This window comes from Lonchura striata, chromosome 4, assembly GCF_050655825.1.
Source record: "Lonchura striata isolate lonStrDom1 chromosome 4, ASM5065582v1, whole genome shotgun sequence".
In the NCBI taxonomy this organism is placed as follows: Eukaryota; Metazoa; Chordata; class Aves; order Passeriformes; family Estrildidae; genus Lonchura; species Lonchura striata.
The window spans coordinates 14,156,997-14,301,175 of NC_140706.1; the positions used below are offsets into that span (position 1 = coordinate 14,156,997).

The window sequence follows — 144,179 nt, forward strand, 5'->3', positions numbered from 1 at the left end:
CTAAAAGAGTATCTCTCTCATTGTCAATAACAAGTATGAACTGCTCTCAGACTAAAAGCAGGGGCAGGGAGGAGAGGGGGCCAAGGCACATCATGAAGATATAAACAAAGGAAAAGATTAGTTCCTCTCTTATAAGCCTTTTTAAAAACTGTTTTTTATTTCAGGACAGTTTTTGATATAAGCAGGGTCCTTGCTTTGCTTTTGCACTTTACACTTTGTGAAATCCCAAAGGGACTTGAACTAGTTTGGTTGGTACTTTGTATATTTTTTAGCATGCGCACCTTGCCTCTGGGAAAAACCATTTATTAAATTGCTGTTCTGCATTGATGACATACAGATTTACTTTTCTCTTCATCAAGAAAATTCTGTAGCTGCCTTGAAAAAAATTCTCTCTTTAATATGACAACTCCTAGATGTGCATGAAGCTTTAAATTAGCAAGGGAAAATGACTACCAGAATTCAACATAGATGCAGCAATTCAGCAATGTACAATTCTAGTTAGAAAAGGAAAATCCAATCACAAATCTGTACTTTTGGCACAAAACCACAGCCAAAATATGTTATTGTTTTACAACACAAGCAGCAGGAAATTTAAAGCCTTTTTAAAGAAATTTTTACAAAGGTAAAAATTCAGAGATAACTTAGTGAATGCAAATGGGGTTCACGTTCTTAATTGCTAGACAACAAACATCCTTGGGTCATTTGTGGTGCATTTGTTATACTGCAGATGGAGTACTGAAAAACTATTTTAACCCTTTCTTGTGGTATTTTGTCTCTTAGGTTCTTTACCTCACTAGTCATGAGAAACATGGTTTTTTGGGACTGGATTTGTGGCAGCTACTTTTCAAACACTTCAGGAAGCCTGGCCTGCCTCTGCAGGGAGCACAAACTGAGAACAGGCAAACTGATGATGAGAGAAACCTAAATGAAAATATAAAAAAAGTCATCACACAAGAGGTCACCTTCTTTTCTTTTGTACATTTATTTTTAAAAATATATGTAAAAGCATAAATGTGTTCATTTCTCTTCCTTTTCCCATAATCTCTCTTTCTATTTTAGTGCCTTCCCCTTCCTTTTTTCCATTTTTAAAAATAGGAAAGATAATAATAATTGTATTCAGACCAAAATCTTTCAAACTCACTGAGTATTGACATGTTGGTAATTAAGGTCTCAGCTCTCCTGTTGTGACTTTTATTAAAGTCAATTTATATCTGTCAGATCTTGGCAGTGCATGAAAATTCCCAATAGGAATACTAGCAGCATATTTCTCCCATCATCATTAGTTGTGTGTCATTAATTTGATAATGTATCAGAAGCATTTGATAGCCCTAGAGACTGGCACATTCAATCCAGGGCTTCTGTAAGTGACAGGAGCTATTTAAGAGCAAACACATTCATCTAGAGCCCAGGTGCACACATACAGCCCCACTGAGCCACAGCTTTTCTTGAGGATTTGCTCTCAATCCAGGTGCACGTTTTATGTGTCTGAACTCGGGTATGTTTTGAGGATTACCACAAAATTTGTCTGGCATTTCTAACCGAATATTTTGGGAAATTTTAGGTAAGAATTCCAAAACTGGACGTGTACTGAAAAAGGTGTAGCTGTTTTACTAATACACTTCAAAACAGTATTGGAAAACTGAGTTTTCACAGAGAAGTAAGGCAATGTTTTCAAAAAGCCCAGCTTTTTCCTACTTCACAGGGGATCAGAGGTGGAGCCTCTGTAACACCCTTCAACTGGCAACAGTACTATGAAAAGTGATGAAATAGCTGTAAAGCTAAACTGTTTCAAACTTTCATTGTATTGTTCACCCTAATGTTCAAAGCTGAGTGACTAAATATAATGCTTGTATGCAGCAAAAATAATTACTTATTAACAGCACCACAGGGGCTTCTTAATTTCAGAAGGCACATACTCTGCCTTCCTCCCAGTTAAGCTCTATGCTGTGGGAAACTGATTTCACAAACTGGAACAGCTCTCAGCAAGAAAAGTTGTAGGAGACAGATTAAGATCTTCCTCTACTACTGACCTTCAGTATAGTAAGAGATTATCTTTGAATGAAAGTATATCTAATCTCAAAAGGAAGATGGAATAGGAAATTACTGCTTACTGAAGCTAAGAACGAGGCAGTTTCAGTTTCCATGACCATTTTATTTTCTTATTTATGGTGTCTTTCGATACATTCTAGTGCATTGAGGAGAGGAGAGGAGAGGAGAGGAGAGGAGAGGAGAGGAGAGGAGAGGAGAGGAGAGGAGAGGAGAGGAGAGGAGAGGAGAGGAGAGGAGAGGAGAGGAGAGGAGAGGAGAGGAGAGGAGAGGAGAGGAGAGGAGAGGAGAGGAGAGGAGAGGAGAGGAGAGGAGAGGAGAGGAGAGGAGAGGAGAGGAGAGGAGAGGAGAGGAGAGGAGAGGAGAGGAGAGGAGAGGAGAGGAGAGGAGAGCTGTTTCCCAGTGTTTCTCTCTCCAGTGCCTACAAGGCCTCACAGCAACTCTGAGCTCAAGCTTATCCTGAGCTCAAGAGCATTAAAAAGCTGAGCCTGACCCAGGCTGTAAAGGGTCACCATGCCCATTATAGACAGAAATCAGACTTTATTCCACTCCTTATTCCAATAAAGTAACCGCTAATTTCCATTAATAAATTAAAGATGTTCCTGATGTAAAAACTTCCTGAACCACATCTCTCCCTGCATTAAACTTTCTGTGCCCTAAAAAAAAAAACAGTGGCAAGTACCTGACAATGTGTATGGATAATTTGCTTTTTCAGAAGATGATTGTAGTACTAGCAGGGGTATTGACTTTAAAGTTAGAGATTTTGAGTGTCTGTTTCAGTCTTGAAAAGCCCCACCCACTAGCACCTTCAGACTGTCTTCCCTTTCCCTTTCCCTTTCCCTTTCCCTTTCCCTTTCCCTTTCCCTTTCCCTTTCCCTTTCCCTTTCCCTTTCCCTTTCCCTTTTCCCCAAAGCCACTCAGAAAACAACGTTACTGGTTTTTTATTTTCCTGCTGTGAACATAATTCATTTTCAGCTCCTCTGATATCAATGTGAATTGGTCTGTAGCTGAAATATTTTTGAACCTGAATGGAAAGGAAGGTTCCTACCCAAGGTAATACAACTCCTCATAAGCAATCCTCCTTTGCTTCAAGTCCTGCTGTAAGGCACCAATCTGCAATAACAGACCCCTATTACTATTCCAAGAAATGGCTCATGCTCATGGTCTGGGGTGAGTGGGAGCTGAGCAGAAAGAACTGTAGGCTGGGAGATTCTCTGGCCATCATTACCCTGTTCTGCAACAGAACTCACATCTCTACCACGTGAGCAATGCCATCCCTTCTCCTCCACCACCCCAGTGTCTGTGCAGCCACAGGGCTGAGGCACAGGTGGCTTTCCCAGGCATATGTGGAGCATTCTGCTAGGATGACACACAGAGGCCATTTGGCAGCTTTCACCCTTCCTTGGTCTCACCCCACTGCCTGCATCTGACCTCCCACTGGTGGCTCTGTGCCACAGCTGGACTCCACCATGCAGCAGAGGGACATCGTGTCAGCAGTCCTCTGACCCACAGATTTTCTTTGTCTCATTAGGAACATGTCCTTATTCCTTCTCACGCTTATTTTGTTCCTGGATCACAGGAGCTTAAACCAGCACATTTTATAGAAATTCAGTTGTTACTATTAGTGGCATTGAAAAGCAGCATGAGTTTCTATTACAGTTAACCGATTTCAGAGATTTTAAAGCATTCCTTAGGATGAAGAAAGAAGAAAAATTTTTCAGTGTAAGGAGATTTTTCAGCCTGGTATTCAGGCACTCAAAGAGAAACAATTTAGTTTTAATTGGTGTAACATCATAATTGTGAATAACTTCATTGCAGGCATAAAAAAATCAAGAGTTTATTGGTTTTATGTGGTGATTTTCCTGATCCTGCTCCTGTTTAATAAAGAATAAAGCTACTCATTTTTTGAAATAAAAATGTTTAATAAGTTTTGCTGGAGCTGCAAAAACAGCTATCATTCACAGGTACCTGCTTACTCTTGCTGAAGACTTTAACATCCATTTATTGCTAAGGATTGATAGCAGGAGCTCGTAATGGATATGCTGACAGTTTCCTAGCTACATTTCTAGCCAAGTATCTCTTTTTATATCTTGGCCTTAAATATAATGAATCATAATTCTTCCACATTGAAATGCTGATTCACATCTAGTGAGTTTGTTTTGGCTAGCTTATGGGCTTTTATAAGTACCTCAAAATCACACTGGGTATATAACTTTCACTGTGACAATAGGAGGTTTTAGCTCTGGAGAGTGCAGATCCGGCGTTATTCCACCATACCCAGTGGAGCAGCCGGAGGTGAGGGCAGCAGATATTATTAAAATTTTGAGAGGGCACTAAATTAATTTCTGATTTGGTAGACCCCCTAAGCTGAGTGTTGTTTTTGAAAGAAGTAGCCTGGGACATTGTGAACAATGTGTTATACAGCAGAGCAGTTACACTCTAGGGCTGTTATGCTTTGCATTTCATGTGAGACCACAGGATATAGCAAGAAGTGAACTGCATCAGTTAAATGAGAAACAATCTTATAAAATACTTATCTCATTGTCAGACCTATCTGAACAACTTATTTTCCCCTATAAAGAGACCAAGAGATTTAGTTGCAGCTTCAAAAAATTTCTTACTCTATAATATCCCTTCATCTCTGCTTTTCACAGAAGTAAAAGTATATTTTTAAAATGCAAATTACGTAGGCTTTGCCTTTTACTCTTGTGTTTAATGCAGGGTCAAACATATCACTGGCACTAAGATAAACATTCATAATAATAACCAGACAGTGGTAAAATGCTAACCCTTCAGTGGGACAAACAGGAATACTTTCATCTCTTTTTATACAGGGGATGCTCTATTGTTATTCTTCAAGTCATGGCATCAAAGGAAGCCTGAAAGTCTTAGGAGGCTGCTTCATATTTCTAGACTGTAATCCTCTTTGCTCCTTTGTGATTTTCTCAGAATCCCCAAGAGAACTTCATAGGAAAACATGACTATTTTTTAAGCCTTTTATTAGGATATTTTGCCTATCTCATTTATGTAGTCACCTCTCATTTCTTGTCACTTGATGTAGGAGTTTCCCTGTGCATCATTTCAACATGTAGAATTTCAAAGTAGGTTTCAAGAGCACAATTCACATCACTGATTCTTACAAAGACCTGACCTTTTAACTTGCCTGTTACTTGCCATTGTCAGATATTTGCCAATATTTTTCAAGAGATGTCATCATCTCTCCTTCTTGCTATTTGCTTGAAATTAAATTTAGAGATTAAACTTAGATTAAATTTGTCTTCTCTTTACCAGACAGAATTCATTCTAACCTGTGTGCAGTGGAAGATTTTTTTTTTAAATATTAGTTTTCCTGCTTATATTTTGAATTTTCAGTAGAGAAAAAAGCATAACTATCCCATTTTCAGTCATTCTCAAACTGTTCAAACCCTCAACACATGATTTCCACTCTAAGCATGATGACCATGTGTTGCAAGTTGATGTGCCAATATGCTTTGTAGTGAAAATGGCATAAATCTATAGCCGAAGGTTATGTCATAATTGTAGCTCTGTTTCTTCTTTAAAAAAAGTTTCCAACACCACAAATTTAATTTCCAGAAACTTAGGAAATTAAAGAGGAAAAAACAACAAAACAAACAAATAAACAAAAAATACCAGAAAACACACAAAAATTACCCACCTAACTGAAGCCTATATTAGAAGGTGCAAAAATTTTAACTGGAAGAATCAAGAGCTACTTGAAAGTCAGGAAATGGCAGCTCACAGTTACCCTGTGGTATATCAACACATGATCACAGGCTGCTTCTCCTTCTCTAGGAGGGACTTACACACAGCAGAGCAGAGTCAAAGCTTCTTGAATAATCATATTGAAGCGCTTGATTTTACAAACAAAACACCAGCCTTACCTGGATGTTTCTTTGTTACCTTGTTAGATTATACAGGATAAAAACCAAACCCAAATGTTCAAGAGCACAAGGTAGATGATTTGTACTGCAGGACAAAATTTGAGATGAGCACTTTACAAGTGTGGGTTAGATGCCAAAGTATTAACCCGTTCAGGATCTGTGTCTGACCACCCAGCGACAGCAGAGGAATGGGATGGTGTTGCAGATGAGCATCCAGGATATAGGATCAAAAGAGATGTATAGAAATAAGGCTGCATGTGTGTTGCAGATGTTACTGGAGTTTTGGGTTCCTGATCCCCTTGTTTGTTTGCTTTTAAAATATCTATGGCTCTTGTAGGGCATGAGCAAGCTGATCGTAGTGCAGATACACACAACAGTTGCACCAGTTTCACCAAAACGAGTGAAATCCTGAGACTGCATTTCAGATTAACAAAGAAAACTCACCAAGTATGAGGATGAAACAACTTTAAGAGGAACAGAGATTCTTTAAGAAAACACTAGGTAGCCTTACCCTTAAGCTGCTATATATCAGCAGTAGAAACCTGCAGGCAGGGAGTTATACAGAAAAATTTTGACTGTAGTTGCTATAAATTTGGACATTTTGAGAAAGGTTTAACTTATATGTTGAAAGGAAATTAAACCAGAACATTAAAAATTGGTTTTCTCATCTAGAAAAAATGTGCTTTTGGGTATAAGAGCATGGATGCAGCCATTTTGAAACACACTTTGCAGTATGCTGCTTCTAGACATAGCTAGGAACAGAGAAATAAGGAAAGAGTGTAATAAATGTGATTATATATACAAATTATTTTTTCCCACCTGTGTCACTCAAATTCAGCATGTTTTTTGGGTAATATATATCAGATCATTGTGTTTTATGGCCTAAAATATAACTTTGCTGACCAAGCTAAAGTGAAAACATATATTAGAAGACTTAATTCCTCATCTATACTCATTTTAAAGTCTGAAAATCTCATAGATAGTTTAACTTGAAATATTTTTTAATTTGAAATACTATTCCATTATTTTGATTCAGCATCTCTAAGAAAATGTCCTTGCTGGCAAACTTAAATCTGTTAGTATCATTCATTTATTTTTCTTAGCAATGTCATGTAGAGCACATATATTTAGGGATGTGTGGTGGAATTTTATCTCCTCAAATGCCCTTCATGGCCTCATAACATTTGTACAAGTCACAGTAGTACGCACATGACTACTTCAGCATTTACTGGCTTCTGAGTTCATGCAGCAAACCAGTTCTAGCCTCAAACTATAGTCATAAATGCAAATACAGTGGGTTTGTGCTCTAATATGAAATCACTAGGCAGAAATGAAGTTTTTCTACTATTGTATCATGCCAAAGAATAATGGAGTTGATATGTAAATCTAATGACTTGTCAGATTGGATATTTGAGGTAGGCAATAGATGTATCAAAGGAAACCACCAGTCCCCCAAAAAAGTATTAAGTTATGAAAAAAACTCATATTTCTGCCACATGAAAAATTTTACTAATAAACCATGTCCTTTCTACCTTATTCAAAGCACTGCCATGCAAAACCAGGTTCCACATTCACTTGTAGATCTGTTTTGGGAGTGATGCTTAGTACTGCTGGGATTGATATCCCTGGTTTAGCAGTGCTGTTCCACTGTGGTTTGCGCTTTGCACTGAGATCAGAGAGGGCACCTCTGGCACAGGATTGTCATCACCCTGCCTGGTACCTGCCCGTGGCTGATTGTACTATGGCCAGTAAAAGACAAAACAAGTCATTGGAAATTCCCTGTTAAAGAGACTCTGGTGAGAAAAACATTAACAGGAGATATGCAAATACTTCCTTTTTGAACTTGTGGCTGAGCCTATTGATTCCCCAGCTTGTTTCTGCTCTCCTTCTGCTTCTAATAATCATTTTCTGTGCAGTTGCAGTAAGTTTGACTGAATGCTTGTTCATCCAGGAGGGTTGCATGAATTCCTTCTACATGACAAGTTTGTTTGGTGCTCATTTAACCTGAGTACAGGGTTTTCAGGAGGACATAGTCTAAGACCATGCTGCAGGCAATTAACCATGTGTTTAAATCCCTTTCAACAAAACACTAAACCTATTTCTTTTGATGGAACATATACATATTTTTATAAGTTCATGAGATTTTTTTTTTTCTGAATAGGTTCATGTTCTTTAAATTATGTTAATTAAAATTTGAAATGTTTAAATCCCCAAAATAAAAGGAAGGGTGGGGGAAACACAAGTTAATTTTTGTCTACTCTTTGTTTTTATCTTGAATCAAGTTCAGCAACAGTCACTCCAGAAAAATCTTCCTCAGATCATCTTACAAGAAATCTACTAAATTGAGTCATCACCAAATTTGTATAGGAAAATGAAAAGAGAAATATTAGCAAATATAAGAAAGCAATATTAGATGATACATCCATTTGAATCAAAGCAAAATTTCTCAAGGCAAGCTAAGGGGATTTATTTAGCTTATCCACTGATAGACAAAACTGCAGCACTGCAGCAGTTCCAATGTAATTCTTTCTTTTTTTTGATTTACAATATAAATCACACAAATTCTGCTTTGCCAGATATCAAACATCATGTCATACAGACAGTCCTTAGCTGAGGAAAACTGGCATCCGCTTGTCTGACTCCACAGTAAGAGAAAGTATAAATAAAGCATAAATGATTAATTTAACCTTCCCTCCCTGCCTCCCGTTAACAGCTCAAGGACCCACAGCACACTGTGCTCCTGTGATGTACCAGTGCGGTAGAGCCTGCAAGACTGTGGCTAACCCCTTTCCAAGTACAAACACCTGTAAAAACAAAATTAGCCCTGCCAATATGTCTAAGAAGAAATGCTTTCCAGTAGGTTATAGATATAATATTCACCCCATTCAGGGGAATCCAAACAAAACACAAATGTCTTATTGGGGCAAGAGGATATTAAGAATAATAGACAGATTATATGATAGTTTATTGAAGGCAAAGGAAGAGACATTAGTCATAGTTTTGTTATAAAATGAGACTTAATCAAAGAGGAACGGGTTAGAGGTCATGTGTTCTATTTGTGCTATTATTATTTTTAAATCATTGAGACTTCCATGAGTGGCAAAAGAAATGATCCTGAACAGTAAAAAACAAGCCAGACCTCACTGGAGCACTTCAAGATGAGCCAAGAGAATCCACTGCACGAGCCCTGCTGGCTGTATGCTAATCTTCTTTTTATGTCTTTTTAACAAGGGGTGATTGGAATATAAGATCACCTTTGCCAGAGAAGTTTGTCTCAACAAACCACTAAGCTGTCTGTGGTATTCTTAGTGACGTGCAGCAACCCGATCAGGATATAACTTCTCACAGAAACAACATTGTTCTTTTATGCTGCTCCTTTTCATTTCATTAATTTTTTTTTTTAAGTCAAACAAGATAACTCTAATATGTGTGTTCAACTTTTATTCTAGTTTATTATGAATATTAACTTCCAGATATGTGGCTTTATGCTGAGGAGAGAGGAGAGAGGCTTAAGTCATTCTGTAAGACTGAACACTATGTGATTTACTGTAATAACTGTGCCTTTACAGTAAAGTTTAAAAAATTGCAACCACAACAGTACGTATATATTTTTTATACACAACTAAAGTTTTGCATTTTTAGGCCTTAGAGACATAGGTCAGCATAAAATTTGTAATATATTTGTCTATGGAAGAAAAGTTGCTACCTGCAATAACATTATTAGAATTTTATTTTAAATCTAAGCCCATACAAAAATTTACAGCAGAAAGTTGTTTAGAGTAGTCAGATGTCATTAACACTTGAATGATGAAAATGTCATTAACACTTAGAACAGAAGACAAGAAATCCTTTTTACATTTGTACTAATGATGCCTCATTGACTTAAATGTAAAAATTGTACACAGATCTCAAAATACCTGGTAGATATCAATTTTCATATCAAAACTAAATTTAAAGAGTAGATGCTTCCTTCTATACAGTGAAAAAATATATTGACATTTACCTTAACTCCTTGCCCATGTACTTTTCCGCCTAACTTTTAAAAAATATCTGCATAATTTGCAATGTTTTCTTATTTTATGTAGACAACTTCCACTGCTAAATATCTTGGAAAGAAGCATGTTCCTTTTACTGTCCAGTCTATATTTTTCCTTTTCTAGTTCTTATACTTTTATCCCAAGCTACTTTCCAAGATAGCTGTAGTGTACTTTTGTGTCAGTCATTTTGATTAATCCAGGCTCTTTTTGCTGTCCCCACTTTTTCTTCTGGCTAATTACTATATCATGAAAAATAAGGATTATTTAGTTGATTTGTATTGGAGTCCTATTCTTTGCTGCCTTACTTTTCTTTCTGTTCAAGATCAAAGTTGTTCAAGCTGCCTGCTCTTATCTGACACAGACTAAAATCATCAGGCAGCTGAGTGCCACGAGGCACAAACCACCTAAAAAGCAGCTCCCAGACTTCACAGGCAGGAGGTGAAAGGGTTCCTCCAGTCTGTCCAGTCTTCTGTGAAGCACCACTGGTATCAGCCCAGGATTTCTTAGCCCACTGCACTAACTCAGCAGCACTTAGAAATCCATTTTATTTAAGACTATTCTAAACCAGGACCCTTCTCTGTGTCAGCACTGTTGTTTCATGACAGATTTTCTGTTTTGTTCACTGGTGGAAAAGTTTTGGGTTTCAGCTAAGGAGACAAGAGGCAAGTTCAAAATCCTGTCACATTTGAGAGGATTTGACCTTACTTTGTTCCTTCTTTAATGATCCAGATGGATAGATAGATAGACAGATCGTTATAGTCATGGAACCATTTAGGTTGGAAAAGACCTTTACAGTCATTGGCTCCAATAACCTGGCACTGCCAAAATCTGCCACTAAACCATGCCCCTAAGCACCAAATTTAGACAAGATGATCTAGTTAAAAATATAAGAATTATACTTAGGAAATATTTTTGCTTCAAGAACTTGGCTTTTTAAAAATTTTCACAATAATCCTTCAACAGCAAAGGCATATACATACATTTTTATACACTTATATAGGTCATAGGGATTTATAAGGAAAAGATATGAAGATAGTATAGAATCAGAAAAGAGAAAAAAAGAAAGGAGAAGGAATTTTGAGGCAGACAGGGACAGAGAGTGTTCATAAGGAGTAATGAGTGCCATTGAAAGGACTAACATTAAAATCAAAACCAAACCAACTACTCAGCAACAGTCTTTTGCCTTGATATCTTTGTCTTCTTAAATTATTATGTGTGTATAGTATTTTATTTGTGGTTTTATGAATATGTGCATTACTTAAAGAAGATACCTGGCAGTCTGGATACCAATACCCCAGGGCATTTATTGGCAGTGAGTGGGTAAGTGACCTCCTATGTGAAGTCTATCTGAGTTTACAGTTGTGACAATGTAAAACTGGGAAAACCTTTGGGAAACCTTGTTTTCTTATGGGCAGCATCTCCCATTCTATTACTTCTCTAATTGTTTCTCTACCATGCAAATGAATTTAAGGAATTACAGTTCAAAGAGTTGTGGAGTTACAAATGCTTTTTCTCAGCCCTCATTTCTCCTTCATCATGACTTCAATATTTATAAAAAATTATTCCCCCAATTTGTACTTTAACTTGTCCTTCATACAGGGGATGTTAGTGAGGCAAGAAAGCCTCTGACAGATATTTATTTATCCAAGCCACAGATTATCAGGAGGGGACAGGAACCATTTGGATGTTACCAGGAGGAAGAGCATTTAGAAGCAGCTAGAAGTTTCCTTTGGTTTGTCACCAGCTCCAGTGTTTGAAGATGTAACACACCTCTGAGTGCATTCACCTCTGTCCTGTGGGGACCAGCTGAAGTGTTTCCTGTCAGGGTCCAGTATCAATAGCACTCTGAGGGGTCTCAGTGACCCCTATAGCCTGTGCTCAAGTGGACAAGCAGCCAGATGGTCACACATTTCTGCATTCTTTCAATGTGTTTTTCCAGCATTAGATATACATGGTGTCATCTTTGTCTCGCAGATCTAAAGGGAACAAAGCTCTTGAAGAGCAATTTACATGGCAGGAATCAATATGTGAATCTGAAAAAATTAAATTGTTGTCAACGGAAAGAAAAATCTGGAAAGCTTTTAGGGTTTTTTCTGGGTTTTAAACTCTTGTAAACAATAAGCATATAAGCTGCTTAAAGCCATTATCTTCACAGGGATAGAAACATTCCCATTTATATTATGTGCACTCAAAACAGTCATCTTAGACTGAGTAATCAGTATAATCCTAATAATTTGCAAACAAAATAAGTGCTGTATTCTGGAAATCTTCAACATACCAAATATTTGTTAAAGAAGCTTGAATTTTGAGGACAAGCTGTACACTCCACTTAATGATCTCTAGTGAGAGGAGAGGAGAGGAGAGGAGAGGAGAGGAGAGGAGAGGAGAGGAGAGGAGAGGAGAGGAGAGGAGAGGAGAGGAGAGGAGAGGAGAGGAGAGGAGAGGAGAGGAGAGGAGAGGAGAGGAGAGGAGAGGAGAGGAGAGGAGAGGAGAGGAGAGGAGAGGAGAGGAGAGGAGAGGAGAGGAGAGGAGAGGAGAGGAGAGGAGAGGAGAGGAGAGGAGAGGAGAGGAGAGGAGAGGAGAGGAGAGGAGAGGAGAGGAGAGGAGAGGAGAGGAGAGGAGAGGAGAGGAGAGGAGAGGAGAGGAGAGGAGAGGAGAGGAGAGGAGATACTGTCTACAGGCCATATCTTTGCTTTATGGACTGCAGGCTGCCACAATTAACCTTTCAAAACTACAGTAGATTTCCCAGTGCTTAGAGAGAACAAACCAGGCATACTCTGGTGCTGGTCATATGATGAGTAGTTAATCTCATATCTTCATCCCCATAATATTGCTGTTCAAAAAATATGGAAAAGTACATGCCGCTCTAAGTGAGTTCTGACTGTGTGGAAGATGACAGATTTATGATGTCTTATATTTGAGTAAGAGGAATAGATGGAAAAAAAAAGTTTAGGATCCTCAGACTAGGCAATGGTCTATGGAACAAGACATATATAATATATAGCAGTATTTAACAGAAGTAGTTTTTAATTACAGTGTCTAAGAGAAAGTGCATAAAAATGTCACCATGCATCACTGAGAAAGAAAATCATATATTTATCTGCTCTCTCCCATGACCAATTATATACACAAAATACACCCAAAACCCAGAGATTGGTAGATTCACTTCTGAACTTCACAGACACCCCACCTGGCTTAGCTCTAGAATTAGCTAAACAAACTTCCCTACAGGATCTGGAACCAGCTTTTGTGTCTTGGATATTTAAGAAATAATTAATCATGTTTAATTTTCAATTTTTCAAGCAATGTTTCTTGTTTATGCCCAGGGAGAATTCAGTTTAATTATATATTGCTTCACTTCTCCTAATGACCAGACATTATTTTCAGTGCCAAGGTCTAAAAAAAGGGGACAGATTATAGTCTAACTTGTTCACTCTTGTCTGACTCTTAATTCATAAATAGCCAAAAGCCTGAAAAAATATTTGTATAACTATGTCTGAAAAAAATGTATTTGCTGTTTCTTCTTTCCTCATGTCATGTCAGTCATTCAGCCTTTGCTCAATACTGCTGAATGTATTTTATTAGCTGGAGTGTGTCTGTGTATCAGTTCGGAAGGGTCTGAAAGGTTCACTAAAAGTCTGGCACAGCACATTTGCCAAATATTGTAGATTCATTACAAAATTGAAGATATCACAGCTTGAGACATTTCTCCTCTTTTTTCTATCATCATCTATGTGCTCCTTTCATCTCCTTCCTCCTCCTCTGTGTTCCTCTACTCCTTTAATCTCTCCTGCTCTTCCTTTCCCCATCAGAACAGGAATGTGTGAACATTTATCTGTGTCTTTGCTAGCATGAACATTCTTCCACCCTCTCTCCAACCATTTCCTACCACTTTATGAACAAAAAAATCTCTCAGAAATTAGCACATCTTATTTTCAATCAAAATCTTCTCAGCCTAAAATTCAAAGCTGAATAAAATTCAGCACTCTGAACACTGCATAGGGCCCAAGGTTCAGAAGTGCAACAGTTTTCTAAATGAAATGGAGAACTGGAGAGAAGTAAGTTAAAAGGACACAAGAAACCTCCCTGCTTTGGCACAGCCCCTCCTTGACCCAGCCGTCTGGTATTTGTAAATGTTTTCAATCAATTCCACTTTTTATCATGACTGCCCACATTTCCTAGCCCCAGTTTTGCTGTGAGCAGTGATACATCTGTGCAGCACAGCATGCTGAGGCCCGAGTACCTCTAATTAGGAACTTAACACCTCTAAAACGTTCCGTATGGGCTCATCACAATTCGAATTTGCTGCTATTTCCCCCATGGCTGTGCTGGGCTTAGGTGGCTTCATTGCATGACCTGTGACTTCCAGGTGCCTGTCTTGGTTTTTGGCTTCCTTGCAATCCTGAGTGCTTCTTACAACATGATTATGTCCTTGTTTGCCCCTCCTAGTCTGTTCAAAAATGTTTTGAAGCAGAATACTTTCTCTTCAATGGCTTGAACAACAACTGAAAAATAAAAAGTATGACTTTGATAATGGAGCTATACATATATATATAATGAAAAACAGAGACCGGCTGGATATATGCAGCAGTTATGGCAGAAGGTGCTTCTGTTCCTGTGCAGAGCTGCCTGCAGGTCTCTGGGAAAGCTGGCTGCACATCCCAATTCTGGAAATTTGGGAAGGCTTGACTGCTTGTGGGTGACCACTAGAGGGAAATGTTGCTCTGTTAAAGAGACTACTTTGGAGGAATTTTACTGCATTTTTACCTTTATATCTTTTTTTTTTTTTTTAGAGGAAATATGCAAAACGTATGCTTTACCTTTTAATAATTTGTTCACTGCTTTTTACAAGGGAAAAATTTGAATTTAAACATTAATTTTCTTAAAACAGAGTTATATATTTAACACAGTCCAATTAGAGCGCATGAATCAAGCTTACTGCCCTAAGTGCATGAATCTGTCCTTTCCCTCTAGTTAAAGAATGAACACATTCTGATTCGTTTTTCTTGCTGAAGGTTTACAAAGGGAATATAGTTTCAGTTTTCACTCTCTTCTGAATACAAAGGTTGAAATCTATGAAATACTTTTCTTTCTTATTTTCACAGGTAAAAGTGCTGTGATCCCAGATTAAGAAAATTTCCATCAGTTAAGTTACAGGTTTTTGATTCAGGATACAGCCCTTGTCTCTAAGTCATTAAGTAATTTGTTGAATCATACTGCACTGATAAACTATACTGGGATGTTCCAGTGTACACGGTCATTAAGCACTTTGGAGTGCGTGAGTTCCTGATATGATGTGTCTGCATTTTTAAATAAACACATGCCTGTATTCTCCTGTTGCTTGTGTGCTGCAAGCACCTCCTGTTTGAGTGCCCAGCACAGTGAGACAAATTTCTAAACTCTAATAGCATGGTCAGCAATGAAATGTCCAGAGGAAAGCAATAAAATCAGGTGGTCCCCAAAAATATCTGAAGATCTTAACAAAAAAGTTTCTTCACATGAAACATGAAATACAATCAGCAAAATGTATTGTGATGTCTATATAATTTTTTAAAGTGCAAGTGCTAAGAGTCAAGTATGTGGTAATACTTTGGACTTTTTGAAAAGTATGATTTGAAAATTATTTGGGTGTTTCTTACTGAGAAGTAGTTTTTAAAAACAAACTATTATTCTTAAAACAATATGTTCACATGCAATAAATTTCTTGAATCATCACAAAAAGTACAAGTAAACATAACACAACAATGGATAGTTTTAAAGGACTTATGACTTATTGTTGGAGAGGTTAATACTTACTTTTTTTTTTTCGTTTGATCTTAAAAATAAAAATTTGTGAGGCTTTTTTGTTTGTTTTCTCCCACTCTGTAAAGGATTCATATATTTTCTGATCTCACTCAGGCAGCAGCTCTAAATCATCCTTCCACAAACTATTTCTCATCTTGCCTAATGCTACAATGAAGCCATCCTAGTTATGTTATGCCAAGCTACTGCCAGGTATAATGAGAAGCTTTGGATGTAACATCCACAACTTATGAAAGCCCAGATTTTGTTTGTTGCAGTATTTTGTGCCAGATTCGTCCAAGATGCCATTGAATAAAATTTATGAAACTTGATGTTTACCATCACTAAGTAAATATTGTAACAGACAGTAGTAAGTGTTGATCACTCAGTAACAACTAATGCTAGATGATGGAAGCTGTTAATTATAGGTTGTAATGAAAGAAGGTGGAGGAATTTTTTTTTCATATGATGAATAACGCATCTTTGTTATTGGCTGAAAACACATGTAAAGCAACAAGGACATTAAAGTTCCATTGCTTCCCACTTTAAAATATTATTCCTGATTTCTGTGATAAATAATTCAGTTTTAAGAATATTCAGGATTAGACAATCTTCTAGGAGAGATGGAGTGAAAAGGTAAATGTTAGCACAGGAATTCACCCCATCAATCAAAATTGCTTTCTGGATGGTGCCTCCTCTACTACCCTGTGTGAGCCCCTGCCTTGCTTCCATCAGGCTGCCAGGTCCAGGGGACAGTCACACCACGCTGGTCCTTTTACAAAGTCAAAATGGATGTATTCTGCAGCATATTTGAGAAGTGTCAATACCTTGATTTTCATAGGCTTCTTATTCACATTGCAGGTAGTTTCTGGAGAAAATCATACTGAAATAAGTGTTTCCATCACAGTGGGGGAGTTTGGTCTTTCATTTCCTGAGTTTGGATCTTAAATGCTTTTAGGCACTTACGTACCCTGGAGACACTTTTTACACTGTTCTGATGGGCACAGTACGAACACTAAAATCGACAAACAGATTGAAAAGCAGTACTCTCCTTATGTGCATTATTTAAACTTCTATAAGAATAAAAACTTCAATTTGTTCCAAAACAAAATTATACTGTTGCTAATCTTTTCTTCTGATTAGTTGGAAGTAAAGATCAGTCATTTATGCCTTGTATTGGTCTGGTGTATTAACATGTCTGTTAAAAAGAAAGCATAATTTTTAGTGCAAATATGGTAAAGATGGTTGCTGATCTAAAGCTCAGCTATAGAGAGTGTACTTTTTGTAGCATGAAATATAATTATATTCAACAATTTCTCTAAATAAAGTAATCTAACGATCTTTATACAGCTGGGAATTCTGGATCACAGGATGAATTTTGCTCATTCTTGGAACAGAAATAACAAAGTAAAATTGATGCACAAGTAAAATCTGATAAACCACCTAATAACAATAATGGGGCAGGGGGGTGACTTTTGCTGTTCATATAGGTAGTATGACACAATATGCATTATCAGAAGCTGATGTGTTCAAATATGTCCAAACATTCAGCCAGGCTGTTCCTTCTTACATATAATTTAGGCTAACATTTCAAAATGTTTGTGTTAACACCTAATTCAAAAGGACCTTTCTATGACAGGTTGACCCAGCCAGTCCATCAAGTCACTTATGGCTTGGTCTCCATTAAGTCCATACCTGCATAAGCAGAAAAGAGCGCATTTTAATTATTGTTGCAAATTAAGTTTAAAAAAAATAAAATAGGTTCCTTCTACATTAAAATGTTTTTTTAAATGGTGTGGGGGGGTTCTGACTTGGTATATTTGAGATATCAGAAATTTATTATGCACAGCATAAAATTCTGCTACCTCTTTCCTACTGAAGATTCTCAACTTAAGTTTGAGCCATTCCATTATTTTCCAGAAAAACAGCCATCATTGTCTAAATGCCTGGTCTTAGACAACTGGAAATAAACTAAAAAGTAATATTATCAAAAGGAATATTTGGCTATGTTTTCAGTGAGCTGTTCATATTAGAAAAACCCCACATTTTTCATTTTAGCTATAAAACTAGCTACTCCCAGCTCTTTTCCCTGGACATTGCAACGCAACCATCTAGAACACGCTTTGAGACTGACAACTTTCTTCCATATATGGGTAACATTTTAATTTTCCCTAGACCATATTTGAAGTCCTGTTATAAAATGTGTAGGGATCAAAATCCCTCCTTCTGAGCCAAAACATTAAGAGCCAAGTGTTTTAAAACTTAAGATGACCAAATGCCAGGCAGATTACGCACCTAAAGTTCCATGCAGATGTACTCCACAGGCAGCATTTAAACTCTGTTTGGGAATGTCTGAGAGGTCGGAAGGAAATCTTTTGCCTGGAAGGAGAAACATGCAGAGTGCACCTATGTTCTGTATATCCATTCATAAGCTCTGTGCCTGGATATAAAGAACTAGGAATACATAAATCAATTATAGTCTAGTGGAAAAAAAAAAAACCTGCCTTAATTTCTCAAACCAAGGAGAAAAGCTAACGTCTCATGTTATTTCCATCTTCTTAATGAAAACCACTGCAGTGTAGATTACATAGGTACTAAAGTATAAGTTTATATGTGGGAGTAGCTGACAAATTCAGCAATTGCACAAATGACTACAAAAGAGGCCTTCCTTTCATAGCAACACAAAATAGTATTAATTCACTTCAAGTTAGAGAGTTCACACTCAAGTGAAGTCAGTTTGTGTGGCAGAAGGTATATTCATGATCGTGTATTCATAGGGGTGAAAGACATACTCAATTCAAAATTAGTTCTAATGCCCTGTGATGGCTGGACTCCATTCAAAATAGGCATTTCTCAAACACATATTCTTTAAACATTTTCTATCTAAGTGTAATGTACAATAGCTTCCAGAAGATTTGTCTCAATTGTACTGAACAGATGCCCTTAATTAATTAAATGAACACCCATTAAGAAACTCAAGGATGGTATAATGTGATATTGCCCCAATAATGGACTTCCCATGCCTCTACAAAGAGGACAAGCTGTTGGGATGGAGAAACTTATCAAAAATCTCTGAAAAAAAGGGAATTACCATCAGCAGGTATCGTGATCCTTGGACAGAAGACTGTTTCAACTCATCTAGGAAGTGTTGAAAGTGACAGCATTCTCCACCTGAATACTTCCAGCTTCAAGTTTCTTTATTTCACTAGGATGGAAAGACTGAGTTTCTTCTTAATTTCAGTCACTACCTGAATTTTTTTTCAGGTAACCTTTTTCAGAAGTTACAAACAGGATCAGAGAAGTGACTATTGTGTCCCAACTCCTGAGTGAGGAGTCCTAAGGGCATTATCCCTTAATTGTAAAGATCTAAATAAAGCTTATGTATTGCATTGGAAATCTAACATTTCTTTTTCCTTGCACCCAAAGGTTGCAGTGATAACTGAAATACCATTAATGTCACAAAAAGATGCCTCTCCCACAGCATGGCAGCTGTTCAAAAAACACAGCTACTGGGAAGGCCAGCTAAAGAATTAAACAAAGTCTATCACTTCAGGAAATCCTCCTTATTTTGGAGGCTCTGGAGCTGTCAGCTGAAGGATAATTCAACATGCAAACACAACTTGTCAGACAGAAGAATAAATTTCCTCTGAGCCATGCTGAGCTTGGGACAATGCAGGCATACTACAGTGAACCTTAGGAACATACCTTTCACAGAAATGTCAGGTTAATTCTTTCTGTTCCCATGGACAAAAAGCTCCTGAAAGAGACATGTCCAACCTTTCTGCGCTCAAAGAAATTGATAATACCAGAATCCAAACCAATCTTTCTCAGTATTTATGAATCAGAAGTGTATGTTTGCATTTCTCCACTTCTGTTACACTTTAATATCTATGGAACAATAAATATTCACTTAAGAACTACCATACTGCATCTAATGTCTGCATTTTGATAATTAATAGAGTGAAAGAAGTATTAAGAATTTACTTGTGTAAGTTAGTCCTCTCCACCATTTCTTTTCCTGGCTTCCAACAAACCATAGCTGTGGATATTATGGGCACCAATTTCTAGATGGTTCAATGCATACACCAGTAACAAATAATCCCCTCTTCCATATGCTCTAGCCCCTTTTTGAGTTCTCTTATGCTCTTGACCACTATAATGTCATGTGGCTGATTATACTCCTGTGTGGAAAGAATGCTTTTCCCTGGTTTAAGATTTTGGATTTATAAATTGTACTTCTGCAATTCTGCTGAGCTCCATCATATCTCTCCATTGTTGTTTTTTACAGATGAGAGATATGGAAGTCATTCCATATGGATGCTATTTTGGATTGACTTTACCATCATCAAAACAATTACCTTATGGCATACACACTTTTTTGGTGACAATTGAGCCAAAGAAAACTTGCTGATTTTCAGATTTCAGTGATCTTCTAGGACCAGCAATTTAAAAGGACATCTTTGAACATATTCAGTAAGTAGGATCAAGAGAAAACAAGTGTGACACCATAATCTCAGTTTTACAAACTATACACTATAGCTTAATTTTAAATTAACTGTGGTTAATTTAAAATTTAACTCTAAATATAAATCTAAAGATAAAAATTAACTCTAGATCTAGAGTTTTATATATGGTAAATTTTTTTAAAGTGCAAAAGCATTTTAGGAGCAAATTCCCAGTGACTTTCAGTGAATATGTGATTCAAAATCACTCAGACACTTTTGAATAACTCACACATAGGCCCCTAAACTTGTATTGTAAAAATTCAGGACTTTTTCAGCTACAGAATATTCTTCAACTCTTTTGCTAAAAATGACTTGGCCTTGTGCAAGAGGAACTTTACTCAAATAGAGTCTTCTAAAACACATCTAAAGTTAAAATATATTTGCAAGAATCAAGAGATCTACTCTAATCAGAGAATCAAGAGGTCTACTTTATATGTGTTCCACTATTTGCTTGTTAGTGTTAACTGTCAATTAACATTATATTAATTGCTTTATCTGTCTGTATATATATTTATATTAAATATATAATTCATATGAATATTCCATAAAATCTGCAGTTTTTCCATTTTATCAAAATATTCTTCTTAGGGATTTATGACCATTGGGAATATAAGCATATCCCTAACATTGTCCATCTGTCCCTGTAAAACAGCACAGGCAGAGTGCCAAGAATGGTTTTTGGAGCAAAGAGTTGCTCTCCTCAGAATGTTTCAGGAGACATTTTGTAACAATAAACCCACAAAATGAAACCTGTCCTTGAAGGTCCAGGAGTGACACAGCTGCCTGACACAGTTGACACTGCCTGAGCACCCTCAGCTGAGAGGAGCCCAGCAATTTGTGGATCTGCCATAGTGAGGACAGGCATGTGTGACTTCATGATGCTCATGGAGAATTTGCTTTCCTTGATTGAGCACTGCACTTCTTAATCAGTATAAAGGGCATCACTGAAGTTTCTCTTATGATTATTTACAAAGTGCAGTTAAAACAAAGAAATGCAGTGATCCACTTAACTGACTTTAAGCTTATATGTGGAACATGCAAGGAGCACAAGAATACTGATATAATTTCATGGGATACCTCATTTGGGCTGTCAAGAGAGAAGTCATGTAAAAAAACAAACCTTGTTAATTTTAGACAGAACCAAGCTTGGGATGATCCAGAAAAGCAAGGTCATCATGTTGCTGTCTTTCAAAAGGTACCTCTGGGCTCTTATGAGATGACATTTAAATTCCACTGACGTCCTAGCAGCAGCACTCTAATTTTTACAACGTGCTGAGTGGCAGCAGGTGTGGTGACCACTCACTGCTTTGTGTTCCCAGGACAGTTTGCAGTGAAGGGGCTGTGCAGCACAAGCAGGAACAGGTAACACTCTGTGTCTTAGAGCAGGCACAGACTGAAGACCTGCAATGTCATTTGATCTCAGGGAATGCAGATTATTCCAGGACAGGAGCTCATGAATGCTCCATAAAATGGTGCCACAACTGGCCAAAATGCTGGATAGCTCTGAGACAGTCTCTCTTGTGACACTGCTTTCATACTATCTCACAAACAGCCGTACCCTGTCAGCTCTGCTGCATGTTTCAAACCATAACACTTAACCATTGTGAAAGCACAAGCTAGCTGCAGACATCTATCAGCTCAGACAAACAAAACAGCACTTCAGTGATCTGCTGAGCTGTGTTGATTAGTTGTAAACCTTTTTCTTAACCTTTCAAATAATTCTTCTACAAACTACTGTGAGCAACTTCCTCTCAAATCATGTCTTCAACACATCACTCTAATGGCATTCACCCACATCAATAAAATTATCTTCTTTGCAGCAACTAAGGATACTAAGGATTAAGAAGAGAGACAAAATTGCAGGACTAGACAGATGCATATGGGACAAAAAGCTCCTACCAAAACATCTTTTCAGTAAGAAATAAAGATATTTACTTTGGATGAAATCCCACTGGGGACCATCACATCCCACTTACACCTACCTTTTGCCATCTCTACTCTTCAGGAAAATGCCTCAGTGCCAAGACACACAACACAACCCACAGTATTTACTGCTAAATTAGTTAGGAGTGCAATTAAAAGCAGAGGAGACCAAAGTGCCATAAGGTATGATTAATGTGCTCTAGCCTCAATTATTGGTGGAAGTGCAATGTAGAAGCTGTAGAGAAAAATGCTGATGTCTTCTGCACTATTTTGAAACTTGGTCTTTCTGGTAGCTGACACAAGGAAAAATGTCCCCCAAGGAACCAGGGCCTAGGAAACACTATCTGAACATGGTCATCCCATGTAAATGGCAATTTCCATCTACCTGCCCAAACTCCACAGAAGAAATATGTGGTAGACAACTTTTCTTCAATGCTTTCAAACCTACAGTGGGTTCTGCAGAGGTAAAAATCTCCAGAGGAAAGATTGATCCTAGAAGTATGAATCTTTATGTTCACTGAAAAACCTGAAATTGTTCCAAATGTTCCTGTACCTTGAATGGACACAATCCATGTACTTGTAGTGTGTACTTTTTATTTAAGACTGCAGTTCCACAAGTTAGTGAATCAAGTCTGCATTTCAAGCATGTTGGTGGCTCTACAGAATTAAATGGGCCACACAGTTACAAGGTACTGAATCAGATGTACCTTGTTAAACATGAATGGGCTGAAGACATGAATAATAATTGACTTTTCAGAGGCATTTCAGTGCAACAATCATATTGAGCAGCAGCCATGGCTCAACAGCAATACAAAAAGAAATAGTGAACAAGAAATGAACCCCAAATATCTTGGTCAGCATTGAACAATGTGTTTTCAGATACTCTAACAGGGATGTTTATTTTCATTATTACTATTGTATTTTGTGATATTAATTTATTCTGGTTTCCTAAACATATGAACTATATGTGGTATTTCTGCTACTGGTCTCCTTCTAGACACATTTGAATGCAGCAGCCATATAAATACATCAGAGAGGTTTCTCTTCTTCATGCTTTCCAGTTCCTGAAAGTTTTGTTAAAATAAGCTTCTGAATAGAAGAGTGAGCATATTGATCCCACTGACAGAGCGCAATGTTATCCTCTCCATTTGCTAGACACCGGTGAATCCGCACGGGATCTCAGCCTTCAGCCTGAGCTCTGCAGGAAACCAGGCTTCATTGCCCCTGCCACTCACACAACTATTTATACTTCAGCTCTTTCATTCACACGTCGCAATAAACAGTTTTGCCATGACTCCTTCTTTCACATGGCTGTACTTGACCCTGTTCAAACACATACACACATAAACACACACAGTGTGTAGAGTCCAGATCCCTTTTTCAATAAATAAATAGCTATAAAGACGTATAGCTGAAAACAACAAAAGAATCAGTAATACAGGACAAGAGCTGAAGATCTGCATTGTGAACTGGATGTCTCAGCACACACCTTGTGGTGAACCGTGTTGAAAACTTACTTCTTGCAAGCTCTTCACACAGAAGTTAGTGAGATGTAAATTCCTCAGTCAGATATGGCTTACTGTACTTGTGTTTATTTGTGCAGTGAGAAGTCTACAGAGGTAGTATAAAGAGTTGTCAGCTTCATGGAATGCTTTAAGTTGTAACCCTCTTAAAAAGCACATTCCTACCTGGACTGCCCTCCCAGAGCCTGCATCCCTGGAGGCCTCTTCTATTGTTGCAGTGTTAGTGTCATCACTCCATTAGGAGGCCACCGGAGGCTGTGTGCCTAATTCAGAGAGTGCACCTGTACAAGCATAGGAAGAATGATAATTCCTGGCTCTGCTTTGGTGTGAAGTGTTTTTTTGTAAAACAAAACAAACTATTCATGCCACAATGAAAAATAACTTCTGCTGTACCTGTCAAAGGATCAGTGGGTCTTTTCTAGTGAGTGAATGAGCATTGGCTGATCTTTCTTAAGCCAGTGGAAAAAAGAAAACAGTTCATGCAAGTAAATATATATAACACAAGGCTATACTTTGCTGTCCTTATGCCAGGTAAACAGAATTTTAAAGAAGATGTAAGCCATGGTGCTTCAATGGAATATTTACAGAGAACAAGCTGAGGACTCCATGAAATTAGGCGTGCACAGAAAACTGAAGGCATTTTTGCACCTTTCCATCTCCATGGACCTGAGCTCCCCACAGCTACTCAAGCCTTTTATGGCTTGGGGGGGACACACATGTCCCACTGCTCCTGTGTTTTGGATAAAAAGCAGTGTGTTTGAAATTGTCTGAAATATATTTCAATCCCTGATGTCCTACAGGGAAGGGGAGCTCCACATTCCATTGCAAACACTGAGCACAAAGGTGATGCTAGTGAGAACAGATTCCAAGCTAGTCAGTCCATTTGATTTTCTGTCAATAGGGCTGATAACATTTCTAATCCTTGTGCTCAGCCAAATGTACAAGGTGATTCAGCTTGTTTCCAGTTAGGGAAAAAAAATAGGAGGCAATGAAAAAAGGCATCTCTTTAATGTAACTTTGTTTACAAAGATGTTAAATTCTTTCTTCTCCAGGCTTTTCTCCTTGCTCTGAGTACTTATGCTGGATAGGCATGGTATTCTTCTTATGCCCTCTTCAGCTTCTCCCAAGGATTCACAAAAAAAAAAAAATAAATAAAGTAAAATGGGGTTCACCTGCATATACATTATATGGGCCTTTGTTCTGAAAAATAGGGTGTTGTGAATGGTAATTGCTAATTCAGCAGTTAAGGGGTTTCTATTTCAGGGGGAAAAAAGTCTTTAGAAAGCTATCTACATAGTTATCCATTGTTTCAGATAGAACTGTCAGACAGATAATGCCTTAGAGACTCAAAATAACATTGAGCAGACACTAAAATCTGGATTTCTTTTTAGATACCACATCTTATAGGGACATCCAGGGTTTTATCTCATTTATTGCAACATAGTTACAATATGGGTAGCAAAAGCTCTCTTCTTATAATTAGGATAACTTGTCTGACTATATATTAGATGCAGTGTTGTATATCTCCTTATTTCCATACAGTAGGAAACCAAAGTAAAATTTTGGACTTCTAGCTTATGGTCAAAGATCTTGCAGCAGCTTCTCAAAAGGTGCAAATATTTGCCTAGATTATTGTATTTACAATTCCAAAAATATTTCTTCTGTTGAAGGTCTGTGTACAAGACACCACTCCAAACCATTTTTAAGGGAGTTTTGACATAAATGAAACTTTATGCTGGCATGGCAAGTGAAGTACTTGATTAATAAAGAGTTTCACTGTTTTCAAACACATATTCCATGCAGGCTCATTTGAAGAAAACCGCAAGTGGAGAATGCTTTACTGCTTCCAGTCACAAGGGGGTTGTGTATTTCAATCCTGCTTACACAGTCAGCTTACTTTGGAGCTCTGGTAGGAAAGAAACATGACCAGGAGAAATAATGCTACATTCAGTGACCCTGCCCTTAGAATCAATTGGCCTGATGGGAGAACTTCTTTTTTTCTCTCTTTTGCTACTGTTTTCTTAGTTTTTAACCTTTTAATACTTAATATTTCTTGAAAGACCATCTTTAGAGAAATGCCTGCAGTTCACAGACTAGAAGTACTGACTGAAATGATACTGTAAATGGGAAGGTGAGACATAACAACAATTGATGCATAAGCAATGCACATATTCATTGTTTTTTAGAGATGTTTTGGGGTGATTTATTATTTTCTGATCTAAACATTGGTGTTTAAGTATACAATAGAGATATTTACATTACAAAGGGATTGGTCCTCAACCACAGTGACAAGTGAAAGAAGAAGACAACCAGATCTAATGAAACTTCAGGGAATTCAAAAAGTCTTGAAAATGTAGAAAATAAAAAAAAAAAAATATGGTAATGTCTAATAGGCTGTGGAGTAGCCACCCACTAGGCTTGGATTTCTGGCTGTAGCCCTCTCTCTAGGTTATTTCAAATTCTGATTGAACAAAGCAAAAAAACACACTCTGTGGTTAAAGTGAAATGCAAGGCAAAGATCATTACTTCTGTCTTCCCATCCCATAAACCCTTACGGTCAGGCAGGGAAGGAATGGAGCTGCTGCAGTCATTGGTGCTGCTTCCTGGCCGGCTGGCACGGAGACAAGATGGATTAGCTGGTGATGATCACTGACTGCTGGTGTAGCTGCCATTACCTGTAGAGTATATTTAAAATGACAATTTGGAGCAGTGTTTTAGAAAACAGTTTTTAACTTTGTGCACAGACAGTAGCACTGATAACCTTTTTGTTCAAACATTGAGCATGGTTTGTTATGGCAAGGTAAGCACCTCGCTGCCTGTCCAAGCTTCATGAACAAAACAAATCTGCCCCTACAAGTGCTCCTGGTTTTGCTTCAGCCTCTCAGCCACATGCTGAAAGCCTGGGCAACTGTGCCCTTTGTGTTCCTACATGAAAACAGGACAGATAAATGCAATCATGTCTCGTCCTGTCATACAGCTGTTTCACGCTTCTTTCAGCAAGGGCTAAATCTCTTAAGTCAAGATTCAAAAGCAGAGAGCCTTCCCCTCTTAAACTAGGCAACCACTTGATATGTCTGAATCAAAGTATAATGAAGAAAACTGGTTACAAGCTATGACTAATTTCTGCTTTCAACTTCCTCTCTTTCTCAATGTTCTCAAGTATTTACTGTTCCCCACAGTGATAACTTGTTTCTTTAGAAATGAATCATTACCGCTGAATTTGTCTCAAAAGACCATAGTTATAATGCACATTCTTTCCACGTTCAGGTGTTCTTCTGAACCATCGTGCTCCAGAGACAGGTTTGTACTAAAATAAAAAGTAAAAAGAAAAAATATGATAGGTTTTGGGTGTGAATACATAGATATATTTTCACAATTTCTATGATTTAAGTTCTAAAATAAGTGTGTCTGACTAAATACAGACTGAATTTTAGGTATTTCAGTTTTGAGGGACTCACTAGAGCTTTAACTGACTGGTTCTTGGGAATGGCTATAAGACCTCTAGCTAAGATATACAACAGTAACTTCTGAGTTTGACTTCAAACAGCTAACATTCTAACCTTCTCCACATGGCAGTATTTCAGAAGACAAGTTAAACATTAAAGCATACCAGCTAAATGAAAGAAACAGCCCATATCCAGCCTGTCATAAAGCAAATCAAACCTGAAGTAGGATGTTTCTCCTATTTTGCTTAAACACACACCATTATTGCACCTAATCAGTGGCAGGTGCTTTATTTCAATGATAAAAGTTTTTTCTTCCTATTTTGTCTACCTGTTACTGCCACTGGTTTTACCCTGTCAAAAATCTTTTCACTCAGCATACGTGGGATTGCATCTGGATGCTGCATGCAGTTTTGAGCCTCCTCATGCAAGACAGATGTTGATAGCCTAGGAAACATTCAGCAGAAGAGAGTTCTGGTGGTGGACACTTGCTCCAGGAGGGGAGGCTGGAGAGACAGGGTTGTTCAGCATGGAGAAGGGGCAGTATCAGGGAGTCCCAACAGCAGCCCCTGCCAGTGCCCACAGGGAGTTTTCAAGGAGATGGAGCTAGCTGGGGAACAAGCAGAGGTCATAAACTGAATGAGGACAGGTTCAGACTTGATGAAAGGAAAAATATTTCCAGGTAAATGCAGCTAGGTAGTGCAGAAGGCTGCTCAGAGAAGCTGTGTAGTCCCAACCTGTAGGAATTTTAAAGACCCATCTCATACAGCCCTGAGCAGTCTGCCTGAGCGTGAGCTGATCCTGTTTGAGGAGAAGGTTGGACTGGACACCTGCCAAAGTCCCTTCTTTTGACTCTGTGTGTCTGAGTCAGCCCTGCAAATTTAACTCTCTGGTTTGAGGCTAAATTTACAGTTATCTGCCAAGTGAAACTCAGCATATTTGATAGAGAAAGCATGAGAATACAATAAACACAGAACTTCATCATGCGCTTCAGACTACTATCATTTTTGAAATGTGGGCTTTGGATAATATGAATGTTTCTGAAATAATATGCATGAAGTCACATGTAGTCATATTTAAGGGACAGTTCTTTATTGGAAGTTTTCCCATGAAAATAAAATTTCATTCTAGTACTTTACATAAATGAAATATTGTCTTTACAAGAAAAAATATTCAGGATAGAACAAGAAAATGCTTATCTTCTTTTTCTTCCTCTTTTTGGTGTCATCAAAATACTTCTCAATCACACTCTCCTGTGAGTACTGGGAAAATCAAAGTAAATATCATTCAAAATATTAGGGATCTTAGGGCTGTAATCAGCTTTCCTGTGTTGCTGAGTCACCTTTGATACAGTAGCAGAATTATGCTTTCCAGGAAACAAATGATCAGCATCCATAATTATATTTTCTAAAACCTACGATAAGCAGCTGAAACCACAAAAGGAAAACTTGTGTCGTTTCTGCTAGACATAGGAGGTTATCCTTATGCTTGATTCAGGCATATGACTGTCAGTTTAACAAAGCACTGGCTCTTCTAAAAGCAAAAGTATCAGCTGAAGTCATATAGCCAATAATAACTCCATAAACTAAAATCTTATAAAAGACCTGAAGGAGATTTCAGGAAGCAGTATCAATTGTACCTCTGCATTTGCTGGCAGATGTTTGTCTACCCTTTCAAAAAAACTGTTAATAGGCATTATTTTATCTCCTAAGCAACATTTTCCAGTATTTCAAGTTTTTCTTGATATATCTCCAAAGGTTGTGTTGTAATTTTAGTGTGTTTTTTGTCTTACACCAAACATGCAGTTTACTTTAATAATTTTATCTTTATAGCTGTCATTTTTATTCCGAAGGCCCTTTATATCTTCCCATTTTAAAGCATTCCAAATTCCTTCCATGTTTCCTATCACCAACCATAGAATCATGGAGTGTTTTGTGTTAGAAGAAACTGTAAATATCCTCAGTTCCAACACCCCTGACATGGGCAGGGACACTTCCCACTAGACCAGGTTGCTCCAAGCTTCATCCAATGTGGTCTTAAACACTGTCTTAATATTTCGCTTTGTCAATTGTTTATTCTGACTAATTGTTAAAATCAAATAAGGCCTGTGAGGTCTTCTGATGAAATGTGATGTTGAAAGAGATCAAGTGAAAAGACATCTTTCTTGAAAGCCCATTCAAAGCTCCAACAGAAAGGACAGAGTCATGCAACTGCAAGAGAAAAATTATAGTTTCTTCTTTTATTTCTTTTCTAATATTACAGATATGTCATTCTGATTTTCCTCTGATTTCAAGAGAAGCATTTTCTGTGGAATATCATCTGGGAAAAACATTGGACTTGTAGAATCATGCTGTGGTAAGCACTCATGGAATATCTGCAGGGTAGCATTTATGTCATTGCAGAGAACGAAAACATACCCTAGTTTCTAACAGCTTGTTATCACTTGTGTGAATTTTCATCCAAGAAAACAGGGATAGAAAATTATTTTTATGCTTAATACAAACTATAGACCTATATGTATGTATGTATATGGTATTAAATATATATGTATGCATATGAATATATATGTATGTATCTAATAATGAATAAGAAACTGTTGAGAAAAGACAAAAATTAAGGCTGAGAAGAACAAAATAGTGAATTGACAAGTCTATGAAGACAGGTCTCCATTGTTTCACAGATCAGGTGTCAACTCAGAGCAGGTTTTATAAAAAAATTTCCAAGCATAATTACACCTCTTCAGAAACAGAGCTGTGCAAATAACTACTTCTGATCTGCTGATATTTCAGCTGTGGAGTCCTAACTAAAGTTTTGACTTAAAAGTTAAATAATACATCAATATTCAAGTGGGTATGTGAGTTTTTTTTAAACCTTGCTCCAGATCACCCAGATATAACTAGAATGATGAGTAAAACATGCATAACTCATAGATGAACAGAAACACAGAAACAACACCCCCCCAGAATAACCATTAACTCACAGATTAAGGCTCTCCTCAGGGAGGAATTCCACTTTTAAAATTTGACATTTCAAATGAGTGCAAAGAGACTTGTTCCTAAGGCTTTTACTCTATCAGGGGTGCAGCTCCCAGGTCTGAGAAAGAAATGTTTTTCTGACTAACCTGTAGAAATAATTGGAGGCAGAGGCTCTTCAGTCAGAATAACAGACACCATCCATGAACATGCATTTTCCACTGGAAATTGTTTCATTTTTATAGTCTGAGATAGAACCACCAACACGTCACTTCCTTGAACCTGGGAGTTATTATTGTGGCCTGCACAAACCAGACCACTTGTTTCTCAATTTATAGCAAGATTTAGCCTCCAATCACAAAGCATCAGGGACATATCTAGAATGGTGACAAAATTTTCCTCATCTAGGAAAGGAAACCTTTTTAGAACACCTAGTACCTTCTCCAAGCAGGTTGTACTTCCTCCTTTGTCCTTCTGATTCTCCATTTTAAATTGTCCGTAGGAAGATGAGTCGAACCAGGGTTTCTGGATGACCACAGTTGCACAGCTGGTGAACAAACAGCTGTTCTTGATCAAACAGAATGTCCTTTTCGACAGCTTGGAAACTACCACAAACTGCTTAAATCATCCCACATACAATAAAAATCTCTTAAACCATACATACCTCAAGTATTCAGTAAATATTATATAGAAAAACAAAAAACAAGTGGTCCACCGTATGTGTACCATTTGGCATTTGTTGCTAGATAACTTGTAGTGGGATTTAAAAGTTATTTATAAAAACAAGGGCAAGGGAAAGCATTAGGTTGAGAACAGGGGTTTAGACAGAAGAATACTGAACTTTGTAACAAAGCCTCAGGCACCCTCTCAGCAAACAGACATATTTAAACTCCTCCACACAACATGTGTGGAGAGCAAAGTGCCTCAGCAGCCACCAGCCTCAGGAGCCATTCTAATATGTCTGTTAAACTGGGGACTGTGGCAAGCAAGGTGAGAGAAAGAAAAGTATTAATATAGTGTGTGCTTAAAATGGACACTTAGAAACTCTTGGCTTTCCAACGTGATAGTCCAAGATTCTCTCAGAAAAGCAGGACTCGAGGCTCCCCCTTAATAGATACTTCAGTTACACAAAGTAAGGGGGAGCTACATGAAGTGTCTTCACAGGAATGGTATCTGACATTTGAATAGTAATACATAAACTCCTACTGTCCTATGTATGTTGCCTTCAAGATTCACTTGTAATTTTAATCCTTAATTTATACATTTTTTGTTGAGGTGCTGATTTTTCCTGTCTGATTTCAGCTATGAACTCTTATTTTTAGCTGATTGTTTCACATGAGATCTTTGTTTCCATGTTTTGTGACATGTTTTGTATTGAATCACATAACAGGGTTCAATCATTTGGTTGGACATAGCTGGTGTAATATAAATGTCATTAAAATTAAACCCTTTATTCCTAGTAACTTTAGGTGTTGCTGAGGTATGAATCTCCCTGCCAATGCACAGTGAATTTCACCTGACATGACTTCAACTGTTACCCAGTCTGAATAACAAATTCATGCTACCTCAATAAAAATCTGCTTTTGAATTCAGAAAATTAATTGTGAACAGATTTTACATGTTCCAACTAGTTCAAATATTATTTTTACTTCAGAAACTCACTTTTAAGAAAAATTACTATAGAAGTGTGTGATAGATAAAGTGAAGCTGGGAAAAAAAACTAGTCAAAAACTCCAGTAACATCATGTGCCCAGGAAGGAATCTTGAGCACCATTAAGACAACACTGCAACTTAACCCAACAGGAAAAAGTTGAGGGAGAAGAGGGGAAATTAACAGTGAAAGAAAAGGACTATTTAATTTCTTGCCACACCAAGATTAGTCCCAGAACTGGCTGTCAGATTATTCAGAGTGAGAGTCAAGCACTGCAGCCTATTGTGAATTGAACTGATTTTATAAAGTACTGTGGAATAATCATAAATTACTGAGAGCCTGTAAAGAGTCACCTCATGAACTGCAAAGAGGTTTTTTAATTTTGGTTTGGTTTTGTATCTAAACTTCATTCCTTTCACATCCTGCTTTGTTTTGCTCTATTTTGTTTTAATCTCTGCAAAAGAAAAAAGAATCATAACTTCTCAACTTCACAAAGCCCGTAACCCTGTCATACCTGGCCTAAGAATGATAACCCAGCATCACAGGAGAAGGGCTGCCAAATACAGCAATACCCTGTTGCTGTTTGAAAAGATACTTTATGGCAGAACAGATTTTGGTAAATACTGTATCCTGCAAGCCAGAAGAATGTGACAGAATTTTTTTTTGTCTCAGAAGTAAATTAACATTTTTTATCCTTATACTTGTAGCCAGCATGCAGACAGCACAATACACAGTCTCACTGAATGTGGGTCTTTAGAAGCTTCTCATATCAAATGTAATTTTAGAAAATTTCAGGATACAGCTGCTTTTCTGAATATATTGGATCTAAAATATCTTAAAAAGTATGGTTCCAGACCTGGTTCCAATCTCTCAAACACTGTGTGCAGTACTCTCTGCCTCTTCTTTTCCCCCACCGACTCTCAATGCTGATGAGTAGGAGGAGCCTGAATATGCCCTCAGACATCAGCAGATGGAGGCATGAGTGGGTAACATGCAATGGGTAACAGGCAGTGCTGCTGCTCACAGGGACCAAACCAGGCTAGAGGAATGGCTTCAAGACAAGAATTTCATAAAATTCAACTAGGACAAACACAACATCCTGCACATGAGAGGGACTGGCACCCCTGCACCAGGACAGGCTGAGCTGTCACTGGCTGGGGAGCAGTCCTGTTAAAAAAAACTGTGAGTCCTGTAGGGCAGCAGATATACAACAGCAGCAATGCCAAAAAAACACAGAACTCTATCAACAGGGTCATGGAGAGCAAAAGGATTATCCTGGTTCAGTCAGTGCTCATCAGGTTGTGCTTCAATGCTACTTTCAGTAATGTCTTCTATGACACAAGAAAGGAATCCCTAGGATGTGCTCAGGAAAAGACAACCACAATGGGAGGGGGCTGGAGCAGGAGCACTTGACCTGAGAGTTGGGCTTGTTCATCTTGGGGGACCCAAGAGCAGCACACAGGACCTGAGATGCCACCAGGGAGAAGGAGTCAGGCTCCTTATGGAGGTGCAAAGCTAAGGAACAACAGACAGAGGTCACAAGTAATGTTGATCTTAGATTTCCTTTCATAAACTTTTGTGGCTTAGTGTCAAGGGACTTCAAGTCTAATCTACTCTCTTTTGTTTTACTAAGACCATCCAAGATCCTGACATTTTCCTAGTCTTTATGTCCCTTTGATCAGATACTGGCTCTTACAAGCCTTAAGTCTTCAGCAGTCATCCTACCTTCCCATAGCTTGGTTCCCTTTGGTTACAACCCAAGCTAAATTTCCAAATCATTCTTTGCAACTTATTGGCCCCTATTAATTGCCTGCTAAAGGTGTATTCCTCTTCTGCATATGGTGTTGTTGTACATGTGACTGTATGTGAAAGCCTCTTTTTCCTTAAATGCCTTCTCTTCAGACCCATGGAAGGATTTTCCTACAACAGATAATAAAAAGTTAATCAGCCTTTAAAATAAGCCTCCTTTCTTTCCACCAACATAAATTCCACATTCATGCTTTGCTTAGTTACTTAACCTCCTCTACTCTGAGTTTGTTTACCACTCTTACAGCTTTTCCTGTTTATTCCTCAGGCTCTTAGCATTTAAGAAAAAACTTCCTGGTTATTTAATTTGCCTTCTACTCAGGTTAGATTTGAGGTTTTCATATTATACCTTGAAACCACTTAGAAAGAAAAAACATAAACTCAGCTTCGAATTTTAAACTAAGAGCATGTTCTTTGAGACAAAATCTTACATGACTTTTTTTTTTTTTTTTCCAATTAATAGGCATGGATGTAGCCCTAGTTTGAAAAAGCAATTCAAGAAGTGATAAAAAGAAAGATGTGTGAAACTAAAATCCATTAGTATGTCCTAAACCTAAACTCAGTTTTGAGAAAAGCCACTGAAAGGTTTAGAAACAAGTAAAAGCAGTGCCACAACTCAATCAATTTGGATTTAAGTCTTAAATCTACTACTTTTAATAGCAGCAGCCATAAGGGAGAAGGTTAAGCTATTATAAAATATACATCTGGGGATTAAACTACTCACTAACATCTCCATGTTAATTATACAAATAGCTCAATAGAAGTCCTTTTGGTCAGGCACATTCAGTGCTCTGGAGGTAAAACCACTTGGGTATTATTGCAGCAGGCTTTATAGCCATCATAATGTAATGGAAGCTTGCTCCCTTCATTAATTCGAGTTATGACTTCTAGATGGCTTACAGGTAAGTGATGATATCAGTGTGGCTATACCACAAGCATATGCACCGCAGGAATTAGGAGCAATTTCCTTTTAAGCTGTTGTACTGCAACCTCATAGCAACATTGCCCCATTTTTTAGTTTTTGTCCAGTTCAGCTTTCTGTCTGGATTGTGAGATCTTGACTGAGTAGAGGGAAGGTGGCCACCTCTGCATGAAAATAAGAGGGTTTTGCTGATCATTGAAATGCCAACTTTGCTCAGGAACGTGAGTTTACGTTTCCTAGGAATGGGCACCAAAATCCCTGAAAACTGGGATAAAATTATATGCAACTTTTATGGTGCAGGCCTATGAAGCCATTTATAAAAATAAGCTGGGTTTTATATGATTGGTAACAAAAATACATAAAAATGTTGTTTGCCCCATATATTGGGAAATATCCTGTCTTGGCACTCTGCAGCTGGTGAGTCATAATTTTACAGTTTTTACTAAAATAAAAATGAAATTAAAAAGTCCACATTTTCAAAGAAGTACAGAAACATAATATTTATAGAAGATCATAAACAAGTACTCTGTTAATAGCTGTTGAACTTTGTTTAAAGAATAACAGACTAACATTTCCAAAGTACTCTTTGCTGAGATTGAACAGGATTTTATTCAAACTGTTGCGGTAACTAATGAAAAACAAATGAGATTTCCAAACAGTTTTGACTGTTAGGGGTGTGATGGCAATATCATTGCTTTTTGCACTTACAGCTGCTGCTTACACTGAAACTACCTATTTAAAACATAGTGTCATTTTATACTTGAACTCTTGATCTGAAATACTGAAGGGCCAGGCATATTGAAGCCAGACTGGAATCAGTCTGATGCAACCCCAATTTTTCCTTGTGCAGGAAGGCTCTTTGGCTTCCAAATTTACTTAAACCTACTGCCAGCTCCTGCATAAAAATATCATGATGTTCATGAGAGGCTGATGCTCACAGCAAATATAGACAGAGTGTTTCTTGTGCTTGTCTTGTGCTGGATGAGGATCTGGGCATAAACTGTGCAATGCCCCAAGTACCAAAAGCCATTGGTGTCTCATGGACATTCAGCTGAAGAGGTCTGATTCATCAGAGAGAAAAAGATACCAGCAGCTGAACTGAACCTCTTGTAAGGAATTTCACTAGTATACCTGAACAGAAATTAAAATTAAACCGAAAAGTTTGTAAAGGCCAAAATTTTCATCTTGTTCCTGAAGTCAGAAATTTCCATAAAATCTCCTTATTTTTCTGATTGCTACCTCATTATTTTTTTAGAATTGTTACATTCAAGCAGAGTTTAGCAATTTCCACATATAAATATATTTTATATAGCTCATTATAAAAAAAAAATAGTGACTATATTTGCAAACACTAAAAAATTTAAAAATTCAGGTGGAAAACACCTGCAGCTAATGCCACATCATCTATATTGTGAAATGTACACAGAAAAAATTGCAAATATTGATTAACTGGAAAAACTGATCTCATTTTGCTATCTCTGTATTATTAAATTCCTGGGTAGTTTATTTTTCATGCAGGCATGAAAAGAGAGTACATCTGTTAAGAGTCCAGATTTTTTTACTCAAATGGATGTAACAGAAAATGGCCTTATGAATTATAAACTATTATAATTGGTCTCCATTTTACAGCTCAGACAGCATTCAGAATTCAAATGATTCTGAGTCCTGAATTTCAGACATTTCAGACTCACTATTCAAAAGTGGACAACCCACTGCTTAAGAAGAGTTAAATTATTTGATATTGAATTCAGTAGAAGTTTATCGCTCATATTAATAAAGTCAAATTTCACCTATGAGTTTGCTTAAGAAGAGTTAAATTCTTTGATATTGAATTCAGTAGAAGTTTATCGCTCATATTAATAAAGTCAAATTTCACCTATGAGTTTGTTTCCTTTTTAAAAAAGAACAACCAACACACCAGCAACAACAACAAAAAAAAAAGTTTTAAAAAAAAACAAACACACAAAAAACGAAAAAAGGAGTAGAAGTGGAAAACAAATACTAAACTCATCTAAGACACTTTAAATGTTTTAGATAAAGGTCAGGGGACAAACATCAAAGGTTGTTGGAAAGACTAGTGATCCCTGAGATTAACAGGGCTAATGCATTCTGGCTCTGTCCATTAAAGCTGCAGTAGGGAATTACCAAGCTCGTACAATATTCTTTACATATTATTCTGCATATTAAGGCACGTTTAGATTTCATTTGTTCCATTGCAGATGCCACTTGATGGTTCTCAAGTCCATCCCTGCCTTGATTTATATTTGCCATAAATATTTTGAAGTAGGGCAGATGTGACCACACAGACCCTCACCACTATTTAGATGAGGGCTACATCTACTGCAGGAGACTGATGTATTCAATAGGAAAATAATCTCAGTCATGTCAGTGTACTAAACTTTGACATACTCCAAAGCTTTTTAAAACACCTGTTCTGCATAGCTCTGAGCAAGCTTATATAAAAAAATCAGAAATCACATACAGGAAAGGCTAAGAGACAGTAACTTTACTCTTCCTTGGATACTAACAGTGAGGAGAGTGTTTAGCAGAACATGAAGTATATTCATAACTCAAGTTTTTAAGCATGTTTTTCCTCCATTTTGCATCTGAATTTCCATTTAACCATTCAGAATGAAGAAATAATGATAACTTAGAAGAATTAGAGGATGCAATTAGCCTGTCCTGCTACAGCCAACTGAATATTTTGATGATAGAGTGTTAATACCAATTGAATAGTGTATTTGTATGTAAGGCAGCTAAACTGAAAGTCTAGTTCAAATTATAGCCAGGCTTATTACTTGAGTTATACTTGTGGACATGCTGCATACAGAAACGACTCTGTGAAACACCCAAGGCAAAGAAATCCTGCTTTATAGTGCACATAATCGGGAAAGTAAGGAAAGAAAATTTAAACTGTTATTTAAACAACTCTCATTCCAATTACTACTTTCCTCTCTGTCAGGGCCAATTATTCTCACTTGAGACATGACTAGCATTTCTAGAGGTGGTTTCTTTTTTTTTTTACAATGTATAGAGTGCCACACAGTCACTTTGAAAAGCCTGAAAAATAAATTAAAGTACACAGGAAAAGGAGACTTACTAAACTTAAAGATATCCTCTTATTTTGTCATACTGAGGCACATTAAAATACAGAAGGACTTTACAAGCAGTAAAGTGTTTTGGACATGCGTTTACGTTTGCCCCTTAAAGTAACAGACAGAAAATTTAAAACCAGAGCATTTCTTCCCTAGCATGTATGCCAGACAAGAAAGCAAGTCCAGGAATATTTCCTTTCTTATTCAGAGCAAAAATAAAAAAGTTAAAATAGAGATACTGGTTATGAAATGAATATGACATGTTAATTACAGTGTCAGACTACTGATACTCTAGAAGGCTCCATTACTCTTGCCACAAACAAATATAAGGAAAAAAAACAAAAAGAGGTGAGTGTTCAAAACTTGGGACTGTATTTTTGACCTGATTTATATGAGAAAAGGTTATTTTTTTTCTTAACATGACATAAAACAATAAAAAATGCATTGATTCATGACTTACCAGAGAAGAGGGGATTTGCCTCTTGGATTGCAGACCAGCAACTGCTCACTGGTTGTCCACAGCTTCCTTATTTGCTTGATACTGATTCTAACCAAGTAGAATAGAAAATTTCCAAAACCATAAGTACCTGGAGATCTTGTTTTACTGTAAGTCTCCCACTTGTCTGACTCACACAGACCAGAGCTGCATAAATGAACCTGTGTTCCAAAGGACTCCTTCATCACACTCCATCCTGCAGGCAAGAAACACAGCAGGAAAGGAGATTTAATATATTTTATTTTAGTGAATAAAAAGCACTTGATGTTTGTTACTGTTTTGCCTGAAGGCCTCACAAATATTTTGCTCATAGCTGATTCATTTGCATTATTAATGGAAGCACTTTCACTCATGAATTGCATGTCTGCTTTTACATCTACCTTCATGGATATAGAAAAGCTGTGCAATCAGTAGAGTTTCATGCAAAATACTGATTTTATTTCTTCAATAGTATTTTCCCTTTTTTTTTCCTGGATATTCACATTTCCTTTACTAATTTCTTCAGTATCTGTGCCAATACAAGTTGAGGTGCCAGCACTGTTGATTAGTCAGGCCAGGAAGAATCCTCCTGAGGGTTTCAGAAAAATTCTGACTTTGGAAAGCTAACAGCTTGGAGGTGATTTTCTCTGCAAGATATACCTGCATTCATACACCTCAGCCATTATATTTTTATTATACTAGCTCAGGAAAATTACAATTAGTTACAACCATACTTTGTCAGATTAAGCTCAGTGCAAGTGCCTCAAAGTCTCAACCATGTAATATTCACTTTAATGTTCTGTTCATTTGTTGCTTTAATTTAACTATGAGCCTAATTTTCTAATTTTCTTAAATTTCTCATGCATAACATCAGAACAGCTTTCATAGACCTTCATTCATAGATCTAGCAAGAAATAGGAAACCAAGTAAACAGCAAAACTTAGAAAAAAAATGTTTTCTTCTGAAATTCATCCCAGATTTAAATTTTTTTAAATAAAATAAAAAAAAAATATAAATAAATTATATGAAAATGTAGGTGAGATAAGGAATTGAAAAAAGTTAACATTACATTTAGATGGTAAAATTGGTAGGTTTAGGAAGCCAAACTCCCCCATGAGAAAATGAAGTTGTAGGGTTATTCCACAAGCAAAGAAATGTGCACTAATTCTGCACCTTTTGCACAGGGCTAATGTATTTGACCTCATGGCAAAACAGTGCCTTCCTGAGGTGGCTGCTTGCAATTTCCCTGAAGTGCTAACTTCATGATTTTGTCTTAAATTCCCTTATTCAGCTGATTTTAGCAGTATATCTGTTTCATGTAAGGGATGCTCACTTGTGACAGGTGACACTCTTCTTTATCCACCTGATTTCAAAACCCAGCTCATATATATGCCATTGTTACCTTTCACTGAGGTCCAGATCTGAAGGTATTAGTCATTTTTCTCCTCACTTTTCATATCTACAGAGCTTCAGATTCCTACAGAGGTTCAGACTGCACACACTGGGGGAAGGATTTTGTCTTTTCCAAAGGAATTTTCACTGGAAAGGCTCAGCTCTCTTGGCTCATCCTGACTGCTGCAGAACCCATGGTTTGGCATTCCTCCCACTTCTCAGTCTGGCAGGTACTGGGATTGCAGAGTTAAAACTAATGACAGCTTTATGTCCGTGACAGAGGTAAGGAAAGCAGAGTGTACAAGTGTATAATTAAATTTCGAGAAAGAATTGTACCAAAATTGCAATACAGTTCTGATCCTTTTCAATACAAGATAACAGTGTAAGTGTCCTTTTTAATCTCACAGCTATTTTTGGAAGGGAGAATATACATTTAGAGTTATCTATGTTCAGTTCTCTCTCAGTTTGCTGTCTCTTGGATAACATAGATAATCATTTTCTGTCACTCCTATCTTTGTGTAGTTTTTCCTCAGTAGAAAATAAATCCAAATAAAAATGAAGCCAGAATGAAATTATATATTCTGATCTCTTTGTACCTTGGGATTGCACAAAACTGGGAATGAATAACTAGACTAAAAATTAAAGAGAAAAAATCCATCAGCAACAGCAAAAGGTATAGATAGGGTAAACTCTAGGTCACATCCATAAGAAGAATCTGGCTGTGTTATGCTGACTTGATCTGCAGTGTGCAGATCTACACAGGCACACACAACAATCTGACAGGAACAATTTAGATTTGTGCAGAATATTATATGAAAAAAGGAAAAATGTAAGAGAGCCAGGACTTTTTTTTTTTTTCAATAGGAAATAGTTGGAGATGAAGCACAAGACATTCTACCAGGAGTTTTCTTAAACAACAAGGACTTTATTGACACTTTAACAAGGGGAAGCATGTCTCTAAATTACAGCCTTATTTAAACATTACCTAACAGACATAGTGTAAAGTGGGCAACAGGCTTTCTGATGGTTCTTATAGGATTATCAAGGTCTAAAGTCAATTAGAGCACTTCTTCTAATTGAAGTAATGAAATTATAGTTTTTGCTGCTTTGCACAGTGTGCCCTGCTTTTGCAACAAATATTTATAGGATAAATCATTCTGTTACGAAAAGGTATGATTCATTCTGTCCTAGGCAGACATCAGTGTAATTGTAAATGTGAAATTCATAGTTACTTGCACTGGTAAATATTTGCACAGAACCATTTCCTGTTCCCTGACTACAAAAGTCAAGTTTTGCTCAAGAGCCAGGTAGTGCTGAAACCAAATCTTTCTCACAATAACCATGCTGGTAAACTGCTGAAGTTAGGAGGGCAATTTGCATGACTGAGATGAGCAGAATTTTACTGGTGATCAGAAAAATAGAGCTGTTCTACAGCATATCCTCGATAGCCAGGGCTTTGCAAACCAGGAAATCCAGGACATTCAGACAAAAGGTCAGATGTCACAACCTCCATTTAATGGATTCACACACAGACCTGTTTCATGGCTTCCTCTATTCTTCACCATCTCCAAGAATGCTGTGCCAGCTGCACAATACTGCAGCTGCTGACATTTTTGTCTCTTTTTCGCAGAATAATAGTAAAATTCCCATGTCAGTATTTACCTTCCTGTCAAGCATAGTATCTGCAAGGTTATAGAACTTACAACCAAGTTGAGAAATATAGAAAAACTCAGAGATAATACTTTTTTTTTAAAGTACCATCTGATCTACTCATTCCTGTTTATTTCTGGCTGATAGAACTGACAGCAAGGGATTTATATTATTATTTCTTATGCTAATTACTGAGGGAACAGGCTGACTGTGTCATGAGTTCTCCCCCCAGCTTCCTTTCTACGTCCTTGCTTCCTGGTAGTTTCTTCAGTTTAAGAATTTGAAGGAAACAGGGTTTGGGCCCAAATGTTCTCCTAGATTTTCTGTTTATGTAAGTGTTTTTTTGGTACTGCTGAGTATAATTGTTTAGGGATAGATTCTCAGTGTAAACTGGCAGAGAGCCTCCAAGCGCTGCATAGCTGTGCCAATTCACACAACAGAGAATCTGATACGATCTCAGTGAAGGAAGAACAATGTTACATGCAAGAGAAATTCAAAAGTCAGAGAGGGAAAGACTGACAAAAAGTTCAAGAGAATGACAGAGGGGGGAAAGAAAAGCATATCAGAAAATCTTGTTTAATAGCTCTGCAAGGGGCCAGCTGTAGGTAGTAGGGGAAAGACAGTGAAGTGTAACAGACTGAACTAGTCTGCCCCTTTGTGTGTGTGTGGCTGGAGAGAGTGCATATGATTCAGCTTCCTTGCTAATGCTGTGAGACAATAAAACAGGGTATTAGTCATTGTCTCATGTACTGTGAATATAAAAGTGTTCCTGCCAAGCACTTCTGTTATGCCAAGTGTGAATTTATTTTACAGTTTAAGTAGGAAAATAGTGCAATGAAAGATTCAGGATGCCATGACTATACATAAACTCAAAGGCACCACAAACCACATTCAGTAACTCTTGGATTAGATTAGCAGATCATTACTAACCTGGAGATCACTTGGATCTGGTTTATACCTGCCATGTGTCCATGCAGTCTATACTTAAATATTTACAGAGCTAAGCCAGTGTGGCCTTTTCTACTTTGCTATATTTCTATAAGCAAAGCTAATAAAACTGTGGTACGAGAAAAAAAAAAAATAGGAAACTTCCCCTATAGTAGCTGTTGGGGATCACTCAAATGTCTGTGAAGAAGAGAAAATTCTCATTAACAAGCCCAGCATCTCCATGCTCACCATCAAACTGCAGTCTGGAACACAAGTGTTTAGTTCCAGCTCTTATTGGAAGTCATCAGCAAGCCAAACTCTACAAGCACAAAACCTGGCAGGGCTCAGTGACCAGATGTGGGAGAATGGAAGAGAAGTAACAATTGTTTTGCCCACCTGAAAACTTGCCACTACAGAAGCTGAGCCAGAAGCAGAAGGAAGAGTGTGCCAGTCAGAAGAATCTGAATATATATAATAATTAATCAACTCCTGATCACTAGAATTTGCAGAATAAGATTCTAAGGAAAACGGACTATTCAAGCTATTTTTAAAATATGATATTCCAATCTTCAGTTTTCACCAGGACATCTGGTCAGATGGTAAATACTGGAAATCCAGTGACACATATAGGGGCAGATAGAAATGGATCCTCCCCCCTGCCCAGATTCTGCCCTGGCTGCAAATATGACATTTCCATCCATGAAACACCAAGCAACCACTGTACAAACATTACCAGTAAAGGCTCCCCACTGTATTGTGCAAGGCAATAGCAAGTTCTGCTGCCCATCTCTAGCACTTCTCTTGCCTGGAACTGACTGCACTACAAAAAAATTGACATTTGTGTGATGCACCAGTCATATCTTAATAAATACATTACAAATGCAGTGTAGGATAGATAAATTCAATAAAATTGTGGAAAGGAAGCCACATGTATCAAATTCATGTGCTTTTGAGAACAGATTATACAAATTGACCTTTCATGTACAGGGGCAATATAAAAATGTCATCTACACAGGAAATGTCATCTACAATATTTGGACCAGAGTCCATATCAGTATATAAATATATTAATGTATCTGTAGAAAGATATACATACCTCTGAATGTAACTTCTGTTTTCCGACTTTTGAGGAAAGCAGGCTTTCAATAATAATGTTTTACCTCTCTGATGCCTGAGGTATTTACAAAATAAGCATCCACTACAAAAGGCCACTGAAATCCCTTCTAAACTTCTATCAGAGAGAAATCATGTTCCTCATATTTCAAATATAGGAAATGGTACAAAACATTGGTTCATACTACCAGATCTCTCTTCCATGGCTGAACATCGTATCAAAGGGACTTCTGGGCCATAAACAGGTTTGCCAGGGAATGAATGATAAACTATAAAAAGAAAAATGTGAAACTATGTTTCTGTTACATTAAGTCATCAGGGCATTTATACTAGCACAAAAAGACTTTAGAAAAGCTCACCAATTTAATTTGAAAATCAATGGAATTATGTCCACACATTTGAAAATCCCAAGAGCTCATCCCACTGGTAGTAAATGAAGTACTGTGGCCAGTATTACACAGTCTACACTGTTTACCACAACAGTCCAATGTAATTTTAAATCTAGCAAAATAGATTTAAAAGACATTATAGTGTTGAAGCTACTGTTCAGTGTTTTGTCTCACATCTAGAAATTTAAAAATTCAACCACCAAAGTATCCAAATAACACTCTAATTATGACCCTAAATAATGAAGTACATATGAAACTTCCCTGGAGAAAATGGGTTACATCCTCCCTTAGTCACATAATCCCCACTATTTCTGAGTGTAGTCAATCAAACATCACTTTGCTGATATGTTGGACACCAGAGGCTGAAGGAATGACATCAAAGTCTAGCAGAAATATCAAAGCCAAGTTGGATGAGGCCATGGGCAGCTTGATCTACTGGGTGGAATCCCTTGTTTGGAACTAGAAGATCCTCAAGGTCTTTTCCAACCCAAATCTTCCTATGATTCTGTGATTCCATGATTATTCATATAAGAAATAAATAGTCACACTGTCTGGACAGAGCTCTATGCAACCTTCTACTAGGAAACATGTCACAGGCTTGCAACTTCATCCTTTAAATGGGAAAGCTCTACCCAATTTCTTGCACACATCCTGAAGACACCCTTCGTGCTCATCCCCATAAACCCGGGGCTGCCTCAGCCAAGAGGACTGGGAAACAGGCAAGTGGTGAGCAAAAGGACAAACCTGCATGAAAAGATAAAATCACCTGAGCTTTGTGTGTTTACAGAAAATAAGCCTGAGATTCATTTAATTTCTCTTAGAAGATAGCACAGGTTTAGAGCAAGCGGTTCCCTATAGGCTCCATGCTCTACTACCAATCATGGAAGTATATTTACTAAAATGAAGGTGTCAGCTTTTTTAAAAAGTTTAGCTTTTAGTATTCAAAAACATTTCACTGAACACAAATATGTTGGTACAATTTTGCTAAAAACTGTGCATTTTGATAAAAGATGGCACTTTTTAAATTTAGAAATTAAATAAAAAATTATCATACTTCCAGAATGCATGCCTTTTAGAAACTTCTATCATGTGAAAAACAAATGCCATTTATCTATCTTCATTTAGTGTGGAAAAACACTACTGTATTTATGTTAGCATTTCTAGTGTACAATGAAACATTTGAAAATGAACAGTAGCTTTCTTTTTTGAGCAGGACTTGAAATCAATTGGAGGGCAGAATTTTTGTATTAATAAGTGTCAATGAAAAGTTACTGCTGTAAAACAAAACAAAATGTATATATTTTAAATTATCACCAGTACTGGAATATCAAACACTGTTAAAATGCAGCCTTTATTGCTCTTTAAATTTTCCTAAATAAAAAAACAAATTCCATCCCAAAGATATTCAAGGATTAACTAGAGCTTTCCTGTAAGAAATAGTTTTGTGGGTTTATCTGAAATTATGATGGTTAAAATGCAGGACCTTTATGACCTGCTCAATGGCAGGTTTACATTGAAACTGTTATAAATTATTACAGAGGTGAAGCCAATCTAAACAGTCCAACATAAATATATCTGCAGACATACTGGCTACTACATATTCTAAACACTGTCTGTATATGAATAAACAGAGCTTTCTAAATCATTTAAGAAAATGTATTTATTCATAAAATCAATAATATTTATTTTTGTGTTTGACAAAAAAGGTCTATTATACCTAACTTATTGGAGCTTGAAAAATTTTTTATGGATTCTTATGGGGTTTTCCTACCTCTGATAATGGCTGAGAATTTTAATTTTTAATTATGTGAATGTTTCTAATGGTTTTTGTATTTGACTAGTTCTTATCTGTTTAAATTGTTATTTTATTAATTTTCACAAGTTAAATGTTTAAGTAAGCATGCTGTACAGAGCTACATTTATTCAGTGCTCTATCAGCCAAAACTTTTATCAGACTGTAAAACAGACATAGGTAATATCGGGAAACAAACCCATATTTGTGTGTTTCTACTTTAATAACAGCAATAAAAATACATATTTCAGTTCATACTATTATAATAAGAAGAATTTGTGGCAGGAAAGGAAATGTGAGATGTTAACACATGACCAGACCCAGAGTATTCCATTTATATGCATGAAACCATACAGGAAAAATTGCAGACTCAAATAAAGTTATGTATAATGACACTGTTTGTGTTGCTTCCTAATTTCATACAATATTTAGAATATTATATCACATTAAAATTCCTCCTGCTAGATTCCCAAGACTTCCAAAGTGCTTTGCAAGAGGGAAACTCTGTTCTGCATTAAACAAAAACAAAATCAACATGGAATTACATATGCAAAAGAGTCTTGGAAATCTATAAAACAATAGAAAATGGGAAGAGAGAAAAGCAATCCTAAGATCTGCTGCACTATGCCTTGCAATTTGTTTTAGAGGAACCTGGCAGAAGTACAAAGGCAGCTGTGAAATAATCAAATGCCAATTGCTTCCCATTTACAAAGTGAGTTAAATCCAGACACCTGAAATTTAATATAGCCTTTGAAACTCCTGCTGGGTTTTTTTTTTTTCAATTATTGCAAATTTTTGTTGTTCTTTACTATATAAATACCCTGTATCCAATAATCATAGCTGTGACATTTCTATACCACTTCACCACTTATCTCCAGAACATCCTTTAGAAAATTCTGCCTTGTACCTGCTGTAATATATGAAACAAATAAACAAAAACAAAGTGAAGCAACCTTTTTATTCTGAAAATAACAAAACCATAGATTTCAATCCTTCCCATCCCATATATTTCAAAGTTCTCAGCTATACTCATCTGCTTTACCATGAGGTGCTTGGTAGAGCCATGCATTTTCAGAGTTCTACAGGACTGAAAGCTCTATTCTTGCAGCTTTCAAATATTCCCATTGGGAGGAATATCACCATTGATGCTGTTGAATGTTTGGGGACAAAAATGTTGGATTCAGTCTCAAAAGAAATAACTAGGGAGTTTTATGCATTCTGCTGGATAGCCAGGGAAGGTCTGAGGAAGGTAATAGCTCTTTTGGGTCAAAGATGCAGTCTCTGAAGAACTGCTGGATAAGGTATGTTTGGGGTCAGATTTCCTTTGATAAAGTTGAGCAGTTATAGCTAATCTGTAAGACTGGGAGAGAAGTAAAAAACAGTTTTAAACTGGAAGGATCCCTCCCCTTCAGCCCCCTGCTGCAGAGTCTGGATCCCGGGCTGAATATCCTCCCTGCAGAAGTCTCGTGTTTCTACCCAGGTCCCTCAGCCAGGGTGGTCGGTCTGGGAGAGCCCCAAAACACAGACACAGAGGCAGAGCTGGCACCACCACTTCCCAAACTTCCTGCTCCACCTGGAACTACCACATGCAGCCCTTGACTCTGATAAAACGATTAAATAAAACTGTGAATATAGTGGATCTTTGCCAGCCCACAATCTCTGGAAGCACCAGCAAAGCAGGACACTCGGCTGTTTCACGCGTTTGATGGGAGGCAGCTCCTTCTGGCTCCAGACAAAACCTTTGCAAGGGGAAGCAGCAGCTTCCCAGGGAGGGAAGGCCCCGCTTGGGCAGCTTTGATGAGTGGGGTGCTGAGCCATGAGCCACTGCTGCCTTCCCTCGCCCCTGCAGGAAGCACCTCCTGAGATAGCCCCGGCCATAGAATAAACAGCTGCCAGCCCCTGCAGCTCTCACTCACTTCTTCATCCCCGCTGACGGGCGGCGCTGCTGGGGAATAAAGATCCATTTTAATCCACGCTAACACATGAAAACAGCAAAGAAGGTGAAAGATGGGAAAGAAAAAGATAAAGCCAATAAGTAGCTGCTCATACTGAAGACCGTCCATTTAAGTATAAAATCCTTGGATTGGTGTCTGATTTAAAAATTAATGAAAATTGATTAAAATGAAAGTAATATTAAAGGAATTTTGTTTCTTAGTAAATACTCTCAGATTGTTTAATGAGTTTGTTTTGTGGATGCAAAACATAAAATTCCGCCTCGAGGGAGGAAGAAATTATCTTATAAAAAAGAAATAGCAAGAAAAACAAAAAAAAAAAGAAGCAAAACATTATTTATTCAGAGGGAATAAATAATCTTTTGTAAAGAAAGAAGTGGTAAACAAACAAAGAAAATTTAAGCAAAAATAAAACTCTGGATTGATCTGCTCTCTAAGGTTTTAAAACGAGTATGCTGTAAGTAGCATTTGTTCTTAAATGGCCTGTGATGCTAATTTAAGGATTAGCTTCCTGCTCATAGGCCACAGATACTCTGAGTGTGTTCTCCAGTCCGTGGCAAAAGCTGTGGTGTTCCCACAGCTGGGCAATTGTAATTTTATCATATTTCCAAGAACAGATTATATGTGTAATATAACCAGCTGCTGTTGGTGTTGAATTATGCAAATTATAAGAAAGGCAGGAAATCATATGTGTTGTAAGGGACAAAAGAAGTTTGGATTTCTGTAGGCGCTGTGCTGGTTGGTACTTTTTGCCTTCTGCTGTCCTTTAAAATCAGCTCAGAGATCAGCCCTCAGCTACAGAAATATGTTAACAAACTTCAAATGTGTCCAGAGCTAGAGTGGCAGGAGCAGGATTTCAATAAGTCCCACTTTTCACTGACTGAAATTATTTTTCCTCTGAGCGAAATGTTGCATAATTTAAATGCTCTCTGATAGGGGAAAAAAAATTGTGAAAAAAAAAAAAAAACTCTGAATGTGAAGACTGGCAGGGAACTGTCTGACTGTGTAAATGTTCATTTGTCATCTCAGGGGAGTGTTAACTCCAGCATCTGGTTACAGCAATTTAAATGTCATCAAGGTTGTTCTGTCATAGCTGGTTTAAGGCTAATTTAAGTCAATTGTTAAACATTTTAGGTTTCATTTTGTACTGGAAATTTTTCAAAATACAGATTTTTCTGTAATATTTAATTGCCACAGGATTTTTGGTTGAATGTTTTTGAAAAATAAAACACTTCCAAGTTTTGGTTGCTATATCACTTTTTCTCTTTTTTCTCCCTTTCTTTTCAATATTTCTGTCAAATTCTCTACAATGACTAATGTGGTTGGGTTTTTTAAATCATCCCTACAGAGATCAACATTGTATCACTGCACATCATAGAGTATTTCTTGTTTAACAAGCATACAAAGAACATAAATTTAGAACAACTAATTTTTTTTTTAAATGTGGTCCAGAATGGAAATCATACATTAATGAAAAAATCCCCTAAAATAATGGGGAAAATAACAATTATTTTTTGCAGTAATATCCTTGTTGATACAGCCATAAGACCAGTTGAAGTCAAAAGGAATAATATTTCTTACACCCAGAATATTAGCAGGAATTATTCTATTTAAATAGATCAAAACTGTGTTCCAGTTACCTAATTAACAGTTAACCAACACTGGTGTTGAATACACATCCTTTTATCCTCCGCACAAATGACATGATAATATCTAATCACTCCACACAAATAAAAATGAGATTATTTATTAACAAAACTCTGCCAGTTCCATCAGTGAGAAAACCTCCTTCCCCTAACCCTTGAGCATGTTATTTCCAAAGGTAACATTTCCAAAGAAAAGGTAAGCAATTACACAGCAAACCATCAGTGTTAGCTAATGTGATACATCTCTATGTCAGATGGTACTTATAGGTGGTGTTTGTGTGACTTCAGACTAAACTGCCTGATTGCAGCTTTACTGCATCATGATGACCTTGCAAACAGAATAAAATTTGGTCATCCAAGAATTATTGCATCCAAGATGTATTTATTCTTTGATAGCAGGAGAAACCAAGTAGGTGGTCTCAGCAACAATGGCTAGATCTCTGCTTTCCTTGGCTAGAGAATTTGGCAATTTGAAGTCTACAATATCTAATTTGCTTTATGGAAAAACAAAGTTTTAGCTCTTCTGGAATGAGTGAGATTATACTGGCTGTGGGCTTTCTCATTTTATGGGTTTTATTCTGTATCCAGGAGCAACAGACATCACTGCACCTGCTATACATGTGCACATTCCCATCAAGGGCCAACAATACCTTATATTTCATACAGTCAACCTATAGACCTCATTTCCAGCTTCACTTTTCCAAACCAGAACTTCAGTGCACTTAATTTGTTGCCCACAGCCATGCAGCTAAAATTATAAATGAAAGATGGAAGAGACCAATCAATCTACACTTCTAAAGGCATTCCTGAGACAATAGTTTTATGTCAAATGAAGCATGGAGATTTTACCCTTTGTTTTCTATATAATATTACTATTTGAACTTTCAGTCTACAGTTGGCAAAAGAACTGAATTTACAAAAAAAATGCAGAAATCCTGATTTTTTTTTTTCTTTCCAGAATGATGGGAAAATTAGAAGACTCAGTCTTCATAAGCTCCTCAGTTAAAGGTGAGTTCTAAAAATCATGGAGTCCAAATGGTTGAAAAGTTTGTCTGAGTTAACAAAATCAGCTTGAGTCACAGTGTGAGTGAAGTATAAGGGGAGCTCTAAGGGAAGTATAAAGGAATTTCAGCTCTACCTGTCAGTATCTGATTACTGCCTAATTATCATGTTGGATCACAGCACCTTTCACACAGTGCCTGGCAATGCCCTTTGCCTTCAGTACCTTCTCAAAGAGTGGCAAGGCCAAACATGCATAAGACATGCTCATGCTCAAGCATGCAGAGTCCCATTTAGTTCAGGTGCTTCTTTTCTTAAAAAATATATTTGTACTCTAATGTTTTTGCTCACCTGTAAGTAAGAATTAAACCTCATCCAAGAGTGAAATCAAAAATGGACAAGTTTTAGTGAACATATTGAGGAATAAAATATAATGGGAACCATTATATTTACCATTCTTCCAACATACAACTTATTTATTTCAAGATATCTAAATTTTCCATCACTGAAGCAGCTAAGCTGTATTTACCATAACCTCAGTCATCTTTTCATTGTTTCCTTTTGTTAATCAAATAAAGACCTGTGGAAAAAATCAAAAGTTCAAAAAAGAAAATCAATATTTCTAATCCAAGGATGTTTCTTTCCTATGAAGCAAGTATTTTCAGAATGAATGTATGTACATTTCTTTTAAGATTTGTAGGGTGTGAGGAATAGTCCAACTCAGTCCAGTCATAGAAAACTGTTCTGCTGGTAGTCTTTATTAGAGGAAGTAACATTCAATGCCTGGGATCTGTAGGAAGAGTTGAAGTAACTATAGCAAACTTACTTTACTGTATTGATTGAAGTATATGCTGATGCTTCATTAATTAGTTTTTGTATTATTTCTTTGATGGACAGGTAGTGTTTATTTGAACATTGTTTTCTCCTGTCTGTACACTATAAAATTATATATATTTATATACATATTACATTAATGCTTGTATATCATGCTTATACTACATGTGACATGTATTTTATATATAGATAAATAAATATATAGGAAATTATTGATATATTTTTGGTCTTGCTATTCTAGTGCTGCTTTCATGGACCTGTAACAAAAACCCTATAGATCTGCCAGAGAATTTAATTCACAGCATCTGGGAAATTTTTTAACCCAGCAGTTGTTATTGATGAGGCCAGATCTTTGATTCAGTGAGGTATTGAATGAAAGGAAAGTAAGTTGGCTTATATTTGTCCCTCTAAAAGTCTGTCCAGAACCCAATTTATATCAGGTTGTAAAGAGTTCTGGGGTGGATTCCTCTCATTTTCCCATAACACTGCAGTTATACTCTTTCAGGACATCAGTGAATGGGAGAGAACAGAGAAAATCAGACTGTGATGACCAAAAGACCACTGAAGAGGAGAAATGTATTTTCCTTCTATTTTAGTAGAGTTCTATGCATATGTAGTTATGGCACAGTACAAGAAACAGGGATGGAAATATGTAGAAACCAGTCATGCAGGGGAGACTGATTACCTGACATCCAACCCCATGAGAAATTTATGATGTACATCCTCCTTAGATTCCATACTGCAAGTTACCCATTCACTTCAGTATCAATCCAATCAGAATTTTAGAAAGGCCCATTTTCATCACACCAGTATTTAATGGCATTTTAATCTGGACCACCTTCTAAGGCACTTTATTGAGTTCTGCAATTACTCCTGAGATAATTTTTTTACATATTCTGTAACTCCATTGGAAAAATTGGTATCAATATCTATCATTGCAAAGTCTATTGCAGATTTGTTCTGAAGCTCTAATCAAATTATTGTATTAGCATAATAAAAGTATCATTTTATTCCATAATCAAGGTTGTTCAGGTACATTAAAATAGTCATTTAGAGCAGCAAGATATTTGGCTTTAATAATGGGGTTGCAGTTTCCCTATACAGACCTGAGAATGAATGGTGGTCTTCAGAGGTAACTCTTTCATTTACTGTAATGCTGCATTTTTTGGGTCTTTTTTAAAAAAATAATTTTTCTACTTAATCTGCAAAGTTTTTTGATGGTCAAAATATGTGCATATTTGGAGCAGAAACAATTGTCAGGTTTATACTGGTTAAAAGCCTGACCAATATCCCAAAGTGACATTCTGGGAAATATGCAAACGATTCTTCAAGTTATTTTAGAAATAATGGTATTTGACTCAGGAAGTTTATATTAAGTACAATCTACAGTGGAGTTACAGTGAGAACTTCACTTTGGCTGATGGATGATAAGAATAAAGTGCTCCTCAAATGAATTGAGCTTTATATATAAATCCACAAGCTATGCAAGACAGCTTATTTCACATAAAATCCCTACATAATGCATGGTTTCATCTAACATCAATCCCAATCCAGTTGGATTCTAGATTATCAAATTGGATTTTTCAGCTGGAAAAATACAGTGGTAATATTTGTAAACATGGTCTTCAGTTCAGGCTCTTGGAGCTTAAACATGTGACAGAGTCAACAGATATAATGTAGGAAGTAGAGTTTCTTTCTTGGAACTTCAGAGTTCAGTATTTCTGAGAGTACTTGAGATTTTTTTAAATTCTAGTTTATGTCAGAATGGGCGAATGCTGTTCACAAAGTGAGCATTGCTATTTATGAAACAGTAAACACCTAAAAAGAGTTATCTTCCAGAGTGGGAAAACCCAAATATGGTGGTGTCAGATTTAAAGTATTTCACTTCGGGTCTCAAAGCACCCCTGAGTGAGGGATATTTGCACCCCAAAAAAAGTTTCAAATTATCAAAATTCTCTTCTATGAATTTTATAGTTTAAATTAATGTGGTAGTGAAGCTACTGTGAAACTTGACCTGAAGAATAAAACATATGGAAATACTGAAAAAAGTTTTAAGTATTTCTGAATGACATGTTTGCTTTGAGTTGCATCAGAGGAACATGACTTGCTGTCCTAAGCTCTGCTGTAATATAAGTAATAAAATTTCTAATATTGGAAGTGATAATGTCCTTTTCCTGTGCTATGTATCCATCTATATTCTTCCACTGAATTCTGTTTATTCTTCTACTGAAACCTTGTCTATGAAAAAAGTACGTCTTCACTTTGAAAGATTTTTCAAGCTTTTCCCTATTTGATTTTTCATAGCTATTTGTTAAGTTTTCCAGCAAATATATTCACACTGTCTCCTGTGGCATACCATATTTTTCATAAGTATGAATACAGCTATTGAAGTACTCTTTCTCTTTATGAAGTTTGAAGGAACTTGGCAATGTTCTGATTTTCATGCATTGAAGTTGCTCTGTGCTAATCACTATTGTGCCACTGTTGCCTTGCACAATTTCCTTCTTCCACCAGTCTTTTGTCTTGGACAGTGTTACCAGAATTGGATTGTCACATTTGAGTGGCATAGTACTGACCCACCATTCACAGGTTTTAGTAAAAAATAATATATATATTAATGCTAAAAATAATCTGATGACTTCTAACTCTGGCCATTAGAATTCATTTTATTGGATTTTGCCAGAGCATTCCATCTTTTTGGTGAAAAACCTAAACTAGGTTTTTAAAGTGCTGTATAAATTATATGTAATGCTTTTTATAAAAGAAAACTATTTAAGAACTATTGCTTTTAAAAAGTAACATGCGGCAAATTTAGTTCTTACAAGCTTCTTATTCGTCGCAAGCTTATAATTTTTTAAAAAACCAAATGTATATACATTCATATTCAATAACTTTAAAGTACATTTTTGCTTTGCTGTTCATTGTTTTTTTATCCCTTAACAACAGAAATGCATGCTTTAATGTGAGAAAAAATGCCAGCAATGGCTGCTTTCATGGATCAGTCTTTCTCTAGTACTGTGTTAGAAGGAGCAAGTAGACAAAAAAATAAGCATGATGGATTGGAAGAGCAACCACAGACAATTTCTTTTTCTTCTTAAAACATGAAATTCTTAAAATTTAAATTGTGGCGACTCAAAAAGGATCTTGGATTCCCCAAAATACCACTTAGCATCATGTGAATACCTGTGGTCTTTTGTTGGTTTGTCAGCTTTGTAGTCAGCCAGAAAAAGGACTGGCCAGGGGAAGGGGAAGTGCAAGCAGGGACATTCACTTGGGATAAACCCCAAGCAAAATACCACTTTAAAATTTCAATTATAAGCTTAAAATTTTGTCTTGTTTGAGTCCAGACAGAATCTTATCTACACTTCCTTCTCAGTTTCTGGAGGAGAGTATTGGGGTCCCTCACTGTGTCCCACTGCAGGAGTTTGGCTGTGATGATGGCTGTGACCTCAGAAGAGAAGAGCCAGTCCTGCCCCACTCCCTGCTGGAGTGTGGGACAAGGCTTGCTTGGTTCCTGGCTTCATCGAAAAATAAACAGCATTTGCAATTCTTTCTGTTCAGAGGTGAAAATATATTTTAGACTTTTGTAAGAAATTCTTTTCAGCTACCACTGAACCACCTTGCTGACATAAACGTGTTCACAAAAGTGTTTTCTGGGCTTGTATCAGCTTAAACAAGTCCTTCTCCCCATGTCCATTTTTGTTTCTTGCCTCATTTGAGACAGAATAACTGTTTGCATGGTGACATAGCAAAAATAATTGAAACACTGAACTCCAAAATAAAATTCTCCTAAGCCAATAACATAGTCAGAATGGTCACATAAAGCATTTACACAAGCCCACCATCACACTGGGATGATGTGGGAAATGAGACACTTCCTATGGCAGTAAAAATCTTTTTTTATTATTGTTTTTTTATAATAAGGTCATTTCTAAACTTGAAGCATTCATTTAGTTCCAGAAATAAGGACTTTCACCTTTTACTTTGAGGCATGCTTTTTGAAACCTTGGCCATAATGCAAATTCAGTGAATAATTTAGAGTAATGCCAAACCACTAATTTTCTAGAACAATTTAACTAAACAATAGACTAAAGAGTGATATGAAGAGTATTTCTTGTAGGATACCATATATTTGAATTAATTTTGTGTGTGGGAGAGTGCTTAATATATTAATTTATTATATCTCTTAGCAGCTATGTGTTGTCTTAAAAAACAAACTGTGGCATAGAATTTCAAAAGCAAGAGCTGCAGTTGGAATTTCTATGTAGTGGTTCTGAGTTGTTGAGTATAATTTTAAAAGGATTAGTAATACGAAAATATTTTGTTAAAGGGGACCATTATACAAAAAAATGTTACCTGTGAAGGAGCCCCAGGAAGAGAGCTACCAGGCTTGCTGCTCAGCTGGTGAGCTTTGTACCTTGGCTCTGAGGGATGGAAGAGCTCAAGTCATCCATGCCTGCTCACAGGAGAGTGTTTTTAGTAATAGTGGTTGCCTTTCTAAATAACACATCTGGGCCTAGAGATGAATGATGTTTGTCACTGCAGGAATAGACCTTAAACAGTTGTTTTCTCCCTGTTCAGTTTAGAAGATTGGCTTAACTGAACATTCAAATGTACATTTCCTTTTGCCATGAGGCCTGAGGGCTAGGATCTAGTGGGATTTGTTAAATTTATCAGTAGACAGTGACATTTTTTTATGAAGACAAACATAAGGAACTTGTCTACAATTTATGACCACATAATGGAACTTGTGAATGACTCTCTTGCTTCTTAGTAAATGGAATCTGTGGTGCAAATATAGCTTTCATTTCTCATTTCATGTTTATTTACAGTTGAGTGAGGACAGGAAAATGTCATTCAGAATTTGGTTTTTATTCTTTTTATGTTTCTTCTTGTTTGTTTTTTTTAATTTATTCCTTTATTTAATAACAGTATTTCTACTTAACTGCATTTTGTAAGAGAGAAAAGAATGTTCTTAAAGAAAATGTGTTAGTTTGTTTCTTTGTGGGTACTGCTCATAGAACAGCTATTTCTGAGTTTCTATAGCAAGGGGGCACTCAAACTGAAAGAGCTGCAGGGAAGTGATGGTGGCATAATATTGAAAGGATACTCTTTATTTCTTCTCTGTATGAGTGGATTGCATGCAGTGTTATCAGGCAAAAACAGAATGCATGCAGCAGTGTATTCACATTGCATTGCCCCCTCCTTGGCCTTTTCACACTTCTATTTAGCTCATTTTCTATCTGATAGCTGCTACTGTCCATCAATTTCCATGCCCTCTGTTTTCATCCATCACCTTCCCCTACTTCCAATATTTTCTGCATTGTAAAAATCAGGCAAAGTCTCACCCCAGAAACAGTCCCTCCATGATACTGGATGCAAATGCAGTGTGAAATCTCAAGGAAGTTAAGAAATGGGGAAAACCAAAAAGTTTCAAGGCATGGGAATGCTTCCATTTTTCAAGGAAAAAAAGGAAAAAAGAGATGTGAGGGTAAGAAGAGATAGTCTGACAAAGCAGAACAATGAATGTGGCAGAAGCTTCAGGGCAACTGCAGGGGTTTTTTCCTTGTTTTTTTTTTTTCTTCCAAATTAAATGCAGAATGGCAGTTGAAAAACTGGAACAAACCACACAAAATAACAGAAATTCCTTTTCAAGAAATCCACAATTGTATAATTTGATTGCCAGAAAATATCACTGAGGACATTGGCTTACCAAGGTTAAAATATATGAATAATAAGAATATTAAATTATAGTGTTCAACTGGAAAAAGGAACAAATATCCATTGAAACATCCACAGAAATTTCCTGAAGAAAATAATAGAAGTGTCTTCTTTCCAAAATTTTCTACTTTTCTGAAGAAAATTTAAAACCTCTACACTGAAAAAGATTAGCAAACATTTTCAGGATATTTTTAGTGTTATTATTGTGATTTTAATGGAGGTGGATGTTTCATTATGGAAAACACATTCTGCCTGCAGAACACCAAGTTTCCCGTGGTAAAGCAGGAGTCAGGCACTGTGTGACAGCAGGACAGGTTTTATGTCTGCCTGTGCCACCTCCTCTGCAGCAGCTGAGCACCACCAGAACTGAGACCATGTGGGCCACTCACCCACCCTGGTGCTGTGTAGTTCCCATGCTGTGGATGCAGCAAGTTTCCTACGATTTAAATATGCTCTGTGCATTTATTCTATGCATTATGTCCAATATATTGCACGTATTTTTTCTAACATATAGGTTTTGTTTTACAATGAACCAAATTTTAACTCTTTACCTAAATATCTGCCTTCTTTTACCATTTACAGGAACAGACATTCACTTCCACCAGCACGTACATAAATGAAATTGAGAAAATCCCATACAGATTTACCCTATACTCTATACATTTGTGGAATATTATAACTGTTTCCTCCATTGCTCATCCATTCCTTTATATACTTCCTAATCAGTTTATTTTCTCAGTTTATTGACCAAAACTCATTTCACACACATTTAAAACATTCATTTGACAGAAAAAGTTTAGGGTTTTTTCTGTAAAAATGTAAATGTATAAGGTTTTGTAGCTGAGCTTACTATGCTCATGAGGGTTAGAACATAATTTTATACAAGACAAAAAAAATCTAAGGTTTGGGGAGAGCAATATTTTCCATATTATTGGGTACAGTGGGACTTGCAAAATCAGGAAATTCATGTTTTATGAGTTTAAACAGAAATCATAGTTACATAGTGATGCTAAACATCACTTTCTGTTTACTGGGGTGCTTCTAGTAAAAGGGTCTAAAATGTTTAACTATAACTTTGAACTTTGTGTTTCTTCAAACTGTTATAAACTAAGCACCTGATTTGGGAAGAATAACTGGTTACAACTTTGTGCAAGACTCTTTAAATTGTTTTTCCTTAAGCATTTTTATAGTCAAACACTTTATATACTGTTGAAAAATCTGTGCCCTGTGTATTTACTGATTTTTCTGAAAACTAAAATCCAGTTCAGTCAACTAGGGAAACAATTTATTAATTTCAAGGTTCTTTACTGAATGAAAAAAGTGAATATTTAAGTTTTCAAATGACTACTTAAATTATTTAAATAGTTTTCTCTTACATAAATGTTAAAGGATTTTTCAAGTGGGAGCATTATTCAAAGCTTCTACTGTTGTCAAAGGAATCTTCCTTTCTGTTGAAGTCTCAAGCCCTACTATCTCAAATTCCTTAGAAAAAAGAAATCTTTAGTGTGCTCTGAATTATATTTTTACTCGAGAAGAAATGTGCATTTTCCTAAGTTTTCTTAGATTAATTGCAGTTCAGAATGCACAGGAGATAGATATAACTTGTCATTTTTTGGTGGCAATCAGTTCTGGCACGATTTGATTAATAGTAAATATTTAATAATTCACAGTGTACCTTAGCAGTGTACAGAAATTCTGGCTTTGACTAGTAGTGGCTTGAGAGAACATAAATTGAAAAGCTGCTTCTTTTTTAATTGAAATATAGTTCTGATTTTATATTATATTAATAACATTAACATATTAATATAGGGGTTTTCATATCTGAGTTGTCCATGTGTAGCTGGTACAGTTTCTTACATACACTATTGATGAAAGCTTTGGAAAAAATCCTTACTTGATCTGTAAGAGTCAATTTTTCTTATAATTTCATTAAAATTTACCTTTGGATCTCAACAAATCTCTATTAAATTTAACCCAACCACTTTAATAAGTAAATTAATGATTCGGAAAACATAAACGGCACTAGCAGAATTTTAGCAAATATTTTGATGTCACTTAAAACAATATTTCTTTTTGTCTACAAGGACAAATAAAAGTGATGTACAGAAACAAAAATCTTAAAACATTAAAATAATGCAATGTTTCTGCAGGAAAAATCTATTGCAAACTGACAGTCAACTCCACTAAAATTACTAGACACAGGTTTGTCTAGTGAGTTTAGACTAAATATACTAGGGAAAAAATTAGAGCTAAAAACATATTAAGTATACATGTTCTTGTATTTCTTTAAATCCTTTAGTACAGCTGGTCTCAAAATGACCTAACCTAACCATTTAGAAACAGAATATTGTGACACTTAGACATAAGTGGAAAAACAGCACAATCCTTTTGGGGCTGGGTAGTAACCACAAACTCCATATGAACATCCTCATTAAAGAGGCCCAGTGTGGTTATCAACTTCAGCTCCAGAGCAAAACTGCAGAGATGAAAGATACACATTCTCCCCTTTCTATTGATCAATTATTACATATGGATAAATGAAATGTCATGAAAAGCCATTAAGATAAAAGTTTTAATTAGTTCAGCCATTATTTCTCTAGCTGCTTGACTTGAACTATTTTATTATGACATGCCACATGCTAGAGGGCACAAGAGACCATTTTGATAGTGCAGTTAAAGGAACGTATTAGAAATATGAAATCATTATTTCTGGAGTATTTGAGACTTTTTTATTTTCCTGCGGACAGCTGCTGGCTATAGAACTGAGGGAAATTTAATTCAGGAAAATATCCTAAGTAATGTAGCCAAAGAGGCTAAATCAGAGTGGTAAATATTGCTAAGCCATCATTACTTGCTAAATAGATATTAGTCATCTTTATTTTTTTACTGCATGCTGAAAGTTCTAAAGAGTCATTGCTTGTGATACCTTCTTAAACAAAACAGAAAAATCCATCCTCTAAAACCAGAGAAGTCTGCCAAGATAGCCTTGAGGGTCTAGTTTAAACCCCTGAAGTAAAGAATTCCACATTTCAAGGATTTAAGTGGAAATAAAATAAAATCCAGGCTCAGATTTTCCTCCAAGACTACACTGGTGGAGAAACAGATGAATACGAAGAGAGAGGGAAGGGCTCATTGTAGAGAAGATCATATGAGAAAAATATTTACAAACAGTGAGTAAAAACCCAATTAAAAATCTAAGCATCCAGTCATAAATGATTAATGACTGAGGACTTTCTACGTATTGCAGACTTTATATCTCTGTAGGATTTAGTCCAGGGCATGGCTGTCTGTCTATACATGTCTTGCTACATATAGGATAGTCTAATGATCGTGCTTCATACTCTTCTTTGGTTTTTTTTTCCAGAAAGAGGAAGCATAGCCTTGTTTGTAATACTTGCCTTTAGAGAAGTGCAATTTGATTAAAATGCCCAAATATAAATGGAAGGATCCTGGTAATCAACCTTAAGTAGGCAATGAAACTAAAAGCATTGTTAAATAAAAAGTAGTTTGTGTCCCTATATTTCATTAGCTTTTGTCTTTATTTTATAGTCTGAGAGAGGAATCCATCAGACCCAAAAGCAATGAGTGTTATTTGGGAAGAAACAAGTGGGTGGACGGTGGAGCAAGAAGTCTAAGAAATATATTTGCCATCAAAAAGGGTCTCAAACTGCAACACAAGGAGAAAAAAATCTCTCCTGTTACCAAAATAGTGAAAGACCAGGAGAAAAAATTATTGGAATTTATATGCAAGCGTATGAGCTAGAGTATAATGAATAGGTAACAGGAGAAAGTTTTCCTTCATACATATGTATATCAATAAGAGCAGAAGTAGAAATTTGATGGATTTATATGAGCCGATGAGTTTTATAATTTTTTAATGTTTCAGATCCAGTTCAGAGTATATATCTATCTATTAAAGAAAATCTTGATAGCAGTGCATTGGTATGGTATTCTCTGAGTGGAGCTGAATGATTCTAATAAATCTGCAAGCCTTTAAAAACTATAAGCTAGATTTACCCTGTGTAGTGTTTTTTGGGTACTTTTTCATCTAAAAAGAAAGCAGATTTCTAAATATGTGCCACCACATGCATTATTGTACCTGGTCAGGAAGTGCCCAAAAAAAACCCACTCTAATGTCCTTGATGGCTCAGAATGACATCTCAGCCACCTGAACTTAGGAGAGGTAGAGTTACCCCATTTAGATGAGAATCCAGGCTGCAAGCTCATAACCAATCTGACATATTGTGGAAATCCAGTAACACAGAAACAACGTGTTGTAATGACCTATTTACTTAGAGTTCATTATTCAGCTGCCAGACCTCCCTGCACTGTCTTGATAGAGCTCCAGATGGAATGTGTATCCCAGCCAAGAGGCAAACTGAGCTGTGACTTCAGCTGTTAACAGGACGTTTTCGTTTGTGAAAGAATTGTTTTTCTCTGTCATTAAAAGGCACCTAAACAAAGAGGCTGTGATTCTGATTCCATAAGTGGTGATGTAATGTGGTGTGAGAAGTACTTTTAACATAGTGACTTTTCTGATAATGACATGCTGAATTGTTTCTTCATCATCTTTTGTCTTTAACAAAACTAAAAAAAAAAAAAAAAGAACTCTCCAAAAAATAGTTTTAAAAAACTGTCTTTTTTGTGTTTTATAAGTTATGCAAAAAAGAAAGCCAGAGAATTTACTTTATACTAAAGAAATTAGTTCATTGTGTTTGATATATTTTAAGCATGGAAGGCTACTTATACTACCCATGGCATGAAATCATTATAATAAATAATACCCTGGGCAAGTTCAAGCTATATCATCTTTCTGGGAAGAGCACCCTGGAGTTACAATTGCTAGAGTCACCTCTAGGCAGTGCAAAACTCACATTTCAAATTCTATCTGATGACAAAGAAGACAGCTGGGATGACACAACACTCAAATTAAAAGCCGAATGAACAATCAAGAATGTGCAGCAACATTTGAGAGAATCATTAAAAAATTGCAAGCCATGAAATAAAGGAAAATAACAAGAGAGCAAGATGAGAGCTGTTCATTCTTGTATGATTGTCGTGCTGCAAACACAAATATTTTGCAATAGTGTGACAAAACACAGGTGGATAGCTTTTTCTGTGGGCCTAATGAGACTCTCTCTCCAGTGTATCTCCTGTATTTCCTGACTGTATCTCAAAAGATTCTCTCTTCCCACTTCTTTACATTTGGAACCAAGAAACTTGGGGTCCCTTTCTGTTAATATTCTTCAAGCAGACCATCTACACAGTGCACCGTGGTGAACTGGTATTCCCTAGTCCAAAAGATGTAAACACTAAAGCAGCTGAAGAACTACTTAAAGTAAATACCATCCCATGGAAAAAAAAAAAAAAAAAAAAAAAAAAAAAAAAAAAAAGACAGAAAGAAAAGTTATTAACCAGCTCATTTAAGCTGGAAAATAAAAGACAGACTCTACATGTCAGCAGAGGATCTGGATGTTAAAACACAGACAGCAATTGCAGTAAAATTTCTTTTTTAAGATGTTTAACCAAATCAGAAGTGGGACTTTTATGGTTACTTAGCATATAGGGGACTGGATGCTTGATGTCCAAGTCAGCCTTCTGTTTTGTAATTCTATGTTGTACTTAACATTTTTTTTCTCAGCCTTGAAATTGTTTTCCTCTTAAAGATGGAAATATCCAGCAGAGCTCTCATAATATTTATAATGAGCTGTTATGTATCAAAAGGTCTGGAAATCCTAAACAGACTCAAACTTGAAATGTAACGTGAAATAAAATGCAGCTCAAGTTTATTAGCCAACATGTTAAATTACTCATGTGAAGTAACATATGATTCTCAGCTAAGTAAAGTTTGGGTATTTCTCTTTTAAAGGTCAGAAGAAGGTTACATGGTCTCTTCAAAGAGACCCTTATTAACAGGGTTGGATTGACATTGAGGATAACCATGTACTCCAAGTATTTGTACTCTTTATTTATCTGTTTACACTTTTTTCCCTACTGGTACCTTTAACATTCTCTCAGCATAGTAAACCCATTAAAAGTACATATTTTAAACAAAACACATCAAAAGGATCCTAAAAAAGACAGGCCTTTAAAAAAAACTCCTAAAATACATTGGACATCGTAAAAAGTGTGAAAGAAAATTATATGATGCCAGGAAAAATATTTTATTTCCCTGGGAAAGTGAAATCTTCAATTACCTGTTGCTTATGTTGCTGAAGCGCTGAACAGTATTCTCAATTTTAATTATAATAAATAACATTATTTAAGTATTTACATTGTTCTTATCTTCTTTCCAGGATTCTAATGGCTCTGGTTATGCTTATGGCAAAAGTTCAGGTGACTTCAGAGGGACCAGTATAAAAGCCCATGGTCACTGGCACTGCCTTCCTTTGTACATGAACATCTGGAAGATTGTAATGCTCCAATGTCAGTGTGATATGAAAGTGCACAACCCCATACCTAGTAACCATGTTCAGGAATCTGGAATCATATTTTGGAATGTGTATGGGTGTGTGGTGCGGGGGATGTATGTGTACAGAAGGTGAGGAATCATCTATCACAATGCTCAGTGCAAATTAAACCAGCTGCATTTAAACTGTGACATTTCAGCCAGGTCCTTGATGTTTAATAATACTTCTTTCACAAGTTGATAATAGTGGAACTACAGGGGAGAATTAGTTCAAGCAATGTATAAGCAGAGTAAGAAACACACAAGAAGAGTTTGTTATGTAAAGCCCAAGTGGGATATTAGCCTGGATTTCAGAGCCACAAATGGGAACACATACCAAATAAAATATGAAATCATATTTGAATATCATGTTTAAAAATCCCAGACTGGACTGTCTTTCAGTTACCAAGTCTGTGGGGAAATATACAGTTACATTTCATTACAATGCTAGTCAGTAGGGCTATGTCTCCAAAAAAGGATTAAGTCCTCTCTCCCTCTCACACACCAATTCAGGGCTAGTGAACATGTAAAGTGAGTCATTACAAGATGTTGCTGTTATTCTGTGGCCTGGCTACCTCAAGACCTTCATGGGTTTTTCTGTTCATGGTAATGGGCAAAATTCTCTAAAACCAAAAAGAGTATAGAATTTTTCTTCACTGAGGCCATATTTCACCCACAGATACAGATACTTGCAGTGTTTCCACATATAGCTCTGACCATCCCACCATCCCATTCCTTTCCCCAAGGCAAAACAAGTCCAGACTTTGCTAGTTTAAGAGCAAATGTAAAACATTCCTCTTCATAAAAATTTTCCCATTTAGGCAATATGCTGGGGAAAAAAAAATCAGGACTATTGGAAATTTGGGTGTGGAAACCATCATAGTGAGGGAAACAGAAATATGAGAATTGTAATCACACTGATGTTTGTGCTTGGGAGAAATCCTATGAAATGAGAAATAAAGTAATTCAGAATATTATATACTCAATCAAAAATACTCATATCACTAGAAGTGGAAGGAGTTGCAGGTTTTGTGAGAATCATTCAATTTTAAAGTGTATAAATTAAGCCAGGATGAACTAAAGAAAAAGAGTTTAGTTTGGTGTCATTGAAATAGAAAGAAACCATGCTTATTGCTCTCTGTTCTTGCTTGTTTTCCTTGCATATTATAGTATCTAAAATAATTAAGATTGAACTAAAGGAAAATCCTTCCACTAGATGCAACAAATGTGCAGCTACTGTATAATTAAATCTTTCTGCTTCCCCCTTTGATGCTCTGATTTCCCTGCAAATGATAGTTTGCTTTTCTTACTTAAGCAATAAAGGAATACTGCATACTTAATGCCTTCTGTGAAACCTCCCATGCGGATCTGTGTTTTTGTGGCTAGACGATGAAAAGGTAGCCTGGAATACATTATGAATTTATCAGAAACCCAGAGGGGTAATATGAAAACAAAAGGGTGGAATCCAAGGCAGGTGCAAGTGCAATGAACACTGGTTTGCTTTTCAGATAGCTACTTGCTCTTTGTTTAAAACCACAGAATTTGGAAAGAAGTCAAAGAAAATCAGGAGGTGTATTACAGGAAGTTGAAAATAATCTTGACTTCAGTTTGCCTTTTAATCACCAGCAACAAATTGGAGAGGAACCTCAGATCTTCTCCTTATCTTGCTTTCATTTGCAATGATATTTTCTGAAAACCAAACCTTATATTTCTCCAGAATATACTGTACCCATTTCAAAACCATGGACAAATGTTTCCATAAGGTGCACTTGCACTGGGCCAAACTACTGGCAGTAAGAGCTCAGCTGAGCAAGCAAATAAACACCTTTAGTATCGCTCAACTTTCTTTGAGTTGTGATTCTGGTTGTGATCAGAAGGGCAAGCTCTGCACTTCTAGCAGTGCAGGATGGTGTGGGAGAGATTGCTTGTCAGTAAATCCCGTGAATCCATATCCACCTTAGTGACTAAACAGAACAAAGTCATTGCATATGATAAACATGCTTATTTCCCCATCAGCAAAAAGCCATTTCACTCAAAATTTGTCCTTCTGTCCGCTCCTGACCATGCCCACCCTCTCTCAGGCACATTGAAGCACTGTTCAGTACATGAATAAATAGAAGGTGTATTGATTTGCAATTTCCCTGCTTGTCAGAAGAGCATGGACAATAACTTACAAAGCAAGACCATTAACAATATGTAGTACTCACTAAGACCCACATCCAGTGTGTAGCAGTAAAACTAACTTGTGCGTTTTCTGACACACCTAAACAATCACAATTAATTCTATCATAAAATTACATCCCAAAGAAAAATAATTTAAATTATTCCTTCCCTATTTTTTTTAATCTGACATGAGATTTTTATATTATAATTTTTATTTCACTTATTGTGGGAGTGCCTTGGTAATGCACTCAAGTACATTGTCTGCAATCACTGTACTTCAGTTACCTCTTTTCTAGGATAAGGGGTTCTGGTCTACTTAATTATTCTTGACTTAGAATCTATTTCTTATTTTTCAATATCCATTTTGTCATTCTCCCTATCTTTAACCTTCTTTCTACAGCCTCACTAGGGAGACCAGAGATGCACATGAACAAAAGGAGAGTTCTTCCTTGCTTCTCTGTCTTTTCTAATTATCAGTAATTTGTTTACTCTTCCTATTACTGCTGAATATGAAGCTTTGTTATACACTTTTAACTCCATAATATTTTCTTTCTTTTCAACACTTAATTCAAATCTCTCACTTGTAAATGTAGAATGGAGGCAGTTTCCTCACTGGAAATGGACAACAATGGACTCTTCCCACTGTTCGTGTTAAATTTCTTTCCTGAGCTTACTACACTTGTACTCAGTATCAAGAGAGTTCTCTCACCACAGGGTCAAATTTTGCTTTTAATCCTTATGTTTAGCTCCATCAGCAAACTTTGCCATATCCCTACACTACCTCTGTTCACTAGCTCTTTAGCTGAGCCTGCTTCAGCCATAAATCCTCAATCTATAATTGTATCCTGGGGGGAAGAAAAACTAAAGAGGAAGACCTTAAAACCACCATGGATAACAGTGAAAGAATTTAATATATCAGGGTTGGGAAAGGAAGGAGATGGGAGCCAAAGCACTTGAGAAAGAGTAACATGTGGTCACTGACAGTAACTAGGATCTAAAAAGCTGCATAATGCAACTACATTTTAACTTTGGGATTCCTCATATAAGAATGAATATAAATTTATATTATAGTATACATATATATGTATGTATGTATAAATTATTTAGAAATGAAGCAACTAATCCTCAAAGGAATTCACAACCCAGCTATCAAATGGTGACAATTTTTGCAATCACCTTAAAATTATTCTCTTATGACACTATTGCTACTATTAAAAATTGAACTGAAGTTTAACTGAAGTTTTCTTATTAAACATCTTTTGAAATAGAGGTAAAGATGTAAAACTTAAATGCTTTCTTATAAAAGTGTTGAAATGTATTTTAAATTTGCCTTCTGACATTATATTAATGTAAGCATTCTGAAGAAAAAAAACCAGACTGTTACTTTGGAAACCAACATAGACTTATCACTGGGTGTTCAATTCCATACCTATTAGTGCTTATACATATGGTATTAATTCTGCATTAATTCTGTCAAAAATGATATCATACTCTGAATGTCCAAATTATGACATCACTAAAACAACTTTGCTCTTCGTGGGTTTGGAGCTCAACTGTGCCAGAATTGACTAGAATTTATTCATGCAGCTGATTCTGACAAGTTCTTTTTAATTAGTTCATGCCCTCATAATGAACAAGAGTCCATGTTTTTGAAGATTTGCCAGAATAGTTTCTATTCTCTTCTACTTAAGTGCCAAATGCATGCACTTCTTTATACTATTTATACCTTTCCTATAATTACTGTTCCCTAAGGTGTGATTGTCCTATTTCATAAGAGTTTGTGCAGCTGCCAACATGAAGATGTAAATAAATTGTAATACCGTTGCTATGAGGTGTAAAAATCCCACAGCTCATATCCAGACCCTTGTATAATAAACTCAAGTAAACATTCCATTTCCTGTTAGCGATTGTGGTTTGTGACTAGATTTTAGAAAGTGGTGCAGTAAGTCATCACTCTTTTAATGATTTGCTGAAAACAAAGTCATGAAAGCATGAAGCAAAAACCCAGCTACATGTAAACATCTATTTTTATGAAGGAGAAATATCTGGATGCAAAGCCGAATACTTTGTTGTTATCTGATAGTTTTAGGAAGCTGGTCTCACTTCTATTTGCTAAGAAAAATTCTGAGATGTTGCTGATTTGCCAAAAGCAGGGGCCAAAGACTTCTGCATTAAGGTGTTCTGAAGGTCACTTCACTATTTTGAGCTTGCTGCAACCATTGCAGAAATGGTCTCAACTCCCTGTGTTTTTAAGATGGTGTAGTTTTGCACTTTATGAGTTTGACACCATCCCCAGAGGTGACCACAGCAAAAATTTGTTTCAATCCATCTTCCCAAAGCAGTGAAAGGCCATAGAGCAGGAGGCCTTCCTTTCATCACAGTAGACACCTATCATACATGGGGAATCCTATCATAGGCCAGTCAAGCTGTTTTCTCCCTTGCTTTAATGAGGAAAACACCCATGCTCTACTGAAGAATATGGTTTGATAGTTTTTCCTCAACTCACAGTGATTAAACAGCCATTTTACTCCTCTTTTCTTGTGATGGGTTATGTTCTGCTCTCTGTCCTCTAAACCACCTTGTACCCAAAGTGTAGACATTATTTGGTAGAGATTATTTATACCATAGCAGGCCCATCTCAGTAGGAGGCACTAATTCAATACTAGTGGCAGGTACACTGTGAAGATTAAATGAAAAAACATATCAGCACTGCCATCTTTTCAACAGAGTAAATAAATGAAATATTGGGTTCTGGTGGGAATAAGATGAGCACACAAGTCACATATGTCTGACTTCATGGGTTAAGATGACCATGGAGCAGCAGTAAAATCTTCAGGCCATTTCACACCAGCAGGTGTTTTACATCATGTCACAAATAAGCTGGTTTACCCATGCTGCAGGATTTTGCAGCTCTTTGCTGGAGTTGCTTTTCTCAGTGCCTATAAAGCCATATTGCCTAAAGATCAGAAATTCACATGCCCCCGCCTCAACTGGAAAATACATTTAAAACTGCTGTTATTAGCTGGGGAGTTGAGGCTTTGATGAGGCTTGGACAGCAGATCAGGAGCTGGGTGATGGCATTGAATGGCAGATCACTACTTGCCTTTTCCAGGACTATAGTTAATGCAATTTCACCAACTCCCTTCTCTTCTTTCCCTATTTTGGGCAGGAAGTGCCCATGGTGAGGAACATCTGTGACCCCATGCTTCTGCAAGAGCTCTTCACTGGGCCTCAGTTGTAGTTGCAGCTGTAGGCAGCAGCCCAATACAAAATATTTTAAAACACTAACCAGCACCTACATAACTTTAACTTTTAAACTCTGGTATTTTATATCTTAACAAGTCTATCAGAGATTAAAAAAAAGCCATATCCTGTTGGAAAAGGGGGAATCCCATCTCTACCATGGTAAAATATATTTCTGGTCCTAACGAACTGTGGGTTATTGAAATTTAAACCAGTCATTAGCCCAGCACTGAACATTACATGTCCTGGGAATCAGTCCAATGTAATTTGGGGGTGGGAGGGTGGCTCAGAATTCCAGGTTTGTGAGGAAAGCAAGAAATATTTTCCTGGCAGGTTTGTTTAAAAAAAAAATGGCAGCTGTTCTTAATTGCTGGGAGGGTCAGATTGTTAAAAACAGTCCCAGTGGAAATGGATTAGTGGATGGGAGGATGTCAAGGTGCAAGATAAATTAATTTAGTCTCTAGTCTGATGGTTCATTATCTGGATAGTAACTCCATGGATTGCATGTATGCATACACAAAACACTTGATGCTATGGGCTGGTGAAAAGGCATTACTGTTGCCACGACTTTGGAATGACAGCATTATTCATGAGAACTAAAGCTGTAAGTGAATTATGCAAGTTACAGAAACTGAGTGCATGTAAGCTCTTTCCATCAACACCACAGGCTCTATGTTTCCTTTAGGACATAATATTTTTCATGAAAATTATTCTCCAAATGCATAAGCTATTTTAAATGGCCATGTGTTTTCTCTCTAGTTTATGTTCCTCTCTCTGGAAAGTCAGGTTTTCTCTCAAAGTATATCATGAATCTGTAGCCTTCAGAAGCCAGAATAATATAAGACTCATTCTTATATACTAGCTATCTAAAAAATCAGCATATAAAATATAGGACCTGGAGTTCTTTTACAGTGGAATATCATTATATCCTTCCAGAAGACACTTCAATTAATGTTGTTTCCATTATCAGACTTGTGTAACAAGGCCTGGGTGTACATCACATCCAAGCCTTTAATCCAGATTTCAGTATCAGCTCTGTCAGAAGAGGTCAGGCTACTGCAGCGCAGAAGTGACTGGATTGACTGACAAAAAAGATTATATTTGTTTGGAAACAGGAACAATATTTACCTAATGTAACTGAGACCTCACCATGATGACATTCAGGTTTTGGGTCATCTTATGCATAAGGACCATCAGGCACAATTAGAGTTGTCTGTCAGACAGAGATAGTCCTGTTTAAACGGTGAGTGCTACCAGGAGGTTAATACATGTGACCTGTGTGATGTCTGCATTTGGAGCCAAAACCACAGGCTGCTGGTAAGATCCTGATGCATTCAAGTACATTCTAAATTACTCACCAGCATCGCTGGGGTGAGGGGAAAGGACAAATCTTCAGCCCAATGCTGCTGGACCTGCCCTTCACCCAGAGCCAGGCAGCAGCTCCTGCCTCTTTTGTCACTTTCTGCTCCATCTCCTCCCTGTGTTCATGCCATGTTGGCCTTAGGCAGGGCTTCCTTCCTTCTCATAAGGGATTTGTTTCTGCTTAAAGTAAAGCACAACAATTAGGTAAACAACATTATAATTTTTCCAACTGATTATTCTAATTAATTCTTTCACTTAAAGCCACCTGCAATTCTCTGTGACTTGAGTATTTTTTAAACATTTGCTGCTGTTCCACATTTCAGCTTAGAATCACAAATCATACGAAATTTTACTTTCCTACTAACAGTTCCATTATCCCCTTTTTTCCATCTGAGTTCTTAGAAGGCCTTGTGTTCTGATGCTTTCCAGTTTATCAGTTTATTGATATTCCTTTGATTATTTTCTTTCAGATCTCCCAGCCTCAAGACAAACACTCCTAAGACAAACATTGTTTACAATTTTTCTCTAATATCCATATTATCCATAACTTCTCAAGGATGAGAAAATGATTAATCCAATTTTCTGACACAGTTCCCAGTTGGGACACATACAAATATACTGTTAGTATTTTCAGAGGTATTTATGACTTTCCATCTTATACCTTACCTTACCTCCAGAGTTCCTAAATTCCTTAATACATTGTCCTTTCATTGAATTGGACTCTATTTCAGTTTTCTGAAAGCTACTATATTGTCTTAAATAACATCTTGGACCTTGCAATCTAACTATACTAGCTTTTAAATGGCATTCTATTTTATATTTTGTTAAGATGCATTCATTCCTCTGTGACTCCTGGGATGCCTAAGAAGCTTCCATGCTGAGTGTAAGGATTTTAATTTCCTCACTTTTGACTTCAGGGTTTTTTTTAACTAACTTTCCCTTTAAAAAAAATTTCATTATCAAAAGTTTAGTGTCAAAGTCCCACATTTGATTCAATCACTCCCTTGAGAATGTTGAACTTAATTATGATGTGGTCACCATTAATTAGTGGCTCAGCGATAGTTACTTTATGAACCAACACTTGTATATTACATAGGACCGGGTAACATTCCCTCATGTGTGCTGTAGAACCAACTGCTATAAAAATTATAGTCTGAGAGGTCAAGAAGTTCTCTCTAAATTGTCCACTGGAAAGGATAAATTTCTATGCAGATAATTGAAATGCTCCATTACAACCATTTCTCAGTCTTGGTTGCCCTACTTGTGCCTGCTGACACTTCACACCTCAGCATTAATAAAATGTTTTTGAAAAGTAGGAAATTCTGTCATAGGTTATTAAAATTGTAACATGTGCTTTCATACTGAATTGAATTCCAATATCAGAATTCTCTGCAGGGCAAAAGGTTTGAAAATGTTGGAAAAAAGTGCAATATTATTGTGAATTTCGCAAGCAACATTGTTCAATATTTTTATTATTGGACATTAATAGCTTAAAACTGCACTAGTATTCTAATAAACAAAAATATTTTTCTGCATCAAGTCTATTAATTCTCCCTGTGCTGACTTCCATGTTCACTGAATTCTTGCATTATTATGCTATAGTGCTATTTCTTCATCATTATATTACTCTCCCTACAGCTGACAGATATCCTCATACTCTGTAGGAATTTGCCATGCTATAATAATGTGAAAAGAAATTTCATTCACAGATGTTCAAAATACAGACACTTTATATTAACTTTTACAGAGATAGTCTTTTTAACTTTGCATTCTATTTATTGAAAATATGTCTACTTTTTCTAATTACCATCTCAGATTGTTGTGTTGACAGGGGAAAAAAAGGAAACCTACTAGCTTTTCACTGTACATTTATAACATAACTGCAATTACATTTTAATTGTTTCCTGGACTTAAAGAGATTGAATTGTTTAGAATTATTTCTATACTGATAAATTTATGTTTTGAAGCATCTGATTTCAGATGCTGTGATGTGCTGATACACTCTAATAATTTAGAGAACTCTGCTGCTTCTGGTACACAGTGTCTTTCCTATCAAATTCAGCTTTGCAACTTCACAAAGCCCAGCAGATGTGTTAAGTCAGGGCCTTTCACCCCAAAGACATAATTAACATGTTCTACAGCCAAGCAAAATCTATTTAAATAGAAGAATCCAGGTCAATGGGATAGAAATGGCCTTAATGATGTCAGGACAATGTGGCTGACTTATATTCTTCTCTCTAGTGGTCTGCAATGTTCTCTGTGGTAAATTTTTCTCCTTTCTCTAAAATTCCCCACCTATGACAAATCATATATGTAAAATTACTAGCATAAAACCTTATAGTGAGATTTAAATGCAGGAATTTGTCTCTTTATGGGTACTGTTTGATACCTAGTCAGTGAGAAAGTACAGTGCTGCCTCCTAGATTCCGATAACAAATGTTTTGTTTTGGGAATGTTTATATATAAAAGGCTCATCCAGCCCAGGATATAGATAGCTATGATTTAAATTTCAGACTGTGAAATTCCTTCCCAGAGTAAAATATACACACACCTCCCAAAAAGTAAAAAAAAAAAAAAAAAAAAAAAAAAACAGAGCAGAGGTTTGGATATTAACATTGGATTTTAACATGATATCTTCCAAAGACAGAAAAGGGAAAGAAGTCCAGTGATGGTGGAAATTCCAATGTCTCAGGTGAAAAAATGTTAATACAGCTTATGGATATAGTTTTAAGCTTTGCCAAGGAGGAAATGGAAAATTAAGAGGTTCTTGGAAAATAAAGAGGTTTTGACAGAAGATCAAGACACTGACTCCAAAGAGCCTGAAATTCTACAAAGGCTATTGCCAGCTTGCATCAGTGTGAACAAGTGGAAACAAACCAAAGAAATTTATCTAGTTACATTGGCAACTAAACTTGAGAAAGAAAAATGTGTTACTTCTTAAATTTTGTAATTACAATACATCACAGCTTTTTTCTTTCATTGTGGCCCTGATTTTCCATTCCTTTAAAATATTTTTATTCTGATTTTATTTTCTTTCTTTTCACTTTTGCATTACCCAAGAAGCCCAAAAGTTTTTTAGTTCTAATTTATGGAACAAAGGGGTTAATATTCCTGATGTTTTCTCTGCTGAGATGCCAAACAGGGTCACCAGATGTGATTCATAAGTTGTTCTTGCATGTGGCTTAGCAAAAGCACAGCTGTGGTTACACACTGGGGGTGGAGGGAAAGGGGAAGAGATTCTGACCCCTTTGGAGTCAACGGGAGTTTTACTATTTACTTCCACGAGACCAGAATTTCACCCCACATACTATGTGGGTCTTCTTGTTTGTTTTTATTTTTTAAAAAGGGTCCTTACTGTCACTATTGCTGGATTTCATAGGGATTAGATGTGAATCAATAATGGATTAAATTATTATTATAACCACCAATCTACAATATTGGATGACAAGTAAAATATGACTAAAAGCTTTGCCTCATGATGAAACATTGTTTTTTTTAGAGAAAATGGGGAGGTTCATCCTTTTTTTCTCAGAGTATTTATTTTCCTGAAAAAATATTTGCATTTGAATATGATCAACAGAGAAAAATAATTTATTCTAGTTTAAATCTTCACACACCCCCAGGAGCTCTGTTTTCTGCTTCACAATTTTACAGTGTTTTGAAAATAAAATCTAAGTTTTTGATTGGCAGGAACAATGATTTAGTTTTCTCTAACTATCTGCAAAATCTTCACTGAATTAGGTTCCATGTCTGTTTCTGAAATATGAAAAACTAAAAATAGAACATAACCAAAGATTTAACAAAATCTACTTTTACCAGTGTTTTCACTCTCAGATGATTCTATGTACATTTTTATTAGCTAAACACCAAAGAATTAACTTAGCTAGAGTTGTGGCTAAAGTAGCTTCAGAAAATATTATAAATACATGCATATGTTAGTAACATAATTTCAGTTGAGAAAATAAGAACTAAGGCTGTGTTAAGAAGAAACTTAGATTTTTAAAAGTATCTTTCCTACATCAATTCCTACCACTTGCCACTCATGTGTAAACTAGTCTTTGATGATCATTTCCTGCGGTCTTAGCTCTTCCTACTCTTCTGCCTACAAAAGGTAAGGCTTTGGTATGAGATCATCTAATCCTCAGTGGAAGTGGGGGCTCTATGATCTCTGTAAGTATTGGACAGGCACACACTTGAGACTGGAAGTGTGATTGCATAGGGACATAGCCTGGATTATTAATTGTCTTCTTGTACTTGAATTCAGCTACCAGATCTTAGACTGCAAAGCAGCTAAGCATGTTAGTCTGCCTTACAGAGTTTATAAACTACAGTGGCATTTCTTCTACTTCTGTTGTCTTGTCTTTAACAGGAACAAATAAAATTAATTGAGCGCAAAGAAAATATTTTCTCAACAATTAACATTATCTGTCCAAAATTTACATGCTGATGGGAAAAATAGAGTCCACCTTACAAAACTTTAATTCATGTTAGCACATGTCAGTGTCTTTTATATAGATTAATATATGTTCACTAATTTACTTACTTTACATGCAACCATCAGTACAACTTTTTCCCCTCAGTACTCAGGATGGTCCTTTTTTCAAACACAGACACAAATGTAATCAATGCTCATTAGGCAATTGCTGAAGGGCAATCATCTTATCTTTCTCAACCACATCCAGATAATGCAATGATCTGAAAGCAGCTGCTGCCTGTTTCACCAAAAAATATGAAAACTAGTATTTGCTTCCAATGTCTGATTTTCTAAGATCATTGAAGAAATATGCATACTTTATACATATAAGGTCTTCACTAGTATATTAAACATACATACAGCTGTTCTGACTCCATACCACTAAACTTTCTAGCCTTGAAAAATAAATGACCAAATGCATACTCCCTGCTATTCCTGGACCTTAGTTAAGTCCCAGTTGAACATAGGAGCTGCTTGAGAAAAGTGGGTGTTGACCAGGGCCAATTTAACAATATAGATGTCTGAGTTCCAGTATCCAGGAAGTTCCTTGGCTCTGTTTAATTTCATAATAAAGGTGGAACTGGAATTTGCTAATGTACTTGCACCTTTTCTGTGTCATAATAATGTATCAGTTTCTATATGTCAGTAATATTCTGCAGCACAGTGAACACCAGACCCTTCCCAGCAAACTACATACTTCACAATGACACAAAATCCAGTCACTACTTAACCAGATGGGATAATTTTCATGTTCTGAAGTTCAGTGGATAAAAAAATCTTTGGCTGTTACAGAGGACCATTCATCCAAGCATTTCAAGAAACTTGGAGGCACTAGACAAGGAAAAAGTTTCCTTTGGGATCAGCTGGAAGACTGTAAAGAAAGCAGTTCAAATCATTATAAAAGTTATTAACAACTAGGACAAAACCTGCTTCCAACAGAACCGTTAAGCTCTGATGTGTTTAATTCTTTTTATTACTATAGTTTTGTTGGTAAATAATACACACTTCCTTCTTTATACTAAGTATTTTGTCATCATGCAGGCAAATAGAACATCTTAGTTGTTACTTTGTGCTCTGAAAATTTATTGAAGAATGACAAGAGGACAGCCTAAGAGACTTTGAGATGTTGTACATCAGACTGGTATCTGAGCTCACCATGGAGACCTGGAGTGTAGAAGGAGGAAATACTTCCCTGTCCACTCATCTGGGGCAGATGAATCTGTTACAGTGCCCAGAAGAGGGATTTTTAAAAGTATTTATATATGTTCTGATGTAAGATTTTATTGCTAAAACATTTGATTCTAGCTCTGGACACTATCAGCCTCCAGTTTAGTCTGATATTTTGTGGCAGGAAGGACCATGCTAAGATCCTGTCCAGGAAAGCTGAGTTTCCAGTGCCTGATTGTTGGCATCAGGGGCTGCCTAGATGCATCATTCCTGACAGAGTTATTGCCTGGTGGTGGGTGGAGGAGCAGGTAATCTCTGAGGACAGGAGGGAAGGTGGCAAATAAGCAGCAGTGGCACATTGCATCAACCAAGGAAGACTTTTGACTCCACTCCCAGTGAGGTCATGCCAGTGGATAAGTGGAATGAGCCTCAACCCAGGCAGCAGAATCCAGATTTTCCACTGAAGCTTTTACTTCACAAACCCACAGCAAGTCATCTCCTCACCAGGAATTTTTCCAAGGGGAGAAGGAGAGAGATGGTTCTTAGTTTAACAAATGCATGTGTCTGGACAACTTCTGTTTGTGTGTCTGGTTTTCCTTGCTGTTCTGCAGTGTGCTGTGTCACATTCTGTGTGCACATGCAGGTATTATGTACAAACCCTCACTTTTGAAGATAGTGGCTCCCTCTTCTGCAGCTCCCCAAAGCCAGGAGCACTCATTGCACATGTATTACCTGCACAGCACAGAGATGCTCCAATGCAGCCTTGAACCAGGCAGCTTGGAAGGCATGTGTGTTCTGGCCTGAAAGAAAGAAAAATTAATAAATTGCAAATGTGTAATCACACACTACCTACCTAAAATTCTCCATTATTTCATTTAAGGGAATTATATTTTACTGACTTTCAACACAGCATTTTCTCTTTTCATCTTGAATAGCTTCATAATTCACAGGGCAGCTGGTTTCTACCTTTCCAATGGCAGAAATTAATAATGTAAAGCAAATTATACCAGTGCAGGTTATAAACAATTCAAAAATTTTAGTAGTTTGGATGAGATTTCTGGGAAAAAAATTTAAAATTATTTAATATATTTTAAAAAATGCTCTACATAATGAATGGTATGCTATTAATGAGAAACCCTAACGAAAATGTAGTCTATGATTTGAAGTTTCATTTGACTTTCAGAAAAATGTATAGTTCATGTTTAATCCTCCTTTTGTCCTGTTTTTGTCATCTATTCCTCCTTCAAATGTATGACACTGTTATCCAGTATTAAAGATTATGGAGTGATTTCCATTTTGGTTCTCTCAAATTTACAATTTGTCTGTATAACTCTATAAATTGCTTATTACAACATGCATTTCCCAGGCTTTTTTTTGTGCCTGAATTTTACAATAATTTTATCCTCAAGTGTTCAGCATTTTTTTCTTTTTTAAGATAAGAAAAAATACATGAACATTACAACATGTACAGCAACACACAAATCAAGTACCACCAGCAACCCTTTAGGAATCAAGTTTCACATAGCAAAGAGCTAAATCATGGAAATTTTGAACACAGGGCAGTGTGAAGGCCAAAGATTAAAAATGAGATAAAGGACTAAGACAACCTCTCAGGGGATCCATTTCTTGGGTAATCACTATCTGACAAGATCTAGGACTGGATCAATTCATTTTTACTTCTTCCCCTGTGGATTTGCTAGTGGCTACTGTCAACATCAGTATAACTTTAATTGAAAGGATTGTTTGGAAGTGTTACATTTGGCTTGAAAAGAGCCATCATTGGATAATATAAGATAACTTCCACAGCTAAAAATAGATGTTCTTGAGAGAGTAACTATGAAATATGACAAATAATGTCAGGGTAATGGAATACATTCTAGAAACAGACTTCATAAGTGAAGGGTAAAGTTTAACAGGATAAAGTTTTACAGCAACCAACAAGCCTTTAAGTGGCCTAAATACTTATGAATCATTTAAAATATCTGTGGCCAAGCATGAGGGTTCATTTTTAAGCTCTCAAATTTCCAGTAATTTTGTATGAAATTTCATCATCTATAATCGGGCTTCCTGAGTTCAACAGGTGTGCACTCAGTACAGTGGTTTTTTCCATTACACACTTTAGGAAACCCTATAAATACCAGTTCAGATGACGGACAAATTATCGTGGATACACTTAGATTAAATTGGGAATACTGAGTAAGGGTCTATAAAGGTCATTAATTATTGTTATGTTGTGTCATAACCACTCCCCTCTCCTAGGATGACCAAGGATTCCTCTGCAATTTCCAAAAAACATGGGGGCACTTTTACTCCATAACACTTCTCCATGGCAGTAGGAGGTATTAATGTGCACTGTGTGAGACAGAAGTTTTAATGGATGGCCTTTTGAGAGGGTTACCATCAGAGATACTGGGATAGAACAGATGTTTGTAAAGCTGCATCTCATTTTCCAACCTGTCAACCAGCTTTTCAACCTGAGTGGCACCATTAAAGTTTTTCCAAATCTAGTGGGTATTGCCATTCTGAAATTCAGTCCTGCTTATTTAGGGAATCCTATCACATTTACTGATATACATACTGGGAAAGAAAAAGAAAAGGCAGAAAGGTTCTGTAAAATATCAAGGTCAATTTCAAATGAGTGTATTGACTGAGAAAAATATATTACTTAAATAAAACTATAAAAAGTAAAATATCTGCCAATAGCTGGAAAGAGAAGACACAGTTTGTATGATACATTGGTGGTGGTTCAGTACTCAGGCAGAAGGTTAGGTATGATAAATTAATTCTTGAGAGGTGATCACACAGCATGTACCCAAAACATCCCCAGTTATTGCTGTCAGCTATTGCTCCCTGGTTTTGGAGATGTGGTTTAGTGGTGAACATGGTGGTGGTGCTATGATGATGTTTGGACTTGATGATCTTGAAGGTCTTTTTCAACAATGCCTATTCTATGTTCAATGATTCTGTTACCTGGAAGGGGAGAAGCCTTAGACTTCTTTAAAATTTCATTTGTCTCTGTTTTCACAGCTTGTGTAAACTTTAATTCTTATTAGAGTCATCAATCACAAGAGTGATATGAAAGTGGATCAACATATAAGTATCTGAGCTGTGCAAAAAAGAGGAGTGGAGAGTAGAAAGAAAATGTTTATTTTTCTTTCACCATGGTTACATGACAAGTCATAATCTCTATTATATATAATGCACATAGGGACTGGCCATAGTAAATATATAGAGTATAAACCTGAATGAAAAAAGTTCCTTGATCTCAGAAACCTTCAAATAAATAAAAAATTATCCCATTCTATTTGGCATGATAGAATTGTAAAAAAAGGTATAAAAATGGATTTTCATTGTATTTCTCCCTGTGAAAACATACAAATATTTGTCTATTCATACATCAATATAATTTAGCTTCTAGCAGGTATGTGTATATAAGTATTCTTGAACGCAGAATCTTGGATCCAAGTCACTACTTTTAACTATTTTTTAACTATTTTTTTAACTATTTTTGCTCTCAGTGACTCTTATTGCAGAAAACTGGACAAAGCTTAATAATCCCCGCATTGGGAAACTGAACTTTGCTTTGTTCCTTTCTATGTGAGTACAAGTTGGTTATTTTTCTACAGTTGGTAAGCCTCCGTCTGATCTTGACACAAATGTAATCAAAAATGAAAACATTTCAAAATTTGTTTGTTTTCCCTTGCACTTCCTTTTCTTTTCTTATAGAGTGAAAAATTTATTTAAACAATATTTTTACAATAGTCATAGCAAATTCTAATGAAATTGGTTCTCAAAATTAACAAATACATCTTAGTGGAGTTGAACCACAGCCATAGACTGAAAAAAAAATATCAATAAATATGTGGGCCTTGCAAATAATGCAATTGTTAAAAGAAATAATCTTCCAAGATCCTGGGCAAGATAGAAAAATACAAAAAACTAAGAGTAGAGGAGACAAGGAGAAGGAGATAAGGAGCAGAAGGAAGAGGAGGGAATGGTGACCTACATGAAGCTGAGGAAATATTTTCTGTATGTCTGAAATAAGGTGAGAAAAAAAGTAGGGAGTTTCCTACTTATGCCTTAAGTGAATGCAATAATATAGTATAGCAGCACTGAGGCTGAGAACTTCATTTTCACTTCAGGCCTAGAAGAGAGTTACTTTGGAGTGTTATTATTCCCAAATCTCTCAGGAGGGCTGCGGCAGACAGGACTGGGTCTACAATCTTGAATGCCATTATTTGAATCTGTCTTTTCTGTGTCACACTAGTGTGAGTGTATATAGTATATTACCTTTAATTAATTGAGTGTTTATGTGTTAAAAAGTTATTCACTTGTGCAGAGAGTGATTTGCTGGGATTTATGATGGGAACATTTTATAACAGCAGCATGTGTTTCCCTACAATTTGTATAGGTTCATTCATTATAATTTTTCCTGATGTTTTGCCTACCATATTATTAACTTCCCCAAAGCAATGAAATAGCAGCTTGTCTTCTCACAGCAGAGAAACGAGAGGAATAATTATGAATGTGGAAATCCCAGTGAAAACATGCTTCTATTGAAAGGGTCTAGTGGTCCAAATAGAGGCCTGCTGGATTTATGAAGTCTATAAAAAAAGCAAACATACAGAAAAACAGATGCTTTTTTGCTTCCAAAAATCTTGGAAGTCCTACACTTAGGAAAAAAGTGGGGGGAGGGAAGAGGAGAGAATGTTGCATTTATCATAGAATCATAGAATCGTTTAGGTTGGAAAAGACCTCTAAGACCATCAAGTCTGTTAACCCAGCACTGCCAAGTCCAGCACTAAACCATGCCCCTAACATGGTTTATGCCACTATTAACAAAAATTTATATTCTACTATAGGCTACAAAGTCTGAATAAATCATCAAAGATTCAAGTCTTTGCCATGCATAACTTTTTAATCATTTCCAAGTGTTCTTTTCAAAATTTAAGAGTTTGTGAGCATAGCATTTGATTTGTTGCTCCTTCAGTAGCAAAATCACCTTTGTTTCAAAGGGATTACTCTTTAGGACTCTTCGCTTGCAAGGATTTACAATAATGGGAAAATTAATAGCATTCACTGATGGTGGTAAGGGAAATTTTTTTCCGGGCTGTCAGTGAGGATGTAGAGGAAAAGCCTGTGAAATCAATTCCAAAAAATGTTGTGGATCACTGGTTATTTTACAAAGATCCAAAGCTGACAGGACCACCACAGTCATTTGTGTTTATTGTTCAAGAGGGTGCTTTTTTGGACCATCCCTACCAAAAGCAATCTCGTTTAAGAAAGAAGTAAAGGGGGGTTAAGGGGACCAAAAAAGCAGAAGGCAGAGTAAGCAATGAGTCCTCTCCAAGCCCTGCTTGAGGACAGCCTTCCCCAGCACTGCCCCAGCCCTACCCCTCACTTAGGCACTTTGTATTATTACATGTGCACTCTTCATTGTTTTTTCTCACAACAACCCAGTCTGCTTCTGCACTCTGTCGTCCGGGTGGCCACTCATAAAAAATGTGATTTACATTCTTGTTTCACTCTCACCACCTTTTCACTTCCTGTTGCTTCTGCAGCCCATGCTTTACTTGCCTTTTCTGTTCTTTTAATCTAAAAACTGAATTTATGTACATTTTATATTTATTACTATTACGTGTTTGTGCATGCAGCAGAGGAAAAAAATTGAAAACTGTCATCAGAATTGCCCTAGTTTGTTTTTTTTTTTGTATGTGTAGATAATAAATTATTCAAACAATGAAAAAAAAAAGACAGATGAAGGTGAAAAAATAATTCAAAATAAAAGCAAAAAAATTTATCTCGGTTACTTCCCATTACATTCCAAAATTTTTCACACCTACAAATAATTACATCCAAAAGATTATTACACTTTGGCTACAACAGAATCTTTTTTAACAGGTAGAAACTTGTTTCAATATCACTGAGAAGCACTGCAAGAAATCTAAAGACTGGAAGTGCAACAGGATGACAGTGGGTTTGACAGATTAAGTCATGGAGCTTGAAAATATATGCCCACCTTTTGCCAGGACCAAACCTCAAACAGCCAGATTCAAGTCCTTTGAAAGAGTTAAGACAATTTAACCCTACTGAGGAGCTGCCTCTATGAGTATAAATCCATGCTATAGCAGAATAAAAAGGTAATTTTGTGCTAATTCAGTCCCACTCATCAGCACAGCCTGAGCAGAAAGATCTGTCATCAAGTCAAAGCTCTCTGACTGGCTGTACACTTTTTGCTGTAAATCTCACAGATTCTCCTAAAAGCAGGCCCATCCTGAGTTCTCGCTGGAGACTAGAAGTAACCCTTAGCATTTGTAGAAATAGGCAGCAGATACAATTGTTTGCACTTTATTCCCCTGTCTGCCTTAAATTCAGATCCTGTTTTCTCTATTGGGGCTAAGGAAAGAAAAGTGAACAACTGGAAGAACATATGAACAAGTGAAGAGATTCAGAGTTCAAATATGCACAGCAGATTTTTCTGCTCTCCTGGAATTTATTTTAATTGACATGATTTCTTTTTCCAGGGGTTAAGAATGATACACCATGCCCACAATCTTCCAGAGGGTTAAGCAATCCTTTTCTGCTCTCCCCTCCTCAAATGCAGTCTGCTCTCTTACCTGAATATTTATTTTTAAAGGGTCAACAGTTCCAACACCATCAGTCTTGCAGGCACAGACCTTTTAACTGCACTGTGCTTTTTGTCTGCTCTCAGTACAGCTGAAAGGAAGCACAGCCCCTGCAGCTTCAGGTGTCTGAAAAGATTCAGAAAGGTGCCAGTGCCAGACCTGCTCCACACATACCAGAAAAATGTTTCAATATTCTCTCCTGAACATTATTTCTCTGCAAGATGATGAAAAATCTATGCCTATTTCCATGCACAGCACTGGGACTTTACCTTAGCAGCCATGCCATGAGCTCAGGGCTCGCAGTCAGCAACTTCTGGCTTCTCATCCCAGCTGTGCCATGGATGTACAGGATGGCACTGGGATAGTCATTCTGTGAGCATCTGCCTTACATTCCCTAGCTGTAAGATAGGGTTCCTTGTTTTTCACAACTCTTTTGGGAGTTAGTTACTTACTTCTGTGTGAGGGAAAGGGAGCATTATATAGGTGATATCTGTTCCTCATTTATAATATGCAGAAATAGGGAATAATAAACATAAACTATTTTTAGTATATCAGTAACAATAGCACTTATGTGACTTAACATCAAGGCAATTAAAAGATATTTTTAATCAGTTCCTATGCATATTTTGTAAAATAGTGACTAAAGATTCTTGTTTAAACCTACAAAATAAATTGATCACTACAGTTAAGTGATTTGTTAATTCCCAGGCAGCATAGCTAACATAGTGGATGTGTTAATTTGCATTACATCAAGTGATTTGGTAGACTTGAGCTTCTACTTGATTTGAGATACAGAAACACCATAAAGAAATAGAGGTGAAAAAGTCTGCCAGTAGAAACCAGGGAAAGGGAAGAAGAGGTTTAAATGTGCTCAGACAGAGTACATGAAAGAGTTTTAAATTAAACAGGTTTCCCTACCCCCTGCCCAATATTTTTAGCTCCAGAACAGCCTTGGTAGAAAATGTTAGTACTGCTAAACTATTAGGTTTAAGTTTTAGCTAGTATACTTGTGTGAAGTTACATTTCTGCAAAACAGGGAGTGTCATTTAAAGGACTTTTTGCAAATCAAGGTACAGCAAGAGCATACATTTACAACCATAAGCCAGGGAACAAGGGCTCTCACTCATGGTTAATAGCTCTAGTCACTGGGTTGCGAAGCAGAAAAAAGTAAGTAAAGTCTTCAGAGGGATACTGAAAGATTTATAAAATCATGTAGGAAAGAAAGGAAAAACATTCAGAATCTCTCCATGGAGAAAAAGAAAAAAAAAAAGGAAAAATAATCAGAAGCAGCAAATTCAGTGGTTATCAGGACTAAAATGAACTTTTTCTTCTCTACTTTAAAAAACCTTCAAATATAACAAATGTTCCTCAGACTGAAACCTCTTTGATTTTAAATGTGTCCCAGTGTCTTTCTTAAGTGTTTTGTTTTAAATGATGAAGTTTTAATAAATAGTGGACACATAATAAGCTTCTGTGGGATTTGGACTTTATCCCACAAGTGAGAGGAAGACCTCATAACTCAAAGAGTGATGAAGCCGCAAGAGACTTATGAAGGTTTTTCCGCACTAGTGGGATTAATTCCATATTCCACAGATGCCCATTATATAGAGGTTCTCTGTTTATACTGCAAGGAGGTAAAAAGATTTTTTTTTATTAGATTAAAATGTCAGGCTTGAATATAAATGTCTTAGTCAGAAGAGCAAAAGAACAGCTGCTTTGTGGTGTCACAAAACATCCAGAAAACAGTGACTGGGTCAGTAGAGAGACATGCATTGAAAATGCTCTGCGTAGCAAGGAGGCATCACTACAGAACACTTGCTCCCTCTAACAGCAAGGAAAGGAGCCCTTTATCTTGTGAAGAGGATCTGTGAATTGGTTTTCTTAATCACTTCCAGCATTCAAACCCCTGTTTCTACTGCTCTTGAGCTTTGCTTCTTCATAACATTGATGAGTCTCCCCAGTACATCAAGATCACTGACAAAGGAAAAGGTGAACTTAAAGAAAAATGAGCTGCCCCACTTTAAATAAAATTAACCTGTAGTTCAACATCTTGAAACTCTAGAAAACCATTGAAACTAAGCTGACTATGACCTGGTAACAAGGAGTGTATTTCATATAAATTAGTGATGCATTTGCACAGAAAAACCCCCAAACACTGCATGCATGCACTGCACTGAACTGCAAAAACAAAACAAAACAAAACAAAACAAAACAAAAAAAATCCACTGGATTGTTTTCATACTGGACTACTGCCTTGCTGTATCATGCCATTATTTTTATATGGCAATTCTCCTCTCTGTTCTGAAGTATTTCAAGACTGGATTTAGCCTTTAGCATAAGGAAAAAAAACCCAGACTCATGTATTTATATAATTTGTTTTCTTGGAGATATTTGTCTTTTAATGAAACACTATTTTCTTCAAAACAGGAAGGCTCTAAAGCACAAATTTTAAAAACAGATTTTGGCTTTGATTTTAAGACCAAAAGCTTTCACTAAGAGACTGAATTCTCTGCAATACTAATTTTTAAATTAAAACCCACATTGTTCACTGTTATTGTAGAATCCTCGGTATTTTTCATTACATTAGGCAAAACATTTTTGGTTTATGTGGGGCATAAATATTCAAAGTAACTTCTGACCGTCTGCGCATTGCAATGGGTAAGCCCCAAAGCAATGGATCTCTCTGGATTTCACTCAGCATGGAGCAAGCTGCCTGTAAACACTATCATTCTGCTCAGCTTTTAAATACCTGGGAAAATCTGTCCTCATTTATTAAACCTAGCTGCTGCTTATGAGTTCAACCGAAACCTACAGCTTGAAATATCCAAATAAGAGGGCCATGCCTGAATTTCAAAACCCAAGCAGCTATTTCGGAATGAAGTCTTGCCATAACCACAGAGCACAGACCTGCAATGAAGACTGGAGTCAGGGGCCATCTGGCACAGGGCTGCAGAAATCCACATCATCCTGCTGGCTAGTGTTGATAGTGCTGGGCAACTGTGAGAACACACCCTTCTTTAATACTCAGTCTGATGCTCCTTTCAGAAGAGCTGCTGAGGTGCCCATGCTGTGGTCTGGTTCCTGTTGCTCCATGGAGAACTGGTGAGCCACAGAGAGCTGGCTCCCTCCTTGCTGCAAAGGCAAAAAAAAAAAAAAATAGAGAAAAAAAAAAAAAAAACCCACAACAAAACAAAACAAAATGAGAAAAGTTGAAAGGAAATAAATAAAGTCAAGAGAACAAGCTGATAGCAGGATTCATGTTTTTCAAAAGAGGAACACAATTCTGTGCAAGTAAAATTGAAATTTTTTTTAGCCATTATTAGCAATTTTGTTAATATTGCACAAAAATATCATTCCTGCCATAGCCACAACTGTGTAAGAGGCAGTGCTCACAACAGCCTCTCATATGCATGGGTTGTGGCCCATAAGGCAGCCTCTGTGAACTGTACTATCTCACTAAGAACAGACTGGAAATCCCCATGCTATGCTGGGAGCTTCAACACCTGTGCCAAGAGCACAAGAAACCTGAGAAATATCTGGGCCTTCCTGTGATGCCATCTCAGGTGGTAGCTCAGTCTACATCTGCCTCAACCACAAGTCTATAAATCTGAGGCTCTACTCTGGGAAGGATGCAAGGAAAAGATCCTTTTAAAGGTCCTTTTACCCTCTACTTCTCATGGATCAGTATTTTGAGGTCAAGTATTTTTAAATATTTATTTTTAGTACATTAGCATATCTTCTTGCCTACTTAAAATAGCTTAAGAAATATTTAGGACACAAAAACACAAATACATCTTTAATGAAGTTCTGGAGTTACCTCCCTATCAATGACAGCAGTGTGGAGAGGTGCTGTGGCAAGTTTCTTACAGGTCTCTGATACTGCCCATCTCAAAAAGAACAAATTAAAAAAAGCAGAACTTGAAAGTGAGACAAAAAAAGAAACACTAGAACATCAGTAAATTTCTTCCATTTTTCTCTAAAAATTTTATCTTTAGTTTTAAGCATAAGTTTTACTATTCTGTCTAAAGGAAGCTAACGAGTTTAGTTGAAAGGATTTCCTTAACAGGACCTGCAGTATAATAGAGAAAACTGATTTGGAACCCAATCAAAAATTAGAAACTGGATTGTGTTCTGTCAACTACATTTTATAAATCACCTTCTGCACTCTGGATCTGGTCTCTTCTGGCATGACTGGTAACTTCACAGCTTCCTTATTGAGTTGTTCCAAGTTTACACTAACACTGTGGAAGTCTCTACTAATATTTCTGCATGCTTTCCCATTAGGTTGAGTGGAAAGTTAGGTGCAAAGAAATCCACCACAATGTAACTATCCCATCCCAATACGGAAAGATTTCTACACCTAACTCATCCTATCCAATTTGCCCTGCACCGAAAAAACACATTGTACCCCTTTTCTAAAATCTCCTTCACATAAATGGCACTATGCCTCCACAGGGAAGCAGGGAGGAGGGTGCAGGAAGATGACATCTTGGAGACTGCAGTATCCTCCCCTTGATTGATGTAAGTGCTCCACTGGGGGTATGACTTCAATTCTTTCCTTGAAACATGAATCAAATGAGGCCACAAGCAAATATATTTCCCTGTCAAACATTTCACTTCCTGGAGACAGTTAAGAGCTGATGTGACATACTGTGCAGGGTTTATTTTTGCTTTTGGGCCAGCAAATTGCTGTACTGTTTTCCAGGCCCTTAAGCTTGGTTTGTATTTGCTGAAAGAAGCATTGCAGACACGCTGGCTGTGAGGCCAGTAGGATTTCTAACACACTGACTGATCCTAAGCATTTAGCTAAGAAAATGAAAGATCAGTAAACCAAATTCAGGCCAGTGGTGTGTGTGTTCCTCTTTGCATAAGGCCTCAAAAGAGCAGACCATAGAGTTTCTTTCATGTCATCATATTTGTTACATCAACTAGTCTGCCTTTTAACAAAATTAACAACTGATGGAATTGCCTGGCTTGTGCATACAAAAAATAGAAACCCAGAGAACACTCTTGTTCTGCCTTTTTTTTTATTTTGTTACCCTGGCCAATGGGCATTTAAAACCTGTGCAAATTCAAGCATCATCATAATTTCTTGTTGAGAAAATCAGGACAACAAGCAGTAAGTCTTTCTCACAGACAGTTGTAATAAATGGCAAAACTAGGACTAGATCAAGTTCTATAGATCTGGCTGTTCATTCATTGAAGTAAATGAAGCCTAAATTTCATTGTATGAATTTTATCCTAAGTTCTCTGTGGTATAGAAGGAGAGAAACAGATGCTGCAGAACTACCAGTGATTTTGCTGACTCATGGGACAGAGATCATCCCCCAACTAATAGCAATTTAAAGCAGCTTTTCTTTTATCTGCAGGTTTAAGCATCCATTGAACCAACAGCAGAGTTGTATAGTTATAAAATAACAGGACAAAGTTGCTGAATGGCTGAACACTCTGTCAGGTTACCTGGATGTTGTAAGAGGCAGTCCTCTGATAATGGCTGTGATTATTGTAGGGCATACTGATGCCATGAAAACATGAAAGAAACACTGGGATCTTCCTACTAATGTGACAGTATTTTCTTTTTTAATAGGTGTCACCTCCACTGTTGATTTCTGTGATGCTAAGTGTAGCAAAATTAACAGAATACACATTTTTGCAGCATTGAGGTACAACTACAATACAGCAAAATATTTTTGAGCAGTACAATAGAGAAAAAAATACAGGGTTCAGAGGTAAAAAAAAAAAATTGAATACTATGTTTTTCTCTGACGTTCATGTATTGAAAACAAAGGCTGATATAAAACAGTCCAAGAACTATTTGGTCTGGCTTTAGTTTTTGAGCAGCGTCTCCAGATCAAGAACTGCTAGTCAGTCACATTGCAGTTTATGCTTAGATATACATTTCTGAATTTCACCCTCAGTAAATTTTTAGCAAAAACTACCTTATGTAAAAGTAGATAATTCAGAAAATGTAGACATAAAGAAAAAGACTTCATAGAAGGTAGTGAAAATATTACTGCTTATACCAGTGCTGAGGTCTTCAAGAACTTTGCAACCAGCGCCTCTCTCATTCAGTCAAGAGTTTAAATGCTTAACTAGGTCAGACACACAATAGCAATGTCATTGCTTCTTGGTAATGGTAATGCCAATGCAAATTTTCCAACATAGGAATGTTGGGGAGGAGAAGAGGAAGTAATTTGGTCTCTACAGTGGTGCAGCCCTGGGCATCTTTGCAGACTATGTGTCATGCCAGCTGTCGCAGTGATGGTATTTGTGAAGTGGAAAACTGTTTGACACAGAAAAATATTTCACTGGTGTCATTTCCCCCGTCTCTACCTTCCTGAAGTGCAGAGAAGGAGAAATGTCAGAAGCATTTTGGGATAAGAAACTGCCTGTTTGGCTACTTTGCCTCTTTGTTTGACTATTTTTTCCTCCCAGTCCACACTGTGTTTCTTTCCACTCTTATGTGTTGTTTCAACACAGATGTCCCTAGGTGCTTAGCTGCCTTCAGCTCGTAGCTGTCTAGTTGGAAAAAATAAACTAGGATACAATTTTCTGAGTCAATGTTATAACTGTCACATTGCTAATGTTGATCTCCTTGTTGTTTTTGGTGTCAGTAGCATGGAGTGCTTTAGAAGAATCTCTTTATTGCCTGAAAATACATAGTTTGAGCATTAAGTGCTTCTTAGAAAATCCGACTTCTGATTTTTCCTTTTACTTCCATATATTTCACTGTTTTCTCCTCTTCCAGGGACGAGGATCATTATTTTACTTCATTTGTAATCTAGCAGTGGCCAAAAATATCACTCATCCCTGCATCCACATATTGCTAAGTGAGTTAAACATGGATACACACTGCTCCTGTCCTAAAGGATATTGTAATCTAAAGCATGAAGCGGGATTGATATCAGATTCTGTATTTTAAATTTCATATGCAGCCAGGATAATATAATGGCTGGACCAGCAGCAGTACATGTTTCTTCACATCTAACATGCAAATAATATATTTAGGTATATTTTCCTGAATATAATGATAGACACATCTGTACATGTTTAATAACTTCAGATAAGACTGTTTCATAACAGCCTTATCTTTTAATCCTAAACTCATACCTCCAGATGAATATTTTTTACTATTCATAAATTATGATTCAGTAACTATTGATGTAAGAGTAGCAATGAGAAATTTAGAAAGCCAACAGGGTATAAACTGTGCCACAGAACAGTGCTCCTGACATCTCTACAATACAATGGGGAAGTACAAATAGAACCAAATTAATCTCTTAGAATTTTCATGAGCAGAAAAGGATTTAATTAAGGAAGTCAAGGTTCCCTTCCAGTTCCTCCTTCCAAAAAAATCTGGAAAAAATTTGATCTCTGACCTTTATTCATAAAATGAATTCTACATCATATTTCTGCATATAGCTCTCTAAGGAGAATCAAGTTTACACTTCCCTCCCAATCCAAATCATAACAGTGCTTAATTAGGTGATAATTTATGTAGTACTTAGCATGAACGTTTGGCACTTGGTGAAATAGGCTGCATGAGTGTACAGATGTTATCACCTGACTACATCAAGCAACAGAGCCTATGCACTGATCAGGTATCTTGGGCTTTATAAGGTATCAAGTAACATTTATAATCCTGTTGTGCCTAAATTTCTAGTAGGTTGGACCTGTCTCCAGTATCCATTAATATATGTGTCTATATGTAGTTAAAGCACTGATTATAAGATCTTCAAAACTACAACAGATAAGGGAAACAGATGTAAAAACAATTTGCAGCTGGGCTGTCCAGAATGGTGTCACTCTGCTCAGATTTAAGTAAACAGCTGACAAATATTTATTTTTTGCCCATCCAATATGACTAAAAACATGGAACTGAGATCTTTCCCTACAAAACTTATACCTTGAATAATTATAACCATATTAATCCAACTTCTTTTAAAAAGTGTACAGAGCATTTTCATACAAGGCTTTTTTCTCTACCCCTGCAGACATACTGTTCTTTTAGGTTGAGTAGCAATATTTTGATGCAGCTGCTATTTTTTTTAATGGTAGATTACTTTGAACACATTTGGCTTATTTTACTTTGGGCAGTCAAAGCCCGACTCTCAAAATTGTGCAAGATTTGATAAGAGAACAAACATTAATTCCTAATTTTTGTTTATGTTGAGCAGCTCTGGCAAACAACAGGTAATATTATGTCCCTTGTTTGGAATCAAGGATGCTGAGTTATTTTGAACATGTCTAAATAGAGATTTGTACTCACTTTTCTAATTATACTTTCCTTCTCTCTACCTAGTAGCAATTAATGGTATCTCACTCAGTGCTTTGACAATAAACTCAGATCTTACATGCACAAAATGTTCAGCATGTTATGCAAATGTGCATCAGAAAGAGATAAAATTAAATTTACAAACACTGATTAATTTTATTCTACTTTGGCTCCCTTTATTTATTATGTTTCTTACATCAGTTTTGATATTCCTGTTTACATTTATCAATAGTCCTATTGTTTATGAGAATAATAGATACAGTGTAATCCTTTGTATTCTTTTTTATAAATTTTAGAAATTTCTTTACAATATCAAGAAAATTCAACAACCATCATACTTCCTGTGCTCTGCTAAGTTGTACCAGAGTTGTTATAATCTGGTTAACATTTTGCTGACTTTTTTTTTACACAGAAGCTATAAGTCAGCCTCTAAAAAACTGCTGTCACCATGAAAAGAATTTGAAACATAGTAAAAAGAAATGAAACCAAGATGTTTAGAGACTCAAATTAATGTGATGGTATCTTTTTGAATAGCTATAAGTGTGGTTAAAACACCAGAAATCCTCCACTACTCCCCTAGCAGAATATTAAGTGTATGAAAGGATTAAAAACTGCTTGTAAGTAATAAATAGTAAATCATTCCATTTTCTTGTCAAAATATAAATTTAAATGTACTTTAGAATTTTTTACCAGTCTTTGCTAGCCATCTATTTATGGTTAAGCTCCCTGTAGCATTTAAAAACATATGATACTTGCACCTGTATTTCTGATAGCTTAATTCAAAATGTACTCCAAATGCAAATTCAGTTAATGTAAATTGTATTGCTGTGTCATAGTTTCAACCCAGCAGCAGCCAAGCCCCACACAGTCATTCACTCCCTCCAGCAGGATCAGGGAAACAGAAGGGCAAAGCTGGAAAACTCATGTGTTGAGATAAAGACAGTTCAATGGGGAAAACAAAAGCTGCACATGCAAGCAAAGCAAAACAAGGAATTAACTCACTGCTCCCTGAGATGGCTCAGCCATCTCCAGAAGAGCAGGGCCACATCACACATAACAGTGACCTGAGAAAATTTCCATCACTCCAAGTGTCCCCCTCTTCTTCTTTCTTCCCCCTGCTTTATACTGAGCATGATTTCACATGGTCTGGAATATCACTTTGTTCAGTTTGGGTCACCTATCCCACCTGTGCTTCCTCCCAAATTTCTAGACACCCCCAAATTCTTTGCCAGTGTGACAGCACAAATCAACAGAAAAGGCCTTAGCTCTGTGTACGCCCTGCTCATCAATAACATCTCTCATCACTGTGTTCAGCACAAGTCTAAAATACCATGCCAGCCACTGCAAAGAAAATCAGCTCTATCCCAACCAAAACCAGCACATCCTGCACAAGTTTATTTCATTTACCAACAGTGATGTTGGCTATGAAATAATTGAACTCAGCCATTTGAACAAAGGCAAGAAATACTCAGTGAGTTTGCTGATTTTTGTCACAAGTTAAGCATTTCATAGTATGTCATCAGTTTTTGAAGAAGGAAAGCTATAAATTGAACCTTATGTTTTTATCTATAGACTTCACTGACCTGTCTTGCACGATCAAAAGGGGCAGAATGAATGGGAGATAACCTTGAATGCAGTGACCTCGTGACTGACACCTGAACTTGATTCTGAAATTCCTGCAACTCCAACTCTGCTCCAGACTGTCCCTAGTAGGGTCTGATTCTCCAACATCTTGCAGACAACATTGTTTTTCACACTGTGCAATATGATGCCATACTGTTTTGACTACAAAACAGACCCTTGTTCCACTGGGCTAAGTTATTTTAAAATATGCAGGGCAACATTTAATTAATCCCAGCATATGTCCTTGGATATCCTCTTCTTTACAAATCACAAATTACTGAGAGGACCAACAAGTCTGAGTAGTAGCACAGCACCAGGACACTATCTAGATACTTCCACTTTGGTTTGCTCTTCTCAGTTACTAGCCAAAAGGCAGAAGAGAAATCCAGCTACTGATACAATTTAAAGCAGAGTAGATATTCCCTGATTTTTTTAATAGTTATTCTTGAAACTGATTCTAATTTTTTAGAGTATCTGTGAATAGGGAAAGACAGATGTTTAACTTTTTTTGCCACTTATCAGACTTTTTTTGATCTATTCCCCATATGGAAAAGAGAAGCTGGGTTATTCCTGTATCTAGACAAAGAGCCTGAATCTTATACTGAACTTCACCATGTTAATAATAAAATAAAATAAAATAAAATAAAATAATTTTTTTAAAAACTAGCTACTGGGAAGAGTGTTGAGAAGCAATGGCCCATTTATATTTTGTATAACTTAGCATAAGACCACAAAGCATACAATTCCAGGGGACTCAATTCAAAGTAAAATGTTTAAGCTTCTGCACTGAAGAACTTTATGCAAGGCCAGAGAAAACAGAGAACAACAACTTTCCACAGTGTTTAGCTGCTTTGCTTGTGCTTCCATGATACAGAGGCCAAACATACAGTAATTTTAACTGAAACAAGTCCAAGACTTGTCTAAGTGTATCCACTGAAAATGAAACCGGCCTTGGGGAGAAAAAAGAAATGGCAGAGCAGTGAAAACATCTTGTGCCTTAAGGACAAGCATAGAGAAAGTAGCAGCAGCTCATGCTTCTCTCAAAATAATAACTAGGGTTATTATTTACCAGACAGAAATTACCTTTCTCCTTGCACAGTAAGTCTTTGGTGCCAGCAAAGGCAGACAAGGTAACTAAATAAGTATTCTGAAAGAGAACAAGAACAAGTATTCAGGATGATGCTAGTATGACAGGAAGCAAGAGCAAGAGATTCTCTTGCTCCTTCTGAAATTGAAAGGATGATTTATCATAGGCAACTAAATAAGAAAAACAGTGTATGTCAACAGAGAGCAATTGGTAGAACTTCTGGCAAGAGTAGGGATATTGAATTAATAATTATGGTAATGGCTTTATTTTAGATTCTAAAATTATCCTTGCTATCCTCAAAGAATCATTTATATAAAAATCATAAAATGGTATTAAAAATCTATAGTCAAAATTCCCCTCAAGCCTTCTTGTCCATTCCTAAACTTTAAAAAAAATAACTACAAGGCAACATGTAGAAGACTCTTATTTTCCAACATTTGTCTAACTAGTGGACAGATTGTATTATTCATCCAAAGAATCACCTCCCATACCTCTTTCCACTTCACTTCTTAAAGGTATCCTACATTTTCTTCTTTTCCTCTTCTTTGTCAACCCCTCTTGCTCTCTGCCACTTTCTCTTGCAGGAGGTTCATATAACTTACAGTTCACCTCTTCTCTCCCCTCAAGAGAATGAAAAAGGGAAAAGGAGAGGAAAAAACTTCCTGCATTACCTCTTTTTCTAGATTCATTGGCTTGACTGGTAAGGGAGTAGGAGCATGGAGCATGAGCTACCAAATTGTTCACACAGCTTGATACCCTTGAGCATGGAAGTGTCCGGTCCCACCACAGTGTGCCACAGCAGTCCAACCCAGCTGTTAATAAACTCTCTGATCTGCTGCAAAATTCTGAATACTTGAACAAACTAAATATGCTTCATTTTCACTGGCTTTTCCTTAGAGATTAAGTTTTCCCTATGTCCTTTCTCCTAATTATATTTTTTCAAAGCACACCAAATAGTAATTCTGCATGACAGTTTTATCACCTGCATAACATTTCAAATGAAATGTTTTATTGCATTTGATGTTGTTTAAACACTTCCCATATACTCTTCAGTCCCACAATTTTCAATGTGTTCTGCCTATATTAAAAAATATTTGGTAGACAGTTGGGGTGTGTACTGGCTTTTCCCATTTTTAAGTGTTTAAGTGGTAATAAATATGTAATATGTTTCAAGTATATTTAATATATATATAGTTCTATGTTGTTAAGAATAAATTTTTTGCATTGCCATAGTTAAGCGTGTCACATTTTCCATTGCAAACTTAATTTTAGGGTTTATAACTTCTCTATAAAATATGCCCTTCAGTAGGAAACCTGACATTTAATTCCCCAGCTGAAAAGAAGAGGTGAGGTTTTTCCTTACAAAAACTAGATTAATAAAATAATAGTTTAGCAAACATTTATAGTAGTCAGAAATGAAGTGACAAAAAAGCCTTTGCAGCTTGGATTCCTTCTCTTAAACTGCTAAAAGGCTTAATGTAAAATAAGTCCCATTTTGAACTGGAATGTAAAAACAGCATTTTTTTTTATTCTAACCAAAAATAAGACCTTTCCAATATCAACTACTTCTGATTAGAGTTTGAAGCTCTTTTTGACTCCACCACAAAGTAAATTAAATAGTATTGGTTCATCGTCTGTACAGGTTACTAATAATTTCAGCAGTCAAATATAATAGCCCAGACTAATTAAAATTTTGATTTTTGATCTTACTGCATTAGAGTACAATAGTGATAGTCCTTCCCGACTGTATGCTTGAAGTTTTACTTCTTATACCTTTTTGATAGTCTAGAATCCATGATGAAAAAAGGATTTTTTTCCTCACCTCTACAAATATTATACTAATAACATACTGCTTGCCACTATTTCTGTTTCTAAACAGGATAACAAAATTGAGTATAAGATAAATCATACAAGATAAAAGCATAGATGAAATTTAAAACGCTGATGGTTTCTTGATAATTTATAAGTATATTTTTCATAAAGCAGGAATAATATGTGAGTGAGTCAAGTGTCAAAATTCTAAGCTTATTGCAGCTTTCAGGTTCAGGCTTATGTATGATAACTGCTATTTTTATAAAAATCATATAGCCTTGTTTTCAATTTCTCACACACTTACTGCCAGCAATTTTCCTCAACTACAGTACTTTCCAGATTAATCTATCTCTGCATTGCCAAATTTTATGACCTTTGTTGAAAGTCACTCAACAAGTGTTTTCTCAAAATTCTTTTTTTTCCTGAGCAGTAAGATTCTTAGTTCTCATTCTTTCCAAACATAACAGTATGGCTCACAACTTGATAAAAAAAAATGCCCTGATTTTGAGTCTTTAAAAGACAAAACAGGTCCTATATTTATTATATCAAAAATTCCCCAAACTCATGACATTCCAGACTTGATTGATGATTTGTGAATACTTTCAGGTTAGCAAAGCCCTATTATGTGTTCCTCAAATTCCTGTCTGACCACTGCATCCACCAGCTACTTGGTCTTTGATCTTTCTTCCACAAATTTCACCCAAAATTTTCAGGTTTGAAACTGAAATGAAATGGCTTTTTCTTTGACTCAGGACTTTGTTGTACCTATATTCTAGCTTAACTTTAAAATGGCTCCCATAGTCTATGGTTGCTCCACTTCATATGGATTACTAAGCAGGAACTGTGGATTTTGTCTCTGTTGTGCTTTGTCTTGTGCTTTTTGTCATTTTAACATTACAAAGAAATAGTACATAAATTAATAGAGTTAGAGCTGTGTTTTGCTCATGTAGGTGAGCCCAGTTTTTCTATTTTGTTAGAATCACATTTTTGTTTAGTTTCTCCCTGTATGACATAGCTTCCAACTCATACAATGTGCTTACATTCATTTTTGCTTTTCCTTCTGGCCTCTAACACTGGGAAATTATTAATTTATTAACAAAACCATAGGTGTTAAAACATGCATTAAGAAAATGAAATACTTTATAGGAAGACAAGATTTGTCCATAGTCTAATTTTACACTGTTGGAGGTTATCATCATATGGGGGATATTGAATTTATAATGAGACCTGACAAACATGAAGTAGAACACCATAAGAGATTTAGCCTACCAATTACACATCACAAGCCCTTAATTTCCTGATTTTCCATTATATGCTCATGGAGCATGTTTTCATTTCTAACTAACCATAGTAAGTCTATATCATTCCTGATTTAAAGTCAAATTCCTGAGTGTTGCCAAAGTTGCAGCTCAAACTAACCATGTGGTCAATAAACAGCATCTTGTTCTAGTATTCTAAAAATTCTTTAGGGAAGCAATTGTGAGGGGGAAAAAGCAACATCTTATGATGGAAATGCCTGAGGGAATGTATCTGGCCATGGGCAAACACCAAAACAAATGCCATACCACTAGTTGTAGATAACCTGTGTCCTTAATAAATACAGACTAAAACCAGAATTAACACTTCTTTCTTTGCACATGAAATTTAGTCAGTCAAAGAGCTATAGATTAGACTTTGCTTCACACTATTATTGTTAGGGCTGCTTCAATTTTTATGACCAACATCCCTTTGTTGTGGAAGATATATAGGTGTTTCTAGGAGTTGGGATCAAATCACCATCCAGCTCCAAATTCTTGGACTATACCTTAAATATACTGCTACTAAAAGAAATACAGGCTAAGTGGGAATTAGCAGCAACATTGTTTTCCACTTCTCTTAAACTCTTGAAATACAGACTTTTGTCTGAATAGTGGCAGTCTACAACTTGACTCTACCCATCTAAGCCATAACAGTCCTGATCATGTGTGTCTCTGCAAAGGTGTCTACAAAAAATTGAGATATTTTAGGTACTTCTAGGTGACAGTGTTTGAAAGTAGGAAGTTCAAACTGCTGGTGTGGTGTCAGAATTTCCCAGACACCTCTTGGGAACTGCTTAGAGAACAGTATTGACTAGATTTTTTTTCTCAGTGGGGCAATCTTTTCAAGGGAAAAAGGAGAAAGTTTGGCCTAAACCATTTTCTAAACTGCCTCTCTCCACATACATACAAGCTCTAGAATGACAGCTGAGAAATAGGCTTTTTGGCTTTGAAATACCACATCCCAAATCAACACCTTGTGGAAAAACAAAAAGAAATAATTTAAAAGAAAACAAAAACATCAACAATGGAACCACATTGGTTTCCCAAGTAAAAGAAGGTACCTGTGGCACAATGTTATACAACCCTGATGAGAAAGTTTACTATTAATACATTTCTTACTGTATTATACTCTTAAAAGAGGCATGAAGTATTTACACAGCATGACTGCACTTTTATGTCTTCAAGGGATCAATTTAACACAATCCAAACAGCGTTAAGGCTGATCTATCATTAATTCTTTACAAACCACAGATTTAGCTTTAAGAATGAGAAGATAATTTACCCCCATTCCCTACCCAAAACCGATTCTTTGGCTTTTAAAGACTGATGATTAATTTACGGAAGTATTTGTTCTCTCCTTGTCTCTTTCTTCCCAGCACTATCATCTATCACAACTATGATGAATTTAGACTAAGGCAAGTCTAAATTGAGAGGAAAGGTAGAACTTCTTGAAAAATAATTATTTCTAAATTCACCAGGAAACTGAATCTCGGTTTTGTTTCTTATGAAAAGCATTAAGAGAACTTGTGGACATACAGTAGGATGTGAACTGTAATAAATTATACTCTTAACTCTGCTATTTGTCTTCTTTAATATTCCATTAGTGAACAAATGATTCGTTTTTTCCCTTTGGAGCGCTACAAACTACAGAACTTACAAATATTTAACAAGAAATAACACTAGAGAAAAGAGAAATACCAGAGTTGTTTCACCTTCTCAAATAAAATTTTTATCCAAATATCATTCTTATTTTCAGACCAAAAAAAAAAAAAAAAAAAAAAAAACCAAAACAGAAAACCCTGAAAACTTTGAAAACTTTGGGGTGCCTCTGTAGTTTTTAGTCTTGTAGTCTTGTAAATTCCCACTGACTCAAGTGGAAGTTTCCCTGTAAGAGGACTGGAGGAAAACAGAGGGAGGACCTCTCCTTTAGACTTCAAAAATGTTGGTCTTGCACATTCTTCTCCAAAAATGTAATGTGCAATACATTTATTTATATTAGTAACCAAGAAACAATATTTATTTTGGAAGACACTGGGTTTCATTACTGTGAGCAGAAATGTGGTATTCACCCACAGCTCTGGGCTGGGCACAGAGGGAAGGTAGTTTCAGGGCATTCTGAACTGGCATTTCCCCGTGGAGCTGTCTGCGGTGTCATAACGTGGAGGCAACACAGCAACCCCTCTGCATAGCCACAATCACCCTGCCAGGCAAGCTCTACCCCACCAGAAGAGATTAGAAATATGGTCCTCCTTCAGGGTTTCATTCCTTAGGAAAAACAGTATTAAAAGGTCTTGCTTGCAGAGGGAACCCTCATTTTTCCCCTCCTTTCATGACTTGTAGCCTCTTGACCTACAAATTTCTAGACGGAAAATGTTATGTTTTTCTGAAGTTGAATTTTGATACAAAATATATTAGTACAATACTGCCAATCCCAAGCATTCAGAAATCATGAGTCAGACACCAAAAGTTATGAGACTGGCTGACACTTCAAATTTAAGAAGAAAGTGTCTTTTTTGTTGTTATTCTTAGTCTACAGTATGGTCACATTTTTAAGCTTCTGTTGGCAACCATGAAAGCGACACCGAAGCAATGCATTGTTTTATTATTTTGAATGCAATTACATTGTTATGTAATACTTGATTTTAGCAGCTTAGGCACTAAGAAAACTAGATGTTGCATGACTAGTCATAAAAATCATCCAATTTGGCAACAAGTTATCAGTTGTGCAGTTATAGTCTGAACATTTTGGCACCCATGACTTGGTGCTGATTTCAAAATGTCTACTGAAATGAGTTATAAAGACATCACACTATGCTTCTCTTCCTGGGATCATGAAAAGAGTTAATAGTCTGCATCCCAAAAATGACAGCAAATCACACCTTTTACTCTTTGAAATTATTCAAAACCACATATCAAGTCAATATTCATGTGTATTTCTGAGTGGTTTCAACTGCAAGTGTTATGCCAAGAATACCCTTGTGATTTGGATTCTAGATTGAGTGAAAAATGCCTCACTCAGATCCAAATAAAATCTCAGAGAAATGTTCCCTTCAGACTTGTAATCTTGTGATTTGTGCAAGAATGCTGGCGGTTTGGGTCATAAACCTAGGAAAGATAAGTTTATAGATTTCTGTCGTACAATCAAAATCCTAAACAGAAATCCTTGACTAGTTTTAGACACAAATCTGCAATATGTAATTTTTATATTACATATATAAATTACTAGTCTTCTTATGAACCACTCACTACAGAGAAATATTTCATGATTCAGAACCAATCTTGAGAGTCAGATGACTGGATTCACTCCCTTTATATGTCTGAGAAGGCTCACTTTTCCAGTCCCATGACATTCGTGTAGTGGAGTGGGAGACTGCCCAGACATGACCAATCTTATTTTCAGAGCTGGGTAAGTGAGAATGCCAGCTGTATGATGATTTTACTGTCACTGTTGATAGGTACAACATGGACTGTAGGAGTACATCACCATAAATGTTATGATTCAAATTGGCTCTACTGCTGTTTCCTGTGGGCACTGAGCTCCACTAGAGGAGCTCTACTAGAGGAGCTCCACACTGGGCTGGTTGCAGAACTGGAATGCATTAGATGCTGCTGTTAGGAAAATACTGAATTTTTCAAAAGTGGGAAGGTGCCATGCACAGTGATCATCTGATATTTGTAGCAATTCCCATGGCACTGCCAGGGTCCAGCTGAAAGACCTGTAAGAAACACTCACAGAGCCTGAGAAGTAGATCTGGCAATGGCTAGATCTTGTGTTCATTCATTGCTGATGGCAATGTCATGCTACTGCTTCCTGGAAGAAAAATAACATGTCATTTCTACTTTTTAATAGCATAGATAATGAAAATTAACTTATTACTTTAAATTTTATTTAACCATCTTTTTATCAGCTTATAAACAGTAAGCTGACAGTTAATCAGGCATTAATCTGTGGTCAGGACTCCATAATTGTCCTTTGGTCTTTCTCTATTTTTGCTCCAGGAATTATTTACTGAACTGGTTGCTCTTCAGCCTCAAATCAGTCAAGATCTCTCATTTGTCTGCAGTCCTCCTATATACCTTCCCCCCAACCTCCTAGAGGTTCTCATCACTTATGTCAGGCAGGTAAGACAAATGAGGAAGGGGCATACCTTATCCATGAGTCTGAGCCTCTGTGAGATATGAGGCTCACAGGGATTCTTACAAGCATTGAGTCCTGGCCTCTCCCTACCTCTTCTCATCCTTTATGTGACAGACCCTGCCCCTCTGCCCAACACAGTTCTCATAGTTCCTTTAACCAAAACCTTCCCAATCTTGTCTCCATTAGTCTCTTCCTTTGACCTCTGATTTCATGCCCTGGTCTGACCACTTTTTTCTGTTTATTTTCCAGCATCCATTTGTGGTTCCAGTGTTCCTTCACCCCATTATTTGCTCCTCCAACCCCTTTAATTAGGTGTCCTCTTATCATACATACCCAAATGTAGCCTGGCATCACCTGTCAGCAGTCTAGACATACCTTTCATGGTGGATAGTAGAGGAGGAAAAATTGAAAGAACAAAAGAGGGTTCACAAATAGCAATTCCTCATGGCAACCACTACTCCCAGCTCTCTATATTGGCAGCTGCTGCTCCTGCTCTGCCTGCTCTGCCTTCTCTCTCCCACAAAAGCAAGCAGATCCACCTGCCTGTTGGACCAAGTCCATTCAGTGCATCAAGACCAAATTAAATCTCCTAACCTCTCTGTTTCTCAATGGAATTGAGGTTACTCTACTTAAACGTCAATATGATTATTTAACATTTTGTTTTAAATTGGATTTTGATATTTTGATCTGACTATAGGTTCCTCAGGGCCTTTCCAGTCAAGTAATTAACAGGATAACATTCCCCACTTAAAGTCTTTGTAGCTGCAGTTTTATTCCTTGCTATGAAAAATTACTTTTGGATCAGACTCTAGACAATCTTTTTGATTATTTATCTAAAACTAAAAGCAGGAAATGATTCATTTGATTTCTGCCAATACTGGAGTGTTGCCACTTTTAGCTCAGGAAGAGTAGGCTTCCTTTGGCAGCCTTTGCTTGCATGATGATGAATGAAGTTCTATGTTTAGTGCTTGCTAAAATTTTATAGAGTCTAAAAAAGCAATCTAAATATGTTATAGGGAGTGGGTAAGTTTTTCAGATAACTATACCATAAGCTCTCATGCTGTGTCACAGCAATACCTTCAATGTACACATAGAGGAGGGACTCTTTCCAAAAAAAGATCTTTAAATACTTGAAAATGCACTATTTGTCATAATAAGCAAATCATTCCCCTGAAGTGAATACACATTAGCAGTTACATTACATAGAGGAAAACATAAATGCCTCTCCTTGTCTTAATGATATAGCACCCAAATTGCATGCAGTCATTTGTCACGAAAAAAGCTTAGACCACCATGGAACAGGCAGTTAAACAGCACAATAAAACCTACTGTAGACCTAACCAGCAAATGCTACCTACTGATGAACAGCAAAGTCTTAGAAGTCTTGACAATATAAATATTTGTCTGTACTAAAAGTTACAATAATTCAATCATTATACCCTAATTGTGGGGAGAGAATTAGGCAGAAATGATGCATTTATATCTGATGAAAGTATCCAAGTATCCTTTCAAAAATAACCATAAATTTTACATAAATTGGTCTCACTGGATGGCACTTGTCATTCAGACAAACTCATTTTTAAGGTCTGAATGCAAACAGACATGTTTGAGTAATTCAGGATGTTTTTACAAATATTTTGTACTCAAATTTGGCGTCCTCAACTTTGTTCTCACTTGCCTTTGTTCTCTCATTGCAACTACTTACCTTTGTGATTTGATGGGGCATTTCTCTCCAGGTTTCCTCTGATAACTCCCCAACAGGATTCTGGGATGGTATGTTCAAGTGAGTCAGTTTTCATGTTGAGAACAATCCCCTCATTCATGTACCTTCTCTGCCTCCAAGTGTTCTCAGACCTGGACAGGTAGTCTCAGAAGATTTACACTTCTGTGAAGACTGTAACTCCACTTGATGTTCACTGTGCCTGGGATCAGACTTTAGTAAGGAAGATAAAAAGAACTAAAAGTACTTTTATATACGTATATGATTTTAAGAGTATTGGGCATGTATTAGAACAAGAACAATGTTTTAACTTTTTACTAGAGTTATAGGTAATTGTTTTGTTTGGAGGACAAATTAACATTATCATTTACTCCTCCATTCACAGTGAACAAATAGCTTGCCTCAGGAATATAAATAGTTTAGAATATTAGCCTATTTTTGTTATTTCATTAAAGTAGCCTGTCTATGTTTAGTTAAAGATTTTGCCTTTCCTGACCTCACCTGTGTTTGTTTTCCATGCAAAGATTTACTTTACACTTTGCTTAATGACATACTTTCCAAAATTAAGGTCTCTCCAGGACAAATAATGTACAATGGGAATGACATTAATTCTGCAACTACACCTCACTAAAGTTCATTCTAATGCAAAAAACTGGGGAAAGAAAATGAAAAAGTACACAGAGAAAGAGAATTTTAACAGCTGCATATTGATAACGCTATCCTACTTCCTTAAAATTTGACTGTGGAGCCTGATCAGCTTCTTTGGGTAGTGTATAATTTTTAATAAATGGTCCTATCTTATAAGCTACATCAAAGGCACTTTGTATCATACACATTTAAGACTTCCAGTTCAGAGAGCTTTTGTTATTCTACCTTCTTCTAAACTACTCAGGAAACATTTGCATTCCTGAAATAAATTTTCACTTGTATCATCTTTGAGATGTGCTTCTGAGAATCATTAAATATAGAAGAAAAAAAAACTAATGGAATAGGCCAGGACTAGTAAAAGATAAATCTGTAGAGAGTCAGGATGTAAATATAGGAAAATGGACAGTTCAGCTAGGGACACATGCAAGGACTATCTGGTGCTTTGGTTTCAACCACAGGCAATATCAGGACAAAATACAAATCATGAATCATTTTCACTACCATTTCATTTCAGTTTTCATTCTGTTCTGTCAGGTATAAAGAATCTCAAAGGAGATTGAACTACCCATTCAAAATGTACATCATCTGCAATTCTATAATTAATACAATTTTTCTATATATTTTAAAAATATTTCCTACTTTATAGAAAGAACTAGGGTCATACAGAAAATATTAGATGAAGTCAGTTGGCCTACATATTACAGATAACAAGATTTGACTTCCATAGCTGTATTTTAGAGGTCAGGTAAATAAGGAAATGGAGACCTAAAAAGTGATGATAACAATGAAAAATACAGGGGAGAGAACCATGTTTTCAATGTGAGGACAGATAGCCTAAAAGGACAATTTAATATTTAAATATCACTCTTTCTTGAATAGTTTAATGTCTGTTTTAGTTTTAGGGATTAATGTAGTATCCCTTCAAATATATGAGAGCCTTGCATGTATGATAAAGCAAACTGTAAAGGGGTAAAATTTTAATTTTTAAGAAAGCCTTTGTCCACCTTTATGACCCTCAGTCTCTCCACTCTCCCCCCAGTGGAGAAGGCAAGCACTCTCTGCCAATGCATATATAAGACATTTATAAGTGAGCAGGATCCAAAAGGCTTCATCCCATTTCCCACTGTGTACATTTTCAGACACTGTGTGGGCTATATGGGATTCCCCTCTGTTCTGTTGCTGAAAAATCAGAAACACTCACCTCTGTGGTATGAAGACTGAAAAATCATGCAGAGTTGACCAAAGCTGCAGGTGGACTTATGGCCATTCCCCACTGATGGAAAAACACAAACAAAATGAATGCAATGAAACCAATTGCTCCCCAAAGACTCGGGTTTCCTCTCACCTCTTAACCCCTTTCTCCTCTCTGGCTGCCAGTCACTTTGAATTTTCTTTTTCCCAAGTTGAACTGCCACAGAAGAGAGCCTTAATGGTCTAGATGTGCATGTTTCTTTCTCACATCTGAGGTCCCCAGACAGAACCTTCCTCAAGCTGAGTGCTGTGCATCTGCTGTTACTGTGCTCTCAAAGGAAAAGTCCTTCATAGCTCTGTTTCCATCAGAGACCAGTCCACAGACATCTTCCACCTGAAGAATCAACACTCAGGTATGATCCCATTTTTGGGGTTATCTCAGACCAGTTCCACCTCTTGCTAAGGAAATGGGGAATGATCACCAATGCTGTCTTCAAACCCAATATTTTCCCTTCCTAACTCTCCCAGGCACACTTCTCGCTTCCTCACAATTTCAGATTTGCTCACTCAAGATGTTCCTCCACTCTCACTTCTCCCAGCTGACCTCCCCAGTGGCAGTTCATGATAGATCCATTTGTGTCTCAAGACAGATTGGAAGAAAGGATACATTTTCTTTGTTTTTTACTTCTTATGTCACTGAAGACAAAAGAGGCTACACATATCAAATCTGTGAGAGGCAAGCCCTGAGAAACACCTTTACTGTTCTTCCTCAAATCCAACTTGTCAAGATATTCCTTGATGATACAAAGACCCAATGAGGAAGTCCTGTTGCTCTCTGGAACAGGAAGAAAGAAAGAAAGACAAAATCTGAGCTCACCTGAAACATCCTAGTTGCTCACATCAGCTGGTGTAATCACATTTCATAGTCACTTATACTAACATTTAAGTGCAAATGAAATTCTGAGGAAACAATTCAATACTAGAAATGTGTGTAGAGGTGTGTTAGATAATGTATTAATTAAAATTAATATCTATCACATCAGGGAAGTAGATTATTAGCAAAGTTTTCACAGATGTACACTAGTATGCATGACCATACACAGTGGAATAGCATAAGGTGTATTAGAAGACAGATTCTTTGTGCTCTGAATATCCAACAGATAACGATAAAAACTGAGGAAATTAAATATTTTTTGGTTCCTTCAGGGATATTTTTGGAGAGTATAAGATATTTTCCAGAATAGAGGCTTAAACTAAAAGAAAAATGGCTTATACAGCTTATCAGAAACCTCATTCAGCTGCATAGCATTTTGAGAAGCAGCCCCTTCTACAACCACCAGCTATAGAAAGATCTTAAAAATAAATAGAAAAAGCATTTTTGCACTGATGACCTTGTCTGAGATTACATCATGTCTCAGTTACCATGAATGCTGGCTACAGCTTTGGTTTCTGTTGCGTCTACTTGGAGATACATTTCTGCTCTGTATCAACAACATGCCACATGTGTTTGAGCCAGGGAAGATTTGCTTCTTACTTCCACATTTACTGTGAAAGTGATGGACCAGGAACCTGAGTTTCAGAGAAACTATTTCCTTTGCTGATGGATCTAGCCCACCAAAACAAGTTTTGTCAGCTTTAACAAAAAGGATAAGGGTTAATTCTGTGCTGTAATAGGCTATTTAAACATGCATAACCACTCCACCCAGGCATAAATGACACCAGTTGTAGGGGAAAACTGTGTCTAAAATGTCCCATCTATACACTGAAGTTACCTCTATAAAAGCACATTCATGTTGTATTTAGCTACTTTCAACTACAATATACAATTCTTAGCTAGAATAATGATCAAAAGAAACAGTGACTCCTACATTTTTTGTCTTAGACTCTTGTAATTTATCCTCTCAAGTTCATTAGGAGTTAGGCAGATACACACAGCAGACTTCTGAATTCTGGATTTCTTATACTTCCTATTACCTTTCTAATGTATACATTTCCATCAATGGGATGAAAACAAATACTGGGGAAAATACATAAATGTGCAACCCATAAAACCCATTTTGGAAAATAGTGGCTGTGACATCATATTCTTCTGCAGTCAGCAGATGTTTCAGTAGTGTGAAAAATATTTACTCATGCTGACATCAGAGGGTATCTATTTATTTCCTTCATTAAAAATTGGCTACGTATTTCTTTTTACATGCAAAACTATTCTCTCACTGACAAGACTGCAACCTGTCCCATGACATTAATGCTTTTAAACTCACATCCTGGTATATATATGCTGCCATTTCCCTGGTGAAATTAGACTAGGAAAATGCAGGACAAGGTCAAAAGACAAAGGAAAACTTATGTGTGGGAAGAGTTAGACATTACCTCCGTAAGAGCACTTCACTGGAATTGAACAGTCAGTTTTGAGAAAATGCTAAAAGACTGATCAATCATATACGTGGGACCTGAACCTATTCTTTAACTCCGAGGTTTCCAAATTACTCAAAGCCTGAAAATCTCTTTATTCTCTTTCTTTAAAGTAGTTTCTGGCTTTGGGGTTTTTTTCAGATTTTTTCCTGACTACAGAAACTTTTAGACTGAAAAGAGCAGTAGGGTAATGTAGGGTCAAAGAGCTCTTTTCCACATTATGGTTCAAATTACTAAATTCACCAAAATACTTTAAGATATTCCAGGTATATTGAAAGCTATTCTTCTATCTGTAGCTCTAAAATGGGGGATATGGATTCTCAGTAAGAATGCCAGTTGAAGCAGGGAATTTCTCTCTCTCTTTGAAAGGGTGTTTTTTCATCTCTAGTAGGGCGACAAATCTCATATTCTTCTGTTAATTTAATATAGAATTCTTTATTGTGAATTATTTAACTTTTGTCTTTCTCATAAACACAGTGAATTTTTTTTTTCATAAATGAGATTTTTATAGATGTATTTTTGCATTCTTCCTCCAGAAAAACTGTTACAGACTATTGGCATTACAGTACACTTTATCATGATTCAACACCCCTGTTGTTTTCAGGTTTGCTCCAACACAGAAGAAAAAAGGCATCTCTACCACAAAATAAAAGTTGGAGTTTGTAGATATTTTTTTCTTTTTTGTAAAAAGGGAAAGTATACCTCTATCCACATTGAAATTGAGAATGAAGAAATTTTAATTCTTTAGTGTAATACTTATTTACAACCCTTGAGCCTTCATTTTAATTGGAGGACAATCTGAGAAATTCTGCTTGCAAGGCAGAGTTCCTTACTCAGATTTAGATGGCTTTGTTTATGTAGTCAGGACTAAAAGTAGCACAGCTTCATTTCTCAGATGGCTTCTCCCTCACTTTCTTTCCAGAAGTGTATTTTTTTTTCCTTCCAATTCGATGCTTCATTCCTACCAACAAGTCTTTCTCAAAAGAGGTTAAAAGAAGGAACTTTGGCAAAAGCTCCCACACTGAGCATGCACTCTATAGATAGAGAGGCATTGCTGCACAAACAGCAATAGGAAGGCTACTTTAGCATCAAAATAGGCCTGTATAAAATATTTTTCCACTGCCTGCATAGGTATGAATTTCATATATTGTGATAGAAAGATAAAATTGGACAGAAATTCTTTAACAAGATCCAGCTTGTTCTTTAAATGTAGTTCTGAAGAGTGGGAACATATGGAACTGCTTTGTAGATTCTTCTGGGCTAGACATCTGTTTGCTGGCTGCAATTGCAATGGAGTGGGTGTTCACTTTAAGCACTAGATAATTTAAATAAAAGACAGAAATAAAGTACTTTTATTCAGTCAATATTGACTGTTACAATATCACAATTTCTAGGACTGCAGCCTGTAACTCTCCTCACCCATTCCCAGCTAAGTTCCTATTTTGTCACGAGCCTGACTTCTCTTTCCAGCAAAAATGTGAAACTACTTATGCATGTTAAAATAGCCCTTCTCTTCTGGGAATTTCAGCAGCTAGCATGGTATCATAGAGGCAATTCATGCTTATGGGATTTACTGACTTCAGTGTTTTCAGACATTTCCTTGTGAGGTAGCCTCCTTGTAATTAAAAGCCTATATATTTACAAAAAGAGACCAGCAGAAGCGGAAACACCTGAGATTTTTACAGGCAAAGCTCATCCTATGAAAAGCTGCTCTTTAATGGCGGCATAAGAATCCACATAACTGTATTTAACTTCAATATTGGTCTTATCCTCCTGGTGCTGCTGGCACATGATTATACTTCCTTTACCTCCTTCATCAAGTGTGATCACTGTTAAAGTTACTCTGGAGATATGCTTGGCAGCTCTAGGATCCTGATGTGAAGCTGCATTATATATTTTCCAGCAGTAACACCTAGACCTGTGAGTTGGCCCCTAAAATGAATGTAGTGGCAGCAGTTGGTTGCATCTGTTGATAGATGCCTCAGAGGCTGCCCTGATGTTTGATTACACTCCATAGTAGATTGATTCTTGAGTCATTTGGGTTTTTTGATTTTCCTTCTAACTAAAATATGAAAATAGAAATGTGAAACTTAGAATGCATGTTAAAATGGCCCTTCTCATCTAGAAATTTTAGAGATTAGTGTGCCATTCTAGAAACGTCTGCTCATAATTTGATTTAGGTAATGATCCTCAATCAGTCTGAAAAAGATTACCAATTATATTAAAAGCTGACACATTCCACTGTCCAAATAAGATGGATGAATAAACAAATTCACAAGAGATTTTAAAATGTTTAATTATTCAGTAATAACTTTCATGCTGAAAATAGCACTAGCTGTCTTTCTTGCAGATATTAAGTGCTAATATTTCTCTTATAACTTCAAAGTTAGGCTATTTAATCAGTATATGTCAGTATATGTCTGCATGTCTATCTCCTGCTGTGAAAACAATTTCCATTCTAAATACACTCATTTCACCCAAGATTATCACTTTAGAAATACAATTTGTATCAAGCTACCTGATGTTGTTGTAAGAGTAAGAGTTACACAAGCAAAAGTTTTCTTGAAATAATATTTTAAAAGCTGCAAAATTGAACACAAATTGGGCAGAATTAAGGTGATTATATAAATAATGTATTGCCCTCTATTTATTTATTTGAATCCTCCTTTTTCAGAGCACCTGAGAACATTGTACATATTTGGATGGCACCATAACTGTTTGAAATTATATTTAATCTTTCCCTTATTTACTACTCACTTTTTAATCCTAGATCATAACATAGTATATCCAAGGAGATTCTTATTTTGCTAAAATGAATTTTGAATACCTAACTCTACCTTGAGCATGTCTTCAGTATTCCCTGGTTACGCAGGAACAACTCAGAACAGGAAAATCCTTACACCTGCCTCAACTCCATCCGCTGGTGTCTGAATTCCAAGTGACCTGTCTGAGTCTGGCTGGGGTGGAGGTAACTTCCTTCATAGCAGCCTGCATGGTGCTGTTAAAAGGACTAAAACAGTGTAGATAACATGCCAGCCTTTTGCCTGTTGCTGAGCAGTGCTTGCACAGAACCAAGGCTTCCTCTTTTCCCACTCCCTGTCCTGTAACTGTGTGCAGCAGCACAATACAGAGAACTGACACCACCCATGCCAAGTCTAATTGCACAAATGGAATAGTCCAGATTGTGTAATGTCATGCTCAACAGTAAGATAGATATCCTTCTGGGATAGCAGGAGGAGGAGGAGGACTTTGTCTTTCCAATTCTATGGTAGATATCATCCAGAGAACTTTTGGCCACTGGTCTGTTTGTGGGGTTGGTGAATGATTGTGTTTGTGCCACTTGCGGTTTTTCTCCCTTTCCTTCACTTACTAACCTGTCTTTATCATGACTCACAGGTTTCCTCATTTTATCTCCACCTATTCTCTCACTCATCCTATTAGGAGGTAGGAATTAAGAGAACAATTGTGTGGGTGCTTAGCTGCTGGCCAGAGGAAACCCACCACATAAACACGTTGGATGACACAAGAGATCTCACAGGACTGTATTTCCACATCTGGCCACGGGAACTATTGTAATACCTAAGCTGAACAATATTTCTGCCACGGCACATCTCTTTTTCTATTCCCTGCTTGACCCCATCTGGGACCCTTGGAGACATCAGTAATCTCCTGTTCCTATTTAATTTCCCTTTCCATAGAGTGAAGAACGCAGTTCCTCTAAGTCATGAGGGAACAGGACAGAATTCATTCACCAAGAACTGGAGGCATTCCAGGTTTCACAGTATAGGTTTCAAATTGGCTCAAGTGGTCTGAGTGTCCCTCATTAAACTGAAAGCAAGATATTGTAATTAAAAATCCAGGAAAGTGAATAGGTAGTACTACAAGTGCCTTCAAAAACAATTCAGTTTGAAAGAGTACCTCTTTCAAATAAAAAAAAATATTTAAATTCAAGGAGGGGAAAAAAGGCATTTAATTTCTTAGGAAAAAAAAATGAGCTTGAATTTGAGGGCTGAATTCTATTAGCTGAAGCCTGTATTACTCATGAGATCTCTAAATCCAGATATAGCTATGTCATTCCATTAAATATTGGATTCTAGGTGCATAACATCCACCAAACCTGGCCATGCTCACTACTCTGCAGCACAAACACATGGACCATTAGAGATGTACTGCAAGGTATTCTATATGGCTGATTTGTATCAAAACTTTTTTTTTTTTTTAACCAAAATCATGAAGTGCTTTTTGAGAAAAATTGAAGCTTTTGTTGCTCTCTAGATCTGACTGGAGTATTTGTTAGGTGCCACATTCATACTTTCAATTTTGTTGGAAAGCCACAACAAATTTTTATTGACAATTCCAATAGTCTAGTATGTAACCATTGGATCTGATTCATATTGTAGCACTCATGAAAGAACCCCAGAAATCTAGACAATTGTTCCAGTCCATATGAAAGTGTTTTGCAATGTATGGTTTAAAACTTTTCAAAAACCTTTCAAAGCAAAGTTCCTTTGTTCCCATCTTTGTTGTTTTAAGATACAGATTAATATACCAATTTTGTCTAAATATCTTTCACTGAATAATGATGAGGCTATAAATCTAAGCAATGTATAATACAACATGACTAATCTGCCTCCTAGACTCCAATAAATGAAACAGTTACAAAAACTATGAACTCCTGAAAGGAAATATATTGGCAGAAAGCAAAGCCAAATATTTTAATCACTTTTTCATCATGACTAGCTCACCTGAGTCAATGTTGAGTGAAAGATACCACCATAAAGACAACGTACATCTACTTTTTCCTTTTTTTCAAAAGAACTCATATCCATACTCATAGCTTTTTTCTTTTTATATGTTGTAAGTGGAACAGGAACACATAAAAGTGATCTAATGAAGGTTCTTGTCTCTGTCAAAGTATATAATAAAGAAGCAAAGCTTGAAGAAGTAGGTGACATCTTTTATTATGCCAATATTTTCTCTTTTGATGTCCTTAACTGCCATGGCTACAACAATGTTTATACAACAGAGGAAAGGTTTTGCTTATTGCCTTGATGCCTGAAATATACCAATTATTGTTGGACAGAGGGGATAGATTCAGTATACATACAACTACAAATAAATACTTTTATACAAAATTCCATGTGGATTTCTGAACATATATTGCCACTAGCACTTTTGCAAAACTGACAAAAGGAAGCACTAGAAGCACTAGAAGCACTAGCACTGCTAGAAACAGAGTATAGTAAAGTATTAAAAATTGCCCATATCCAAACACTCCCATCTTTGATGGCTTAGTGAGGTCACAGTTGGAAATATGTACAGTTCCTTAGAATTTTGTATAGTATATTAATTAATCTTATAAAGGAAATGGGGCATAGAAAGACCTCCATTTCAGCAGTTTGTTTAAAAAAAATATGTTGAATTTCATAGAGGCTCAGAGCACTTACTTAGGAACTGTTGTACAGCAACAGAGCTAGTTTTGGTAAGTAAACCAGTTATGAAGGAGGAAAAAAGAGAACTGAGAACTCAAGCTGATGCTGAACAGCATGAGTGTGAAAGTTCGGTCAGTGCATACAGTGCTGTTTCTTCATATAAAGAAGAAAGCAGCACATGGGGAAACTCTGCTCTTTGGCCATCAAAGCACTTCATATATTCACAGTGTGAATTTACACAAATATTTATGTAATGAAGTACAGCAGAGCAGTAGCAGTTAATATTTGTTACATTCCAACAGTAAAATGAAAAGGTAGCATGGATTGAAACCAGTCTGTCTTGTGTTCTAATCAACTCCTTATCTGATTCCTACTTATTTTATTGTGATAGTTTTCATAATGTCCCAAGACTCTTTAATTTTTCCTTCTCCAAAATAAGGAAAAGAGATAAACAAAAAAAAAATCCATTATCTGTGACGAGCAGGTAACTTTGGAATTTTATTGACTCTTTGGCATTTGTTTATCTTTTTAAAACAGCATGAAAAGAATCATAGAAGGGAAAAAAAATGGTTCAGAAATGTAAAAAACTTTCAAGAATCACATTAGTTGCTAAATTTCTTTGAAATAAGCGCTGTGCGGTTTGTATCCGTTAAGAAATTCGATCTCTACCATGGACCTATGGTTCATTTTTCATTATCAAGCAGTATTTGGAAGAATTATTTTGCATGAACCTTTAAGAATCACTATTTCCTGTTCAGTGGTTTTCTTTTCAATTTGATAATGAAACACCCATAAAATTTAAAGCTTTATTGAGGAGAGGGGGTTTAGTACTAGCACCTGACAACTATACAGAATGCATACCCAAATAAAAATTAAATATTGGCATTCTTGGAATTTTTTTCTTGTACATGGGTCAGGGAGATCAGCCTGTGCACAGGCAGTGGATGTGAGAGTGAGCAAGGAAAGGTTCCAGAGCTGCTGCTTGGGAAACCACCTCAGAGATGGAGGGAGCTGCAACCAAGGCTTACCACAAACTTCAGCAGCTTTGAGAGCACCCAGGGTGGTACTGCTGAATCCTCTAAAGAAAAACAGAACAAGGAAAAGATATTCATAATACTTGCATTCCAATGGATAAGTATGCTGAGATTTTAGTTAAATCATCCAAAGCCACATATTCAAAAGCAACAAGCCCTGTTTCTTGCTATCAGCTCAGCGTGTTCTCTCTGGGGCACCTTGATAGGGAACAGCTTTTCAGAGCACTGGGACTAGAATAGTTTGGAAGTCAGGGGTCCAGAAACAGCTTTGGAAAACCTTGGATTAGGTCTTTAAGAATGCTGAGTAATGTCATCAATAGGGGATGTCATCCCAGAAGCAATGAAACATCAGGATGTGAAAGCTTAAAAAAAATATATTGTTGTCAGATCATCTATAAAATAAGGTTAGAAGCTATCATGTCTGTGATGGGTTGACAGATGTAATTAGGTTTAGATAATACTTGTAAAAATCTAAGTACTTTAAATAAAAGTGTAGACTAATATTAATAATACATACCAAAATCCAAGAAAAAGAAAGATAGAATTCTTCAGCAATTACAGTTTCTTTTACAAGTGACCATTTCTAAATTAGATCTCTATTAACTGACAATTTAAGAGACTAAAAATTGCACAACCTGAGATATTTCCAGCTTTCCTGTTGTAAATATTTAATACACAAATAGAGAGATTGCCAAAAATTTTCTGTGGGAAAGAATAATATAAAATAAACATAATAAGAAATACAAACAGTAATGGGTAATTTTTAAGTTGGTCATAATTATAAAGATTTTTTTTTTCTGCGGACACTGTGCAACTTCACCTATTTTCCAAGTCCCTAGGATCTCAGATTTACCTTTATCACAAATAGAAAACTGAGTTGTTTTCAGAAACCAAGGTGTACACTGTTTCATGCTATATGCCTTTCTACTCCTGTGGTCAAGTACCTTGCAGTTATTATCACTTATTTGTTCAAGTGGTGAGGAAATATTAAATATCACAAGTTCTCAGCAGAGACTGGACAATAATTATCAACAGATGGCTGGCAATAGAGTTTTCAGAGAGAGAAAGAAATCACCCTTCCTTCCAAAACAACCCCCTATGAGAAACTGTAAGCAACTTATTAGTGACAGTTTTGGTTAAAATCAGAATTTAACTACCTGCTTTCTCATCATGTTTTTGTGTTACTTTTACCCTTTCTTAGCTGTGATGAGCAAGCACCAATGCTGCATGTTTTAACTTTCTCATAAAATATTTGCATTTGAAAAACCTGACAATTCCTCATAATTTGCTCTCTTGTTAAAAGCAATACCACTGTTGTGTAATCAGACATGTACAATTTCACAACAGTGTCTTAAGCTTCCACACTCAGACATCTTAAATGACTCCACAGAAGATGTGGAAATGCATATTGGGAGAGATCCTCCACTGAAGCTATTGACAAAGTTAAGGTAATTTATTCCAGGCTCCCTTTGCATGTGATATGGTTTGTTTTCAGAATAAACATGTGGCTAATCTAACCACTGGACCTTGAGATATTTGCTTCACAAATCAGCTCTTTCCTAAATATTTTTAAAGGATGACTGATTTGCAAATACTGGGAAAAGTTAAAGACAGCCAAAATTACCTTCATACTCTATTTTCTTTTGTCTTGTGTATCTGAAGATCTGAAGGGCTCCATCTGGGTATTGCACTCCAAGTGTCTCAGCTTGAAATGTTGTAGAAGCCCTAGCAAATTAATCCATGAGGCTAAATCCCCAGGATCTCCACCAGTTTTCTAAAAAAACCAAAAAAGAAAAAAAAAAAAACAACAACAACCACCATAACAAAAAAAAAAACCACACACACACACAAAAAAAACAGATATATTTTCCTTTATTCAATCTGGTCTTTGTGGGCTGTTACAGAGAAAAGTGTTTTAGAGGTCATAACAGGAAGTTGATGCTCCTTATGTTGCTATGTTTTGTATGGAGAACACAGGAACTCCCAAATCATGGTAGCAATTCATCTGTAGTTATTTAATTATTGAAATAAGCTCTTGAAGCACATTCCTACTGGCTCTCAACTGCATTGCCACACAATGCCACACAAAGCTGCCTGGAAGGCTGCTGGAAGGAGGAGTTTGCCTTCAGCAGCCACAGCAGCGAGCTTCACCCACCGCAGGCAGATCCTGTGCTCACAGAGACCCTGGTGCCACAAGGAAAGCCTGACTGGAGCAAGTGCTGCTTGGTAACACCACGGTCCTAAATGCAAAGCACTTTCATGCCACAAACCACGTCCAAAGAAGGGCCTTCAATCCACCCCAAGGTCATTCTCCACTCCACCCATCTCTCCCAGCTGGGGAAGATCTGGAGAACCTTTCATCCAAAGCACCCCAGCCTGTCAGCAAGGAAGTTTCTGGTTTTCTGGTTTTCATTCTCTGTTGCATTTGCATCACATTTCTGGAATTATACAATGTTTATTCCCTTCTCATCGCAACAGTGACAAAATAAAAAAAAATTCAAAAACCCAACAAATACTGAACTGTGAAATTTGCACTTAGTTATTGTGAGCTTATTTCATCAAAAATTGACCTTTTTTTTCAGCACCCTAATAGGGACATAAGTACTCCCCAGCTCTTGGACAGAAGTTCTGCCTTCAGATGACTATCAATTGAAGAGACTATTTTACATATAATGGCTACAGGATGTTTTTATTTTAATTCACTTAAAATTAACATCAAAACAATAAACTAAAGTTCAAAGTCAAGATCAAGCCTGTACAGCTGGATAAAACTTTCCACAATTTTTTCTTACTTTTAAAACATGAAAGGGGATTCTCCTTTCTATCTTACTATATGAGTCACTTAAAACATAAAATCTGCCTTTTCTAGTAAAAACAGTTCATTTCATTCTGCAAAACAAGTTAAATATCACATCCTGGTTTGCTACCAGGAAACTATAAGTGTCCCTGAATTTTCATGATAGAACAAATATATCACAGATCAATAAACAAATAACATCCAACAAATGAAAATATTATATCAGCTTATGCATAGGATCATGTATTTTTTTCCATTAAGGTCTCAGTCATTAATATGCCTATAAATAATAGTTATCAATGACAGTTTAGAGACATTTCTGAAAATGGTCTATCAATAATATTTTTTGTTAAATCAAATTCTTTTAATGTGTCACAGAAACATTCATTTTTACCTATTCCTAAGCATCATAAACTCAAATGAAACATTAATTTTCTTTTTAATCAGCACTTTTACCCCAGCTGATGTAATAAAACTGCTTTCATATTTTCATATAAAATGCTCAGTTTTAAAATATCCTTTAATCACTTAGTTTGGTATTTTTATGTGTATTTCGATAAAAAAAGGCCTATCCAATTAACTCCTGTCTAAAAATACCAGTAAGCTTGGAAGTTGAATGTCATATGACTCAATGAAAGGCTTGTTGAACTTACAGGAGAGTGTGGAACATAGCGTGTGAGTGGTAGCAGATGAAAAGCTGCATATTCTGGACCTCATGGAAGCACCATGCACACATATGCACATACATACATTCAAACATGAATTTGGACTAAAACTTGACAAAATCCCTACCTAACTCTAACCAAGCCAAGCCTGGAAGGCTGTTCTTGTTCACATAAAAGTACTAATAATGAGCAAAAATATTTGGAAGTCCTCCAATGCCTTATACAGCATAATTTCTGTTTCTCTTCCCCACATATACCCACAGGCTTGCTCCTGCTCTATGGTCCCTGTTCTCCCTGGTTTCTCACCAAGGTAATATATTTGCACCACTCTGAATGAAAAGCAACATTCTGAATTATAAGTGCAAGCAAATCTGTGCTTCTAAATCCTTCTTACCTTTTCTCGGGCTACTACATTTCATCATCCAAACAAAGATCCCATTCAGCATAGAATCATGATTCCACACACTGGACATGAGGCTTGGAGTTAGGTCACCTTTTTTTACTCGATATTTCCCTCATTGCCTCATGTGACCTTAGACAATCAATTCAATATCTGGTATCTCAGCTTCTCCTTGTGCTAAAGCCTGGAGGTAACACTTCCATGGCAGTAGTTTTGAAGATCAAGGAGTACTTTACACAAAGCAAGAGTTTAATACCTAAATCCTAAATTGCATCTAAACAGGTTCTACACTCTTCTTGTCCTGGAGACACCTAAATATTCCATTTGCACCTCTGTGTAATCTGGAAGCTCCCCAAGTGTGTGGATGTCTGTCTTAAACAGCCTCCAAGATAAAGAGATGCATGGGTGTTTCCTGCCTCTGCTTGATCAGGCTTCAGGTTCCATCCTCCTGTGCTTCTCAAGCAGTACATTCTCCTGGGTGGGATAGAAAACTTGGAGTGGTACTCACCAAGGCAGAGAGCACCAGGCAAGTGCCAGCACGAGAGGATTTCAGGATACCTTTCACCTCCATGTTTCTTGTTGCATATCTTCAATGTCCGATGACAAGATTTTGTTTCATTTTGATGTCAAATGATAAGATTTTGTTTCATTTCATACATTCTCAGGTATTTCACAGAGTCTGAGAAGAGTTTAGAGTAGAAAAGATCTTTAAGATCATCGAGTCCAGCCATCAACACAGCCTTGCCAATTCCACCACTAAACCATGTCCCTAAGCACCACACCTTCACTTCTTTTAAACACCTTCAAGGGTGGTGACTCAACAGGGCAGCCTGTTCCAGCGCTTGACAACACCTGTCATGGAAATATTTTTTTCTAATATCCAATGTAAACCTCCCCTGGAACCACTTGAGGCTATTTTTACTCAATCTATCTTTGTTACCTGGGAGAAAACACGAATCCCCACCTGCCTACAACCTCCTTTCAGGTATTTGTGGAGTGACAAGGTCTGCCTGAGCCTCCATTTCTCCAGGCTAAACACCCCCTGCTCTCCCAGCAGCTTGTCATAGAACTTGTGCTCCAGACCCTTCTCCAGCTCCATTGACCTTCTCTGGACTTCAATGTCTTTCTTGTCTTTCTTTTGCTAGACCTCCAGCACCTCAATGTCTGTCTCGTCATGAGGGGCCCAAAACTTAACACAGAATTCCATGTGCAGCCTCACCAGTGCCAAATGTGTGACTGTTCCCTGTAAGATCCTTTTGCCTCAGTTTTGTATGTGCAGCTACAACTTAGCCACAATCATTAGTACAATCATGAGTAAGAAATGAGGAGCTAGTGCTTCTTTAGCTTGTAGTATTGCCATGCTTGTTGATTAAATGTCTTAAAATAAAATAATTTCCTCAACTGCATGTTGAACACTAAATAGTGACTGCATATTAAAAGCCCAGAAAACCATTTTAAGAAACATTTAACATTTAAAAGACAAAACTGAAGATAAATTAGTTCAGTCTGTGGACTAAATATAAACTAGAATTCCTCACAAAATCAAAGTTGACTTAGTCCATCCCCAAATCTGTAAGATAGCTTTCACTGTTCTTCCATGAATCCAGCTCTATGCCTGTGATTAAATATTAAAATGAAGGTCATTTAATATGTGCATAAATGTCTTTTGCTAGACAGAGTGTCTGTTGCTTTGTCTTATTTCCAGATGAGCAGGTACTGTCTAGATTGTCTTGTGCAGCCGAAATGTGAAATGAAGCCAGATGCATTCTTCAGCTTTAGGCACAACACAACTCCCTTTGAAAACATGACAACCTAAGTGACTATAAATGTGTTAGTCTCCAGGGCTCTGTAATAAATCTTCATGTTTAAAATAGAATTAGCTATTCTTCAAACAGCATGCCTTGAAAAATGATTCTCATCTAAGGAGGTACAAATGAACTATTAATGAGGCTTCTGTAGGAAAACAAAAAGAATAAATAATGTGAGAATAAACTTACTGCAACAAAACATATGTGCTGCTCTGGCTTTAAAATTCTGTGAACTTGTGACATGCTCTCTTTAGATACTTACATAAAGAAATATTGAGTGCTGTCCATGATTCTGTTTAACTACCATTAAAAAGCCATTATTCAATAACACAAACAGTTTAGTTTCACCTCCTCTAAGGTTGGGGTTGTTCTTGGTGGGTTGTTTTTCTTTTCTAAGTCTGAAAAGAGGACAAGACACAGCTATACTGTGTGGCTGCTGGACAGGAGGTGCCATTGTGGCTACCAGAGTTTTATTTATCCTTAACCCTAAGAAGCAGCCCTTTAACCAACAGCCTTCTCTATTGCCTTTCCACTGGAAATTTAGCACTATACTTTGCTCTATTCCCAAGATGGTTTTTAATGGCTGTTTCGTGTTACAGAGAAAAAGCTTCTTCTGAGTCGGGCATGTTTCCAATGCAACAAGTAACAGCACTTACCAAGAACTTATACTGCAATTTTTTGATTCTCAGAGAAGATTCACTAGTACTAGCAAGTCTTTATGGCAGCTTGCTGGTGTTGCTTACATGAATGACTCATTTCTGAAAGAACCAAATACAAAAAATAAAAAAAAATGCAAGCACACATTGGGAAAGAAAAGAGCTTTTGCCACTGGACATAGCTATCTAATCTAATTTCCAATAAATATGTACAGTAATAGGTCTAACATGATTAGCCAAGTGTCATAAAGACACAGCTTCTGAGCAGCTGTAAACATACACACATGTACACTCACACATGCACACAAATCTAGCAATCACAACCTGTGGCTATCAGAATGAAAAGCATTAATCATTTTTAATGGCCAATCTGTTAAAAAGATGTTCTAACTGATTACTGGTGTAAAATAAAATAAACATTATGCATACAAATCTTATTTCCCAAAAACTGAATCACTTTTGTCAGGTATTTAACTTAAACCAGCAAAACAGACCATCAAGAAGGCAGCATTGAAATGGATGCCTGCAGCAATGGCCAGTCAATGGCCTCTTTATTTGTTAAAGATGGATTATTTTAAATAAATTACAGAGCACTTGCACTGAATAAACAGAGTCTCAGTGGCTGTGGCATGCTATACATGCTTAATTGAGCCACAGAAATCCTAAATGACTACTGAACTGTGTAATCGCCTTTGATTTTGCTGATAGGACCTGATTCTTTAGGTAAAAACCAAGCCATTGAGAACTGAAAAGCAACACTACCTTGAGGAAAATAGAAAGTTTAATCTGGAATATATACTTATAATATTTCGGAAACCACAGGGATGGAGTGTTCCAATAACTGAACACAAGGCAGCTTCAGAAGTGAACGATCTGCGTGTCATTTTTATTTGAGCTTGATATGTTAAATGTCCCAAATGTTTATGTTGTATAAGCCCACTTAAACATTGCAAAGTGCAACAGATTCATTGGCAAAATAAAAAGTATAGCTTTTTTAGTCTTGCTTGCTGTCTTTTTTGCATTGATACAGCACATTATGCACACACATGTACCCAGGGGTTTTCTTAAGTAATCGTGTAATTTGACCGCTTTTGGGGAACCTGTTAATGTGATTTACTTGGAGTATCACCTATGGGATCGGTAGGCCGAAATAAAACATCAGGTCAGAAACCAAGAAAAGATGCTGTAAGCCTTACTGATAACAGTCTTCATGTTGAGATTGTGTGTTATTAACTCTTTACATTCCAGTCTTTATGTAACTCAGCCAACAAAAAGAAAACATCTGAAAAAGGGTTTACTTGGTACACAACACTTACAGGATCAGACCCTTCCCTTGACATAAATGAATCCTGACCTAATGACATATGGAATTCGTTTTGACAGAAGCTATGACCTTAAATAATATTACTTCCATTTGTCAATATCTCTGGAAAATGGTTTGACATTGAGAAGCAGTTTGAAAACTACCTTGAATAACAGCAATTAAAAGAGAGACTGATACGCTTGAGCACTTTAATAATGATTGGATATTTGGATTTTCTCTAAAAAATTTCAACACCTACCACTTTCTTTAATAAGCAAGTATAAAAATGCTCAGCTGTGAAATACTTCTCTTTCTAAGGAAGCACAGTGAGCTACATTGGTAGTTTCCACAATTATGATGCATATTTGGGAAAAAAAGATATATGAGTTTAAACATATTGGCAAAGCAAGTGCCTGTCAACATCCAATTAAACTGATGAACATTTAAAATGGAAATTTTATTCGTACATGATGAGACAAAGTAAATTAAGAATATAGTATTAGATATTCTAAATTACTCTGATGAATGCTATGAAGTTTTTGAAAATAAGACCAGGCTGCTCCTAGTGTCAATCTGGTCAACCAAAGGCACCCATCAAGCTTACAAGCTTTGTCCAAAGTAGCTGAAATGTTCCTCTGTGACTTAAGAAACTCAGACGTAGAGCCTATAGAGGAATTTTAAGATGCTCTTAGTGCAGTTTTGGTAATTCCCTTGATATTTTTCATAACATGTAAGAGAAGATCCTTCTGTCATGAATATCAGCCCTTCCTGGAGGGAAAATGCTTGCTCTGCCTCCTGGGCCTGAGCAGCACACAGCAGGGAGGACACAGCGAGCAAACACAGCTGCCACAGCTCTGTTTAGCATCATCACACTGTTTTCTCAGGGAAAGGAGAAAACACTTAATGTTCCCCCAGTTAATTTCTTTAGTGGAATTAATGAGAAAAATAATCTGGAATTTATTATGTTGACTTGTGAACATAACAATAGGGAAAATCCCCTGAATATATGAGAGAAATTTGCAAGGGCAGAAGGCTCTGAATGTCTTTCTCAGGCTGTTCATACCAACCCAGGACGTAATTATATTTATGTTGTCTTTGGCAGTGCACTTTTTTCCCTTTAGCCACAGAGGCACATTCTCAGGAGGCCACCAATCGTGCAGAAACCATGTGGTAAATTTGGGTATAAAATTCAAATAGCCTGGTGCCACACAGCCATTCCCTGCTCTGGCCTGAGGATTACAGAGCAATGTGGCAGTAGGCGTGACCAAGCATACCAACTTTTTGTACTTTAAGCCTTATGGGAATAATAGCTGTGCCCATCAGACCTGAACTAGACACACTTCTGTTTCCTTGGTGGCCTGAAATTTGAATCTCATGTAAGCAATTTGGACTGGCTTCCCATAGGTCCTTTTAAAACTTTCTTTATTATTTTTCTCTTAAATATGGCTCCATGCTAGCCAGAAACCCTTTTGACTGTGTGTGCTGCTAATTCACAGGCACATCTGGCTGGGTTCAAAAATTCAAGTGCCTTTTATGGTTCCCTTTGGCCAGCAAGCATAACATCTTACAAGGACATTCATCGAGAGGATTCCTCTGCTTTGTCCAAAACCCAGATGAGCTCAATTAATAGACACACTGATAAAAAATCTGGTAAGGAAGAATTTGCAGAAACAGGAGAGGAACAACTGTATCTCACACAAGTCCAGGCAGACCTAAAGCCTGCACAAAAAGGAGACCTGAAACACTACCTCATGTGTGTATGGAAAAATATGTTATAAATGGTTTACTGAGACTTACCTATATCAGGAAACAGGCTTAAGCATTAAAATTCTAAGACACAGTTAATAGAAAAGACTCAATAGGACACAAGGGAAACAGCTGGATGGGTGTGGAACTATGCTAAGCCCAGGAAAATAAATACTCTAGCCAGTGTGACTGCTGAAGAAAAGGCAACTGACACAGTGAAAAAAATAATAGGAAACTTTCAGTCCTGAAGAGACCAGAGATCACCAAAGGATTCTGCAGAGAATGGCCTGTAGCAAGCTGAAATAAGGGATAAAAGGGTACTTGGGTACCAGTTATCTTTTAAGTGAGAGAACATTAGTGGGGTCGCTGCAGAACTTGGGGTGTCCTAGATCCTGGATATAGCCCACAAACTCTGTTTAAAAATTGAGATTTATAAACCAAAAATCAAGTACTATACATAAAATCAAATGGGATAAATTCATTTCTTCCTGGAGCAGGAATTCCTATTAAACAGATTTTTTCTCCTATGTTCATAATATTTCTGGCAAATCCTCATTCATATCCAGATAGGCTTTATAGTCTGAAGAATCCAACCCTGTTAAAGAATGCATCTTGCACAAATCAAATCCTAGAACAAATACTGTGAGATATATTAAGAAGGATATGCTACATTTATTTACACAGTGTCTTTCAGGCCAAAACATTTCAAAGTGCTTAACTAATTATTGACCAGCACAGATGCCCTCACAAGTGTATTCACTGAGCAAAAGGTCACAGCTATCCTTATGTGAGGAGCAGCTATTATTAATTCCCATGTGGAGGAGGAACATGTAAGTTGTCTTCAGAAGTGGGGCAATCAGTAAATGTTACGCTCCCTTCATGCACCTTCTCTGCCTGTGTCAGATTCTTGCAGTGGTCACCTTTTTAAGTAAATGGGGACTCAGGCAACATAAAAATAAACAATTTGTGAAGGATGTGCTAGGATGAGAACAGGAGCAGAGTTTTAAACGTTATACCAGGCACTGAAGAAAAACATCACTTATTCAAGACATACAATGAGGAGATCTTCACTTAGCATTTGCAAAATATTAGTATTCAGATTTTTAAAAGTAATCAAAGATATTTTCACATTGATTTTTCCAATTCCAGCACCCACCTTCACATATTGTCTACAAAAATCTCTTCTGTATGCTGGCACACAGTGCTCCATATATACTCTTCTGATTAAGACAATCTTGCAACAGTTTTGCTTTGATCTTGAAAGGAAAGCAAAGAAACTGCTACAAAACAATGCCATCCAAACAAGGAAGTTAAAATAAGATCTAGATACAGATTGCTCAGTGTCCTGCTAGGGCTGTGTGCAAACTATACCTACAGCTAAGTTTAATTTTTCTCATATTTTAATTGGATCATGACCTTAATTTAACTGTCAATTGCTGCCATTTATATTTTGCATCTCCTTTTTTATCTCCACTCCCACTAAAATATCAGAGCTACACTGCAGCCTACAGGTATAAATAGATTAATAATTAATATAGATCCTTCTCCCTCCATGTAAGCTACAGGTAGCATTCTGTTTCAACCTTCAGCAATGCAAATAAGCTGATGTTGGCAGTATATCATGAGCTGCTCACCAGTCATTTCCTTAATGACTTGCTAATTTTCCTCTCCATATCCTGCACATGACACACTGGAACCTCATCTGGTTGTGTAGACCAGCACAACTGAGATTGAAGCCCATCTAAATAGCCCTATGACTTTGTTTTTATGCCAGCTCTTGTTTCTCTGTTTTCCCCTTAAGAAATCTGCTTGTAATTTTTAATTTAGTCTCTGATGGTGACACAAATATAATTATTTAGATATTTACCTCCTCTGTCTATTGTTCCTCCTGTTAATCTGCAGCTGCATGAATTTGGTCATAAAACAGAGATTGATGTTTTTATTTTCTGTTCAGCATTTTATTTTTGTTCATTCAATTTACTCAAGTAAATGCTATACAGCTCTGAACCTAATCCTTTTTACTTTTTTCTTTTTAATTAAGAATAAAATAGCTTGTATCCTTGAATTTACCCTCAGAACATTGCTTAATACATGCAGAACACAATGTAACCTTTCTTGGAATGGAAGACTATTTTCAATGAGGTTTAGAAGCCTTAATAGCTGAAAAGTACTATTGTGTCCCAGGGTAGGCAATCTCCTTAAACCTCCAGAAATAACAAGAACATTGTTTTTCTTTTGTATCATAACACTGGGATTTACCAGACTAATATAGTAGGACTCTCATTCTGAAAATCATATTTTCCTATCTACTGACTGAAATAGCCGTGCTGTGCAACCACAGACCGAGGAACATAAGATTGCTTTGACTTAGTAATACCATGTGCTCTAGAGAGAGGGTCCTTCAGGCTGTCCTTGCAGGGTGTGAGCCTACAAAGCAATTGCCTAAAAGTCACTGCCTTGTTGACAGTGAACCAACTGATGGCACAGCCTGAGGCATCAGAAAATGGAGACTGAGGTCATACAGCTCAGGGCTGTGCAGTGGATCAGCACTTTTCAGTGTGCAGAGCCTTGACATGGAGCTGTCAACCACACATGTCATATGTGAGGGGTTAATACTTACAGAGTGCTTTTCCTTGGTCTGGTGACCAAACTGAAAAATGTTAGTAACAATGAATTATTTAAATATGAATAAATATTTTAAAATAAAACCTATGTGCTTGGTCTCCCTTCTTGTATATAATGGCTATCACGGTTACCTGGAAAAAAAAGAAATTCTGATTCAAACCTTCTTCCTTTAAAATCTCTAGAGATTTTTAAGCGGCTGAACTACATGTTATCCCACATTTACATCTGTCTAGTGTACACATTGCTTTTTGATTTTCACTGGCACTTGTTAGCCTTGGGTCAGCAATGTGTCAGCTACTCAAACTACATTTTACCTGAGCCGACTCTCATTTTTCTAGCATGATTCCAGGGTTAGAACAGCAGAGTCAGTTCTGGGGACTTCTGGCAAGTTTTTATATAAATCCAAGGCAAAGCAGTACCATTTGAGGAGGACATAAATTCACTGCACGTATGGTAGCAATACTGCAGCATCCTTACCACAGGGAGTCATCCAGATGGTGGTGTTCAATCAGGAATGGGAACTCAGGGAAAGAAAGCAATGAGTTTCATTGTTGCTGAAAGGAATTGGAAATAGAAAGCACAGTCTGCATAAAAACTGAAGAATTAGATCATTAAAGCTAGAATACCAAGAGTAAGCACATGCTCAGAGCAACAGAATAAGTCCAAGATGTAAATTTCAAAAGGGAGAAGCAAGGCTTTTTTTATGTTCTGTTGGATTGTTTTTCTTAATTCAGAGTTTCAAGAACATAAACATCTAATATATGAAATGCATTACTGAATTCCCCCATGCTACTCAGATCACACAACAGTCTCTTACAAGCCAGCATTTGCTACTTAGTGTGTTTTTAAGAAAAGCCATCACTGAAGCAAACCACATTCTGGTACATGTTTGACTACTTTTGTAGTTCAGGACATGAGGTACTTTTTTTTTCCTTTTTCTGAAGGTAATCTAAGGAGATGGAGCACAGCCAGGGAAACAGCCGAGAGAATGGACAAGTAACATAAGAGAAACAGAAAGAGCTGGCAAAGACAAAACACTAAGGAAAAGAGTTGGTGAACAATAAATGAGAGCCAGAAATACAAGGATTTGGAATTTATGTTTATTTTATTTGAGATTAATAGTAAGAAAGAGCCTATAACCATGGTACAAATTGCTCAATGCCCCATGCAGTGCCAATATTATGCCATTCATTATACTTGCAGGTGTATTATTTCTAGTTCCCCAGATAAAAAAAAAAAAAATGTTTTCCATGTATTCCTTTCTATTTTAAAATGTATTTTTTTCACACTATATTGCCAAAGGTTCTTATTCTTCCAAACTCAATAGCAACTAATCATTTTCCTGGCTACAGTTTGGGAGTATGGTTACTATTTTGTACAGGTAATTCTTTCATCTTTATTAAAGGACCACTCTAAAATTTTGATCTGCTTCTATTTCAAGTTCTTTCCTACATGTTTGTTTTCCCCTGTGAGAAAAGTCTTTCTGCTAAACCTTATTTGTGTTCCTAATTACAAATTTGGTTTTCCCCTGTTGGGATGAAAAGTTTCTTATTAGCAATATTATGCACTTTCTTCTCAAAGAAAATTTTAAAAATAAATCAACACAAAAAAAGGGAAGTCTAATTTTTCAAGATCTTTCACTACTTCTTGCAACCACTGCATAGTTGCTGTTATTGCCTGACTTAATGTTGTTGCTCCACAGCAGCTGTGGAGAGGATTTAGACAGAGACAATAGTGACCAAAATCCAGCAGTAGAACAAATGAGGCTGGAGGGGGTCTGTGGTACTTCTGATTCCCACACCTCATATCCACTGGCAGAGAGTCCAAATTTTTGTGGTTCCTGCAGTGGCTTAGCAAAGCTTCTCAGTGAGGAAAACAACTGAGCTCCAAGTCTGGTGTGAGGACACTTGTCCTGCCTTCACAGACACCCTCATGCAAAAGGGAACAGCCCCAGCTCCAGGCAGCTCAGGATGGAGATGCTCCTGTGACACCGCGGAGTCCTGCGGGCTGCGCCCATCGCCTGCCTGGTGGGCGCCTCCTCGCGAGGACCCTCCAGGTCACAATGGATTCAGGCGTGCTAAAAGCTCATGGGAATAGCCTACCATGTCAGCCTGCTGAATTCAGAATACTTAGCACACATCTACCCTTGAGAAAGTTGTTGGTTTTTTTTATTTTAAGTGGTGTACCAACTTTTTGTTTCTGATTCTATCAGACACAGCCCAAGGAGACTTGTCTGGGTTTGCAGGTGAATATCTCAGCTTTGATACAAGATCTCAGCAGAACTAACTCCTGAGTTTTGCTTGGTTTTGACTTCTGTAAGTGAAGTCATTTAAGATGGTAATGATTAATGAGAGATCATTTCTTCCTTCGGCAGTTAATCCTCCAAACTGAGGAAAAAATAGAAAATTATGTTATTGCCTTATGCTTTCCCTAGAATTTTAAAAGAACATGTCCATGACAGTGTGGAGAAGTCCAAGCTCATTCATTCTCTTTTAAAAAGAAAGTCTTTAGACAATGTTCCAAGGGGGAAAAGTTTTCAATAAACCTCTTTTTAATTTACCTTTTTCAAGGAAATGCGAATTTATGTTCTATCAATAATCCACTCTAATAGTTATGTCCAAGGAGTAGATTTCCTTCAGGCTCCATCCTGAAAAAGTGTAATAAGGCATTTATGAAGCAAACAAACTACATCATGGAATCTGATACTATGCTTTTGTATATTGTTACATGCACCTGACAAGAAATATCATTTGCAGCACTGGGGAAGTCCAGAAAATCAGTCCCTCTCCTGTTATTTCCCATCTCTCATGTGCACTCACACCCTCATACAGGTACACAAATTGTTTCCAATGACCACAGACACCATCGTCCCTTTTCCTCATTCCATGCTGTCCTTGGGAGGTCATTCTTCTGCCATGCCAGTTTTATCTCTTTTGATTCATTCACCACTCTGAATGGTGTTGTTTTTCCACAGCATTTTTAGATCTTACCACAGGTCTGGTTATCTCACATACCACTGACCCCTTGCTTCCAGATAACTTTATCATTTCACAGAGCATTTTCATTTCTCAGTGGATGAATTTAACACATGTAGGAGCAGCTAGAAACCAGAAGTAAACTCCACACAGATTGATCAGTCTGCTCTCTACAGACCACCAACAAATCCTCTTTGTATTTGTGAATGTTTTGGACTTAAGATTTGTGAACTACTGTCTAGACAACACAAGATTTGACAACTCTTCTGGTTTTGTCCATTAGGAAATTTTCTACAAATGAAACTAGACTTGTAATCTATACAAATAATGAAGTATGACCAAGTTTTCAGAAAGATATAGCTTTTTGAGCTGGTGAGTGATTGCTTTCATATCAGTTCTATATGGGCACAAAACCTCATCCAGTTTTGCCTTTCTTCCATACTATGGTGTTAAAATAATCAGTACACACAAAAATAAATAAAACTCACTCTTCCTCCCATTTCCAGAAATGCCTATTCTGGCTAACAGAGTGATGAAGAATAGAAGGAAGCATCAGGTCCCTTAGACAAAGGTGATTCCTGTAAGGCAATTTTGAATTGAATTTCAGTATCAGGCACTCATTTCCCCATTTAAAACATGGAAAGAGAGAAAAATTGCTTAACAAATCAATGTTGCAACTTAAATTCTGGCAGTGCTTGTCTTTCTGCTTCCCAGGAGAGGATTAATTTGTTTCTTCTCATTCTTTGCCCTTTATTATTTCAATTGGAGGATATAAAAGTGCTTTTGAGAGTTTTGAAGGATAAACACTTTATGTGGTAACTGCTTAAGTAAGAATAAAATTTATTGAGAGTGCAGACATTTTTATCACATTAATGTGACCTATTAATGATAAAGGAAATTCCCTTCATCTAACAAGCTCTGTGTTTACAAATGTAACAAGAGATGTTTTAATTCTCACTATAAATCTAAGGAAGTTAAAATCTTAACCCCAAGGTACTTAATATAGTTGATTCTGCATTTAAAGGGAATGTTGTTAACATTTATATTGTTTTTGTTACCTACAACACAGAGACCAGCTATTTCAATATTCATTTCATTTTATAGGTAAAGTTTACCAGGTATTTCAAAGAAACCTACCTGTAATAAAAGTGAGATAAAATCATACCTGCTATAAAAGAAAAGGCTGCTATATTTCTCCATTAACACAAGTAACACATGGAGTTGCACATGACCAGAAAGCCACAATCTTATAATTTAAACATATTTTAAAAATCAGACACAATTAATTTGACTGTATTTGTTTAATAGAGACAAATTAAGACAAGGCTCAACCATTCTTTCTTTCTGAAAATGCACTTTGTTGCATTCTTAGCACAGTTTTAAGCAGAATTGTTTTGTTAAAGTCAAAATATTTCTGTTCTGGTTTGAAAGCAACACCAGTGAGAGACTCCAAGTCCTAATAAGGAAAAAAAAAAAAAAAAAAAAAAAGACATGCAATAATCCAAAAGAAAAACCTGAACAGAGTCAGAATACAACCTGACACCCTTTTGGTCAGGGTCGTGGTAGCAGTCCAAATTGGAATGGCTGCAGTCCTCCTGGAGTGGCAGATGTGGTTCTGTTGGAGCAGTGATCCTGTAGACAGTCCAGTTGAAAGACCTACCTGTTCCTCTGGGAATCCAGCAGAAAGGCTGAGTCTAGTGTCCCAAAACCTCAGATTATATCCAGTTAGGAATGCTTGGCTCCTCCCTCTGGGTGGAGCATCTCACAGTGGGATGCTCTGATGCTGTAACTTTTATCAGTCGTGCAGTGACATTCAATAGGCCATGAACAGCAGATGTCTCCCCAGAGGGAGGATTGGTTTGTGGAAGAGATAAAGAAAACTTCCCAATTAAGAGAAGATAACTGCCACACCTCCAACAGATGGCAACTAGAATACATCTTGCCTTGCAATCTAGGCCAATTTCCCAGAGTTGAAAGACTACCCACATTCAATATGGAAAGAGGAGGGTTTAATGACTGGTCAACGGTGTGGTGCAGTTCTCTCACTAGGGACTGCCTTCCACACCTTATACTACTAGTCAAAAATGCCTGCTATTGGCTGTATCTCAGTTTCCTTAAAATACTCATTATTGATGACTTTGCTACAAAAAGGAAGTACTCAAGGGCTCTGGTCATCTCTTATATGACCGAGACTGAGCCCATGAAGTGATTAAAGCGTAGACAGTGTCTCTCAAAGGTTCTGACAAATTTTTATGCACCTGGATGGTCCTAAGTATTCACCCACCTGTTTAGGGGATTTGGTTGGGCTGAGAAGTGCAGGATGAGGCAATGAACACGTTTCCCACGTAAAGCAAAGGGAAGCTGATTAAAACAATATGTTTTGTGCCTGGAGAGAAATCTGAGATGTGGTCAGGTACAGATTGCACATTTCTAAGATAAGTCTCCACCATTTTGAGACTTTCAGTCTTATCTCCTAATGTTTCAAATCCATGAATATCTGGAAAACATACCTTCAGCAAGTACTGACTTATAGTCTCCACAAATCACTTTGCATGTTAGTTCAACTAAACTTTAAAACCAACTCCTGCATTGTCCTGTGAGTTAAAGTTACACCTAAAACTATAATGCCATCATACCTCTCAGGAAACTCTCAGAAACTGGAGCAGAAATTTCTTCTGCTGAAAATGAACCACTTCAGAGCCGGGAATCATGCCAGGTCAGTAATGTTCACTAGCATTTATGTATTCTACTGCAGAACATGAAAAGCAAAGAATATAGTAAGTCTTAAGAATGTAATATCATATCCCCTCATCCAAAACCATTTCGATACTAGATAACACAAGCCGTTATTTTAAAATAATTCAAGATTCTTTCTTTATTTAAAAATGATAAGATTTCACAGTTTTCCCTATGCCACTTCTGACATCACGATCCTTTTTTCTCCAAGAGCTTGTCAGGCTAAATGAATGATACATTTAACCATCCACAGCAATTAAAGTGCATGGCCTGAAACCAAAATTTTCTGACTTTCAGTTGCAAATATTTGTATAGTTTAAAAGGTAAAAAAACTACTTAGAAGTCAAAATTTAATAAACAACTGGAAAAAATATTGAAGAGAGTGCTTTATTTTTAATTCAAAGTCCAAATAAAGAATAAGTATACTCTACATTTCTCTATATGTGTATCTCAGCCATCTGTTAAAAAAAAATAAGTTCAATAGAAACTGGCAGTATAAGAATCACATTCCTTCTGCCCTTTGCTCAGGCACGATGCCACATAAGTTTGATGCCATAAAATTTAATTTTTTTCATTTGAATGATTTACAGTGGAGCAGAACCTATAAATCAGAACAGTAACAGGGGTTATGAATAGGGATGTATGTTTTTCCAAAATGTTTAAATGAAATATTTTGAAACATGGTAAAAGAACTGCACAGTTCTCCACCTGGCAGCCATAATTGAAGTTAATAACACTTGTTTAGACATAAGGAAACTCTTTGACACCTAGAATTTTTTTTTTTTTTTTAATAAAATGATCAAACAATCATCATCTAGTTTTAAGAAATCAAAGCAGTTAGTTCTGGCAATATGTTATATGAAGACAGTCTTTCTTTCAGCTATGTTTCCAACTACGTCTAATAGTTTTGAAAATACACACCAATTCCTTAGCAGAATTCCTTATTTTAATCATATACCATATTATTAATCTTATTGCAGCTCTTAGGAGCTATTACTATAATGGCAGTGACAGGCAGTATAAAATACATTCTATGAAGAGGCTTTGATAACCTCAACATGTAGTATTGATTTTACAGCATTTCAGATGCATGTTTAGATTTTGCAGTGCCTCCTTGGTATATGTCACAGGCAGCAAATGATAAGGTACAAGTGCTTATCTCCCCATAGCCAGTTGTACCAAGACTTGGAATATTCTTCTTCTTGTCCATGATGTCATTCAGAAAGCATAACGTCATAAATTAATAGAATTTCTTTATTCAAGGGAAAACCTTTCTTAAGGAGAATGAAGCCAAACTGGCAAAAGTTTCTCTTCACTCGCTAATTCTTTCTGGGCCTGGTTTTCCAGTGCTCTTTATAAACCTGAGGACAAGGGTCCGGAGGGAGGACCCCTTCATCAAGGGAGATTGATGAAACTCTTATGTTCTGGTCCTGAATCTTCAACCCAACAGATCTCCTCACTCCTGGAAGTTGTGAAATACTTTGTCTCTTTTCCTAGAAGCTTTCTATGATTAACCCCTCACTGAGTTCTAGGTAGAACATCTAGGTCTTTTGTTAGATGCTATTTTCTATCGTTTCCCCAAGAATCATGAAAGAATGACACTTTAGGCACTGCTGTGGTGGAGAGCTGCTTGCTTCCAGCCACCTCTATCTCCACAGTGGAAGGGAGGAATCTTTCATGTGACCAAACTGCTGAGTAAAATCTTCAGGAACAGGCACCTCACAAGTGTTTGTGCAGTAAGAGAAGGAACTATCCTTGTATTTAGATTCAGGCTCTTTTATCACACTTTCCTTGCATGTGTGGCTTTTCCTTTCCTTATTAAACTGCTTTTATCTCAACCCATGAGCTTCCTCACTTTTACTTTTCCGATCCTCTCCCCCATCCTGCTGTGAGGCCAGCGAGTGAGAGGCTGTGTGGGGTTGAGCAGCCAGCTGGGGTTAAACTATGAAATCCTTCTTTCTATCATGCAGAATGAAAATTCTCACTGTAAAGATTAATACTTTTTTTTCCCAGATTTGTTAAATAACAATCACTCAGATGTTTTACAGAGTGCACTAATTCAACATAAGTTGAGCTACAAGCCTATTAATTTAGAATAAATATCTTGCCTTGATTAAAACATAGATAATTTGTAGGGAAATTTCCATTCAGTTGGGAACAAAGCAATCCAACCAGACACCAAATCAGAAGTGTGTATACTCACTTGGTAATTTGCATTAAACCCAGATTATTGCAAATTCATGTGTTTTTCAAAGCCTGAAACACATTTGTCCAGTACATGTCCACATGAATATAATATATGTTGATCAGCAATAATGACTGACAACCATCAAAAGATTTTTTTAAAGTTGTTGTAAAGGATCTGATTCTTCATGGACTGTTCAGATAAAATTCTTGTAGAATTCAAAGGGGAAGGAGGATCTGTGGCATCCCAGCAGCCCAAGTAGGCACAGGGTAACATGAAAAGCCATGAGATGGTGATGTCACAAAACAGGGTCTGCCCTTATAAAACCAGGAAATACCAATCCATTTATATCTCATCATCTTAACTCTGAATTTCTAGGTAATGGTTTTACCCTGTATTCCCTCCTTCTCCAAGATGTTGTCCTGTTCCCTCTTAACTTGATTTACTCTACTTATTTCAGCTGCTGACTTTGGCACTTTATTCCAGCTCTAACCAACCACAGTATAAAGAAAGACATACCCCTGAGCTGCTCTGGTGCAGAGTGGCAGAGGACTCATTCACAAAGCTCTAGTCCAGGTGAATAAGCTCCTCCTTGTAAACTGGGTTAGAAACATTTAACAAAGACCCTCAGACACCATGGGCAAGGATGCCCATGCCTAATAAGCCCAGGACAAAAAAACAAGGCTAAAATGCTATCAGCATTTGATGTATTATTCAGTTTGGCTGTTTTATGTAGAAGAAAAATCAATCAAAGGGAAAGGCATATTTTGTAACCTCACAACCCAAACAGTGCACTTACATGCAGCTGAGGGAAGCTCTGCATTTTGTCACTTGAAAGTCTTCCTAAAATTTTATACATTTTTCACTCAAAAATCGAACACCAAGTACATGTGCATAAAAGTCACAGTCAGATTCCTCAGCTGAGCAAATGAAGTTTGTTTTTCCAATTTGAACTACAGAAAACTCCTCCTCATATAATTCTCTTCAAAGTCTAAAATTTGTTCCAGTGATAATTGCTGAATTTATGTATATTTAGAACCCAGTACTTAAATAAAATAGCTACATTGGGTGATTATGTTTAAACACTGTGCCAATTTCTTTGAATAGGAATGTAGTAAATTACTACTGATTACACAAATACTGATTAAAATTTTAAGGCAAATAAATAATGAAGAGGGATGTTATTTATTTGTCCAAATGCTCTTAAAAGTGCAGTCATGCCAAGCACAACTTCCAAGGAAAGCAGTGGATGGAAATACAGTGTTATGTCAGTGGACAGCCTGGACTGAATCATTAGGACAGCAGTGATTACTGGTTTAATATTTGCTCCATCTGCCTCTCTATTTTCCCTTTTTCTCTCTATAACACTATAAACTGTGCTCTTACCAGGAAAATTCTGACATTTACTTTGCACTTGCAGTTTATGTTGAGTTTACTTGAGGTTTCTTTTTGCACAAGCTGATGGTGAAGATGCAACCTGCAAAGTCAAGGGAAATGTTCTCAAATCTTGTGCATTGCTCCTCCATGCAGCACCTGCAAGTACCTTCTAACACCTTTGGGTGCAAATGCAAATCTTCCTCTGGAAACCACTAATGCCTCTCCCAAACACTACCTTCAATCTGGTTTACAAGGAAGGATACTGACAGGTAAATAACTTCTGCCTAGGGCTAGGCAGGGAATTATTATTTAAATACTCAAATAAAAATTGCTTCTAAACTAATCTAATCCTTGATAAACTGTGGTAATAACATGTAGCATAAACAGAGGATAAAATTATTGAAGTTCCACACAGTTCATAGTGGAGTCTCAGGTGACAGCAGTCAGTAGAACTTCCATTATACTGACAACAAGGACAGGAGGCAGATTTGCATGAGCTGATGCTATCTGAGCAGAGGCAATGGAAGCGATGTGATAGCATTGCAAACAAAAGCTGGGATCCTGGGCTGATGTACAGCTGGACAAGGATGTGTTATGCATTGTCTTTGTGCCAGCTGTGAAACTGATCCCTGAGAATGTCATAAACCATGATGGCCCATATGGAGTTGTGGGGCTCTGGACAGCATTTCTGTAGATCTCTCTTTACCATCATCTCCTCACACAAGCTCAAAGCAAGGTTTCATTGTGCTTTACATCATAGATGCACCTCTTCTCAGGTATATTGTTTTGTTTTGAAAAGACAGGTGTCTGCTGAGAAAAGCAGGAGTTTCTCTTTAAATGGAAAATGTAAACCCCCTTCCTCTGAATTATTATAATTTTGAAATTAAGGGGCTCTCAAGCAAAGATCTGGGAATAGGAATAACAGTTGTTTATTAGGAAAATAAAAATAAAAATGCAGTAATACAAAAAGCACTGACAGAGTTAGAATACAACCTGACACCCTGTTGGTCAGGGTGTTGGTAGCAGTCCAGTTGAAATGGTGGCTGCAGTTCTCCTGGAGTGACAGATGTGGCTCTGTTGGAGCAGGAATCCTGTAGAGAAGGGTGTAGTCTTCCTCTGAAGGTCTAGTGGCGGTGTAGATAGGCCTGGTCTTCCTTTGGGAAAACCAGTGGGAAAAGGCTGCCTGTGGTGTTCCAAGTCTCAGATTATATCCATGTGGGAATGCTTGGCTCCTCCCCCTGGGCAGAGCATCCCACAATGGGATGATGTGGTTTGATCAGCCATGCAGCGAGACTCAACAGCCCATTAACACAAGGTGTCTCCCCTGAGGGAGGATGAGTCCTGGAAGAGATAAAGACAACTGCCCCACCTGGTTCTAACAGGTGGCAGTAGAATACACACCGCCAGCCACACCTTGCATTGCAACCTAAGACACATATTTAGTCCCATTATGTCCATCCTGTTCCCTTTTAAAAGCAACCTAAAAAGGAGCAAAATGCTCCAAGCTAGAAGAAATAGGTACAGGCATTTTTATGATCATGTTTCTAATGTGGGGCTTTTTTTAAATTAAATTTTGAAACTGAATCATTCACACACTAATTTCTTTTGGCAACTGGGAAAGAAAAGCTAAACCAGATGAAAACCAGTGGTTTATGCACTGATACCAAATCTCATTCACAGATTTTCATACAGATTTTTATTAGAAACAGCATACACCTTAAATAAAAGGAGCTGCCCCTGCCCATCAGCCACAGAACAGCACGGTTCAGCTCACAGCAGAGCTGACCTTTTACCTTCACATGTGCTTTATGTGGATATATATAACAAACCCACAGACACTGCAGAAGTAAAGCCTTTACTGATCACAAAGGAAATCCATAAATACAGGCTCTAATTATTAGATATGACTATTAAAACCTGGAATTACTTATCTGCTACCTCACATTAAATACACTAGTACCACACACATTCTCTTTATTTTTGTCTTTCATTTTCTCATTTCACCAACTCTACTGGATAAACAGAAACAACCCTCATGTCCCCAAAACAGAACTAAAATTAAAACTGATAATTTAAGTGTGAACTAAATGGTCAATCTGTATTTGCTACTTCCCCTTAAATATTTCAGTGATCAGTTATATGGATCTCTTATCTATAATCTGTAGGGAAAACAAAGTTTTAAGCCCAGTTTCTGCACTAGTTTACACAGTTTTCAGCCCTGGAAGTACTCACCATCCCTGTTTTTTAACTACACCATTACTTAATCAAAATATTTTAAACACAGTCATAGGAATAAACAGAACTAAACTGAAATGTTATGGTGTCTAACTTTTCTGTAGCTCTCTTTGTCTTTTATTTTAAGAAAAACTGCTATGGTACAATGCAGATAACCAAAATATGACATCATTGGGGAAATATATGCTTATTTTTAAAGATTCTGCTGGGAGTCTCTGTATATGTAGAACTGCTCAAACTGAAACTCAGGTTTTGTCCAGTTGATTTCTTGCAAACCATAAACCAGATTTCACTTCTCTCTGGTGTTATTTGTAGAAATACGTATCAGTGAGATCAGAAAAATATTCAACATTCTGTTTTTTAAACATGTCCCAATAAGAAGTCTGTTATATTTCTAGTAGTGGAGCATATTAAGTTACCTTTTAAGTCCCTGCCATTTGGGAGCTCCTTCATTCAACGTAGAACCCCAGTTTAGCTTCAGGCTAGAACTTAGCAATAATCATGTTATTTTAAGGATATAATTTAGACTTTCTATAAATTCAAAGTGTTCAGTTAACCATGTTCTGTTTATTTGTGGAATATTTTCTGACACCTTGTTCACAATTAATCTACAACCTCAGTTTTGACCCTGGTCCTAAGAATAGAGGCCTGACATACATAGCCCATGCCACCTGTAGCATAATGTACCCTTTCACTCTTATCCCACTCACAGATAAGAGTCTTCTGAAATAAAAATGGTCACACTGAAAATCAGCTTCTCAACACTGCCAGTAGAAACAAAAATGTACAGAAGTGTAAACAAGAGAAAAGAGTGGATGAAAGAAATCATTAACATCTAAAGACTCCAACTCCATTTAAGCAGGTAAGGATTTTGTCTTGGGCTTCATGTGGGCAAGAATTTATCAACATCCAAAGGCAAATCAGAATTTGCATGTCAACCTGACTGAATGATGCTATCAGTAGCTCCTGCAGTCAGGAGTTATGGACTCCTGCCATGTGCATGACCTCCAGCATTTTCTTTGACTCAAACATGAAACAAAATCAACAAATTGAAAATCCAGGTTATCCACTTACTCAAATATGACAATGAATAAATGCAAAAAATATAGTGAATAGTTGTGTAAATGCTTGGATAATTAATAGAAATTTGAAGAGCTATTTTTTCTGAGTTACTGTCACCATAATATCACACTTGTGCTTCTCTTTTTTTTTTTCTAATAGTGCATCCTGGTCAAAAGACCAGAGATTAATGGTCCTGTCTTTCCAGTAAAATCCAGTCTCAGCTGGTCTTGTTGCAGTAAATGACAATATTGATAGATACAGAAACAGTACTTAGAGTGTTCCCTCCTTTGGCAGTCTCACTATTTTCACAAAACCACTTGGTACCCAGCATCCTGGTTGCTCTTTGTGATGGTATCAAAAAGATACAAATAAATTTCAAAAAAGGGTTTATTTTATTTTAAATAGAAGCTAAAATTTAATGCTTCCAATACAATAGTAATTTTCATACAATAGATTAATAAACAAATGGGGTACTTAATCTGGAATCCTTTAAAATAATTCAGACAAATTAAGGAAACTCTCCAGTCAGTCAAAAATCTTAAACTCTTCATTCCTTTAGCTACTTTGCTAAACCCTATTCCCTTTTACTTTGTAGTAAACTTTCTAATATTTCATTTTCATTTCAGCATAAGCTACTGAGATATCTGTATGAATAAGAAAACTATTCAAACTAAGTATCAGTTCAATATTTGTCTGTCAGAAAATGGAATTAATCAAAGTCATCCCCACTTAGGGCACTCTAGTGCAGAACAGCACGGGCATAATAAGGTATAGCAGCTTTTGTACATACATGACAAATGAAGCAAGATCTGATTAATTGTCTAGCAGTTCTAAAATGTTCAGTAATTTCCTTCACATGTCACTCAATTAGTTCTTAGCTCCTGAACTTGCCACTTAGAAAAATTACTTGTGATTTGCTGAGTAATAAATGTGCATTTCTATTCAATAAAAAAGTTTCCATCTCCCAGTTCTTGAAATATGTGCAGAGTGTCAGATCCTATTTGGGATTCCGTTTACAAATATTAACATCAACTCAGAAATACACAGAGAATACACAGAGAAATTTCCCTGGAAAATAGTGGAGTAATAACCCAATCTCATAAGAGCTCCTAGCTTCAAGTTCAGAGAAGGCCAAACAGAGAAAACCCACTGCTCTGAGATTAAAGTCTCAGAGGTTCTATATAGGCTTAGACAAAATGAACCTTGGGCATCTTGAGTGTTAAGTATTTCCAAATCTTAATGACCCAATTCAGCTGTCCTGTCTGTGCTGTCTCTACACCAGTTGAAAAACTCACGGGCTCCTGACTTAGGTTCCTTTTTAGGTGTTTAGAGCTGGAGTAGACAATCATGGGTCTTGGAGTTCAAGTGAGTTGCTCAGGGTGGTACAGGTTGGTCTGAACAAGATGAGAAATTGAAACAAATTGGGAAATCCCAGCTGTCTTGTAGGACATCCCAGAATCACCAAATCATTAAGGTCAGAAAGGACACAGTCCTGAGGCCTCAACACCAAACACTGGGCAGAGATTCTGAGACTTGAGCATGCTTAGTGTAAAAAGGCACTTGAAATATAAACTGTCTAGGTGTTATGGACCCTGAGAAATCTGCTGAAGAGGCTTTGTTTCTAATGGCTTTATGTCTTATATTGTGGTGCCCAAAACACCAATCAGAACACTGGTATCTTCATGTGAAAATACAGTTCTCCTAAAAGAAGAATGAATAAAATCTGCAATAAAAAGAAAGACAAATAAATGAAATTAAATCCCATGGCTTTAACACAGAGCTTTTCTTTGGAAAAAAAGGGCAGCAAGGAATTCATGAAGTTAAATTCGGTTTGTTGATTACTATTTCTTTTAAACAAAAGATGTTTAAGCACAATTATGGTCAATAGCAACCTAAAATAGACATGCTATGAGCTGTGCCCAAGAAGGGCAGTCCCACTCAGCCTCTTGTGAATGCTGGAGCCCAAGCAAGAGTATTTCCTTCTGAAGCATTTTACGTGACCTGGGCAATCTGACATTTTAATGATCTAGCAGGTAGATTTTTGCTTGAGTTGTGAAAATAGTCTTTCTGGAGAGTGGTTATAGGAGCCCAGGAACAGCTGCTCCTCAGGCCTATAGAAAGCTTTTATTCCACAGGCTGGCCTCCTTTCAGTGAGGCCCTCTCTTTAACCTGCAGGGATCATGCAGGAAACATAAAAGTTGCTGAGGCCTCACTGACCTTGTCAAAGCCACGTGTGGGAATTTTTAATGTTTGAGTTGCTTCAAAATTATAGCAATTACTAGAAATATTCTAGGAAAAAAGGACTTTTATTTTCTTCTGCCAGTTCAGATTTCCCGACTGAAATTGTAATTTTCATCTGCTAGTCCTTTAAAAAAAAAAAGAATTATAGACACTATTTAGTCACTGGATAACAGATGTTATCAAACTTTGTGGCACTCAGTCATAATTAAGTCAAGCTTAATATGCATCTGTCAGAAACCATTGACCTTTTCTGATGATGGCAGGGAAAAGGCTTTGATAGTCTACCACACATCTAAAGTTTTTTGAAGGAAAAATGTCAAAGGTTTGGGTGTTCTGGCAGGAAATTACCTCTTGTGCTCTTAATGACAAATGTTTTTAGCTTAATCTAAGTAAACAATTAAATGGTGTTGCTTCAGTTGGGATTTCTAATCCAAAATAACATATTTCCTATGCTTCCCTACAAAAGAAGCAAGGAATTGTAGAACTCACGTAATTTTTAAGGTGGCCATCTAGTAGAGTAAAGGAGTAAAATGCAACTCATAGTTTTCACATACAAAATGTGGAGATAAAGGGAAATTTGGAAAAGAAATTAAAGGAAAATTTATTTTAGGTAGAGTTTAACCATCCGATTTACCTTTAATACTGTGGACAGCACAAGGAAAAGATACTCACAGACATGTTTGGAAAAAGGACATGTAGCTCATCAACAGCCAGCATTTGAAACTTGTCACATAACTAATGCTCCATGTTGCTCTTAGCTCACCCACTGTAAATTTTGCCAAAAATTGGACGTCAGGTACCTCCTAGAGATCCTTGTTTGCAAACTCAAGACACTGACTAGAACTACCCTGAATGTACATGCAGCTAAAATGTCTAATCCTGTTGATACAACCTCACCAAGTAGGCAATCCCTGAGCCTGTGAGGGCTACAATGTGGGCAGAAGAAGAGGAGAAGGCAGCACATGGAAAAGCTGCCCAGTGGCTGCAGCACTAATCTGACATCTCTGCAATCTCCTCCCTGACCAGGCTAATGGTGTTTGCTGGACCAAAAGAATTTCAGTGCAAATTCCCAGGCATATAGTCATCCAAAGCCCCTTGGTATCAGCATCATTGGAGGATTTATGCCATGAAATTTCCTTAATATCTGCCTGTGTCATAACTCTATATATAAAATATTAGTAATATTTATTTTCGTTCAGGGAGATGTCACAAGGATTGATGAGTTAAAAATGAAGATGTAGGGGAGAGTATTAAACGCTTTCAAGAGTGAAAGATAACATTATTTTTCAAGCGCTATCACTTTCAGAAAGCCAGATGTGTGTGCATTCATTACTGAATTTATTTAACAAAATTTCTAAAGCATGTAATGAGGAGTTGCAAAGAACATTTTAAAGGTCTTATTTCTGTATTTTACATTCATTTAATCTTTTATCAAGTTATTTTTATTATCTTTCAAAGGTGTGTGTCTATCCATTTAGATACCATGCTCCTAAATGTCTCATGGATTTACCAATGCACAAAGAAAAGGTGGTGTTTTTATAGCCTGATTCTTTTAAGCAGGTTACTGTATTCTTTAGCTTCAAGGAGAACAGAAATTTACCTAATTCCACACAGAAATGCAGGCTCTAAAGCTATACAAAAGCCATGGCAAACAAACAAAAAGTTTATTTGGGAGATGAAGGAACATAATCTTTTCCCAGTGCATCTGCAGTGCAGACTGCAAGACAAATGGCAATGAGTAAAAGATCAAATAACATTCCTCATTGGCCAAAACAAATAAATAATCTAATACCAAGGATTACAGATCAGATTCTTTAATATATACCTCTCCCTGGCCATTGGAAGAAGCATACATTGGTAGCATTTTATGTTTAGCCTCACGAAAATTTGCCCCAAATACGGGGTACTCTGGATAATCAGATTTCAGCTTTGAAATAGCTTTTGCTTTCCAGTTCGACAAAGGAAGCCAATGCTTCCCAATGCTGCCCTGGGAATGTCATTACTGCACCTACCTAAACAATAAAAACAGAATGGAAAATAAACTCACATGGATGAGAGAGGAAGGGAGAGGCAGCAGCCCCAAGATAGGAAAATAAAAACACTCCTCACATTCAGATGTGGCAGGGCTTGAGTTAAAGGAACAGTGCCAGGTGTTTCAGTCATCATTCATGTTCTGTGGCTTGATGGCACATAATATTACTCTTTTTTTTTTATTAACAGGGCTTTAAACCTCTCATTGCCACACTAGCAACTTAAAATTCTGAAGCATGTTGCTAGTTTTTAGGAAAAACAGTGAAAATCTCTTCAATTAAGGAAGTGGTGTTCAGAAAGAAAGCCATTACTCTGCTTCTGATTTGGCTTTTTTGCAATGACATGTAGATATTTCTGTTAACTTTTTCCTTTTTATGGCTATTAAGTCTTACTGTAAAATTTACACTATATTTGTTATGAAATACTAGGCCTTTCTTCTGGAAGTTATTTTCCAACTGAAAGAATGAGTATGGTAATTTCATCTGAAAGTATTTTCCTGCAATGAGATTTTAAAGAGTAACAGATAATATTTTCTCCAATTAAACATTACTATATTGCATTTCTTGCTATTTCTAATCTTAATTAACCATGACAATATTAATTATCAATATTTTCAATTTGTATAAGTCAGCCCCATCACTGAAATATAATTTTCTTCCCATTAGATCTATTTTGATTTTCTGCAACCAGGCACACAAAGGGCTCAAACTGGAAATTACAGGAGCAGTTCCAGAGAACAGATTTGAGCTGTGCACATTTTCTTGGTTCAAGACCAGAGTCTTGAATCTCACAACTGCCACACTCCCATTTCCTATCTCTGCCTCCAGAACCTGCAGACAGAAGTTGCCAAAGAAGACATTAGTCATAACTTTTAACTCCAGGTGAGTAATCAAGACTTGGTCACTTTCACCTCCATTATTCCACTGAAAACTGACTTCGTTTTACCCTTAGTATAGCAGCCCGTTGTCCCACACCTGTCCTTTTTCTCTGTTTAGTGCTACTCCATTCCCAATTTATGAAGCCCAAGAATGGATGGACACTTTTTGTGTTCATTCCATATTTTCTTTCATTTAATTCCCTTATTAAACATTACTTTCTTTTCCCTCTACTTTTATGGGAGGCTCAAACCTCCACACTGATCTACAAACACAGCAGATGGTGTGGAAATTTGGACCCAAGCCTTGTGAACAGCTTCTACTTCTCTTATGATCCAAACTAAATGCCCTGATCTGGCAGGAATTCAGAAATCCAAACAAGAGTGCTGATCCCGCAAGACTTGAGCACGTATCACGCTGCAGGGAGGCCAAAGGGCCGTTTCGCCTCCACGTCCTGGCTTCCACCTTCAAAGTTAACATCTACCTTAGCTGCCAAAGGGAAATTGCAGTCAGAGCTCTCCTGCACTCGTGCTAATCCCTTACTGCTGGAACAGCATCTCACTTTCTGCCCAGAGATCAGGTCCACACACAGGTGCCACCAACCCTCCGCCCATCCTCTGCTCAGGCTGGACCCTGAGCTACTCAGCTGCAGAGAGAAGGATGAGGACCTACATGTGCACAGTTGGGACAGAACTGTCACAACTAACAGGGAAGCATTGGATGGAGCTGACCTTACCTCCAGAGGTTGTTTTGATTTTTTTTCTCCATCTGGAGGGCAATGCTGGGGTCTAATATTTATCTGAACATTCAGGGAACACTCAATGCTTTGTCAGGACTTGGTATGAATACTGAATTCTGAAAAACTTTGAGTGTACCATGAAACTGGAAAAATTCAGTTGCATGCTGAGAGGGGTGCCTGGGATGGAGGGCAAGGTTATAACCAGGAGTTATAGAAACTATAAATCTTGAAAAATTGTTGTTTGACCAACAAATATTCTTCCCTTGATGTCCATTAAATTCACCAGTGCAGGCAGTGCTCAAAAACTCAGAGGTAAATGTGTTACATGCAGACCAGCCTTGATGGTAAGCACTTGAAGGGGAAAAAGCCCTTCAAATAAGATGATGAAAGGCTTAAATCTAAACTGAGATGTTTCTGATTTAAAATTAGGCAGATGCAGAAGGATCCAGCCACTGTTGAAGGGAAGAAAAATTTCTCAAGGGGAAAAATGCCAAAGCTTCTTTGTCTGAGTCTGGCTAACACTGGGAACACAAAACTGTCTGGAAGATTTCACTGGCCACACTGTGGTTTGTACCCCACCCTGACAGAGAAGATATAGAGATATTTTAAAAGCTTTTAAATACCTCATTGTGGGAAGGAAGGCTTTTGATTTCCCATAAAGGCCCTATGCTAAAGAAACAATCACTTTACTCAGAAAATCCAAATTTCCACTGTCCACAGAAGGAGCTCTGATGTGATAACTCTCACAGGGGCTGATTGGCCACATGCTATTGACCTGAATAGGGTAGGAGATTGATATGATATGTGATGATATGATGATATGACCTGTTGACATCTATCCTCTTTCATCTCTCCATGGCTGTGAGTGAAGGCCTAGTGCTGTGTCAGGAATTTCTCCTGAGAGCTGCACTGCTGTTAGGCAGGTTACAAACACAGGGAAAATTGTGAAGGTCAGTTCCTCTTCCAAGGCCAGCCATAGGCAATTGTCCTTACTGTTGAGGACCTCATGCCAGACAGGTTTTTTCTCAGGCTCCTCATCCACAGGTCCTCTTAAAGGGTCAGGGAGCACTC

The 144,179-nt window shown here is 36.8% G+C and overlaps 1 long non-coding RNA gene across 11 annotated transcripts; it reads right to left on the reverse strand.

The window, feature by feature from the left end:
• Positions 1–20,331: 20,331 nt before the first annotated feature.
• On the reverse strand, positions 20,332–120,088 carry LOC146767537 (uncharacterized). Of its 11 annotated transcripts, none has more exons than XR_014954717.1 (6): positions 114,277–120,088; positions 103,782–103,853; positions 101,918–102,145; positions 84,887–93,024; positions 26,930–76,153; positions 20,332–26,392 (listed from the first exon to the last, which is right to left on the reverse strand). It is a non-coding gene; the product is annotated as an uncharacterized LOC146767537 (long non-coding RNA). The 11 variants fall into 11 exon arrangements; XR_014954715.1 differs by having other exon boundaries at positions 103,782–104,606; XR_014954718.1 differs by having other exon boundaries at positions 103,782–114,426; positions 117,023–120,087.
• Between the last annotated feature and the right edge of the window lie 24,091 nt (positions 120,089–144,179).